Source organism: Apium graveolens, chromosome 8 (assembly GCF_009905375.1).
Source record: "Apium graveolens cultivar Ventura chromosome 8, ASM990537v1, whole genome shotgun sequence".
Lineage (NCBI taxonomy): Eukaryota > Viridiplantae > Streptophyta > Magnoliopsida > Apiales > Apiaceae > Apium > Apium graveolens.
The window spans coordinates 258,370,442-258,481,398 of NC_133654.1; the positions used below are offsets into that span (position 1 = coordinate 258,370,442).

Genomic DNA, 110,957 nt, shown 5'->3' on the forward strand with positions numbered 1-110,957 from the left:
GAATTTATGTACTAATATATGTATGATGGTGTTGCATTATAGTTGTTCACAAATACCGGTAGTGTTGGCTATTAAATATATATCTTGTGTGGTGGAATGATAAACGTTCTGATAAATTTTAATTTTATCCACTTGCAAGTTCAGGCTATTAAACTACTATAAGATAACATCTTGTTCAAGAGATGGACAATATATGTTATTCCATACCAGAGTTAAATTCTCTCTAACCTCTAAGCAAATTGGACCCCTTAAAATTATTTTCTGCCCCCGTCACGTGTATAAATATGTTGACTAGATAATGATATACATATATGGGTTTTTTTAATATGATTTCATTATTTCCACCAATATATATTGTTCAATACAAAAATTAAGCAGTGAAATTTTATTATATATATCTTTAAAGTAAATTACATGGAATCATTTAATGATATTAATTGCTAAACTGTACTAATATTAGAAATTTTGTTTCTGTGTCAGGTTCAAAATTCATATGATCCGACTTTGGATGTGCTTAATATACCCCCTGTGCAACCATTTCTAATTGCTCCACTTTTTCAAATCCCATGGCTGAAAAAATACATACATAAATAATGCATATAAATAGCAGGGATGTTGCCCTTTTTGTAGTACGAGTATTAATACAAGAAGGGATAGGCTAAGGATTTTATATTTTGATGGATTTTGACGCGTTTGTAGAAATCAATATTCAAATCAAAAAATCAGCAAGACTCTACTAGATTTATTTACCAACTCCGCTAAAATCCGCATAGAAAATAAAATCAGCCAAAATCAACAATAATAATTCAAAATCAATACATTGTTATAAATTCTCTAAAATCTGAATTGATTACACCCCTTAATTTTCATTAGTCAAGTGATTTTTTTTATATATTTTCAATTTGTTTGTTATTTTTCTTCACTCATATTTTTTTAATGTTGAAAAAGAATTCTTTTGTTTGTTATCTCTGTTTCGGATTGCTGTTAAAAATTGCTCATCTGTCAAACAATCTCATCTGCCATTAAGATTCCACTTCTCCCACCTACTTTCAATGGATGGCGAATCCTATCATACCCAAATATGGATCTCAGCCAATCCCGACTGTAGAGCGAACACTCAAAACTCGACTCTGAACGCTCCTTTGGGGGTACAATCTACGGGTTTTGAGATATCAACGGTTGTGCACCATAGGAAAATAAACCCCGCATATGGGATGCCTTTATACTTTGAGACTGGAGGAAGTAGGCTGCCCCTGATTCCTCAACCGTAACTATTGAACGATCCTAATTATAATAGAGGTCTTCCACCAATCAATAATGAATGAGATGTCCCTAGACCCTATACAACTAAGGATAGCGGAGAATCAACTGACGAGAAAACTCAAGGGATAACATCCCAGACTTTTGATAAAAGGATACGTGCTCATAAAACAGAAATCCTGACGCTTAAGAGAGATATGGAGATTAGTCAAGATAAACAGCCACCTTGAACAAATCAAGCTAGAGGAACTAGAGGAGTTATTCAAGTCATCGACTTGGAGGACACTCTCAGAAGAAAAATGACGAATTTCCGTCCAGGAAACCCCACCTTTAACAGCGGAGATCATGAATACCTATATCACAAGGAAGTCCAAGATGCTCACCATAAAAGCCTATGATGGGACTGGGGATCCGGCAAATCCTGTCAGGACTTTCTCTAATGCACTTATGTTGCAACCCGTGAATGATGCTATTAAATGTCGGGTTTTTCCTCAAACCTTATCGGGCATGGCCCAAAGGTAGTATAACTATTTTCCCCTGAATTTGATTAGATCCTCCAGAGAATTAAATCAGGCTTTCATCAAATAATTCATCAGCAAGAAGGTGCATACGAAATGTTCGGCTTCTCTTATGCGCATTGTGAATGGAGCAAAGGAATCCTTTAGGGACTACTTGAATCATTTCACAGAGGAGGCCTTAAAGGTCCCAGATCTTGATAATAAGATGGCCATGATTACTTTGCACCAAGGGACCAAGGATATGTTCTTAAAAATGTCTCTAGCAAAATGTCTACCAGAGAACAAGCTAAAACTCCAAAGTAGAGCTGGAAAGTATATCCAAGTTGAGGAAAGTATGAACAAGACAGTGGTAAATAACGAGCCCGCTGGTGAAAAGAAGCATAAAACATACGAGGAATATGACGTAAAGAATAAGTATCGTCGGGCTAACACATATTCTGATTCATCACCAAAGAAGGGTGGACCTAGGAAAAAATTCACTAAATATGCTAGTCTGAATTCTCCTAGTTTTCAGATCCTGATTGAAATTGAAAGGGATAGGGACGTTCCTAGACGAAGCCTTTGAAGGATGATCCTGCCAAGTTGGATACAAGAAATTATTGTCGATCTCGCAACGATGCTGGCCATTACACCAATGAGTATCGACAGTTGAAAGACGAGATTGAGTCCCTTATTCGAAAAGGAAGACTGAGTAAGTATACTGGAGATGGTGAGTGGGTAGAAATGAACAATAATGAGAGAGAGAAAATTGATGAACGAAGGAAGGATCAAGATGATCAGGGGCGAAACCACCAACCATGAGCCCCGTGATCAACATGATCTTTGGAGGACCAACTTAATTAGAATTACATTACATCATATATTTACAATTAGTCATCCAATTCCCTATTATTTATTGAGTCATCATGATCTCTAAATGAATAACACCATCACTATCTATCACAAGAATCTCATAAAAAATGTTACAATAATCTCACCAGTTGATTGGCTACTCGTTCAACAGCCATCCCTTAGGTTTATTACTAATTTTCACTTTATAACTACTATATAAATAATTTTATAAAGACATGACATAAATTTGTGTAAGAATTTAGTGCCAAACTAATGAGATCATGACTTTTGTTTAGTTATATATTTTATGGAAAGATTGGTGTCATAGTTAAATATAATATGGATTCTAGGAGTGAAATATATAATGATATCTATAATCGAAAGAAGAAATATGAGTGTACCTCAAAATTACTTATTGGGTAAAAAAAGTTGCTTAGGGTCTATCCATGTGATCAAGTCATTGAGTCATTACCAGAACATTAATAATGGAAGTATTTTTTAACCGAGTACCCGTGTAATAAGTTTTCTTGGGTTCGCCAAAGAAATTGTGGTGAAAGTACACTGTCATTCAAGTCTGGGTCAATATATATATATATATATATATATACCTCCTATATATGTTGTACGACAGTTACTTTACCGTGTCTTTTCACCATCAGAAAGGAAACCAATAAAAACTACTTCCATGGGTACATAATTTAAAAATACTTCTAGTTTGACCATTTTAGTAACGATCCACTGAATTGATTACAAGGATCCTAAAAAGTTTTTTAACAAAATTAAGTGATTTCGAGATACACTTACGCTTCCTCTTTTGATTACAAACATATCACCATCAAGGATGATTCTCAGAATCTATATCACAATTGTGGAAAACCGTTTTATTTTCATTAAATTTATTTATATGCACAAAACTTCAGCTTAACACATTGTTTTGGCATTGATCATTTCCTAATTATGTTTTCTAGAAAGTATTTGTATCTAAGTGTTATTTTTCTTCACTATACCAATTTTGGCTTCCATGACCTTGTTCGACTTACTTTATTCTAAAGTTTTTTTAAAACAAAGAATAATCAAAGGTATGTGTATTATTGAATCAAAGTTATTATCTGGACGTCACATTTTTTGGTGTTTATTTAGAACTATTATTATTTACTCTACTTTATCAATGGTGTCGACCTGGGAATTTATTGATTTTTTGTTGAAAAGTTATATTATCTTTTCAACTATTATTAGAGATACAAGTGAACCGAGCCGAGTCATGTTTTGTCCGAACCAAGTCGAGGTTAGCTTTTTTAAGACAAGTTGAGCCAAGCCGAGTTTAAGAACATACCAGTTTTATTATTTTAAATTATTGAGACATTTATAACTTTAAAAATCCTATATTACTTTTTAAATTTTTGATGTTGAAATTTTATTAAGTTCAGATGTTATTACTTAAATTTGGTTTTTGAAAATTACAAATTACCTTATGGTGTTTATAAAAATGTGAGTTGGAGGCAAAGACGAGATAAAAATGTTGAATAGTTTCCTTGGGGAAAAACCAGGTGTTTAATTTAGAAACATACTCTTTTTTTGAAATAATTAAATTATTAATAAATGGCGATAAAAATCTGTATTTTTTGATTAGTAATTATTTATTATTTTTATCTGAGTTGAGTTAGTTGAGTTCGAGTAGATCTTCCGAGCCAATTTCAAGCCAAATGAGCCGAGTCCGAACCGAACAAAGAGAAAGAGCGTCTCAGCTCATTTACTCATCTGAACTTGATTTCATGTTCAAGATCATCTCATTTAAGGAAATGAATTAAACTAGGTTTCATTTAAACACGTTGATCCCCAATTTTGTTCATGAACCATTATGTTGATTTGCAACCCTAATTATTTCGTGTGAGGAGTTATTATCTTTAGCATTAGAATGATAGAATAGAAGAATAGAGTCGCTACACTCCATCTTTAAAAAATATTTCATCAATCTCTAAATTACATTAACCCATTAAATTCTTTGTTACTAGATTATGGAGTCAAAAGGCCTTCCCCTTTTTTCTTTGACATTCATTCCATGTGCCACATATAAGCCTTTAAATAAGCTTGAAGTATAGGGGTTCCCTTTTCTCTAATCTACTTATCTACAAAATACTAGCCACTTATTTATCATTAATTTAAATTTCATGAACTCATCCAGTGGCTTTGAATTTTCTTTCAAAATAAATGAAACAAAATACCCCAATTTTCCTATTAAAATCATCAATAAATGTTCGATAAAATATGTGATTGCCAAGTGCTTAGAACTTGAATTTTTAAGTATGTATAGTAAAATTTTATACCCAATATAAATCATTCAAATTATGAATCTAGTAAATATTTATTGATATGCAATATTTAAATCTAAAATATGCGATTCTCGGTTATAGTTAAACAATAACTTTTTTTGTACTTATGGATTATACTTCTCGAATAAAAATGATGAGTACTATAAAATAGTATTATGAAGATATACTTGAGTAGAGTATGTGAAGGTGTCCTAATAGCATGATAATGTTTCTGTTTGCATGAAACTCAAATCATTCAATTGTTGATTGGAGTCTTTAAGCAACTCCCGTATATTAAAACATTTATTTACAATTACCTCTTTATGAAAATTATTCACTAAGCTAAAATGGCAGAGTCTATATATGTTTCGACATATTAAGCATAAATAAAATGAAAGGATTGTTTGTCCCATGTCATTTCATAATAATTTAGAGGCTACTCGTCTTCTAAAAAAATAGTATGTTTACTTAATTCTTTTCCAAAAAATTCTATCTCTTCATATAGATGCATTTCCATGGTAAAGGTATTATCAGTGTCTCTTAACAAAAAATACTATAAAACATAAAATCTGATGTAAGAAAATTGTTGTTGTGATTCGAGGCCGCAAAGATTGGCAAGAAGACTAAGCTAGAATAGCACAACGAGAACAATATAGTAGCATTGTGTGATCCTGTTGCTTTAGACAGTATGTGCATATAAAACTAAAGAAATACAACATGTTTTGGCATGTAGCATTTAGAGACTTTGAAGATTAATGTTGAAGACCGCAGTATCTTTCATTTTTATTTAATATTTAATTCTAATTTAGATTTTTTTTATTTTATTTTATGGCTTAGCATCCGGATATAAAACTAAAAGATTTTTCTCTTTTCTTTCTTGTGCATTTAAGAATTCTTCCTTTTGGATTCAATGTCTTGTAGACTCTAAGGTGTGTAAGGATTCCCAATGTAATAGTTATTTTAAGAATTAGCTCTTATTTTTTTCTAGGATTTTGTGGTCTGTCAATTAGAATTATGGAAGGGTTTTTCATGTCCCTTTTTATTATGTAATTTATTTTGGAAGATTCAATTAACAAAGAAAATCTTCGAGAGTTTACGATAAGTTTAACAACGGTTTTGGAGGTTTTCACCAATAGAGTGGATACATTAATATCTAAAATGAATAACAAAAACAAGCACTATTTCACGAATGGTTTATGTGTCAGGTTGAAAATTCATATGATCCGACTTTGGATGTGCCTAATATACCAGCTTGTGCAGCATCTCTTGTTCTAGCTCAAGCAACCATTTCTAATTGCTCCGCTTTTTCAAAACTCATGGCTAAAAAAATACATACATAAATAATGCATATAAATAGCATGGACGTTGCCCTTTTAGTAGTAGGAGTATTAATACAAGAAGGGATACGCTAAGGATTTATATTTTCCAGCAATGAGTTTGTTGATTTTCAGTTCCTGTTGTTGATAGTCAAATCATATGAAATTTCATATGCATTTAATTTGGTAAATAAGAAATTAAAAACGATTTATTTAGTGATGTGGCTACTCATGATAACTTATTATTTTAAGGCAACATTGGTCACTTTTTCTAGAATATAAATAGTATAAGTTGGCCGAAAATACACTATATCCAACAAAGAAAAATGAAGAATTTTTTTTCAAACTTTTCTCTCTAGAATTTTTGTTTTGTAAATACTCAACCAAGAAGATAATAAACATGGATACAATAACTTATGTATGGCTCAGAAGCAAAACCAATGGAATTTATATCAATACAGGCACGTGACATGTCACTTTATCCACCAATAGTGTTAATTATTGCAATACAATAGTGTTTATGAGTGCATTAAATGCACCTACCATGCATTTCAAACAATCCTTTCCCAACCAAGTTCAGTCGTTTATATCTGGTAATATATATTTCCGACCGATTTATGTCGCCTTTTAATCACATGACCGTTGTGCCCTAAGATGGACCTTCGAAAAAACATAACCAGCCAAAATAGGTCGATTATGATAGTATTTACAATCAATGCTTTGGTGGGTTGGTACTTGATTGGTTATGATCATAATTGCGAGAAACCATAACTACGCCATAAGTGCGCTATTGTAATGCCTAAATGGTGTTAAAATAAGTCCAAATAGCGTTACATTAGATCAATTGTAACACTAAGGGGCGTTACGTATACGAGCATTATAATAGACACCCTAATGTTACACTTCACTGATCTATTGTAACAGAGAAGAGATCGTTACAATAGGCAACTACTGTAACAATAAAAGGCCCAAATCTAACGCAAAATGAGTGATACATTAGGTTGATCAAAATTGCATAAGTGGGATCCACCTGTGGGCCCATATAGCATATTGTAATAGTATGTTTTATCTATTACAACACCATTTTTTTGTAATTAAGCAACACTAGCTTTTGTAATATAATACTATATTTAAACATATAGGATAGACAAATATAAGGATTAATTTTAAATTTTTTGAAATACATGTTATTTTTAAACATTACGAGTAGCAACATAACATCCAAACCAAGTGTAAATGATAATTCTACTAGATTACTACAAGTACATTGACAACCATAAAGTTTGAGCTATATATTTTGTAAGTTGATTGAACTGTTATGGAGAATCATAACATCTCTTGAATAAAATTGCAGATGAATGAGGTACTTCACTTTGACGCATCTTCATCTGACTGCACACATCCCAGGAGTCCAGCTCTAGCTCCAGGATTGATAGCTGCAGGGGCTCTTGTGATGGCTCACACTGTAATTGATTTTGTGACTAGTTCTCTTTCACGCAGAAGAGTACCTTATCAATCCGACTGTAGCTGGATGGTGGCTCGATTCTACTCTAGTGTGTCATGGTAATCATGTTTACTTTAAAGGTATTAATATAAAGGATTGTTCTATAATGAAGAATTTTGAGCTTGTAAGTGAAATCATTTTGCAGGTAAACATTTCTTGTAGCATTCCTTCTACTGCTACGCGGTGCGGTACTTAATGATAAGAATGGTGAACATGCAAAGTACCTGTACTACGATAACTACTCTTGCTATATTATAAAGCCCGGAGTATTTACAGCAGCTGCTATTCTGTCCCTCACAACTATCGTTCTTGGAATCCTGTCATACGTAATGATATAATCAGCAAAGAACAGAAGCGACTCTCGGTCTCGACCTGCTGCTGCTGGACAACCCACCTTTGTCATGGGACAACCTCAATCTCCTCGACAAAGGTCACAAGATCCAGTATTAGAATGAAATTCCATTGTCATTCATTGCAATATTAGAATGAAAAAAGTGTTTTCTTAAGTAGTCTTACAGAGCTATGGAAACATGTTTATTATTCTGCCTATTCCGGTTCACAAAACCACAACCGTTAAATTAGCAGTAACAACCAAAAAAACCAATACATATAATTGAAATGATGTCAACTAAATTCATTCAGTGCACACGTCAAAACGAGTGTACGTGTTTTCTATTCTATTATGTAAACTCTAATTTTTCGTTACAAGTGTATTGTGTAAACAAAGATAGCTCACTGGTTTATGTAAAACAATAAATGAATTATATATCAACTATTTGGTACTAAAGGACCTGGACTGATAATATGCATTCAAGTCCCTAGTTCTTCTTTGGTTCTTTACAATCTTTACCGACACAGATTACAATATTGACACAAGAGATAACGAGAAAAACACTTGCACTATATAAAAAAAATATTGCTTACAAAAACATCTAACACTTAAGTATGATAAACCCCCATTAATAAAACTAAAATATACACCAATGAATCAAACACATAACTTAATCTATCAAGAAAACAAGAATCTTTAGTTTCAACTTTTTATTTTAGTAGAATTAAATATAAAGATCAATACTTTTTTCACCAATTAACATCCAATCAATTAAAACAAACATAACATAAAAAACCAATCACATAAACTACGCATACAAATAACCAACAATTAATTAATCAATAAATAAAGAAAAGAAAGACCTTTTCCAAGTTGTTAATCTCAGAGTTGATATGGGATGTGTTGACATACTTGTTAATCTCAGAATAAGCAAGTTATTAGACCTACAGACTTTATGCTTAAGGTAAATAACAAAAAATAAAAACATTTTTCAAATGAGATGAACATGTTCCAGACCTTGACATCCTTTGTTTTATTGAATCTTTATTCTTCTTCTTCTCCTTAGACTTGTCATGTCTCCGCTGACAATGTGCTTTTTAGAATCAAGAGCAAGTTCTGCCAAAATGCTTCCCTAACAGCATCAGATTTCTCTATAGCATACTTTTCTGCTAGATCCTCCAAGTGTTCGTGAATATAGTTATATTAGCACAGATAATCACTTAGAACATAAGTTGATACAAACCGGAGAAAATCATGCATATGACACGAGTCATTACACACCTGGATGAATAATTTCAGGAGAGGTACTAATATCAATCGATAATCATCGATAATCGTGATCAGATGCAGCCTCAAGCTGGACTTCTAGATTATGCATCTCAGCAACACTTTGCAAAAGCTTCTTTTCAGTTTTTTTAAACTACAATACTGAGGAAGTGAGATACGGAGGAACTACTGTAGTAGTACTAAGAACAAACAAACTAAGAACAAATAAATGTACACATGATTGTACTTCAAACTTGAAATACACACTAAAACCTCCACATACACGTACAACTTAAAAAACCTGATCATGATCCTAAATATGCTCATTAATTCGAAGTATCTGTGCTTTCTCATCATCTCACAAACCTCCACACAGATCCAATTCTCGGTCGTCGTCATCATTCTCAATATTAACATAATCTCCATGAATAGACTGCCCATCATATGGAGAATGCGTAAGTGTATCCTGATTATCCACTTGTATCAGTATTAAAACAAATCGAATATGATAAAAACAAGTATAACATAACAGTCTTAAAAAACAAAATAACAAAACATATATAACATATCAAATTCATAACAAAACCAATGGATACATACACATATATCCAAAAAACCCAATCGAATATGAAAACCCAACTGAAATTAGTACATACCTTAACCAAAGCTTTAACGCCCAATAAAATATGAGAAAAAGCCCTAACCCCTAATTTTAAAGCCCTAGTTACCTGAAATTTCACCATGAAACATATGTTAATCGGGGAAAATATGTATATATGTTTAAATCCGAACAAATCTGTAAACATTTACCGGCTAACCTAAGAAAAAGGACTAAAACCCCAATTTGAAGCCCCCGAAACCTGCAAGATAAATCAAAAAGTTAGTAACGACCTTTAAATTAGATCCATATATATGTGTATTCAAATACCAAATATGTAATTTCTTCTCCAATTCATCTTTCGAGTGTCAAGAAATAGTGTTTCATAAAGGTGAGACCAGAGAGCATTTGAGAGAGAGAGAGAGAGTTTGTGTATATTAGTCGAGATATATTTTCATTTAGGAGGGTAAAATAACGCCTATTTTTTTACCTAGTAAAGTGTGTACATATTTTAAAATTTTCATATTTGATATTTTTATTTTACTTATTAAATTAATATTTATTAAAGAATGAACTAACAAAGTGTGTTTTATATTTATGTACAATAAAATTTAGTATTTATTAAATATTTTTTACTACATTCTTGATTCATTAATAATCGAGAATATAATTTTAATACAAGTTTTATGAAAATGTCTTCATTATAAATATATAAAAAATAAAATAGCAACTAATGTAACACCTAAAATAAGACAACGCTGCTTGTAACACTTGCATTATAGTAGCACACTTATGGCGTAGTGCATATTGGTTCGTTATACTCTGTTGAAAATGAGGATCAAACCAATGGACACGTGACAGTCATATGGTTATAATTTAATTACTTCCATAAATATATAATGTTCAATACAAAATTGACATATATATATATCTATATATATGTATATATCTTTAAACTAAATTTCAGGGAATCATTTAATGATATTAATTGCTAAACCGCACTAATATTAGAAATATTGCTTTTGTGTTATGTTCAAAATTTATATAATCCGACTTTAGATCTCCTGAAAGGCATGCTGAAGCAACGATTTCTAATTACTCTGCTTGTACGAATCCTTTTTTAATCCTATGTACCAAATATATGCAGCAAATACAGACATTTTTTCAGAAGGATTTGAATAAATTATGCATATAATTAGCCGGAACATTGCCTTTTTTTTGTAGTAATAGTATTAATACAACGAGGGACACGTTAAGAATTTATCTTTTCCAGCAATGAGTTTGGTGATCTTCAATTTCTGTTGTTTATAATCAAATTATATAATTTTATATGCATTTAGTTTGGTAAATAAACAATTAAAAAGAATTTACTTATTGATGTGGCTATTCATGATAAATTAAGATGGCCGTCTCTTATAGGGTATTTATACTGATCCATCACTACGCCATAAGTGGGCTATTGTAATGCCTAAATGGTGTTATAATAGGCCCCAAAAGCGTTACAATAGGTCTATTGGAACATCACAGGGCGTTACATATACGAGCAGTAGAATAGACATCCTAATATAACACTTCACTGATCTATTATAACAGAGAGGAAAATATTACAATAGGCACCTACTATTACACTAACATGTCCAAATATAAAGCAAAATGAGTGATACAATAGCTTGATCAAGAATGCATAAATTGGACCACTGGTGCCACGTGGTCTCACGTGGACCCCACCTGTGGCTCCCATATTTCCTATTAAAACATTAGATTTTATCAATTGTAATACCAGTTTTTAGTTAGGCAACATTGGAATATGTGTATTGTAACATTCTTTTTATCTATTGTAACACTAATAAGATATGTAGTGTAACATTATATGTAGACAAATATTACACCAGAACAAGCAAATGTAACAGTTATTAAAAACATTTTTGAAATATATGGTCTATTTTGAGAATAATCCATAATCAACAAAAACATCAAAGTTGCATACTTGAGTATCAGCTCTGCAAACCAAACAACTACATAACAATAAATTCTACAAACCATCCCCAACGCCAACGACGACCAAAGTACTATAACATAACATCCAAACTATACAAAAACTACTCTTCAACTATTCTTAGATATAAAATTATACAAAATAACCATGGAGATAATCACTTTTTACCCTTTCAAACTTTCTCTGCCAAAGCATGATATTGAATAGAAGCAACCACAGTGACAAAGACATTATCGTGTAAAGATGTTGACAGATGAAGCCAACGTAATCTGATATACAAGTGGGAAGACAATTAAAAAAATGTTAGGTCAATTAAGATTATAATCGGAACATATAAAAAAACATGAAACATTCAAACGGATGCAAGCAATTGAATAAACATAACAATATTCAGAATTGTAAAATATTTACTGAATGGAGTAAGGAAAATGTACACAACACACTTGAATAAAAAGGCAAGAAAAATTGTATATACCATGGCATATACCATGGTATATCCACTGTGTAACTGACTTTTATTATTCTTATTAGAATGCGCATGTGAACCACATACATTACTGTTTTAAAAAAAATTCATTTATATGTGGCTCCATCGCTCAATGTCTTTGCAATGGATCCTTCAGAAAAATCAATGATTAAATGTGATAGTCAGACATGTACCCTGCAACTCTCACAAAACTAGCATGGGTTTTCAAGATCATACTTATTATTTTTTTGAGTAAATAGCATATAAAGAACCTAGCTAAGACATTTCTTTTCTAAAAAATACTCATAATATGTTGCCCAAAATAAAATGCATTGACCACAGTAATGGTCCAAAACCTCATATCTGAAAATATTAAAATAAAGATTGACGAGAAAAAGTAAGGTCATTGTGGAAAAGGAACAAAGTACCCAAGGAATAGAAAGAAATAAAAAAAGTACTCTGGTGTCCCCTTTTAGTGGTCCCTTAAGATATATGTTTGTATATATTATTACTTTGATATTTATGTCAAATAGAAGTATAAATATTGTAATTTAGTTTAATAGAAAAATTATATTTTAATAATAAATATAATTTTGTCAACACCTTAAAATACGTGCCAAGAAGTCATATGACTACCAAAAGGGGACAAAGGGATTATAATATTAGAACAACCAACTTCAGAAAGAAAAGAAAACACGAATTCAAACATGCATTTGTATGTAAATAAGTGTGGTAGATGTGTATATAGATATCATAAAACCCATTGAAGTAAAATCGAATTGTTCAAGTTGGCGGAATCAAAATTGATTCCAATTGCTGCATTGGTATATCCTGTAAAATACGTAAACTATATTTTTTTTAAATATACTAACACTCTTGAAAGATGGAAACAAGTTGAATAATCATATGACTATCAAAAGAAAACCAATGTAGGTTAATATTGATTTTTAAATTAAAGTTTAATATGCAGAGATCAAGCACAGCTACAAATGTAGATGCTATATATGCATACCACTATGCCAGTGAATTTCAATGTTAAAATTAATCATGGAAATTACTTACGGGACTTAGTCTGCAGAGTTTACAGTAAAAGGTCTCGGGAACAACTGGTTCTACATATTTTTCCGGAACAATGACGCAATTTTTGTGCTGCCCTACATTGCACCGTGAGTCCTCACACTGCATAAAAGATAAACAGCATCAAAAAATCTTTCATTTCCATAGTAGAAAAAAGAGAGCGTTCACATCAGATGGGCAGATCTGCCTAGTAGCACAGTGGACAATATAACCCTATAAAGGGAGATAAAACGAGTTATTGACCAAAGCATCATCACGTCCAAGTAGGTCTGGTAACTCTGGAAATACTCTGAATAATTGAAACCAGTAACTGCAAATTCAAGATGAATATTTTAACAGCTAGTACAGATTACCATGTATTATGGTCCTTATCAAGGTCCATATTCAAGATATCTTCAGTTATTTCTTCCAATTTTAGCTCTGCCGGTTCTTAATTGAAACTAGTGCAGAACAATGTAAGTGCAGAATAATTATTATACCTTTTCTCCCGTAAAACCAATTTGGGCTCCTCCAAGTATAACCCTAGTGCCTTCTTTGGTACTTATATCTGACTCATCAAGCTCCTGCAATTCAAATAATCAGTGGACATTACACAACTAATGACAAAATTGGTAAATAAATTAATCAAAACTATCTACATAGCACACTGAAAACCCTAATTTTAACATTCAACTTGATTTTGTTAACAGGAGAAAATTCTTTAAAGATTAGTGTGTTAGTGTTAGCTGGATTAGCTACCAGGAGCACTTGCACAAAATATAAATTGAAGATACCTTAACAGAAGTAAAGTTTTCGTGTCATTAACGAATGCAAGAACTTGAAATTGGCACCCAGCTTCATATTTTTTTTGAAGTAAGTTGAGAAAAGAACCATTCTGACTTCAAGAAACAGAACTAAAAGTTCTATTCTTCAGATTAAAAGAATATGACCTTGCAATTTGTTGAAGCCTGCTGCTCTAAGGCCAAAGCTTGAGTCCTGTATATCGATATATTTTTTCACATTACATCCTTCCTCTCCATCCCATCTTTGTACGGGAATCCACCTACCATAATTGCGATGTCAATATCTGTACAACATATATCGTAGCAACAAATCCTGTCAAATTTAGAAAACAGAGAGCATTAAGTAAAATTTGGAGGATTTGCACCAGTTTAATAAATCTTTCTCTTATAAAAAATCCAACCTTGTAGAAGAGGAAATGCAGAATCAATTAATTTTATTTTAACTACATTTGTAAATACACTACAATCCACTCATCACCACTAGCTTTAGATCAATTAAGTAAATACTTAATTAATTCAATCAATTAAGTAAACCTTAAATCAGCTTCGAGTAAACTTGAAATCATCTTCGAGTGATGAGCTAGCTTCACATCAACTACAATCCACTCCCACAAATTTGTAAATACACACGTCACTCATAACAATAATCTGCACAAACACTTAAAAATACACAACATATAACCTATAATTTCATACACAAACACTTAAAAATACCCTATTATTCCAAACCATATAAATTCAAGACAAACAAAATTCGAAAGCAGCTAACCTGCGTAGTCTTTCCACTCCCAGTCTCTCCAACAAGAACGAGACTCTGATTCTCCTTGAATGCCTTAAAAACTCATTTTTCTGATACCAAACAGGCAAAGTCTTCCTCTTCTCGAAAATATAAAAGTATTTGTGCGAATATGCGCAGATCTGTTTAAAATTTTCAATTGAATTTGCGAAACATAATGGAAATTAGAAGGCAATTGGGGATCTAGGATTATGGGGCTGAACCTTAAAATAATTAGAAGGCAATTGGGGATCTGTTCAAATTGAAGCCATAAACATGTGTTTTCAATTAAGAAGTCTTCGATTTATTCTTAGTTTCATCTTTTGAGCTTGTTCATGAAATAGTGTGTGGTGAGAGAGAAATTTCTAGAGAGATAAAAGTCGAGAGACATACTAGATTCAAAGTATTTTGTCCGGAGAAATTTACTAACGCGTTTTTTCGTTTACGAGGGAAATATACCGCCCAAAATTTCACTGGTACTAATGTCTATTTTATACTATTTTAATTTTTAATTTTTGCTTTATATTTATTTTATTAAAACTAATTATGTAATAAATGTAAAATTGAAAAAATATATTATGTATTAATTTACATTACATTCTAAATTTTTTATTTTACATGCTAAATTTTAGAGTCGTGAATAAACTAGAATATAATTTTAATTATAGTTTTTGATAAAATATTCACTCTAATACTTTTAAAAAATAAAAAGTAACTAATATACAACCAGGCGCTAGTGTTACATATCATGTAAGAGTGGAATCTCTATGCAACAATAACTTTATACCTATTATAATACTAATTGAGAGGTATTACAATAGGACAAACATATCTTACCTAATGTAACACTCCTTGTAACACTTGCATTACAGTAGCCCACTTATGGTGTAGTGCATTATTTTTCCAAACACTACAAGAAAAAAGTCCATAGACATCGCTTTTTGGCCGATGTCTATGTTGTTTCCCAACCGATCTTGATGTCGGTGATGTCTATTCTAGACATCGGTGAATACCCGATGTCTATACTCGATTAGACATCGATTTTAATTAAAAACCAGATGTCTATGTGTTGATTATTTACATAAAATGCTATAAATAAATAATTTATTAACTAAATTACACCTAATTAAATATGTTAAACATATCATGAGCTATGTTTTTTGTCACAAAAAAATCGATTTTAGTGAAAAACATTGATGTCTATATGATGATTTTTTAGAAAAAATGCTATACCAAAATTACACCTATTAAAACATATTAAACATATATTGAGCTATGTTTTTTGTCACAAAAACATCGATAATTTTGACAGAGGTGATGAAAAATGACATATTAAACATTAGTTTCTTTAATGAAAGGTGATGTCTAATTTCGCGTATAGACATCAGTATTTTCTAGAATGAAGTGATGTTTATGTATCATTTATACTTGAACATGTTAGTCTTTAACATCAGTTGTTTGTCTGAAAGTGATGTACATTGTGTTTTTTAACATCAGTTTTATTTGGTTAAAAGTGATGTTTATAATGTTACTTGACATTAGTTTTATCTTAAACAAAGTGATTTGTATGTTTCATTTAGACTTGAACCTCGATTTCTTTGATATCAGTTTTTTACCTTAATGTGATGTACATTATCTTTTTTGACATCATCTTTTCTAAATTGAAAGTGATGTGTAAGAAGTCTATAGACCAAATTGTGTAAAGTTTTACATGACTAATTGTGTAATTATTGTCTGAGAACGTAAACTAAAATAGTAAAACATATGATCTGAAATTTAAACTATTACATTCTCCAGAAACCAACTGAAGACATTCAGTCTAATGAAAATTGTAAGATCGTTTTTTCACTATCCTGTTTTGACCATTCTTCAAAATATGTCAATACATAAAAACATACCTGAAAATAACTGACATGTACGGCTAACAACAATATTTTGAGCATTATATCATTTAACCCATACCTTGAACCGAAGACAACAACAGGTTTCTCACCAAATAAAAGGGTCTTCTCATCCTTAACTTTGAGTTCATGATGCTTCCAAGAACCATGGACACTGTCATACTTGAACATATATGTCTACGACAAACAATAAATAAAAAACAATAATCAGTTTCACTTTCGCAAAAGCAAACAAGGAAGATCAATCTTAGTTGTTAACTTACAAAACTAACACCAACTTGTAAGCATACACAGTCAATTTCAAATTGACTGAGATTTGACCAGAACACAATCGTTAAAATTAATGTCTATAATAATCTTTCAATTTTGCATTCAAGTTTCGATCCAGCCTTATAACAACGATAACCGTCTATAAATAACTTGCAAGTTAAAGACAATTTCAACAGTTAGAGTAAATTTATGTTCAAAGACTTTCAAGTGACAAGGCAATTTATTAGTTTCTAGTAAAGTTCCATTATGCAGTTGTACAAGTAAAAATGTAAATCATCCACTCTAGAACATATAAACTTAAAATAACTCTATAGTAACACTGTCATGAGCCTCTCGTACCCGGGCAGAGCGTGCATACAAACAACTTAATTTTGATAACTTGTCTATAAAATAAAGGAGATAAATCTATAACAAGCACCAAGTACCAAATCAAAATATTTAAACCTAATCATATCTGTAATAAAATAATAGATTAGCATTTATAACGAGAAAAATTAGATAAACAACACTAAATCAAATCACAAATCACAACTAAAGCAAATAAATGAGGATTAAAGTTAAAAAATACCATGTAATCAGTAGAGATGAAAGGATCGTTAACTTTACACAATTTAAAATAAATAAAAAAACAAAAACAAATAAAGCTTTAATTTTTTTTCTCAGATTAGGTCCTGTATGAAACAAGAAGAAAAGCATTAGCAACAAGTTTAGACACTAAATTAATAAAAAAAATAAGTGTTTCGAATTAGAAAAAACCCCAATTTAAAAAATTAGGGTTTTGAATTCAAAAATCCTCAACTTTTAAACTGGTCTTCATGCAGAGAAGACCAGTTTGATTCAAATAGATACAACACTTACCGAAGTACAGAGGTTAACTGAAAGAGGCTTAACGGAGAGATTGAGAGTGGAGAGAGGTTGAGAGAATGAGAGAGAGAGATTCCAGTTCGAGAGAGAGAGGTTCGAGAGATTGTGATGGTGAGATGATGGCCGGAGTTCAGAGAGATTGTGAGGGGAGATAGGTTCGATCGAGAGAGAGGTTCGATCGAGAGAAAGAGGTTCGATTTTGTGTCTGAAGATTGATTTGGAGGAACCAAAATTTATTTAAGGGGGGAGAATTTTGGGATTGGGGGGGAATTTAGAATTAAAACTGAATGAAAATTTGACTAAGGGGGGAAAGAAAAGATGGGCGCGAAATTATTATTTTTCGTTGAATTTTAGACATCGGTTTAATTATAACCGATGTCTACAAAGAACAAAGACATCACAAAAACACGGGATGATGTCAATACTTCTTTTAACATCAGTGAAAAAGTTAACCGATGTCTAATGTGTGATGTCTATTGACATTATTCTTGTAGTAAAAGGAATGAAATTTAAAGAAAAAACATTTGTAGGAGAATCCAAGTAAAATACCACGAGTTGAGCAAGAAATTTCTTCACTAGCTTCTTTATTTTTCATTTATTTTATTATTTTCATTCACTGAATTACAACTTACGACTTAAAGTGATGAAAATGATATGTATGGGGAGTTAATTGCAAACTTATTGTCTACCGAATATATTGCACTGTTATTATTATAATTATATTAATGAATCATGATTCTTTTAGAGTTCTACATTTGTTGCTTTTTTTTCCGGCGAGAAATTTATTCACCGGTAAGGAGTTCATGTAAGATGAAACTGTTGAAAATTTATTGGCATAGCGGTAAACAATTTTAAACTTTAATTAGTAGATTCAACAAAAAATTATGAGAAAAGAACGGGAGATAATAATTATATGCTGGATCACTCATATTTGGAAGTTTTTTCTGAAATAAAGTAATTGTTTTTTTGCTAAATTGAATTTTTTATAGAAGAAAGAAGAGAAGAGAATAAACGAGGGATGCACCTTACGATCTATGACAAGCCATAGACAGAACTATCTATAACCAATCTACAACATATTGGAGATAGAAAGCAACTATAACTACAATAACAACTGAAAAGCAGCTAAAGATTTGTCAACAATGAAGACAGATGTTCAGATCAGGCCTATTACAAATAATGGAATCAAACCACTTCGAAGCACTGAGACGGGCTTTGATGTTAACTAAAATTCCCTGAAGTAGCTTCGCAGGCATGGAAACACCTCTGTCATGAGCCCCTGCATTCTGCGCCCGCCAAATATGGTAACAAAAGACCCGGGCAAAGCAAAAAGCGATAGTGCTCTTAGCAGAATCCTGTAAGGAAATCAACCTTTCCAAGAATCACAGTGGGTAGCCAGACCAATAAATGAGAAAAGACGATGAAGAACCCAGTGGCTAAATGAGCAGTGCAAGAATATGTGATTAGTGGTTTCTCGGCCTAAAACGCATAGATAGCATTGCTGAGTAGATGAGATGCCAAACTTGTGTAACCGAACCAAAGTGCTAAGATGGTCATGGCAGGAGAGCCATTGATGATAAGCAAACCTGTTAATGCAAAGCCTATGCCAAACTGCCTTATGCCATGAGACTATGGTTCCCGTGTCATGAATCAAATTCCAGATATGCCAAATTCGAACCTTAGAGGCATCAAGGCTATCCCAGAGAATGTGATCACGTTCTTTGAAGTGAATAGAAGGGAGATTGGAATCCTGTATCCAATGAGTGAGCACAGGGTTAATATGATGAGTTCTAGGGTTTGGCCTTGGAAGAACCTAGGTCTCATTACAAATAATGGCCCTTACCTTTGATTGCTAGGGAGAGAACACTGAGCAATTATAGGGAACTAATAGAGTTAGCAAGGAAACAGTGACTCCATCATGGATCAAACCACAAAGAGATCGAATTCCCATCAACAATATGGTACATAATATACTCGAGTGCCACACCTCGAAGCCTGAGAATTTTCTTTCAAATCCAGGACAATCACTAGGTAAATCAATAGCCCAGAAATACCTTTGCTTGAGAATTGAGTGGTTGACCTAAGAAGCCCAAAGAGAACCAGAATTCGTGCATACCTTAAGCAAATGATGAATAAGCTGGGCACAGTTCCATTGTACCATTTTAAGCCAAGACCACCCTCCTCCTTAGGGCGACAAAGAAAATTCCACGCCACCTTGGCTCCTCCCTTATGATTAATATTACCTTTCCAAAGAAACCGAGTTAGGAGAGATTTGATATATTGGTGAACAATGTGTTGGAAATTAGTTAATCTAAACTTGGTATCTGAATAACGTCTTATTTGAATAAATTGTGTAGTTCAGAGTTGTTTGAATCAGTCGTCTAGTCGTTAGAGTATTTTTAGAAGAATAAGATACAGTCATCAAGTAGTGGCCTGTAGATAGGAGTCTGTTATGTAGTTAACTATTTTCTGGCTACCACCTGCGTGTGGTTATCTACTTTAAATTCTTGTAATCGCTTATTTTTTTTTGAAGGCAAGGGAACATTATTTCGAGCAAAGCTTATTTTTCAGTTTTAACAAACAAACAGCTAGTATATTCATAAGTTGAGCGCAGGTGTTTTTCATTATTTTGGTATCAGAGCAGGTGTACATAACGCATGCCCAAGTATATGCCAAGAATGACAACGGAGAAGACTAAGCTGAAGGACGGTGCTATCCGTTTGAACTATCCCATGTTGTCCAGGAGTAATTATACTGTTTGGGCCCTGAAAATGAAGGTCTTCATGAAAGCCCACGGCGTATGGGATGCTGTGGAGGTGAGTGAAAAGGATAAAGCGACAGTTGATGAGAAGCATGATCAGATCGCTCTTGCTACTATTTATCAAAGTATACCTGAGGATGTACTATTGTCAGTGGCTGAGAAGGAGACTGCGAAAGAGGCGTGGGAAACGATAAAGACTATGTGTCAAGGCGCGGATCGTGCGAAGCAAGCCAAGGTTCAGACCATGAAGACTGAGTATGAAAACTTGCATATGAAGGAGTCAGATCAACTGGACGAGTTTTGTATGAAATTGAACGGATTAGTGACAAATATCTGTGCTCTGGGTGAGACTGTTTCAGAAAGTTGTGTTATGAAGAGAGTGCTTCGTGCAATGCCAGATAGGTATCTTCAGATTGTGTCAACGATTGAACAGTTTGGAGATCTAAACAAAATGACTGTCGAGGAGACCGTTGGCTCGTTCAAGACACATGATGAACGAACCAAATGACAAAGTGATAGTGGAAAGGGGCAACTAATGCTTACTGAAGAAGAATGGTCAAGACGCGAAAACACGGGTGGAAAACTACTGTTATCAAGAGAAGAGTGGATCAGTAAAGAAAACAAAACCGGAGGTGAAGGGTCCTGGACACAAAGGACTCGAAGTGCTGATGCTCGAGGAAGGAATGGTGGTCGGGGAACTCGTGATAGGAGTACGTTGAGGTGTTACAACTGTGGGACGTATGGTCATTTTGCCTATGAGTGTCGCAAACCAAAGAAGGAGAAAGAGCAAAAACCAGAGGTGAATATGACTCAAGCTGAAGAAGATGAACCAGCATTGCTGTTAATGGAGAGTGACATTAAGGAAGGTGGTGTAGTTCTGTTAAACGAAGAAAGGGTGACCCCTACGCTCAGTAAGAAGAATGATGAGAGCAAGATGTCCCAGGTGTGGTACTTAGACAATGGGGCTAGCCAACACATGACTGGAGAAAGGGGAAAGTTCAAGGAATTGGATGAAAAAGTTACGGGACAGGTAAGATTTGGAGATGGCTCTACTGTTACTATTCGAGGCAATGGGGTAGTATCATTTATGTGCAAAAATGGTGAGGAATGTAATGTGCATGATGTATATTATATACCAACATTGTGTAATAATATATTGAGCCTAGGTCAATTATCTGAGGAGGGTTGTAAAGTGGTACTGGAAGAAGATCAATTGAGGGTTTATAAGCAAGGAGGAACGCTGCTCATGAGAGTTCAGAGATCTGCAAATAGACTATATAAGATTAGTCTCGAGGAAAACAGGTCAACATGTTGGTTATCAAAGGCTGAGGAGGAAACATGGCTGTGGCATACTCGCCTCGGACATGTTAACTTTCAAGCAATGGAATTGATGTCCAAGGAAGAGATGGCAGTTGGAATTCCTAGTTTTTTACAGCCAAAGAGGAAATGTGAGGGTTGCTTAATGTCCAAACAGGTTCGAAAGTCATTCCCATCCCAGGCACTATTCACAGCAAAGAAGCCACTAGAATTAATTCATGCAGACATCTGTGGACCTATAACTCCTTCAACGCTAGCAGGGAACATGTACTTTCTTTTACTTGTCGATGATTTCACACGCAAAATGTGGATATATATGTTAAAAACAAAAGGTGAAGCTTTCGAGTCATTCAAAAGGTTTAAAGCACTCGTTGAAAGATGAACGGAAAATAAAATAAAGATTCTGAGAACCGATAGGGGAGGAGAATTCTGTGGCCTTGAGTTCGATTCGTTTTGTGAAAGTATGGGCATTCAAAGGCACTATACGGCTCCGTACACTCCACAACAAAATAGAGTTGTGGAGCGAAGGAATCGTACAGTAGCAGCTATGACAAGGAGTCTACTCAAAAGTTCAAAGATGGCGTCTTATATGTGGGGTGAGGCAGCACGACATGCAATATATATTCTGAATCGTTTGCCAACTAAAATGCTGAAGGGGAAACTCCATATGAAGCTTGGTGTGGACGAAAACCAGATATTAGTCACATCAAAGTGTTTGGTTGTGTTGCATATATAAAGATACCAGCGGTGTATACCAGGAAATTGGATGATAGAAGTAAGCCTGTGGTATACTTGGGTAAGGAACCAGGAACAAAGGCAGATCGTTTGTATGATCCTAGCAGTGAAACGTTACACATAAGCAGAGATACGGTGTTTCAAGAAGGAAATTTCTGGGATTGGAAAGAACAAGGAATTGCAGGTGAAGTGAGTTTTCCAGACCATGTTGTAGGGAACTTTGTGATCAAAAGCACTTGCAGTGAAGGTGATTGCAATGAAAATGAGCAGTTTTCTGCAAACACTTCGGAGCCAACAACACCTACTCAATCAAGTGTGTCACGAAACTCTGATATGTCTAGTAATTCAGAGATGACTACCGGAAATGAAAGTGCAGAATCATCTGCAACTAGCAGTGCACCAGGGAGGTTCAGATTACTTAGCGAGATATATGATGACACAGAACAAATAGAGATTGCTGATGATCTATTGTTACTAAGTATTGAGGAGCCTAGCAGCTATGAAGAGGCAACACAGGAAGTTGAATGGAAGAAAGCTATGGATAGTGAACTGGACTCAATTGAGAGAAACAGAACTTGGGTTCTGACCGATTTGCCACCAGGTCACAGGGCAATTGGTTTAAAATGGGTATTCAAAATTAAAAGGGATGTAAATGGAGTGATTACAAAGTATAAAGCAAGGCTTGTCGCCAAGGGATACGTTCAGAAACAAGGTATTGATTTCGAAGAAGCATTTGCACCAGTTACGAGGATGGAAATAGTACGTTTATTGTTAGCATTGGCTGCGAAAAACGAATGGGAGGTTCATCACTTGGACGTTAAGTCCGCTTTTTTAAATGGTGACATACAAGAGGAAGTTTATGTGAAGCAGCCACAAGGATATGAAAAAGAAAATGAGGAACACAAAGTCTACAGATTGTTAAAGGCTTTATATGGCTTAAGGCAGGCTCCACGAGCTTGGTATGCTCGGTTGAAGAAATTCCTTGAGAAGTTGGGATTTATAAAGTGTCCGTATGAACATGCCGTCTACACAAAGCGAGAAGGTAATGAATCTCTTATTGTTGGTGTTTATGTTGATGATTTATTAGTAACCGGAACAAGTGTTGCTAATATAATCAAATTCAAAGATCAAATGCGTACCGAATTCGACATGAGTGATATGGGGAAACTGGTATACTATCTTGGCATCGAGGTTGAACAGAGGAAGGGGTGTACTGAGTTGAAGCAGACGGCTTATGCAAAAAGGTTGCTTGAAAAAGCAGGTATGCAAGATTGTAATGAAACAAAATATCCTATGGATCCGAAGCTGATTTTGCATAAGGATGAAACTGGGAAAACAGTTGATCCAACTATGTTTAAGAGCCTAATTGGAGGTTTACGATACCTGGCACATACCAGGCCTGATATTTTGTTTGCTGTAGGACTCATAAGTCGGTTTATGGAGAAACCTACCGTTTTACACCTGAATACAGCAAGAAGGGTACTACGTTATGTCAAAGGAACATTGGAGTATGGTTTGAAGTACATGAAAGGCACTGGTAATCATATGTTGATTGGGTTTTCCGACAGCGACTATGCAAGCAGTTGTACTGACAGGAGAAGTACGAGTGGGATGGCGTTCTATCTCAATGAAAGCTTGATAACTTGGATCTCGCAGAAACAACAGTGTGTGGCATTATCAACCTGTGAAGCAGAGTTTATGGCTGCAACTGCAGCAGCATGCCAAGGTATTTGGTTACAGAAATTGTTGAGTCAAGTTACAGATATAGTTCCACGACCCGTGACAATCTACATTGATAATAAGTTAGCCATAGATTTGGCAAAAAATCCTGTTTTCCATGGGCGGAGTAAGCACATTGATGTGCGTTATTACTTTATTCGTGAATGTGTGAATCGTGGGGAAATTGTGATTAGCTATATCAGATCTGAGATGCAGTGTGCAGACATTCTCACTAAAGCTATGTCAACAGCAAAGTTCGAAGAGATGAGGAAACTACTGGGAATAAAGAACCTGGCCAAGTAAGTTTAGATTACGGGGGGAATGTGTTGGAAATTAGTTAATCTAAACTTGGTGTCTGAATAATGTTTTATTTGAATAAATTGTGTAGTTCAGAGTTGTTTGAATCAGTCGTCTAGTCGTTAGAATATTTTTAGAAGAATAAGATGCAGTCATCAAGTAGTGGCCTGTAGATAGGTGTGTGTTATGTAGTTAACTATTTTCTGGCTACCACCTGCGTATGGTTATCTACTTTAAATTCTTGTAATCGCTTATTTTTTTTGAAGGCAAGGGAACATTATTCCGAGCAAAGCTTATTTTTCAGTTTTAACAAACAAACAGCTAGTATATTCATAAGTTGAGCCCATGTGTTTTTCATTACAATGGAAGGAGCAAGAAGTGATTGCTCCAAAATCCTTGTATATCATGGATGATTGATTTAATAACCATAGCCCTACCAGTCAAGGACCAGAGCAAGTTGGCCCAGGAATTAAGTCTTGAAGTGATTTTAGGAATGAGAGGGATGTAATCGTTAATACAACACAGAGATGAGATCAAAGGGACACCCAAAAAACAAACAGGTAACTCCCCTCTCGGGAAAGAATCAGTGTCATCGAACCAATTAATAAGATCGTGCTCGCAGTTGCAAAAGTAGCTTGTGCTTTTATGCACACTAGGATGGAGACCACTCCAAGCAGAAAAGGTAGACAAACTATCCATGATATGCATGACAGAGTCCCTAGAACCGTGGGCAAACAAAAGCACATCTTCAGTATAAAAAAGATGGGAAATATTAAGCTCCTTGCATCTCCAATGGTGTTTGAAACCTGGAGGGGTTTTAGACAAGAAACAAGATAGAATGTTTATGCACAAAGCAAATAAATATGGAGACACAGGGTCTCCTTGACGAATACCAGTGGCTCCCTTAAAATAACCATGAATCACTTAGTTATACTAATAACGTAACTATTAGTTGTTTTAATTTTGAAGGTTTATTTATAATAAAAATTAAGATAAACACATTATTGCTCATATATATAGTTTATATACACAAATAAATGGAATAAATAAAATAAACTTTACCTCATTATAGTTTAGAGTAACCTATACAAGAGATAAAAATTTTAAGGTACATACATATGTATCCTATTGCTAATGTAAATATTTCTTTACAAAACAGAATAATAATAACTCTATAGGATTCCGTTGCTTGAATTTGATGGACATGGTGCCTAAATTTCCTTCCTTTCCTGCGGTTATTGTCCCCAGTTTTTGTTCTCTTAGGAGCGTCCTCCATTCTTTATGCCACTCCTTCCTAGAACCATAAGATATTTAAAAAAACTAAAAATATTCTATTACTATTCTACGTACTGCTTTACAAATCATGTGTTAGCAACAGTTTATAAAACTAAATAGAGTTATGGGTTGTAATAACTTATGGGTTATAGTAGTGCTTGTTCCATATTATAACATGTGATCGATTTAGGATTATAGTAGTTGCATACCGGGATCATATTTATTATTTTATTCTATTATGCATATCATAGTATTCTTTATCAGTCAGTGACTCCTAAATCTAGACCCCGGATTTGGAGGATATCGCAATTGTCTATAGTAATTTGCATACTTAAGTGAGGTGTAAGACCACGTGTTCATATACCCCACTACCCTGTAGAACTAGCATATCAGGACCTAGGAGCATGATATGTCAGATGGGCCCCGTCACATGTCATGCACACGTGAAAGTAGTCTGGGCCAGTCGGTAAAAAAATTGGCAAATATGTAAATAACTCCATGGATAATCCAATCGGACATTTTTTCTGATTACAGGCCAATTTTGGCCCTCTTCCAACTGAAATTTCGGTCGGTAAATGCCATATTTCTTGTAGTGACCCACCGATATTGATCAACATATCCTACCTTAAGCAAGATGCACAATCCAAGTAAAATCTATAGTAAATAATATAAATACAAAACTTTGAAGTATAAGAAATATAATTTTTTTTCTCAAACATTTGGGTACCAAATTGATAGTGGTAAGTTTGATAAAAAAATACAACTCACCTTTGTAAAACATATGCGACCTTATACAAGATATACAATTCAAGTGAAATCTTTATTAAATTACAAAAATAATAAAAACTTGCAAGAGGAGAGGCCATAATCTGCCTTGGAAGTTCAAGCAAAAGACCAACAGGAAGTGATGACGAGAAAGTTGTACATCTGCCTAGAACGCAGTTGTGACTTTCACCATCCTGCAAGAGCTCTTGGAGATTTGATTGGTATGAAGAAGCACTTCTCTCGAAAACATGAAAAGAAAAAAATCTGTGCATTAGGCCTTAAAAGCTCACAACAAGATTTGTGGTACAAAGGAGTATAAATATGATTGTGGAAAAATCTTCACTAGGTGATGATTCTACCACAAATCTCTCTTTACATCGTGTATATTAATTATTTGTTATATTAATCACATTTCTGTTTCCATAGATTTCATGTTTCCATAAAAATTTTAAGGTACATACATGTGTATCCTTATGTATCCTATTACTACTCTACATACTACTTTACAAAACATAATAATATTTCATTCCTTGAATTTGATGGCCACTATTTTCTTAGATTGTATTTGGTTGGGGATAATGGAATGGAATGGATATAATTAAAGGAATTAAATGGGAGTTGGAGGGAAAATTTGAAAAAAATAATTAGATGAACAAAATTGTTATGATAAAAATTGTGAAGAAAATGGGGTTAATAAGGAATGGAGTATTCCATCTCAAATTGAGGGTATTTAATTATAATGTAGATGGTTAGGAATGAAATGAGTGAAAGAATGAAAAATTTAGAAAATTTGATCATTTTTCACTTAAAATCTTATTTCATTCCATTCCATTTCATTCACCCCAACCAAACAAAATATTAGGAGAGTCCTCCATTCCGTCTTCCACTCCGTCCTAGGATCAAGCTTAATGTATGGACTACACACACACTTGATCTTTGGAGTAAAAGCAGTAGTAAGGAAGACAAGAGTTATACCTCCTAGATGATAACACCAACAGAAGAATGGGGATGGCAAATCGTGGGATTAGAAACAGTCCCATTGGCAGAAATTACGCGGATTCCTCTGGGTCTGTTTTAAACAACTTAGGGACGTAATCTATCGTATTACATCCTGAACAAAACATTCAGATATTTCAATACAATTAAATAAAAAGCAATATAAAAGAATTAAAAGGAGAATTAGTGTGGACACCAGTCCTCTGCCTCTGTGCCTTGGCAACCCTTTTGATGTAACATGAACAATCCCTGATAAAAATATAAATATTTGAAACAAAAAAATAATCAAAGATTAGAATTGACAACCGTTAAAAAATCAAATCAAAATCTAATCGGTTAGAAACTAGTTGTACCTTTAGCACATGGACTATAATGTCGTCTCCAGATCCGCTCTCCTCATCATTTTCAAAGCTCAATTGATTGGCAATTTACTAAATTATGAAGTTCTTGAATATGGTACCGTGGCAGCGGCGATCTAGGGTTTATGGGGGTATGTGCAACACTCCCGAACTTATATAGGCAGCTGGTAAAATATGAGAAATTTCCTCCAAATTTATTTTTCTTATTTTTCATTGATTTTCTATTTTTTTTCTAATTGTTTGTTATTTATCTTCACTCATATTTTTTTAATGTTTAAAAAGAATTCGCTTGTTTGTTTTAGTTGCATCATAAAAATCGAACAAAGTTCTATTTGGTTCATTATTTTATTTATTTATATAAAAACACAATTCAATTGATAAATTTTGAATATGAATCATTTCTTGATGTAACAAGTGCAACTGTAATTGTTAAAAGTCAACAAGAATAATTCAAATTTTAAATTTTATAACTAATTTAAATTCTAATTTTTTATGAAAAATGCAATTTTAAGAAATTAAAGTAAACATTTTACATGAGTTAAAAATAAATAATAGAATTCAATTTTTCAGAAACAAAATATGTAATTTATATGAAAAGTTGCTTAGTGTAAATACACAAACACACATATATATATGGAATAAAATTATTCATAATTGTGCAATTAAAATCGCATTAATTAGACTTAATATGGCCCGTAAGAGAAGCCCATTAGATAATGGATGAAACCTTAAATATTTGTTAATTTTGTAATTAATAAATATTGGGAAAATCAACTATTAAATAATATCTTATTGAGTGTATAATTCTCTAGAGTTTGGCCTCCAAGAAACCTATAGGGACAAGGAATCAACTTCATGCATTCTAGGACTTCAAAGTCCAATTAAAGTCTGAGATTTGTTCATCAAGTCTCCTAACCCAAATCTAATTCAGGATTACCCATGCCTATATAAGGGGTCTCACCCCACGGATAAGAACTACGTTTTTGGCTTGATCCATAAAATAGATCATGGTACGCATCTTTTGAAGGCATATTTGAGTTCCGAAACACGAGAGTAGTCAATCAAGGGCCTAGAGCTCACGAACCCTAGCATTAAATACAAATAAGTTTTTACCAATAATATTTGGCATCATCTGTGGGAAGAAGATATCAACCATGGTAACCATACAAAGCGAAAATAACATTCCTGAAGGAGTGTCAACTGGAACTACTCAAACAATCTCATATTCCATGAAGATTTCACCTCACACACCTACTCTCAAGGGATGGCGAATCCTATCATTCCAAAATCTGGATCTCAGCCAATCCCGACCTATGACGAATCCTTAAAACTCGACTCTGACCGCTCCTTTGGTGGTACAATCTAGCGGGTTTGAGATGTTAATTGTTATGCACCATAGGCCAATAAAACCCACATATGAAATGCCATTATACTTTAAGACTGGAGGAAGTACAATGCCCCTACTGCCTCAACCGCAACCATGAAATGACCCTAATTTTATTAGAGGTCTGCCACCAATTAATAATGAACGAGATATCCCTAGACCCTATGCAACTAAAGAGAGCAGAGTATCTACTGATGAGGATGCTCATCACAGGAGGAGACTTAGGGACAAAGAGCCCGTTGGAGGTAGGCACCCCGAGCCCGTTGAAGGTAGGTACCCGAAGCTTCAGGAAAGTCAAGGGATGGCAGCCCATACTTTTGAGGAAGGGATACATGCTTATGAAGCAGAAATCCTAAGGCTTAAGAGAAAATATGAAGAATAGTCAGGCTAAGCTGCTATAATAGCCCGCACTTCCGGACTTTTAAAATCAAACAAAATCTGAAATAAAACTGAAAAATTCTATTACAAAGGTACTATTACGAATGCGCAGCTAACAGAAGTCTAAAAGTCAATCTACTCTAAATCTAAGGTCCTCGAACTCCAATGCTATCCAACTTAAACTCTTAAGAGAAACCTGAAATTGTAAGTAATGAGCTATACAACCCAACAAGAGAACAATCAATCCAACTAGTAGGCCAAGTAACACACACATATAACAAAATACGATAATCTATTCGATATAAAATGCGAAATAAACACTTTCCATTCATATTCTTATTTTTATTCGATACATGCGATACACATAGCACATAAACAACAATAATTCAAAATCCATAATCCATAATCCATGTCATGACCACTAAAACCCGGTGATAATGGTCGTAAATTTTCAGAAAACCATCACTACAATCCAGTGACTGTGGTCCTAAGTTCTTATTCGATATTTTCACAAACCATGGCATAAATCAGAGATTCAAAATTATCTTTGGCATAAAATCCTTTGTCTTAACCTACAAGTTATCCATATCAGAATCTGATCCAAATTTTAAACTCATTACTCTAATTTAATTTTAAATCCTAATCCTTATTTAATTTAATTCTTTTTATTCTATTCTTCTATTATTAATCTATTTCTAAAAATTATGGGATAATACAGCAGCCACCTTAAATAATCGAGTTAGACGAACTAGAGGAACTACTCAAGTAGAAAAATGTTGAATGTCCCTCGAGGAAACACGTTTGAATTGCTCCCCCTCGGAGACCCTGATGATCCAGCCCTGCCTTTTACAGTGGAGATCATTAATACCGATATCACAAGAAAGTTCAAGATGCCCACCATAAAAGCCTATGATGGGACCGGGGATAAGGAAAATCATGTCACAACTTTCTCTAATGCACTGATGTTGTAACCCGTAAATGATGTAATAAAATGTCGGGCTTTTTCTCAAACCTTATCAGGGATGGCCCAAAGATAGTATAACTGTTTTCCCCTGAATTTGATCGGATCTTTTGTGATGCTCAAGTGATTTTTTAGGAGAGAGGAGAGGAGAAGAGATGGGAAGAGAAGAGAAATAGTAGAATAAAATAAATCAGTCGTGTGCTCCCGAGTTTGTGTAAAAAAGGAGAGAAAGTAACCAAGAAAAAAAAGATATTGTGAGAGGATCTTTTCAAATCTTCACATTTTTGGGGGGAAATTATTGGAAATGTTCTATGCGGATCATTTCTCTTCTCTCGGTAAAAAACTCGGGAGTACGTCTAGGAAGGAAAATTTTAAAATTGTTTCTTCTCTTCTCTTCTCTCTATTTTCAAACTCCGGAGTACAGCGTTAGAGAATTAAATCAGTTTTTCATCAAATAATTCATTAGCAAGAAGGTGCATAAGAAAAGTTCGGCTTCCCTTATGAGCATTGTGAAAGGAGCAAAGGAATCCTTTAGGGACTACTTGAATCATTTCATAAAGGAGGCCTTGAAAGTCCCTGATCTTGATAATAAGATGGCCATGAATACTTTGCAATAAAGGACCAAGGATAAGTTCCTTAAAATGTCTCTAGCAAAATTTTACCAGAGAACTCGCTACAACTCCAAAGTAGAGCAGGAAAGTATTTCCAAGTTGAGGAAAGTATGAACAAGACATTGGTAAATAATGAGCCCACTGGTGAAAAGAAGCGTAACACAGACCACGAATATAATGCAAAGGACAAGTATCTTCAGGTTAAAAATTATTCTGATTCATCACCAAAGAAGGGAGGACCCGAGTAAAAGTTTACTGAATATGCTAGATTCAATGCTCCTAGGAGTCAGATCTTGATGGAAATTGAAAAGGATAGAGATGTTCACTGGCCAAAGCCTTTGAATGATGATCCTTCCAAGTTGGATACAAGAAACTATTATCTATTTGAAAGAGTTCCTTATTCGAAAAGGAAGATTGAGTAAGTCTAATAGAGATGGTGAGTGGGGAGAAAGGAACAGTAATGGGAGAAAAAATTTTGATGAGCGAAGGAGGGATGAAGATGATTAGGGGCGAAACCCCCAACCACGAGGTGCAATGATCAACATGATCTTTGGAAAACCAAATGCGGCTGACTTTCCTAAAAATGCAATAAAGTCTAATGCTCGAGAGTTCATGCACATAGTTAGGGAAGCCCTGAAAGGGCCGAGACTGGAGTACTAATGGCGTTCGATGAATTTGATTTGGAAGGGGATGAACTTTCCTCATGATACTCTCTAGTAATAACACATATCATAGGAAATAACCCTGTAAAGAGAGTCCTTGTAGATAATGGAGCATTAGTTGATATTTTGCTTATAATATCTTTTTAAGGATGGGATACAACGATTCTCAATTAACCTTGACTGATTTGCCGATCTACGGGATCACTTGATTCAAATGTCCCGTTGAAAGGATAATTAAACTACCTTTGACAACGGGCCAGGAGATAAGGAAAGCTACACAAATATTGACATTGTGGTGATTAAGGCTGGGTCAACGTATAATGCAATAATGTGAAGGAAGGGCATACATGCCTTAATGGCAGTCCCATCATCTTACCATTCAGTGATTAATTTCCAAAAAGGAATGGATTAGGAGAAGAAATGAAAGACCAGAAGATGGAAAAAAGCTGTTATATAGCCTCGCTGAGGGAAGATGGAGCCGGGGGCAGGTTCAGCCCATTGAAGATATGGACATCCGCGAGTATGATGAGAAGTGAGCGAAGCCGACGAAGGATTTGATGCCGATTCTTTTAACTCTTGAAGATTTTGAGAAGATAACTTTCACTGGAGCATCGCTTGAGGAGCCCTCAAAGGGAAGTTAACAAGTTCTTGCAAGAAAGTAGTGATGTGTTTGTATGGTTGGCGGCAGATATGCCTAGTATAAATCCTAAGTTGATCACCCATTAGTTGAATGTTGATCCTAATAGAAAGACCGTGAAGCGAAAAAAAGGAGTTTCGCCCCTGAAAGGCAGGAAGCCATCAAGCAAGAAGTTGAGAATCTTTTAGAGGCTAGTTTTATTGAGGAGATACAAATTTTGGAATGGTTGGCAATTACTATAATGATAAAGAAGGCTAATGAACAGTGGATGAGATGTATTGACTTCACTGACCTGAAGGCTAATAGTAATAGTTATTTTTTTTATATTTATAAAGTAATATTTATTATACATGGTATCATTTGAAAATCTTCAAGTGTATCATGTGAATTATTGTCGGTTATATTTTCCTTCGAAATAATTACATTATTAAATATACCATATTAAAACTATAATTTTAAAACTTTCTTTTGGAAAAATAAAGAAGGCAAGAAAAATCTAAAATCTATGAGATTTTAAAAATAATAAATCATACTTTAGAAAACACTCTTAGAAATTTAGAAAATATTAAAAAATTATACGTTACTTTAAAACACTAATAAAATTTTAAAAAAAATACTCATATAATTTTAAAAACTAATGTCACCCTATCTAGTTTTGAAACACTCATAGAAATTTAAAAAATAATAGCATACCTTAACATTTATAGAAATTGAAATTTATTCATCTACACCTCCAATGCATATGTGTATTGTTTATATAAATACCACACATTCTCCAGTTACCAATGAACTTCAGCTAATTTATCTTTTTTGTCTCAGTTTTCAAGGTTTTTCACGTGATTAATTTGTGTTCCTATGTGCGTTTTATAAAATCTTTATCTAGAAATGTATGTCTTATAATTTTCTTAAACAAGGTGTTAATTCTATACATTGTAGTATGAGTAAAAGATATATCTGTATATTTTTATTAACCTTCATTTTGTGTGATTCTGTCAAAATTTTCATCATTGTATAATGCATATGCCCATGTAAGTGGATCTTGAATTAAGTCTTTATTCTGTTAGTAAGAAATAATTTACTCCTAAAATTTTATTTTTTTTTATTAATTTATTTGAAAATTTTAATTTGTTAATATTTGGATTGCTGAGCAGGCCATAATCCAGGTATGATATTGTCCCTTTGGACCGGGTCACTGACTCTTTATTTAATAGAAATATGTCGCTCCCGTGGGACAATTCTTAACAATCACCCCTTTCACACATGACACATGTCGAATGTGTCACCTGACTTTGTGATCTGGCTCTCCTTGTCCAATAGTTGGAATTCCATCCGACAATATGCCGGCCCCTAGGCCCTATATTATAAAGCTCACCTTCCTTTTCCTTGAGTTCATACTGGGTTAGCCCATCCACCTTTTTCTCGGGCCCATCTGGAAGCTGTTTGTAGTAATTTAAATTTGGCTCCCTTTTGATCATTTGAATAAGTCAGCGGTAGGTGTCCTTGTGTGTAGCTGAGAAATGGTCATAGGATTAGTTTCAGTATTTGTAGGATCGTGGAAGTAGTGAAGTAGTTGCAGAAGACTAGTTACTTGTTTTTAGGAGTTGATAACTGTCAGCTAGTTTATATTTCTTTACATGTAATTTCATGAAGCTTAGAGACTGTATTTTGTCAGTTCATTAAAAATTGTCCCAGTTTATTTTATCATTTGTTTTGTGTATTTATATATCTTGATTCTACATTTGGTATCAGAGCAAGATATCAGAAATACTCACGACAAAGACTAAGAAATGGACACAGGTAAGGAAAAGGCGGGATCGATAGGTTTAACCTATCCAGTGTTAGCAAAGAGTAACTACACAGCATGGGCATTGAAGATGAAACTCTTTATGCAAGCTCAAGGAGTATGGACTGCTGTGGAACCAAGTGATGTAAAGGCGCCGCTGGATGACAAGATTGATAAGGTTTCCTTGGCTATGATTTACCAGGGCATACCTGAGGATATGCTGTTGTCAATAGCTGAAAAAAATAGCGAAGGAAGGATGGGAAGCTATCAGATTGATGTGCCAGGGAGCTGATAGGGTGAAAAGGGCCAAGATCCAAACGTTAAAGGCGGAGTTTGAGTCACTTCGTATGGATGATAGTGAACGACTTGAAGACTTTTACATGAAACTGAATGGTCTAGTGTCTACTATTCGAGCTTTGGGAGAACAAATGGGCGAATCGTATGTCGTCAAGAAGCTACTTCATGTTGTTCTATCTAGGTTTCTGCAGATTGCTTCTACAATTGAGCAGTTTGGGGACTTGTAATGTATGTCAGTTGAAGAAGCCATTGGGTCGCTACAGGCACACAAGGAGAGATTAAAGAGTAAAACTGAGACTGGAGGAAATAAGTTATTGTTGACAGAGGAGGAATGGATTAAACGCGGAAAGGGTGAAGACAAGCTTTTACTCACTCGAGAGGACTGGTTGAAGAGAAGCAACAAGGAATCTGCAGATGGTCAGTCAAGCTTTAGGGGACGAAGTGGGCGGGCATACCAGAATAGGGGAGATGGTGCTGAACGTGATAGAAGTACTGTGAGGTGCTTTAACTGTAACATGACAAGGCACTATGCTGCAGAGTGCAAATGACCACGAAGAGAGAGGAACCACAGATCAGAAGCAAACTTGGTACAAATCAAGGATGATGAACCGACGCTATTATTGTCTGAATTGGATGATAAAAAAACAAGGATTGTACTGCTAAATGAAGAAAATGTTAAGCCCAAGTTGGAGCCAACTGAGAAAGAAAGAAAGCTTTCACAATTGTGGTATTTAGATAATGGTGCGAGTAACCACATGGCGGGAGACGAAACAAAATTTTTGAAATTAGACGAAGCTGTGACAGGTAAAGTAAAATTTGGAGATGGGTCGACTGTAGACATTAAAGGGAAATGATCAATCTCGTTTAACTGCAAAACATGAGAAGTAAAGGATTTTAATAATGTGTTATATATTCCAACTTTATGCAGCAATATCTTGAGCCTTGGACAAATGTCAGAACAAGGGAATAAGGTAGTGCTAGAAAGAGAATTCTTATGGGTATATGACTGTGATGGAAGACTGCTAGTGAAGGTTCAGAGATCAGCGAATCGTTTGTATAAGATTTTGCTAGAGGATTCACAGAGTGCTGGAGGTGTCGTGCTAGAGGAATCACATAGTGTTTGCTTACTCTCGAAGACGGAAGAAAAGTCGTGGCTCTGGCATTCTCGCCTGGGACATGTAAATTTCAATGCATTAAGTCTGATGGAAAGAAATAACATGGCAATGGGGCTGCCAAAGCTAGTGGATCCTAAGGAAGCATGCAAGGGGTGTCTAATGGCCAAGCAAACAAGGAACTCTTTTCCATGTCAGTCGAACTATATGTCCAATAAAGCACTTGAGTTGGTTCATGGTGACATATGCGGGCCGATATCACTACCAATGCCATCTGGAAAGAGGTACTTTATGCTTTTAGTAAATGATTTCAGTCGCAACATGCGGGTTTATTTTTTGTCAACTAAAGATGAAGCTTTTGAGATGTTTAAAAAATTTAAAGCACTCGTTGAGAATGGGTCTGAGAAAAGGATCAAGACTTTTCGTAAGGACAGAGGGGGTGAATTTTGTTCATCACAATTCACGAGCTATTGTGAAGAGGCTGGAATTCTCAGACACTATACTGCTCCATATTCCCGGCAGCAGAATGGCATGGTGGAACGGAGGAACAGAACCGTTGTGGCAATGGCCAGAAGTTTTCTAAAAGAGAAGCAGGTTCCATCAGAGTTTTGGGCTGAGTTTGTACGACATGCTGTATATGTTCTTAATAGATTACCTACGCGTGCTCTGTCGGTTTACACACCATATGAAGCATGGTACGGGTCAAAGCCTGATATCAGTAATATCAGGATTTTTGGCAGCTGTGCATATATGAAGATACCAAGCATTCACACAAAAAAAATTAGATGATCAGAGCAAGTATGTTCTCTATTTGGGAAAAGAGCCTGGTACAAAAGCCCATCGAGTTTATGATCCAGACGAGAAGAGAGTCTTAGTAAGCAGTGATGTTGTATTTCTGGAGTCTAAGTCGTGGAACTGGAATACCACTACAGAGAATGCACATGAGCAGGCTGAAAAGGCTCATATTCAATTCTCTATTGACGGACTAGATGATGAGGTCACAGGAGAAGCTATGACAAAAGAAACTCCTATCTAGTCATCAACATCATCTGAAACAACTGAGGACAACTCTGAGGAATCCAACGCAAGCAATACATCTAAGAGATTCAGGTCATTAAGTGACATTTATGAAAATACGGAAGAGGTGGAACTTGAAGAAGAACTGCTGTTTCTGGCCATTCACTACTAGAAATAGTAGATACGACATCGGTCCTTAGACATCGGCATGTAATGCACCCGATGTTAAAATGCAGTTTAACATCGGTTTTGTAAAAAGCGATGTTGAATACGCATATTGACATCGGTTTCACTTAGTAGCCGTTGTCTATCTTCAGAAATTAAAAAGGCCACAAATTTGTTTTTAACTTTGACATCAGTTCATTTTGTTAACCGTTGTCTATGGCCTTTTAAAAAAAATAAAAATTACTTAACTCCCCCCCCCCGCTTTTCAGTACACTTTCCCCCCTTTAATTTTAACAAAAAATTCACTTTAACATATTTTCCCCTTTTCCAAAAAACCTCCCACGAGCCTCTCATCTCTCCCCGACCCTCGCCTCTCTCGTCTCTCTCATCTCTCCCCTCCTTCTCTCTTATTCTTATTACCTTTCTTCTCTCTTCTTACCTTAGTCTCTGTTAACCGTCTCTTCTCTCTTTTCTCTGAAACCCTAATTTTAGCCCCAATTCTAATTCAAGATTTGGAGCTTCAAATTAGAGCAAATTAAACTTGAAATTGAGCTAGTATCTGGAGGTTGGAGCTAGTATCTGGAGGTAGACAGCATTTGGAGGTTGGAGCACTGAGGGTTTAGAACATTGGGGTTTCGGAACATTGAAAGCATCCGGAGGTATATTCTTCTTTACTTCTTTACTGTTTATCTCCCTCATTTTTATGTTTAATATCTTCTTTGTGCATGTAAATGTTTTATGTTTATCTTCTTTTCTTCTTTACTGTTTTTCATCTTTGTGCATGTAAATGTTTTATGTTTTTGGGGGTTTTATGTTTGTTTCTTTTTGGGGGTTTTATGTCCTGTTTTTGGGAATTTTATGTCATGTTAAATATTTTAGGTACACTGATGTAAATCAATGTTTTAGGTACATTGATGTAAATGTAAATGTTTCTGTTCTGTTTTTAATTATGTGTTTTCTGGGGGTTGTTCATACATATTAGTGTGTTTGGGGGGGGGGGGTTTTGGGGCTGCATTTGAACAGGTATCAGATATGAACAAGTCTCTGCATTTCTTGTTTTGTATGATAGTCATTTCTCTGATATGAACAAGTCTCTGCATTCCTGATATGAACTATCTGTTACTTGTGTTGTATTATAGTAATTGTTTTGTATAATTATCCTTCTCACAGATACAAGTAACAGATAATTTTAATTTATTTATTTATGGGCTGAATTTGTTTCAATACTCAAGTTCTCACTGAGTTTTATTTATGTGAAGGAAATTTAACAATTATCTGGGCTGTGAATGTTGGAATTATTGGTTTTTAATTATGTGATATTTTCAAATATCTTGGTTTAATTTGTTTTAATTATCTTGGTTTAATTTAGTCTAGTTTATAAATTTAGTCTAGTTTTGTAATTAATTGGGTATATGTATAGGATCTTAGAGTAATGAATTAGTACTATAAATTATTAGGATATCAAGGTATTTACTCCTTTCTAAGTTTATATAATTAATCCCTACAGTAACCAACACAAATTTGATATGCCTTTTATTAAATAATTATAAATAGGTATGTGTTGGATTTTTAATATTTATAGTGGCTATCAGGTAGGGAAATTTGATGGATAAGACATGGATTTTGCAAGATAGGGATTCTTTAGCATTTGAAATGGGGGTGGAAAACTTCTTGATATATGCTGAAGAAAATTCTGAAGATCGTAACAAAATTCCTTGCCCTTGTGGACGATGCGCCAATTTTAAAAAATTCTCTATAAAAACAATCAGGGGCCATATCTATGACAATGGCTTTTGTCTAGGTTATGTGCATTGGGTTTGGCACGGGGAGACTGCTTCTACGGGTCCTAAATCTTCAAGTGCTAGTTTTCCACCTGAAGAGCAAGCTCCAGACCCACCTCCTGAGCAAGCCTCTGATGAAGCGTCAGAGCAAGATCAGGAGCATGTCGCTGCTTCGGAAACTGTTGATGTTTGTGAAGCGGCATATAACTCGAGTCAATATGATAATGATTCATATCAGTTTAGGAGGTTCGTAGCCGATGCTGAGCAACCTCTATATGAGGGTAGTGACTGTACTAAGTTAGAGTCGATGTTGAAGTTGCATAACTGGAAATCTAGGTTTGGTATTACCGATAGTGCCTTCACTGACCTCCTTTCTTCTGTTGGGTCTCTACTTCCCAAAGATAATGTGTTACCTAGTAATGCATATGAAGCAAAAAAACCCTCTCCAATTTAGGTCTAGAGTATATAAAGTTCCATTCATGTCCGAATGACTGTGTACTGTATAGGGGTGTACATGCTGATGCAACCAGGTGTCCTAAGTGTCGACTTTCTCGGTGGAAGTTGACAAAGAAAGGTGAAGAGAGGATTAATCTTCCAGCCAAAGTCATGTGGTATTTTCCAATAATTCCTAGATTTAAACGTATGTTTAAATCTCCTTCCACCGCTAAACTAATGTGTTGGCATGCGCAACAGCGGACAGAAGATGGTAAAATGCGACATCCAGCCGACTCTCCACCTTGGAAAAATATAGATTATAGGTGGCCATCCTTTGGTAGTGAACCGAGAAACCTTCGCTTGGCTTTATCGGCGGATGGTATAAACCCGCACAATAATGGCCTATCTAATAGATATAGTTGCTGGCCAGTCATATTGGTGACTTACAATCTTCCTCCCTGGTTATGTATGAAAAGAAAATTTATGATGTTGTCGATATTGGTCCCTGGCCCGCATGAGCCTGGTAATAACATCGACATCTACTTACAACCGATGATTGATGATTTAAAAAAGCTTTGGAAGGAAGCGGAACCAAATATGTATGACGCGTATAACAAATCATTTTTCACTTTAATAGCAGTTTTAATGTGGACGATAAATGACTTCCCTGCTTACACAAATTTATCTGGCTGCGTTAATAAGGGTTATAAGTGTTGTCCAGTTTGTGGAGATGACACCGTATCTAAATTTTTGACTCATAGTAGGAAAATGTGCTACCAAGGGCATCGTCGATATTTGCCTCTACATCATCCTTATAGAAGGCAGAAGGCTGCTTTTAATGGACAACAAGAGTTTGGGCAGCCGCGTCGAACCCTATCCGGAGAAGAAGTGTTAGCAGAGCAAGAACAAATCAAATTTGAATTTGGGAAGAAAATGAAGAAGGCAAAGAAGGTTGAAAGTCTATGGAAGAAAAAGTCAGTATTTTTCGAGTTAGAATACTGGAAATTTCACCATATTAGGCACTGTATTGATGTCATGCATGTCGAGAAGAATGTATGTGATAGTCTGATTGGCACATTACTAAATATGCGCCATAAGACAAAGGATAGTGCGGCAGCCCGTCGTGATATGATGGAAATGGGCGTTAGATCTGATTTGGCTCCCCAAGTAGGAGTAAAGAAAACCTATTTGCCTCCTTCTCCCTTTACTTTGTCAAAGGCAGAAAAAAGGACTTTCTTGTCATCATTAATGTCGATGAAACTTCCATACGGACATGCATCGAACATAAAAAATTGTGTTTCCATGCCTGATTTGAATATTTACGGGCTGAAATCACATGATTGCCACATTCTTCTCCAACAATTACTCTCGGTTGCAATACGCTCCGTTCTTCCGAAGCATGTTAGGGTCACAATTATTAGATTGTGTTTCTTTTTTAATGCTTTGTGCAACAAAGTAGTAGACGTGTCAAAACTGGATAAGCTGCAGTCAGATGTTATACTAACCTTGTGCGATCTAGAAAAGGTTTTCCATGCGTCATTTTTTGATGTAATGGTACATATAGTAGTCCACTTGGTCCAGGAACTACGCTTATGTGGACCAGTATTTTATAGGTGGATGTATGTGTTTGAACGGTTTAATAAAGTACTAAAGAGTTATGTTCGAAACCGTTATTATCCCGAAGGTTGTATGGCAGAGAGTTACCTTGGAGAAGAGTCCGTAGAATTCTGCACCGAGTTTCTTAGTCAGAATTACTCCACTGCCAGTCTTCCAAAGGACCAAGATAATAAGATATCAGGTCCATTATCCGCTGTGATAATAAAATCAGTGGAAGAGAAGGAGCGAGATGAAGCACATCTACATGTCCTTCTAAACAATGCTGAAGTGTTTCCATATATTCTGTGAGTTTATGCAGTTTGTTGTTTTCAATTCCTCATTATCCAGTAATTAGTCTTGTAATGTGTCTTTAATATATCATTCCATATGCATTTTTCAGAATGCATAAGGAATATCTTGAAGAAATTCACCGAGGGAAAAGGAAAAGCTTACATTGGCTCATGAGAGAGCACAATCGGCTCTTTGCTGATTGGTTTCAAAATAAAGTCAGTGTTGTATTAGGTTCTTTGATCTGTAGTGTAATGACGACTATTAGCTATTTAGGATTTAAAATTTCTTATCATATCTGTAGGTGAATGATGAACTAAGGGATAACAACAAAGGTGTTTCAGATACGATAAGATGGCTCGCTGCCAAGCCATCATTTTCAGTACTAACTTATCAAGGTTATCTAGTGAATGAAGTGCGATATTTTACAAAGGAACAAGATGACATACGCGTTGTTCAAAACAGCGGGGTGTCTGTCATTGCTAAAGCGGTCCAGGTTTCTAGTGCCAAGGATTTGAACCCCATAGAAAATGATTTGACATTTTACGGTATCATACAAGAGATATGGGAATTAGACTACCATGCATTCAAAGCTCCCTTGTTCCTGTGTAAATGGGCAAGTAATGATAAAGGAATAAGGGTTGATGATCTTGGGTTCACACTTGTGGATTTTAGTCGACAAGGTCACAAAAAAGATAAATATGTTTCTGTTGACCAAGTCAAGCAAGTGTTTTACCTTGAAGATCCCGTTGATGCTACCTGGTCTATTGTTCTGTCCTCCACAACTTGAGACTACCAAGAATTGTATAATGAAGATGACTTAGGAGACACGATCATGGAACATCCCCCATTCTGCACTGAAATCCCCGCAACTGATGTCACTACTGATGATGTCGCTCATACTGCTAGACCTAATGTTGAGGGAATTTGGATTAAAAATACTGCTACTAAAACTCCTGCACCTAATGTCGTTACTGACTGATGATGTAGCTTTATGTAAAATATATATCTAAATGGGAATTTGAATGACTGAATGAACCATATATATTTGCCTTTAATTGTGTTATAATGTGTAAAATATATTGTTATTTTTTTTTTCTTTTGTTTTGCATTGTTATAATCATATAAGTAGTTCATCCATAATTACTGATTGATGGCATTATTTTTTTTTTAATTATTTTGCATTATTTAATTGTACTTCTATAAAATACTTTAGAGATATTTCAAATGTGATTAATTACTGATTGCAGTTTAGGTAAATTATTGTTCTTGTATAGTTGTATTCGTACTTGCTGATTTTACAATTTATTATTTATGCTTGACTGTAATTAATGACGGACTGAAAATATATTGTTCAACTGATGGCTTTATTATTCAATTTAATGCAGACTAAGGGAGCAAAATGGCAAAGAAGCAAAAAGCCAAGAAAGTAATTTTCGAAGAAAATGACAGGAAGAATAACTCTGAAAAGGTTGATGATGAGATTGTTCCTGATGTCAAAACTTCAGAGACTTGTAATGAAAAGTTGGTTCAAGTCCCTCCACAATATCAAACTCAAAGTAGTTGTGAAGAAACGATGACCACTTCTGAATCTGCAAAAAAAAGGCTAGGAGGTGCGCGTGGTGTTTCAGCTCTTCACAAAGTAGTGGTGAAGAAAGCTCGGGGAAAGAAATTTAAAGTTAGATACAATGATTTTGGAGTTCCCATCGGAAATACCAGGCCTACTTTACAGTCTTACATAGGAATGCTCGCAAGGACAATGATTCCAATCGACACTGAAAACTGGCCAAAAGTGGATTGTGATCTAAAAGCAAAATTATGGGATGATGTCCAGGTAAATTATATCCCTTGTTGACTTCTTCATTTTATTTAAATTGTGACTGTAAATTATGTGGCTAATTTATATTATGTGGCTCTTTAGGACACATTCAAAATTGCCCCAGAAAGTGAGAAGCTTGTGCTACAATCGGCAGGTAAAAAATGGAGGCAGTTTAAAGCTGATTTAACTGCAAAATATGTGATGCCATTTATTGGAAAAAAGAAGAAATTGATGAAGCCTCCGAAGAAGTATGCGTTTGTTGGTAAAGAACCTTGGAAGAAATTTGTTGCAGAGAGGACGAGCCCCAAATGGCTGGTATGAATATATTCTACTAATAAAATATACATGATTGCCATTTTACTTGCTAAATGATTAAATAGATTTTGGTTAAATAATATTTATTAATTTTTACTAATTTATTTTGGTGCAGGAACAACGTAAGTTACAGAGCAATAGAGTGGGTAAACGGAAATATCATCACCGCTTGTCAAGGAAGGGGTATATTGGTTTGCGAGAAGAAGAAGTAAGAACCATATCTATTTGGCTTTGCAATTCTAAGTTATAATGGAGTTTAAACATTTTCTCTTTTTTAACAGATAAAGAAAGGGAACTTAAAGCGGAAAGAGAAACCTGATCGTGCAATTTTTTGGTGGAAGGCTAGGATGCCAAAGAATCCTGATGAGCTTACTGAAGAGCAAGCAGAAATAAATGCGAGAATTATAAGTGATATTTTTAATACTGCATTCCCTTCAAAGATAATTGCGTCATAAATAATGCACTAATTGTTTGTATTTATTTTACAGGCTGAGTTACTTGAAATAAAGGAGAAGGGTGAATTTGTTCCACATGGAACAGAAGATGTGTTGACTACGGCACTTCAGACTCCTGAGCACGCAGGAAGGGTTCGAGGGGTTGGCGGCTTTGTCACTCCAACAGCATTCTTCAATTTGCCGAAAGCGAAAAAGGCTAAAATTACCAAGGCAGAGTTGTTGGATCAGTTAGAAAGAAATCAGCGGGAGATGGCTGAACTTAAGGCCTTGGTTAATGCTTCGAATGGTCACTCTCCTATGTTCTCTGACAAATCAAGTTATCAAGTACCTGTTAATAAAGAGGGAGCTGCTGATAAGCGGAATGTTGGAGTTGCTGTTAAACCGCTGAGTGCCAAACAGTTGTTGGTAAATGATGAAGACTTTGTTGGTTTTGACCCCTCTCCTCCGAGCGGAAAGAAGGTAAAATATTATTAAGATCTACTAGATATATGCCTACAAACTTGGGATTTATGAAATAAAATTAAATTGATCCCTCACTATAATGTAGGGTCCACAGTCATGTGAGCTTGCACTGGATTACATAGAGAACAAGGTTGCTTTTGGAACAGTTTTTGATGATCACGAAGAGATGAATGTTTCAGTACACGGAGTGCCTCTAAAGCCCGGACATGTTCGTGTGTCGGTTGACGGACACATCCAGCCAGAGGCGTCGGTTCCAGTGCCCATACCTGGTTAAATTGAGGTTGTACGCCAAGCACTTGGCTCTCACGTAGCATGGCCTCGTGAATTGATCATCTACCCAACTGTGGCGGTATGTTATATAAAAATTATGTCAATATACTCTGAATTGATTGTTGCATTCTATAGTAGTTATGTCAATAATAACCGATTATTCTTGTTTTATTTAATTCTGTGTAGAAAAAGAAAAAGGAAGTGTTGCAGGGGCAGTCTAAGCGGAAAGATGAGTTGCAGAAACTTCAAGATGATTATAGAAAAATGAAGCTAAACAAGAATGTGCCAAAGCAGTACAAGGTGTTATACAAACATGCTGCAGTCTTCATGAAAGCCACTGGGGAGTCAATACCAATTCCGTGTGATTCGGACGTGTTTGGGACTGAGAAAATAATTTATATATTGCATGAAAATGTGAAAGCATTGTTGGAGTTCGATATGATTGGCCAAGCTGTAATATCTGCTTATATGGCGTAAGTTAATTTTTTTATCGTTACATATTCAATATTCATGTTTTATACGGATATTATAAGTAATGTAATTCACTCCCTGGTAGGCTCTTGCAAAGACTGATTAAGATTGAGAGGAAGAATGATGATGTGGTCTTATATGGATTTTTCGATCCAGGAGCTACATTTACGTTGAACAAATCTTTTCATTCTTATTTTGTTAATCGGTTGAAAGAGAGTAGTCCTTATCGCATGTACTTCATGCCACATAATCATAAGTAAGTATTTTTAATTTAGACATGCTTGTACAAATTAATATATTTAGGTAGTTTTTTTAAAATTTCTGACTTGTGTTTTTATTTTTTCTTTTTTATAAACATAGTTGCCACTGGATTTTGGTTGTAATTTGGGATGACGACATTTATATTCTGAACCCTCTGCCACATCCAACACATTTTGATGAGTTGGAAAAATCATTAACAGAGTAATATATTTCTGTTAATTACTATATATAAATATATATATATAGTAAATATTCTCCCTTTTGAAAAATAATCATGTATATTATTGTTGTTCTGCAATGTAGAGCGATGAAATCCTACAATGCTCAAACTGGAAGGGGAAATAAAGCTCCTCAGATAAAGAATCTTCTTGTAAGTTTTTTGTATTTTTTTATCACTTTGTAATTTTAATTAATTTCTGGTGCTAATTCAGATTTTATATTGTAACAGGGATCTCCCAAACAACCAGGAGGGGTTGAATGTGGCTATGTTATAATGCGATACATGAAAGATATCATTGCTGATAAGGAGCTATCTTTTACTACCAAGGTATATATGCAAATCATTTCCGATAGATGGCATGTAGAATTTTTTTGTGTAGTTTTTCAGGACAGATAAATATGAGTGCCATTTTTATTATCAGTTTTTATTATTAGTGATTTCCAGATGGATCTTGTTTTTATTAGTGATAAGGAACTATCTGGTATATAGTTTTGGATTAACGAAGAAAATTACGGTTAAATATAGAAAAGGTCCTCTTCTGGTTAAATTATAAATAGTTGGTTCTGTTTATTTTTAATTATACATATGGCAATTCTGGTTAATAATATTCTGGTTGCTAATTTTTACGTGTGTTTTATAGTGGGCAACCAAAACTCGAAAGTCCTACACAAGGCAGGAGTTGGATGAGGTGCGGATGGAGGTGCTTGAATTTATCCAAGACAAGATGTAAAAATGATAAGTATCTATATATATAGCTTTCCTCTGAACTATGTGAATTGATATTGTGTTTGCTGGTGGTTGGTGGTTAATTAAGGGATGTTTGGTGACAATTACATCCATCATTCTGATTTATGTTTGGAATTGTCGAAATTTGACAAGTGGTACATATTAACTAGTCAAACATGTTTAGAATGTTGGATGTAATAACTAGAGAATTTGGGTTTTATTGTTTTTAGTTGGGATGTTTATTTTAGACTTGGAATGTAATGTCCGAATTGAGCTCTTGTTGGATTGAATGTTAGTAAATTTGGTATCAATGTATACCTCTATATTTTTATAAATTTGGTTGGATGTATTGCATATTGTTGGTATTTTTCTGGTTGAAAATGCAATTGGTTCCCTGGGCTATTAATAGTACCAGGATGGCATATGCAATTTACAGTACATATATTAACATCAGAATGGTAATTTAAAACCGATGTAAAAATGAACAAAAGACATCAGGTGAAATAATATTAAAAGAAAAAGAACTACAAAAACCAATGTCAAATAGTCATTTGACATCGGTTCTGTAAAAAAAATCAATGTATTTTAAGCCAAATAACATCGAATTTTCAATAGCTGATGTCTTAAATTTTACAATATTAAAAATTAAACATCGGTTAGAAAAAAACACTGATGTTAAACAAAAGGATTTAACATCACCAAATGAACGAAACCGATGTCTAACCCATTATTTTACATCGGTTGATAAAAGTACCCGATGTCTGATGGACCATTTCACATCGGTCAGACAACATAACCGATGTCTGATCTAGATTTTCACATCGGTTTGTTTGAAAGATTTTTAAAAAAATACCTTTTAGAGCTTGTAGGTTTCATGTTTTAATGGATAATTACCCCATAATATACTCATATTCACCTAGAAATACTGTAATATAAGCTGAAATTTGTTGCAAAGACATCAGAATTATTCTTAAAACCGATATATATCACTGTAATAGAGATCGGCTGTGAACCGATGTCAAAGCCTGATGACATTTAACATCACACGCGAAGACATCGGTTCAGTTTTTTTTAACATCGGTTCAGAACCGATGTCTGATCCCATATTTTTAGTAGTGATTGAGGAACCAGCAACATATAACCAAGCTGCAAAAGAGAGAGCTTGGAAGGATGCGATGAGGTATGAAATAGAAGCTATCAAAAAGAACGACACCTGGAAGCTCGTAGAATTGCCCTCAGGACACAGACCGATTAGTCTGAAATGGGTGTATAAGCTCAAAAGAAATGTGTTGAACGTGGTGAAGTTGTGATCAAGCATGTTCGAACAGGTGACCAGTGTGCAGACGTGTTAACTAAAGCTATGGCTACCGTGAAGTTTGAGAGATTGTGCGGGTTACTCGGTATCAGGAATCTGCAGAACCAAATTTAGATTAAGGGGGTGTTTGTTGGTAGTAATTTAAATTTGGTCGACTGACTCCAGGCATACTTGATAACTCCTTCATGTCAATACCGACATACCTTTCTGCGTCTAGTCTTCACCATAACTCCTGAGCCAGATGCTGGATAGGAGCAGGGTCCAGAGGGTCTCCTAGAACTATAGCCCATGGTAAAGATGGCCTTCATCGTATTCCAATGACACGGAGCTACTGCCACACCAAAACTGACAAGGTTAGTCAAAATTTAAATAATCACAATATATTCGGAATGTGTTATATATTCAGATTTAAAATGGAAGGACATCTAAATGAGTGTGATCTTTAATATCAGGGTGCATACTTGAATTCGCCGATCTCCTTAGGACGCACATGCAGCTCATTGTTAGCAATAGTCTACAGAATAAGCAAGTTATTAGACCTACAGACTTTATGCTTAAGGTAAATAACAAAAAATACAAACATTTTTCAAATGAAATGAACATGTTCCAGACCTTGACATCCTTTGTTTTATTGAATCTTTATTCTTCTTCTTCTCCTTAGACTTGTCATGTCTCCGCTGACAATGTGCTTTTTAGAATCAAGAGCAAGTTCTGCCAAAATGCTTCTCTAACAGCATCAGATTTCTCTATAGCATACTTTTCTGCTAGATCCTCCAAGTGTTCGTGAATATAGTTATATTAGTACAGATAATCAGTTAGAACATAAGTTGATACAAACCGGAGAAAATCATGCATAAAACACGAGTCATTACACACCTGGATGAATAATTTCAGGAGAGGTACTAATATCAATCGATAATCATCGATCGTGATCAGATGCAGCCTCAAGCTGGACTTCTAGATTATGCATCTCAGCAACACTTTGCAAAAGCTTCTCTTCAGTTTTTTTAAACTATAATACTGAGGAAGTGAGATACGGAGGAACTACTGTAGTAGTACTAAGAACAAACAAACTAAGAACAAATAAATGTACACATGATTGTACTTCAAACTTGAAATACACACTAAAACCTCCACATACACGTACAACTTAAAAAACCTGATCATGATCCTAAATATGCTCATTAATTCAAAGTATCTGTGCTTTCTCATCATCTAACAAACCTCCACACAGATCCAATTCTCGGTCGTCGTCATCATTCTCAATATTAACATCATCTCCATGAATAGACTGCCCATCATATGGAGAATGCGTAAGTTTATCCTGATTATCTACTTGTATCAGTGTTAAAACAAATCGAATATGATAAAAACAAGTATAACATAACAGTCTTAAAAAACAAAATAACAAAACATATATAACATATCAAATTCATAACAAAACCAATGGATACATACACATATATCCAAAAAACCCAATCGAATATGAAAACCCAACTGAAATTAGTACATACCTTAACCAAAGCTTTAACGCCCAATAAAATATGAGAAAAAGCCCTAACCCCTAATTTTAAAGCCCTAGTTACCTGAAATTTCACCATGAAACATATGTTAATCGGGGAAAATATGTATATATGTTTAAATCCGAACAAATCTGTAAACATTTACCGGCTAACCTAAGAAAAAGGACTAAAACCCCAATTTGAAGCCCTCGAAACCTGTAAGATAAATCAAAAAGTTAGTAACGACCTTTAAATTAGATCCATATATATGTGTATTCAAATACCAAATATGTAATTTCTTCTCCAATTCATCTTTCGAGTGTCAATAAATAGTGTTTCATAAAGGTGAGACCAGACAACATTTGAGAGAGAGAGAGTTTGTGTATATTTGTCTGAGCGTGTTTTTTACGAGTCGAGATATATTTTAATTTAGGAGGGTAAAATAACGCCTATTTTTTTACCTAGTAAAGTGTGTACATATTTTAAAATTTTTATATTTGATATTTTTATTTTACTTATTAAATTAATATTTATTAAAGAATGAACTAACAAAGTGTGTTTTATATTTATGTACAATAAAATTTAGTATTTATTAAATATTTTTTACTACATTCTTGATTCATTAATAATCGAGAATATAATTTTAATACAAGTTTTATGAAAATGTCTTCATTACAAATATATAAAAAATAAAATAGTAACTAATGTAACACCAGGTGCTGGTGTTACATGTTGTGTAACACTAATATTTCTGTGCAACACTAGATTTATAGCTATTGTAACACTAATCGACAGGTGTTACAATACGACAACGCTGCTTATAACACTTGCATTATAGTAGCGCACTTATGGCGTAGTGCATATTGGTTCGTTATACTCTGTTGAAAATGAGGATCAAACCAATGGACACGTGACAGTCATATGGTTATAATTTAATTACTTCCACAAATATATAATGTTCAATACAAAATTGACACATATATATATATATATATCTATATATATATGTATATATCTTTAAACTAAATTTCAGGGAATCATTTAATGATATTAATTGCTAAACCGCACTAATATTAGAAATATTGCTTTTGTGTTATGTTCAAAATTTGTATAATCCGACTTTAGATCTCCTGAAAGGCATGCTGAAGCAACGATTTCTAATTACTCTGCTTGTACGAATCCTTTTTTAGATCCTTTGTACCAAATATATGCAGCAAATACAGACATTTTTTCAGCAGGATTTATATAAATTATGCATATAAATAGCCGGAATATTGCCTTTTTTGTAGTAATAGTATTAATACAACGAGGGACACGTTAAGGATTTATCTTTTCCAGCAATGAGTTTGGTGATCTTCAATTTCTGTTGTTTATAATCAAATTATATAATTTTATATGCATTTAGTTTGGTAAATAAACAATTAAAAAGAATTTACTTATTGATGCGGCTATTCATGATAAATTAAGATGGCCGTCTCTTATAGGGTATTTACACTGATCCATCACTATGCCATAAGTGGGCTATTGTAATGCCTAAATGGTGTTACAATAGGCCCCAAAAGCGTTACAATAGGTCTATTGGAACACCAGGGGGCGTTACATATACGAGCATTACAATAGACACCCTAATATAACACATCACTGATCTATTATAACAGAGAGGAAAACATTATAATAGGCACCTACTATTACACTAACATGCCCAAATATAAAGCAAAATGAGTGATACAATATCTTGATCAAGAATGCATAAGTTCGACCACTGGTGCCACGCGGTCTCACGTGGACCCCACCTGTGGGTCCCATATTTCCTATTATAACAGTAGATTTTATCAATTGTAATACCAGTTTTTAGTTAGGCAACATTGGAATATGTGTATTGTAACAATCTTTTTATCTATTGTAACACTAATAACATATGTAGTGTAACATTATATGTAGACAAATATTACACCAGAACAAGCAAATGTAACAGTTATTAAAAACATTTTTGAAATATATGGTCTATTTTGAGAATAATCCATAATCAACAAAAACATCAAAGTTGCATACTTGAGTCTCAGCTCGGCAAACCAAACAACTACATAACAATAAATTCTACAAACCATCCCCAACGCCAACGACGACCAAAGTACTATAACATAACATCCAAGCTATACAAAAACTACTCTTCAACTATTCTTAGATATAAAATTATACAAAATAACCATGTAGAGAATCACTTTTTATCCTTCCATACTTTCTCTGCCAAAGCATGACAGATGAAGCCAACGTAATCTGATATACAAGTGGGAAGAAAATTAAAAAAAATGTGAGGTCAATTAAGATTATGATCAGAACATATAAAAAAACATGAAACATTCAAACGGATGCAAGCAATTGAATAAACACAACAATATTCAGAATTGCCAAATATTTACTGAATGGAGCAAGAAAAATGTACACAACACACTTGAATAAAAAGACAAGAAAAATTGGATATACCATGGCAAATACCATGGTATATCCACTGTGTAACTGACTTTTATTATTCTTATTAGAATGCGCATGTGAACCACATACATTACTGTTTTAAAAAAATTTCATTTATATGCCGCTCCATCGCTCAATGTCTTTGCAATGGATCCTTCAGAAAAATCAATGATTAAATGTGATAGTCAGACATGTACCCTGCAACTACTAACTAAAACTAACTCTAAGCTGAGTCGGTGATGCATGTCAAGTTCCTTTTTTACTTGAATATGTCCATTATACAAAACAGGGCTCCTCATGACAGAGTAAAGATAAATAGTCACAATTGCTATAGATGCAATGTATATGTGAATATTGCTTCATTCATAAATATAGCACATTGCTTATTTCCTAGTGAGCACAATTTGTTATGGCTTATGACCAGGTAAGTTGGTAGACTAGAGATATAATAACTATGTACCTGATTATAATTGAAAAAAGTGTAATAGTCTCTTTATATTGCTGGATGTGTATTGAACCAGAGCTATAATATATTGCTCATTTCCTAGCGAGCTACTATTGACCGGGTAAATTCATAGACTAGAGTTATAATAATTGTGTACCTCATTAAACTTGAAAAGAAAAGGGGGAGAATCTCTCTCGATTGTTGCTGGAAGACGTTGAACATACTTTGCAATCGGCTAATCTTGTGTAATGTATGCTTCTGGCACAATCTTTTTGTACGGAGTTTCAGATAAAAATGGTTATAAAACAATAAATAACTATTCTCCAGAAATAGCATGAACCGACAATTCAAAAATACATAACCCATTATACCTTTAAAAAAAATTAAAGTTCCCTCTTAAAGCCTTCTTTATACTGGTGACTGAATACATAACCCATTATACCTTTCAAAAAAATTAAAGGATGTTTCAATTTTGGGTATTTGCACAGGTCTAAGTTTTCATAGTAACTCTCACAAAACTAGCATGGGTTTTCAAGATCATACTTATTATTTTTTTGAGTAAATAGCATATAAAGAACCTAGCTATGACATTTCTTTTCTAAAAAATACTCATAATATGTTGCCCAAAATAAAATGCATTGACCACAGTAATGGTCCAAAAGTAAAGATTGACGAGAAAAAGTAAGGTCATCGTGGAAAAGGAACAAACTACCCAAGGAATAGAAAGAAATAAAAAAAGTACTCCGGTGTCCCCTTTTAGTGGTCCCTTAAGATATATGTTTGTATATATTATTACTTTGATATTTATGTCAAATAGAAGTATAAATTTTGTAATTTAGTTTAATAGAAAAATTATGTTTTAATAAGAAATATAATTTTGTTAACACCTTAAAATAGGTGCCAAGAAGTCAAATGACTACCAAAAGGGGACAAAGGTATTATAATATTAGAACGACAACCAGTTTAAAGAAAAGAAAACACTAATTCACACATGCATTTGTATGTAAATAAGTGTGGTAGATGTGCATATAAATATCATAAAACCCATTGAAGTAAAATCGAATTGTTCAAGTTGGCGGAATCAAAATTGATTCCAATTGTTCAAGTTGGTATATCCTGTAAAATACGTAAACTATATATTTTTTTAAATATACTAACACTCTTGAAAGATGGAAACAAGTTGAATAATCATATGACTATCAAAAGAAAACCAATGTAGGTTAATATTGATTTTTAAATTAAAGTTTAATATGCAGAGATCAAGCACAGCTACAAATGTAGATGCTATATATACATACCACTATGCCAGTGAATTTCAATGTTAAAATTAATCATGGAAATTACTTATGGGACTTAGTCTGCAGAGTTCACAGTAAAAGGTCTCGGGAACAACTGGTTCTACATATTTTTTCCGGAACAATGACGCAATTTTTGTGCTGCCCCACATTGCATCGTGAGTCCTCACACTGCATAAAAGATAAACAGCATAAAAAAATCTTTCATTTCCATAGTAGAAAAAAGAGAGCGTTCACATCAGATGGGCAGATCTGCCTAGTAGCACAGTTGAAAATATAACCCTATAAAGGGAGATAAAACGAGTTATTGACCAAAGCATCATCACGTCCAAAACATTCCCATACTTTTTAATTCATGGTTGGCAAGCTTCCGGTGGCTAACAAAACCATAAGAATTATTTCAGGTATTATTTAAATGAGTCGGGTAGTTTTACATGGATGGATTGCTTCATGTACAGGCTTAAATGCAGTGACAAGTCAAAGATACAAGATAGAGGTCTGTTGCAAATGGATTTAGATTTGACCATAGAAAACTAGGTGACTGAATGTAAATAAAATAAAAGGTAAACAAGTCATTTCGCACTTCTCAGCAGAAAGTTAAAATGTAGCAGTTCACAAAGTAATAAAAGCAGCACAATAGAAAAGATACATGTATCTTCATACCACCCAAGCAGGCAAGTAGGTCTGGTAACTCTGGAAATACTCTGACTAATTGAAACCAGTAACTGCAAATTCAAGATGAATATTTTAACAGCTAGTACAGATTACCATGTATTATGGTCCTTATCAAGGTCCATATTCAAGATATCTTCAGTTATTTCTTCCAATTTTAGCTCTGCCGGTTCTTAATTGAAACTAGTGCAGAACAATGTAAGTGCAGAATAATTATTATACCTTTTCTCCCGTAAAACCAATTTGGGCTCCTCCAAGTATAACCCTAGTGCCTTCTTTGGTACTTATATCTGACTCATCAAGCTCCTGCAATTCAAATAATCAGTGGACATTACACAACTAATGACAAAATTGGTAAATAAATTAATCAAAACTATCTACATAGCACACTGAAAACCCTAATTTTAACATTCAACTTGATTTTGTTAAAAGGAGAAAATTCTTTAAAGATTAGTGTGTTAGTGTTAGCTGGATTAGCTACCAGGAGCACTTGCACAAAATATAAATTGAAGATACCTTAACAGAAGTAAAGTTTTCGTGTCATTAACGAATGCAAGAACTTGAAATTGGCACCAAGCTTCATATTTTTTTTGAAGTAAGTTGAGAAAAGAACCATTCTGACTTCAAGAAACAGAACTAAAAGTTCTATTCTTCAGATTAAAAGAATATGACCTTGCAATTTGTTGAAGCGTGCTGCTCTAAGGCCAAAGCTTGAGTCCTGTATATCGATATATTTTTTCACATTACATCCTTCCTCTCCATCCCATCTTTGTACGGGAATCCACCTACCATAATTGCGATGTCAATATCTGTACAACATATATGGTAGCAACAAATCCTGTCAAATTTAGAAAAGAGAGCATTAAGTAAAATTTGGAGGATTTGCACCAGTTTAATAAATCTTTCTCTTATAAAAAATCCAACCTTGTAGAAGAGGAAATGCATAATCAATTAATTTTATTTTAACTACATTTGTAAATACACTACAATCCACTCATCACCACTAGCTTTAGATCAATTAAGTAAATACTTAATTAATTCAATCAATTAATTCAATCAATTAAGTAAACCTAAAATCAGCTTCGAGTAAACTTGAAATCATCTTCGAGTGATGAGCTAGCTTCAGATCAACTACAATCCACTCCCACAAATTTGTAAATACACACGTCACTCATAACAATAATCTGCACAAACACTTAAAAATACACAACATATAACCTATAATTTCATACACAAACACTTAAAAATACCCTATTATTCCAAACCATATAAATTCAAGACAAACGAAACTCGAAAGCAGCTAACCTGCGTAGTCTTTCCACTCCCGGTCTCTCCAACAAGAACGAGACTCTGATTCTCCTTGAATGCCTTAAAAACTCATTTTTCTGATACCAAACAGGCAAAGTCTTCCTCTTCTCGAAAATATAAAAGTATTTGTGCGAATATGCGCAGATCTGTTTAAAATTTTCAATTGAATTTGCGAAAAAGAATGGAAATTAGAAGGCAATTGGGGATCTAGGATTATGGGGCTGAACCTTAAAATAATTAGAAGGCAATTGGGGATCTGTTCAAATTGAAGCCATAAACATGTGTTTTCAATTAAGAAGTCTTCGATTTATTCTTCGTTTCATCTTTTGAGCTTGTTCATGAAATAGTGTGTGGTGAGAGAGAAATTTTCAGAGATATAAAAGTCGAGAGACATACTAGATTCAAAGTATTTTGTCCGGAGGAATTTACTAACGCTTTTTTTCGTTTACGAGGGAAATATACCGCCCAAAGTTTCACTGGTACTAATGTCTATTTTATACTATTTTAATTTTTAATTTTTGCTTTATATTTATTTTATTAAAACTAATTATGTAATAAATGTAAAATTGAAAAAATATATTATGTATTAATTTACATTACGTTCTAAATTTTTTATTTTACATGCTAAATTTTAGAGTCATGAATAAACTAGAATATAATTTTAATTATAGTTTTTGATAAAATATTCACTCTAATACTTTTAAAAAATAAAAAGTAACTAATATACAACCAGGCGCTAGTGTTACATATCATGTAACAGTGGAATCTCTATGCAACAATAACTTTATACCTATTATAACACTAATTGAGAGGTATTACAATAGGACAAACATATCTTACCTAATGTAACACTCCTTGTAACACTTGCATTACACTAGCCCACTTATCCAAACACTACAAGAAAAAAGTCCATAGACATCGCTTTTTGGCCGATGTCTATGTTGTTTCCCAACCGATGTTGATGTCGGTGATGTCTATTCTAGACATCGGTGAATACCCGATGTCTATACTCGATTAGACATCGATTTTAATTAAAAACCAGATGTCTATGTGTTGATTATTTACATAAAATGCTATAAATAAATAATTTATTAACTAAATTACACCCAATTAAACATGTTAAACATATCATGAGCTATTTTTTTTGTCACAAAAACATCGATTTTAGTGAAAAACATTGATGTCTATATGATGATTTTTTAGAAAAAAGGCTATACCAAAATTACACCGATTAAAACATATTAAACATATATTGAGCTATGTTTTTTGTCATAAAAACATCGATAATTTTGACAGAGGTGATGTAAAATGACATATTAAACATTAGTTTCTTTAATGAAAGGTGATGTCTAATTTCGCGTATAGACATCAGTATTTTCTAGAATGAAGTGATGTTTATGTATCATTTATGCTTGAACATGTTAGTCTTTAACATCAGTTGTTTGTCTGAAAGTGATGTACATTGTGTTTTTTAACATCAGTTTTGTTTGGTTAAAAGTGATATTTATAATATTACTTAACATTAGTTTTATCTTAAACAAAGTGATTTGTATGTTTCATTTAGACTTGAACCTCGATTTCTTTGATATCAGTTTTTTACCTTAATGTGATGTACATTATCTTTTTTGACATCATCTTTTCTAAATTGAAAGTGATGTGTAAGAAGTTTATAGACCAAATTGTGTAAAGTTTTACATCACTAATTGTGTAATTATTGTCTGAGAACGTCAACCAAAATAGTAAAACATATGATCTGAAATTTAAACTATTACATTCTCCAGAAACCAACTGAAGACATTCAGTCTAATGAAAATTGTAAGATCATTTTTTCACTATCCTATTTTGACCACTCTTCAAAATATGTCAATACATAAAAACATACCTGAAAATAACTGACATGTACGGCTAACAACAATATTTTGAGCATTATATCATTTAACCCATACCTTGAACCGAAGACAGCAACAGGTTTCTCACCAAATAAAAGGGTCTTCTCATCCTTAACTTTGAGTTCATGATGCTTCCAAGAACCATGTACACTGTCATACTTGAACATATATGTCTACGACAAACAATAAATAACAAACAATAATCAGTTTCACTTTCGCAAAAGCAAACAAGGAAGATCAATCTTATTTGTTAACTTACAAAACTAACACCAACTTGTAAGCATACACAATCAATTTCAAATTGACCGAGATTTGACCAGAACACAATCGTTAAAATTAATATCTATAATAATCTTTCAATTTTGCATTCAAGTTTCGATCCAGCCTTATAAAAACGATAACCGTCTATAAATAACTTGGAAGTTAAAGACAATTTCAACAGTTAGAGTAAATTTGTGTTCAAAGACTTTCAAGTGACAAGGCAATTTATTAGTTTCTAGTAAAGTTCCATTATGCAGTTGTACAAGTAAAAATGTAAATCATCCACTCTAGAACATATAAACTTAAAATAACTCTATAGTAACACTGTCATGAGCCTCTCGTACCCGGGCAGAGCGTGCATACAAACAACTTAATTTCGATAACTTGTCTATAAAATAAAGGAGATAAATCTATAACAAGCACCAAGTACCAAATCAAAATAACTAAACCTAATCATATCTGTAATAAAATAATAGATTAGCATTTATAACAAGAAAAATTAGATAAACAACACTAAATCAAATCACAAATCATAACTAAAGCAAACAAATGAGGATTAAAGTTAAAAAATACCATGTAATCAGTAGAGATGAAAGGATCGTTAATACTTACCGAAGTACAGAGGTTAACTGAAAGAGGCTTAACGGAGAGATTGAGAGCGGAGAGAGGTTGAGAGAATGAGAGAGAGAGATTCCAGTTCGAGAGAGAGAGGTTCGAGAGATTGTGATGGTGAGATGATGGCCGGAGTTCAGAGAGATTGTGAGGGGAGATAGGTTCGATCGAGAGAGAGGTTCGATCGAGAGAGAGGTTTGATTTTGTGTCTGAAGATTGATTTGGGGGAACCAAAATTTATTTAAGGGGGGATAATTTTGGGATTGGGGGGGGAATTTAGAATTAAAACTGAATGAAAATTTGACTAAGGGGGGAAAGAAAAGATGGGCGCGAAATTATTATTTTTCGTTGAATTTTAGACATCGGTTTAATTATAACTGATGTCTACAAAGAACAAAGACATCACAAAAACACGGGATGATGTCAATACTTCTTTTAACATCAGTGGAAAAGTTAACCGATGTGTAATGTGTGATGTCTATTGACATTATTCTTGTAGTAAAAGGAGTGAAATTTAAAGAAAAAACATTTATAGGAGAATCCAAGTAAAATACCACGAGTTGAGCAAGAAATTTCTTCACTAGCTTCTTTATTTTTCATTTATTTTATTATTTTCATTCACTGAATTGCAACTTACGACTTAAAGTGATGAAAATGATATGTATGGGGAGTTAATTGCAAACTTATTGTCTACCGAATATATTACACTGTTATTATTATAATTATATTAATGAATCATGATTCTTTTAGAGTTCTACATTTGTTGCTTTTTTTTCCGGCGAGAAATTTATTCACCGGTAAGGAGTTCATGTAAGATGAAACTGTTGAAAATTTATTGGCATTGCGGTAAACAATTTTAAACTTTAATTAGTAGATTCAACAAAATTTTATGAGAAAAGAACGGGAGATAATAATTATATGCTGGATCAATCATATTTGGAAGTTTTTTCTGAAATAAAGTAATTATTTTTTTGCTAAATTGAATTTTTTATAGAAGAAAGAAGAGAAGAGAATAAACGAGGGATGCACCTTACGATCTATGACAAGCCATAGACAGAACTATCTATAACCAATCTACAACATATTGGAGATAGAAAGCAACTACAACTACAATAACAACTAAAAAGCAGCTAAAGATTTCTCAACAATGAAGACAGATGTTCAGATCAGGCCTATTACAAATAATAGAATCAAACCACTTCGAAGCACTGAGACGGGCTTTGATGTTAACTAAAATTCCCTGAAGTAGCTTTGCAGGCCTGGAAACACCTCTGTCATGAGCCCCTGCATTCTGCTCCCGCCAAATATGGTAACAAAAGACCCGGGCAAAGCAAAAAGCGATAGTGCTCTTAGCAGAATCCTGTAAGGAAATCAACCTTTCCCAGAATCACAGTGGGTAGCCAGACCAATAAATGAGAAAAGATGATGAAGAACCCAGTGGCTAAATGAGCAGTGCAAGAATATGTGATTAGTGGTTTCTCGGCCTAAAACACATAGATAGCATTGCTGAGTAGATGAGATGCCAAACTTGTGTAACTGAACCAAAGTGCTAAGATGGTCATGGCAGGAGAGCCATTGATGAGAAGCAAACATGTTAATGCAAAGCCTATGCCAAACTGCCTTATGCCATGAGACTATTGTCCCCGTGTCATGAATCAAATTCCAGATATGCCAAATTCGAACCTTAGAGGCATCAAGGCTATCCCAGAGAATGTGATCACGTCCTTTGAAGTGAATAGAAGGGAGATTGGAATCCTGTTTCCAATGAGTGAGCACAGGGTTAATATGATGAGTTCTAGGGTTTGGCCTTGGAAGAACCTAGGTCTCATTACAAATAATGGCCCTTACCTTTGATTTCTAGGGAGAGAGCACTGAGCAATTATAGGGAACTAATAGAGTTAGTAAGGAAACAGTGACTCCACCATGGATCAAACCACAAAGAGATCGAATTCCCATCAACAATATGGTACGTAATATACTCGAGTGCCACACCTTGAAGCCTAAGAATTTTCTTTCAAATCCAGGACAATCACTAGGTAAATCAATAGCCCAGAAATACCTTTGCTTGAGAATTGAGTGGTTGACCCAAGAAGCCCAAAGAGAACCAGAATTTGTGCATACCTTAAGCAAATGATGAATAAGTTGGGCACGGTTCCATTGTACCATTTTAAGCCAAGACCACCCTCCTCCTTAGGGCGACAAAGAAAATTCCACGCCTCCTTGGCTCCTCCCTTATGATTAATATTACCTTTCCAAAGAAACCGAGTTAGGAGAGATTTGATATATTGGTGAACAATGTGTTGGAAATTAGTTAATCTAAACTTGGTGTCTGAATAATGTTTTATTTGAATAAATTGTGTAGTTCAGGGTTGTTTGAATCAGTCGTCTAGTCGTTAGAGTATTTTTAGAAGAATAAGATGCAGTCCTCAAGTAGTGGCCTGTAGATAGGAGTCTGTTATGTAGTTAACTATTTTCTGGCTACCACCTGCGTGTGGTTATCTACTTTAAATTCTTGTAATCGCTTATTTTTTTTTGAAGGCAAGGGAACATTATTCCGAGCAAAGCTTATTTTTCAGTTTTAACAAACAAACAGCTAGTATATTCATAAGTTGAGTGCAGGTGTTTTTCATTATTTTGGTATCAGAGCAGGTGTACATAACGTATGCCCAAGTATATGCCAAGAATGACAACGGAGAAGACTAAGCTGAAGGACGGTGCTATCAGTTTGAACTATCCCATATTGTCCAGGAGTAATTATACTGCTTGGGCCCTGAAAATGAAGGTCTTCGTGAAAGCCCACGGCGTATGGGATGCTGTGGAGGTGAGTGAAAAGGATAAAGCGACAGTTGATGAGAAGCATGATCAGATCGCTCTTGCTACTATTTATCAAAGTATACCTGAGGATGTACTATTGTCAGTGGCTGAGAAAGAGACTGCGAAAGAGGCGTGGGAAGCGATAAAGACTATGTGTCAAGGCGCGGATCGTGCGAAGCAAGCCAAGGTTCAGACCATGAAGAGTGAGTTTGAAAACTTGCATATGAAGGAGTCAGATCAACTGGACGAGTTTTTTATGAAATTGAATGGATTAGTGACAAATATCCGTGCTCTGGGTGAGACTGTTTCAGAAAGTTGTGTTATGAAGAGACTGCTTCGTGCAATGCCAGATAGGTATCTTCAGATTGTGTCAACGATTGAACAGTTTGGAGATCTAAACAAAATGACTGTCGAGGAGACCGTTGGCTCGCTCAAGACACATGATGAACGAACCAAACGACAGAGTGATAGTGGAAAGGGGCAACTAATGCTTACTGAAGAAGAATGGTCAAGACGTGAAAACACGGGTGGAAAACTACTGTTAACAAGAGAAGAGTGGATCAGTAAAGTAAACAAAACCGGAGGTGAAGGGTCCTGGACACAAAGGACTCGAAGTGCTGATGCTCGAGGAAGGAATGGTGGTCGGGGAACTCGTGATAGGAGTACGTTGAGGTGTTACAACTGTGGGACGTATGGTCATTTTGCCTATGAGTGTCGCAAACCAAAGAAGGAGAAAGAGCAAAAACCAGAGGTGAATATGACTCAAGCTAAAGAAGATGAACCAGCATTGCTGTTAATGGAGAGTGACATTAAGGAAGGTGGTGTAGTTCTGTTAAACGAAGAAAGGGTGACCCCTACGCTCAGTAAGAAGAATGATGAGAGCAAGATGTCCCAGGTGTGGTACTTAGACAATGGGGCTAGCCAACACATGACTGGAGAAAGGGGAAAGTTTAAGGAATTGGATGAAAAAGTTACGGGACAGGTAAGATTTGGAGACGGCTCTATTGTTACTATTCGAGGCAAAGGGGTAGTATCATTTATGTGCAAAAATGGCGAGGAATGTAATGTTCATGATGTATATTATATACCAACATTGTGTAATAATATATTGAGCCTAGGTTAATTATCTGAGGAGGGTTGTAAAGTGGTACTGGAAGAAGATCAATTGAGGGTTTATAAGCAAGGAGGAACGCTGCTCATGAGAGTTCAGAGATCTGCAAATAGACTGTATAAGATTAGTCTCGAGGAAAACAGGGCAATGTGTTGGTTATCAAAGGCTGAGGAGGAAACATGGTTGTGGCATACTCGCCTCGGACATATTAACTTTCAAGCAATGGAATTGATGTCCAAGGAAGAGATGGCAGTTGGAATTCCTAATTTTTTACAGCCAAAGAGGAAATGTGAGGGTTGCTTAATGTCCAAACAGGTTCGAAAATCATTCCCATCCCAGGCACTATTCACAGCAAAGAAGCCACTAGAATTAATTCATGCAGACATCTGTGGACCTATAACTCCTTCAACGCTAGCAGGGAACAAGTACTTTCTTTTACTTGTCGATGATTGTACACGCAAAATATGGATATATATGTTAAAAACAAAAGGTGAAGCTTTCGAGTCATTCAAAAGGTTTAAAGCACTGGTTGAAAGAGGAACGGAAAATAAAATAAAGATTCTGAGAACCGACAGGGGAGGAGAATTCCGTGGCCTTGAGTTCGATTCGTTTTGTGAAAGTATGGGCATTCAAAGGCACTATACGGCTCCGTACACTCCACAACAAAATAGAGTTGTGGAGCGAAGGAATCGTACAGTAGCAGCTATGACAAGGAGTCTACTCAAAGGTTCAAAGATGGCGTCTTATATGTGGGGTGAGGCAGCACGACATGCAATATATATTCTGAATCGTTTGCCAACTAAAATACTGAAGGGGAAAACTCCATATGAAGCTTGGTGTGGACGAAAACCAGATATTAGTCACATCAAAGTGTTTGGTTGTGTTGCATACATGAAGATACCAGCGGTGTATACCAGGAAATTGGATGATAGAAGTAAGCCTGTGGTATACTTGGGTAAGGAACCAGGAACTAAGGCAGATCGTTTGTATGATCCTAGCAGTGGAACGTTACACATAAGCAGAGATACGGTGTTTCAAGAAGGAAATTTTTGGGATTGGAAAGAACAAGGAATTGCAGGTGAAGTGATTTTTCCAGACCATGTTGCAGGGAACTTTGTGATCAAAAGCACTTGCAGTGAATGTGATTGCAGTGAAAATGAGCAGTTTTCTGCAAACACTTCGGAGCCAGCACACCTACTCAATCAAGTGTGTCACGAAACTCTGATATGTCTAGTAATTCAGAGATGACTGCCGGAAATGAAAGTGCAGAATCATCTGCAACTAGCAGTGCACCAGGGAGGTTCAGATTACTTAGCGAGATATATGACGACACAGAACAAATAGAGATTGCTGATGATCTATTGTTACTAAGTATTGAGGAGCCTAGCAGCTATGAAGAGGCAACACAGGAAGTTGAATGGAAGAAAGCTATGGACAGTGAACTGGACTCAATTGAGAGAAGCAGAACTTGGGTTCTGACCGATTTGCCACCAGGTCACAGGGCAATTGGTTTAAAATGGGTATTCAAAATTGAAAGGGATGCAAATGGAGTGATTACAAAGTATAAAGCAAGGCTTGTCGCCAAGGGATACGTTCAGAAACAAGGTATTGATTTCGAAGAAGCATTTGCACCAGTTACGAGGATGGAAACAGTACGTTTATTGTTAGCATTGGCTGCGAAAAACGAATGGGAGGTTCATCACTTGGACGTTAAGTCAGCTTTTTTAAATGGTGACATACAAGAGGAAGTTTACGTGAAGCAGCCACAAGGATACGAAAAAGAAAATGAGGAACACAAAGTCTACAGATTGTTAAAGGCTTTATATGGCTTAAGGCAGGCTCCACGAGCTTGGTATGCTCGGTTGAAGAAATTCCTTGAGAAGTTGGGATTTGTAAAGTGTCCGTATGAACATACCGTCTACACAAAGTGAGAAGGTAATGAATCTCTTATTGTCGGTGTTTATGTTGATGATTTATTAGTAACCGGAACAAGTGTTGCTAATATAATCAAATTCAAAGATCAAATGCGTACCGAATTCGACATGGGTGATATGGGGAAACTGGTATACTATCTTGGCATCGAGGTTGAACAGAGGAAGGGGTGTACTGAGTTGAAGCAAACGGCTTATGCAAAAAGGTTGCTTGAAAAAGCAGGTATGCAAGATTGTAATGAAACAAAATATCCTATGGATCCGAAGCTGATTTTGCAAAAGGATGAAACTGGGAAAACAGTTGATCCAACTATGTTTAAGAGCCTAATTGGAGGTTTACGATACCTGGCACATACCAGGCCTGATATTTTGTTTGCTGTAGAACTAATAAGTCAGTTTATGGAGAAACCTACCGTTTTACACCTAAATGCAGCAAGAAGGGTACTACGTTATGTCAAAGGAACACTGGAGTATGGTTTGAAGTACATGAAAGGCACTGGTAATCATATGTTGATTGGGTTTTCCGACAGCGACTATACAAGCAGTTGTACTGACAGGAGAAGTACGAGTGGGATGGCGTTCTATCTCAATGAAAGCTTGATAACTTCGATCTTGCAGAAACAACGGTGTGTGGCATTATCAACCTATGAAGCAGAGTTTATGGCTGCAACTGCAGCAGCATGCTAAGGTATTTGGTTGCAGAGATTGTTGAGTCAAGTTACAGATATAGTTCCAGGACCCGTGACAATCTACATTGATAATAAGTCAGCCATAGATTTGGCAAAAAATCCTGTTTTCCATGGGCGGAGTAAGCACATTGATGTGCGTTATCACTTTATTCGTGAATGTGTGAATCGTGGGGAAATTGTGATTAGTTATATCAGATCTGAGATGCAGTGTGCAGACATTCTCACTAAAGTTATGTCAACAGCAAAGTTCGAAGAGATGAGGAAACTACTGGGAAGAAAGAACCTGGCCAAGTAAGTTTAGATTACGGGGGGAATGTGTTGGAAATTAGTTAATCTAAACTTGGTGTCTGAATAATGTTTTATTTGAATAAATTGTGTAGTTGAGCGTTGTTTGAATCAGTCGTCTAGTCGTTAGAGTATTTTTAGAAGAATAAGATGCAGTCATCAAGTAGTGGCCTGTAGATAGGAGTCTGTTATGTAGTTAACTATTTTCTGGCTACCACCTGCGTGTGGTTATCTACTTTAAATTCTTGTAATCGCTTATTTTTTTTGAAGGCAAGGGAACATTATTCCGAGCAAAGCTTATTTTTCAGTTTTAACAAATAAACAGTTAGTATATTCATAAGTTGAGCGTAGGTGTTTTTCATTACAATGGAAGGAGCAAGAAGTGGTTGCTCCAAAATCCTTATATATCATGTATGATTGATTTAATAACCATAGCCCTACCAGTCAAGGACCAGAGCAAGTTGGCCCAGGAATTAAGTCTTCAAGTGATTTTAGGAATGAGAGGGATGCAATCATTAATACAACGCAGAGATGAGATCAAAGGGACACCCAAAAGACAAAGAGGTAACTCCCCTCTCGGGAAAGAATCAGTGTCATCGAACCAATTAATAAGATCGTGCTCGCAGTTGCAAAAGTAGCTTGTGCTTTTATGCACACTAGGATTAAGACCACTCCAAGCAGAAAAGGTAGACAAACTATCCATGATATGCATGACAGAGTCCCTAGAACCGTGGGCAAACAAAAGCACATCTTCAGTATAAAAAAGATGGGAAATATTAAGCTCCTTGCATTTTAAAGTAAACATTTTACATGAGTTAAAAATAAATAATAGAATTCAATTTTTCAGAAACAAAATATGTAATTTATATGAAAAGTTGCTTAGTGTAAATACACAAACACACATATATATATGGAATAAAATTATTCATAATTGTGCAATTAAAATCGCATTAATTAGACTTAATATGGCCCGTAAGAGAAGCCCATTAGATAATGGATGAAACCTTAAATATTTGTTAATTTTGTAATTAATAAATATTGGGAAAATCAACTATTAAATAATATCTTATTGAGTGTATAATTCTCTAGAGTTTGGCCTCCAAGAAACCTATAGGGACAAGGAATCAACTTCATGCATTCTAGGACTTCAAAGTCCAATTAAAGTCTGAGATTTGTTCATCAAGTCTCCTAACCCAAATCTAATTCAGGATTACCCATGCCTATATAAGGGGTCTCACCCCACGGATAAGAACTACGTTTTTGGCTTGATCCATAAAATAGATCATGGTACGCATCTTTTGAAGGCATATTTGAGTTCCGAAACACGAGAGTAGTCAATCAAGGGCCTAGAGCTCACGAACCCTAGCATTAAATACAAATAAGTTTTTACCAATAATATTTGGCATCATCTGTGGGAAGAAGATATCAACCATGGTAACCATACAAAGCGAAAATAACATTCCTGAAGGAGTGTCAACTGGAACTACTCAAACAATCTCATATTCCATGAAGATTTCACCTCACACACCTACTCTCAAGGGATGGCGAATCCTATCATTCCAAAATCTGGATCTCAGCCAATCCCGACCTATGACGAATCCTTAAAACTCGACTCTGACCGCTCCTTTGGTGGTACAATCTAGCGGGTTTGAGATGTTAATTGTTATGCACCATAGGCCAATAAAACCCACATATGAAATGCCATTATACTTTAAGACTGGAGGAAGTACAATGCCCCTACTGCCTCAACCGCAACCATGAAATGACCCTAATTTTATTAGAGGTCTGCCACCAATTAATAATGAACGAGATATCCCTAGACCCTATGCAACTAAAGAGAGCAGAGTATCTACTGATGAGGATGCTCATCACAGGAGGAGACTTAGGGACAAAGAGCCCGTTGGAGGTAGGCACCCCGAGCCCGTTGAAGGTAGGTACCCGAAGCTTCAGGAAAGTCAAGGGATGGCAGCCCATACTTTTGAGGAAGGGATACATGCTTATGAAGCAGAAATCCTAAGGCTTAAGAGAAAATATGAAGAATAGTCAGGCTAAGCTGCTATAATAGCCCGCACTTCCGGACTTTTAAAATCAAACAAAATCTGAAATAAAACTGAAAAATTCTATTACAAAGGTACTATTACGAATGCGCAGCTAACAGAAGTCTAAAAGTCAATCTACTCTAAATCTAAGGTCCTCGAACTCCAATGCTATCCAACTTAAACTCTTAAGAGAAACCTGAAATTGTAAGTAATGAGCTATACAACCCAACAAGAGAACAATCAATCCAACTAGTAGGCCAAGTAACACACACATATAACAAAATACGATAATCTATTCGATATAAAATGCGAAATAAACACTTTCCATTCATATTCTTATTTTTATTCGATACATGCGATACACATAGCACATAAACAACAATAATTCAAAATCCATAATCCATAATCCATGTCATGACCACTAAAACCCGGTGATAATGGTCGTAAATTTTCAGAAAACCATCACTACAATCCAGTGACTGTGGTCCTAAGTTCTTATTCGATATTTTCACAAACCATGGCATAAATCAGAGATTCAAAATTATCTTTGGCATAAAATCCTTTGTCTTAACCTACAAGTTATCCATATCAGAATCTGATCCAAATTTTAAACTCATTACTCTAATTTAATTTTAAATCCTAATCCTTATTTAATTTAATTCTTTTTATTCTATTCTTCTATTATTAATCTATTTCTAAAAATTATGGGATAATACAGCAGCCACCTTAAATAATCGAGTTAGACGAACTAGAGGAACTACTCAAGTAGAAAAATGTTGAATGTCCCTCGAGGAAACACGTTTGAATTGCTCCCCCTCGGAGACCCTGATGATCCAGCCCTGCCTTTTACAGTGGAGATCATTAATACCGATATCACAAGAAAGTTCAAGATGCCCACCATAAAAGCCTATGATGGGACCGGGGATAAGGAAAATCATGTCACAACTTTCTCTAATGCACTGATGTTGTAACCCGTAAATGATGTAATAAAATGTCGGGCTTTTTCTCAAACCTTATCAGGGATGGCCCAAAGATAGTATAACTGTTTTCCCCTGAATTTGATCGGATCTTTTGTGATGCTCAAGTGATTTTTTAGGAGAGAGGAGAGGAGAAGAGATGGGAAGAGAAGAGAAATAGTAGAATAAAATAAATCAGTCGTGTGCTCCCGAGTTTGTGTAAAAAAGGAGAGAAAGTAACCAAGAAAAAAAAGATATTGTGAGAGGATCTTTTCAAATCTTCACATTTTTGGGGGGAAATTATTGGAAATGTTCTATGCGGATCATTTCTCTTCTCTCGGTAAAAAACTCGGGAGTACGTCTAGGAAGGAAAATTTTAAAATTGTTTCTTCTCTTCTCTTCTCTCTATTTTCAAACTCCGGAGTACAGCGTTAGAGAATTAAATCAGTTTTTCATCAAATAATTCATTAGCAAGAAGGTGCATAAGAAAAGTTCGGCTTCCCTTATGAGCATTGTGAAAGGAGCAAAGGAATCCTTTAGGGACTACTTGAATCATTTCATAAAGGAGGCCTTGAAAGTCCCTGATCTTGATAATAAGATGGCCATGAATACTTTGCAATAAAGGACCAAGGATAAGTTCCTTAAAATGTCTCTAGCAAAATTTTACCAGAGAACTCGCTACAACTCCAAAGTAGAGCTGGAAAGTATTTCCAAGTTGAGGAAAGTATGAACAAGACATTGGTAAATAATGAGCCCACTGGTGAAAAGAAGCGTAACACAGACCACGAATATAATGCAAAGGACAAGTATCTTCAGGTTAAAAATTATTCTGATTCATCACCAAAGAAGGGAGGACCCGAGTAAAAGTTTACTGAATATGCTAGATTCAATGCTCCTAGGAGTCAGATCTTGATGGAAATTGAAAAGGATAGAGATGTTCACTGGCCAAAGCCTTTGAATGATGATCCTTCCAAGTTGGATACAAGAAACTATTATCTATTTGAAAGAGTTCCTTATTCGAAAAGGAAGATTGAGTAAGTCTAATAGAGATGGTGAGTGGGGAGAAAGGAACAGTAATGGGAGAAAAAATTTTGATGAGCGAAGGAGGGATGAAGATGATTAGGGGCGAAACCCCCAACCACGAGGTGCAATGATCAACATGATCTTTGGAAAACCAAATGCGGCTGACTTTCCTAAAAATGCAATAAAGTCTAATGCTCGAGAGTTCATGCACATAGTTAGGGAAGCCCTGAAAGGGCCGAGACTGGAGTACTAATGGCGTTCGATGAATTTGATTTGGAAGGGGATGAACTTTCCTCATGATACTCTCTAGTAATAACACATATCATAGGAAATAACCCTGTAAAGAGAGTCCTTGTAGATAATGGAGCATTAGTTGATATTTTGCTTATAATATCTTTTTAAGGATGGGATACAACGATTCTCAATTAACCTTGACTGATTTGCCGATCTACGGGATCACTTGATTCAAATGTCCCGTTGAAAGGATAATTAAACTACCTTTGACAACGGGCCAGGAGATAAGGAAAGCTACACAAATATTGACATTGTGGTGATTAAGGCTGGGTCAACGTATAATGCAATAATGTGAAGGAAGGGCATACATGCCTTAATGGCAGTCCCATCATCTTACCATTCAGTGATTAATTTCCAAAAAGGAATGGATTAGGAGAAGAAATGAAAGACCAGAAGATGGAAAAAAGCTGTTATATAGCCTCGCTGAGGGAAGATGGAGCCGGGGGCAGGTTCAGCCCATTGAAGATATGGACATCCGCGAGTATGATGAGAAGTGAGCGAAGCCGACGAAGGATTTGATGCCGATTCTTTTAACTCTTGAAGATTTTGAGAAGATAACTTTCACTGGAGCATCGCTTGAGGAGCCCTCAAAGGGAAGTTAACAAGTTCTTGCAAGAAAGTAGTGATGTGTTTGTATGGTTGGCGGCAGATATGCCTAGTATAAATCCTAAGTTGATCACCCATTAGTTGAATGTTGATCCTAATAGAAAGACCGTGAAGCGAAAAAAAGGAGTTTCGCCCCTGAAAGGCAGGAAGCCATCAAGCAAGAAGTTGAGAATCTTTTAGAGGCTAGTTTTATTGAGGAGATACAAATTTTGGAATGGTTGGCAATTACTATAATGATAAAGAAGGCTAATGAACAGTGGATGAGATGTATTGACTTCACTGACCTGAAGGCTAATAGTAATAGTTATTTTTTTTATATTTATAAAGTAATATTTATTATACATGGTATCATTTGAAAATCTTCAAGTGTATCATGTGAATTATTGTCGGTTATATTTTCCTTCGAAATAATTACATTATTAAATATACCATATTAAAACTATAATTTTAAAACTTTCTTTTGGAAAAATAAAGAAGGCAAGAAAAATCTAAAATCTATGAGATTTTAAAAATAATAAATCATACTTTAGAAAACACTCTTAGAAATTTAGAAAATATTAAAAAATTATACGTTACTTTAAAACACTAATAAAATTTTAAAAAAAATACTCATATAATTTTAAAAACTAATGTCACCCTATCTAGTTTTGAAACACTCATAGAAATTTAAAAAATAATAGCATACCTTAACATTTATAGAAATTGAAATTTATTCATCTACACCTCCAATGCATATGTGTATTGTTTATATAAATACCACACATTCTCCAGTTACCAATGAACTTCAGCTAATTTATCTTTTTTGTCTCAGTTTTCAAGGTTTTTCACGTGATTAATTTGTGTTCCTATGTGCGTTTTATAAAATCTTTATCTAGAAATGTATGTCTTATAATTTTCTTAAACAAGGTGTTAATTCTATACATTGTAGTATGAGTAAAAGATATATCTGTATATTTTTATTAACCTTCATTTTGTGTGATTCTGTCAAAATTTTCATCATTGTATAATGCATATGCCCATGTAAGTGGATCTTGAATTAAGTCTTTATTCTGTTAGTAAGAAATAATTTACTCCTAAAATTTTATTTTTTTTTATTAATTTATTTGAAAATTTTAATTTGTTAATATTTGGATTGCTGAGCAGGCCATAATCCAGGTATGATATTGTCCCTTTGGACCGGGTCACTGACTCTTTATTTAATAGAAATATGTCGCTCCCGTGGGACAATTCTTAACAATCACCCCTTTCACACATGACACATGTCGAATGTGTCACCTGACTTTGTGATCTGGCTCTCCTTGTCCAATAGTTGGAATTCCATCCGACAATATGCCGGCCCCTAGGCCCTATATTATAAAGCTCACCTTCCTTTTCCTTGAGTTCATACTGGGTTAGCCCATCCACCTTTTTCTCGGGCCCATCTGGAAGCTGTTTGTAGTAATTTAAATTTGGCTCCCTTTTGATCATTTGAATAAGTCAGCGGTAGGTGTCCTTGTGTGTAGCTGAGAAATGGTCATAGGATTAGTTTCAGTATTTGTAGGATCGTGGAAGTAGTGAAGTAGTTGCAGAAGACTAGTTACTTGTTTTTAGGAGTTGATAACTGTCAGCTAGTTTATATTTCTTTACATGTAATTTCATGAAGCTTAGAGACTGTATTTTGTCAGTTCATTAAAAATTGTCCCAGTTTATTTTATCATTTGTTTTGTGTATTTATATATCTTGATTCTACATTTGGTATCAGAGCAAGATATCAGAAATACTCACGACAAAGACTAAGAAATGGACACAGGTAAGGAAAAGGCGGGATCGATAGGTTTAACCTATCCAGTGTTAGCAAAGAGTAACTACACAGCATGGGCATTGAAGATGAAACTCTTTATGCAAGCTCAAGGAGTATGGACTGCTGTGGAACCAAGTGATGTAAAGGCGCCGCTGGATGACAAGATTGATAAGGTTTCCTTGGCTATGATTTACCAGGGCATACCTGAGGATATGCTGTTGTCAATAGCTGAAAAAAATAGCGAAGGAAGGATGGGAAGCTATCAGATTGATGTGCCAGGGAGCTGATAGGGTGAAAAGGGCCAAGATCCAAACGTTAAAGGCGGAGTTTGAGTCACTTCGTATGGATGATAGTGAACGACTTGAAGACTTTTACATGAAACTGAATGGTCTAGTGTCTACTATTCGAGCTTTGGGAGAACAAATGGGCGAATCGTATGTCGTCAAGAAGCTACTTCATGTTGTTCTATCTAGGTTTCTGCAGATTGCTTCTACAATTGAGCAGTTTGGGGACTTGTAATGTATGTCAGTTGAAGAAGCCATTGGGTCGCTACAGGCACACAAGGAGAGATTAAAGAGTAAAACTGAGACTGGAGGAAATAAGTTATTGTTGACAGAGGAGGAATGGATTAAACGCGGAAAGGGTGAAGACAAGCTTTTACTCACTCGAGAGGACTGGTTGAAGAGAAGCAACAAGGAATCTGCAGATGGTCAGTCAAGCTTTAGGGGACGAAGTGGGCGGGCATACCAGAATAGGGGAGATGGTGCTGAACGTGATAGAAGTACTGTGAGGTGCTTTAACTGTAACATGACAAGGCACTATGCTGCAGAGTGCAAATGACCACGAAGAGAGAGGAACCACAGATCAGAAGCAAACTTGGTACAAATCAAGGATGATGAACCGACGCTATTATTGTCTGAATTGGATGATAAAAAAACAAGGATTGTACTGCTAAATGAAGAAAATGTTAAGCCCAAGTTGGAGCCAACTGAGAAAGAAAGAAAGCTTTCACAATTGTGGTATTTAGATAATGGTGCGAGTAACCACATGGCGGGAGACGAAACAAAATTTTTGAAATTAGACGAAGCTGTGACAGGTAAAGTAAAATTTGGAGATGGGTCGACTGTAGACATTAAAGGGAAATGATCAATCTCGTTTAACTGCAAAACATGAGAAGTAAAGGATTTTAATAATGTGTTATATATTCCAACTTTATGCAGCAATATCTTGAGCCTTGGACAAATGTCAGAACAAGGGAATAAGGTAGTGCTAGAAAGAGAATTCTTATGGGTATATGACTGTGATGGAAGACTGCTAGTGAAGGTTCAGAGATCAGCGAATCGTTTGTATAAGATTTTGCTAGAGGATTCACAGAGTGCTGGAGGTGTCGTGCTAGAGGAATCACATAGTGTTTGCTTACTCTCGAAGACGGAAGAAAAGTCGTGGCTCTGGCATTCTCGCCTGGGACATGTAAATTTCAATGCATTAAGTCTGATGGAAAGAAATAACATGGCAATGGGGCTGCCAAAGCTAGTGGATCCTAAGGAAGCATGCAAGGGGTGTCTAATGGCCAAGCAAACAAGGAACTCTTTTCCATGTCAGTCGAACTATATGTCCAATAAAGCACTTGAGTTGGTTCATGGTGACATATGCGGGCCGATATCACTACCAATGCCATCTGGAAAGAGGTACTTTATGCTTTTAGTAAATGATTTCAGTCGCAACATGCGGGTTTATTTTTTGTCAACTAAAGATGAAGCTTTTGAGATGTTTAAAAAATTTAAAGCACTCGTTGAGAATGGGTCTGAGAAAAGGATCAAGACTTTTCGTAAGGACAGAGGGGGTGAATTTTGTTCATCACAATTCACGAGCTATTGTGAAGAGGCTGGAATTCTCAGACACTATACTGCTCCATATTCCCGGCAGCAGAATGGCATGGTGGAACGGAGGAACAGAACCGTTGTGGCAATGGCCAGAAGTTTTCTAAAAGAGAAGCAGGTTCCATCAGAGTTTTGGGCTGAGTTTGTACGACATGCTGTATATGTTCTTAATAGATTACCTACGCGTGCTCTGTCGGTTTACACACCATATGAAGCATGGTACGGGTCAAAGCCTGATATCAGTAATATCAGGATTTTTGGCAGCTGTGCATATATGAAGATACCAAGCATTCACACAAAAAAAATTAGATGATCAGAGCAAGTATGTTCTCTATTTGGGAAAAGAGCCTGGTACAAAAGCCCATCGAGTTTATGATCCAGACGAGAAGAGAGTCTTAGTAAGCAGTGATGTTGTATTTCTGGAGTCTAAGTCGTGGAACTGGAATACCACTACAGAGAATGCACATGAGCAGGCTGAAAAGGCTCATATTCAATTCTCTATTGACGGACTAGATGATGAGGTCACAGGAGAAGCTATGACAAAAGAAACTCCTATCTAGTCATCAACATCATCTGAAACAACTGAGGACAACTCTGAGGAATCCAACGCAAGCAATACATCTAAGAGATTCAGGTCATTAAGTGACATTTATGAAAATACGGAAGAGGTGGAACTTGAAGAAGAACTGCTGTTTCTGGCCATTCACTACTAGAAATAGTAGATACGACATCGGTCCTTAGACATCGGCATGTAATGCACCCGATGTTAAAATGCAGTTTAACATCGGTTTTGTAAAAAGCGATGTTGAATACGCATATTGACATCGGTTTCACTTAGTAGCCGTTGTCTATCTTCAGAAATTAAAAAGGCCACAAATTTGTTTTTAACTTTGACATCAGTTCATTTTGTTAACCGTTGTCTATGGCCTTTTAAAAAAAATAAAAATTACTTAACTCCCCCCCCCCCCCGCTTTTCAGTACACTTTCCCCCCTTTAATTTTAACAAAAAATTCACTTTAACATATTTTCCCCTTTTCCAAAAAACCTCCCACGAGCCTCTCATCTCTCCCCGACCCTCGCCTCTCTCGTCTCTCTCATCTCTCCCCTCCTTCTCTCTTATTCTTATTACCTTTCTTCTCTCTTCTTACCTTAGTCTCTGTTAACCGTCTCTTCTCTCTTTTCTCTGAAACCCTAATTTTAGCCCCAATTCTAATTCAAGATTTGGAGCTTCAAATTAGAGCAAATTAAACTTGAAATTGAGCTAGTATCTGGAGGTTGGAGCTAGTATCTGGAGGTAGACAGCATTTGGAGGTTGGAGCACTGAGGGTTTAGAACATTGGGGTTTCGGAACATTGAAAGCATCCGGAGGTATATTCTTCTTTACTTCTTTACTGTTTATCTCCCTCATTTTTATGTTTAATATCTTCTTTGTGCATGTAAATGTTTTATGTTTATCTTCTTTTCTTCTTTACTGTTTTTCATCTTTGTGCATGTAAATGTTTATGTTTTTGGGGGTTTTATGTTTGTTTCTTTTTGGGGGTTTTATGTCCTGTTTTTGGGAATTTTATGTCATGTTAAATATTTTAGGTACACTGATGTAAATCAATGTTTTAGGTACATTGATGTAAATGTAAATGTTTCTGTTCTGTTTTTAATTATGTGTTTTCTGGGGGTTGTTCATACATATTAGTGTGTTTGGGGGGGGGGGTTTTGGGGCTGCATTTGAACAGGTATCAGATATGAACAAGTCTCTGCATTTCTTGTTTTGTATGATAGTCATTTCTCTGATATGAACAAGTCTCTGCATTCCTGATATGAACTATCTGTTACTTGTGTTGTATTATAGTAATTGTTTTGTATAATTATCCTTCTCACAGATACAAGTAACAGATAATTTTAATTTATTTATTTATGGGCTGAATTTGTTTCAATACTCAAGTTCTCACTGAGTTTTATTTATGTGAAGGAAATTTAACAATTATCTGGGCTGTGAATGTTGGAATTATTGGTTTTTAATTATGTGATATTTTCAAATATCTTGGTTTAATTTGTTTTAATTATCTTGGTTTAATTTAGTCTAGTTTATAAATTTAGTCTAGTTTTGTAATTAATTGGGTATATGTATAGGATCTTAGAGTAATGAATTAGTACTATAAATTATTAGGATATCAAGGTATTTACTCCTTTCTAAGTTTATATAATTAATCCCTACAGTAACCAACACAAATTTGATATGCCTTTTATTAAATAATTATAAATAGGTATGTGTTGGATTTTTAATATTTATAGTGGCTATCAGGTAGGGAAATTTAATGGATAAGACATGGATTTTGCAAGATAGGGATTCTTTAGCATTTGAAATGGGGGTGGAAAACTTCTTGATATATGCTGAAGAAAATTCTGAAGATCGTAACAAAATTCCTTGCCCTTGTGGACGATGCGCCAATTTTAAAAAATTCTCTATAAAAACAATCAGGGGCCATATCTATGACAATGGCTTTTGTCTAGGTTATGTGCATTGGGTTTGGCACGGGGAGACTGCTTCTACGGGTCCTAAATCTTCAAGTGCTAGTTTTCCACCTGAAGAGCAAGCTCCAGACCCACCTCCTGAGCAAGCCTCTGATGAAGCGTCAGAGCAAGATCAGGAGCATGTCGCTGCTTCGGAAACTGTTGATGTTTGTGAAGCGGCATATAACTCGAGTCAATATGATAATGATTCATATCAGTTTAGGAGGTTCGTAGCCGATGCTGAGCAACCTCTATATGAGGGTAGTGACTGTACTAAGTTAGAGTCGATGTTGAAGTTGCATAACTGGAAATCTAGGTTTGGTATTACCGATAGTGCCTTCACTGACCTCCTTTCTTCTGTTGGGTCTCTACTTCCCAAAGATAATGTGTTACCTAGTAATGCATATGAAGCAAAAAAACCCTCTCCAATTTAGGTCTAGAGTATATAAAGTTCCATTCATGTCCGAATGACTGTGTACTGTATAGGGGTGTACATGCTGATGCAACCAGGTGTCCTAAGTGTCGACTTTCTCGGTGGAAGTTGACAAAGAAAGGTGAAGAGAGGATTAATCTTCCAGCCAAAGTCATGTGGTATTTTCCAATAATTCCTAGATTTAAACGTATGTTTAAATCTCCTTCCACCGCTAAACTAATGTGTTGGCATGCGCAACAGCGGACAGAAGATGGTAAAATGCGACATCCAGCCGACTCTCCACCTTGGAAAAATATAGATTATAGGTGGCCATCCTTTGGTAGTGAACCGAGAAACCTTCGCTTGGCTTTATCGGCGGATGGTATAAACCCGCACAATAATGGCCTATCTAATAGATATAGTTGCTGGCCAGTCATATTGGTGACTTACAATCTTCCTCCCTGGTTATGTATGAAAAGAAAATTTATGATGTTGTCGATATTGGTCCCTGGCCCGCATGAGCCTGGTAATAACATCGACATCTACTTACAACCGATGATTGATGATTTAAAAAAGCTTTGGAAGGAAGCGGAACCAAATATGTATGACGCGTATAACAAATCATTTTTCACTTTAATAGCAGTTTTAATGTGGACGATAAATGACTTCCCTGCTTACGCAAATTTATCTGGCTGCGTTAATAAGGGTTATAAGTGTTGTCCAGTTTGTGGAGATGACACCGTATCTAAATTTTTGACTCATAGTAGGAAAATGTGCTACCAAGGGCATCGTCGATATTTGCCTCTACATCATCCTTATAGAAGGCAGAAGGCTGCTTTTAATGGACAACAAGAGTTTGGGCAGCCGCGTCGAACCCTATCCGGAGAAGAAGTGTTAGCAGAGCAAGAACAAATCAAATTTGAATTTGGGAAGAAAATGAAGAAGGCAAAGAAGGTTGAAAGTCTATGGAAGAAAAAGTCAGTATTTTTCGAGTTAGAATACTGGAAATTTCACCATATTAGGCACTGTATTGATGTCATGCATGTCGAGAAGAATGTATGTGATAGTCTGATTGGCACATTACTAAATATGCGCCATAAGACAAAGGATAGTGCGGCAGCCCGTCGTGATATGATGGAAATGGGCGTTAGATCTGATTTGGCTCCCCAAGTAGGAGTAAAGAAAACCTATTTGCCTCCTTCTCCCTTTACTTTGTCAAAGGCAGAAAAAAGGACTTTCTTGTCATCATTAATGTCGATGAAACTTCCATACGGACATGCATCGAACATAAAAAATTGTGTTTCCATGCCTGATTTGAATATTTACGGGCTGAAATCACATGATTGCCACATTCTTCTCCAACAATTACTCTCGGTTGCAATACGCTCCGTTCTTCCGAAGCATGTTAGGGTCACAATTATTAGATTGTGTTTCTTTTTTAATGCTTTGTGCAACAAAGTAGTAGACGTGTCAAAACTGGATAAGCTGCAGTCAGATGTTATACTAACCTTGTGCGATCTAGAAAAGGTTTTCCATGCGTCATTTTTTGATGTAATGGTACATATAGTAGTCCACTTGGTCCAGGAACTACGCTTATGTGGACCAGTATTTTATAGGTGGATGTATGTGTTTGAACGGTTTAATAAAGTACTAAAGAGTTATGTTCGAAACCGTTATTATCCCGAAGGTTGTATGGCAGAGAGTTACCTTGGAGAAGAGTCCGTAGAATTCTGCACCGAGTTTCTTAGTCAGAATTACTCCACTGCCAGTCTTCCAAAGGACCAAGATAATAAGATATCAGGTCCATTATCCGCTGTGATAATAAAATCAGTGGAAGAGAAGGAGCGAGATGAAGCACATCTACATGTCCTTCTAAACAATGCTGAAGTGTTTCCATATATTCTGTGAGTTTATGCAGTTTGTTGTTTTCAATTCCTCATTATCCAGTAATTAGTCTTGTAATGTGTCTTTAATATATCATTCCATATGCATTTTTCAGAATGCATAAGGAATATCTTGAAGAAATTCACCGAGGGAAAAGGAAAAGCTTACATTGGCTCATGAGAGAGCACAATCGGCTCTTTGCTGATTGGTTTCAAAATAAAGTCAGTGTTGTATTAGGTTCTTTGATCTGTAGTGTAATGACGACTATTAGCTATTTAGGATTTAAAATTTCTTATCATATCTGTAGGTGAATGATGAACTAAGGGATAACAACAAAGGTGTTTCAGATACGATAAGATGGCTCGCTGCCAAGCCATCATTTTCAGTACTAACTTATCAAGGTTATCTAGTGAATGAAGTGCGATATTTTACAAAGGAACAAGATGACATACGCGTTGTTCAAAACAGCGGGGTGTCTGTCATTGCTAAAGCGGTCCAGGTTTCTAGTGCCAAGGATTTGAACCCCATAGAAAATGATTTGACATTTTACGGTATCATACAAGAGATATGGGAATTAGACTACCATGCATTCAAAGCTCCCTTGTTCCTGTGTAAATGGGCAAGTAATGATAAAGGAATAAGGGTTGATGATCTTGGGTTCACACTTGTGGATTTTAGTCGACAAGGTCACAAAAAAGATAAATATGTTTCTGTTGACCAAGTCAAGCAAGTGTTTTACCTTGAAGATCCCGTTGATGCTACCTGGTCTATTGTTCTGTCCTCCACAACTTGAGACTACCAAGAATTGTATAATGAAGATGACTTAGGAGACACGATCATGGAACATCCCCCATTCTGCACTGAAATCCCCGCAACTGATGTCACTACTGATGATGTCGCTCATACTGCTAGACCTAATGTTGAGGGAATTTGGATTAAAAATACTGCTACTAAAACTCCTGCACCTAATGTCGTTACTGACTGATGATGTAGCTTTATGTAAAATATATATCTAAATGGGAATTTGAATGACTGAATGAACCATATATATTTGCCTTTAATTGTGTTATAATGTGTAAAATATATTGTTATTTTTTTTTTCTTTTGTTTTGCATTGTTATAATCATATAAGTAGTTCATCCATAATTACTGATTGATGGCATTATTTTTTTTTAATTATTTTGCATTATTTAATTGTACTTCTATAAAATACTTTAGAGATATTTCAAATGTGATTAATTACTGATTGCAGTTTAGGTAAATTATTGTTCTTGTATAGTTGTATTCGTACTTGCTGATTTTACAATTTATTATTTATGCTTGACTGTAATTAATGACGGACTGAAAATATATTGTTCAACTGATGGCTTTATTATTCAATTTAATGCAGACTAAGGGAGCAAAATGGCAAAGAAGCAAAAAGCCAAGAAAGTAATTTTCGAAGAAAATGACAGGAAGAATAACTCTGAAAAGGTTGATGATGAGATTGTTCCTGATGTCAAAACTTCAGAGACTTGTAATGAAAAGTTGGTTCAAGTCCCTCCACAATATCAAACTCAAAGTAGTTGTGAAGAAACGATGACCACTTCTGAATCTGCAAAAAAAAGGCTAGGAGGTGCGCGTGGTGTTTCAGCTCTTCACAAAGTAGTGGTGAAGAAAGCTCGGGGAAAGAAATTTAAAGTTAGATACAATGATTTTGGAGTTCCCATCGGAAATACCAGGCCTACTTTACAGTCTTACATAGGAATGCTCGCAAGGACAATGATTCCAATCGACACTGAAAACTGGCCAAAAGTGGATTGTGATCTAAAAGCAAAATTATGGGATGATGTCCAGGTAAATTATATCCCTTGTTGACTTCTTCATTTTATTTAAATTGTGACTGTAAATTATGTGGCTAATTTATATTATGTGGCTCTTTAGGACACATTCAAAATTGCCCCAGAAAGTGAGAAGCTTGTGCTACAATCGGCAGGTAAAAAATGGAGGCAGTTTAAAGCTGATTTAACTGCAAAATATGTGATGCCATTTATTGGAAAAAAGAAGAAATTGATGAAGCCTCCGAAGAAGTATGCGTTTGTTGGTAAAGAACCTTGGAAGAAATTTGTTGCAGAGAGGACGAGCCCCAAATGGCTGGTATGAATATATTCTACTAATAAAATATACATGATTGCCATTTTACTTGCTAAATGATTAAATAGATTTTGGTTAAATAATATTTATTAATTTTTACTAATTTATTTTGGTGCAGGAACAACGTAAGTTACAGAGCAATAGAGTGGGTAAACGGAAATATCATCACCGCTTGTCAAGGAAGGGGTATATTGGTTTGCGAGAAGAAGAAGTAAGAACCATATCTATTTGGCTTTGCAATTCTAAGTTATAATGGAGTTTAAACATTTTCTCTTTTTTAACAGATAAAGAAAGGGAACTTAAAGCGGAAAGAGAAACCTGATCGTGCAATTTTTTGGTGGAAGGCTAGGATGCCAAAGAATCCTGATGAGCTTACTGAAGAGCAAGCAGAAATAAATGCGAGAATTATAAGTGATATTTTTAATACTGCATTCCCTTCAAAGATAATTGCGTCATAAATAATGCACTAATTGTTTGTATTTATTTTACAGGCTGAGTTACTTGAAATAAAGGAGAAGGGTGAATTTGTTCCACATGGAACAGAAGATGTGTTGACTACGGCACTTCAGACTCCTGAGCACGCAGGAAGGGTTCGAGGGGTTGGCGGCTTTGTCACTCCAACAGCATTCTTCAATTTGCCGAAAGCGAAAAAGGCTAAAATTACCAAGGCAGAGTTGTTGGATCAGTTAGAAAGAAATCAGCGGGAGATGGCTGAACTTAAGGCCTTGGTTAATGCTTCGAATGGTCACTCTCCTATGTTCTCTGACAAATCAAGTTATCAAGTACCTGTTAATAAAGAGGGAGCTGCTGATAAGCGGAATGTTGGAGTTGCTGTTAAACCGCTGAGTGCCAAACAGTTGTTGGTAAATGATGAAGACTTTGTTGGTTTTGACCCCTCTCCTCCGAGCGGAAAGAAGGTAAAATATTATTAAGATCTACTAGATATATGCCTACAAACTTGGGATTTATGAAATAAAATTAAATTGATCCCTCACTATAATGTAGGGTCCACAGTCATGTGAGCTTGCACTGGATTACATAGAGAACAAGGTTGCTTTTGGAACAGTTTTTGATGATCACGAAGAGATGAATGTTTCAGTACACGGAGTGCCTCTAAAGCCCGGACATGTTCGTGTGTCGGTTGACGGACACATCCAGCCAGAGGCGTCGGTTCCAGTGCCCATACCTGGTTAAATTGACGTTGTACGCCAAGCACTTGGCTCTCACGTAGCATGGCCTCGTGAATTGATCATCTACCCAACTGTGGCGGTATGTTATATAAAAATTATGTCAATATACTCTGAATTGATTGTTGCATTCTATAGTAGTTATGTCAATAATAACCGATTATTCTTGTTTTATTTAATTCTGTGTAGAAAAAGAAAAAGGAAGTGTTGCAGGGGCAGTCTAAGCGGAAAGATGAGTTGCAGAAACTTCAAGATGATTATAGAAAAATGAAGCTAAACAAGAATGTGCCAAAGCAGTACAAGGTGTTATACAAACATGCTGCAGTCTTCATGAAAGCCACTGGGGAGTCAATACCAATTCTGTGTGATTCGGACGTGTTTGGGACTGAGAAAATAATTTATATATTGCATGAAAATGTGAAAGCATTGTTGGAGTTCGATATGATTGGCCAAGCTGCAATATCTGCTTATATGGCGTAAGTTAATTTTTTTATCGTTACATATTCAATATTCATGTTTTATACGGATATTATAAGTAATGTAATTCACTCCCTGGTAGGCTCTTGCAAAGACTGATTAAGATTGAGAGGAAGAATGATGATGTGGTCTTATATGGATTTTTCGATCCAGGAGCTACATTTACGTTGAACAAATCTTTTCATTCTTATTTTGTTAATCGGTTGAAAGAGAGTAGTCCTTATCGCATGTACTTCATGCCACATAATCATAAGTAAGTATTTTTAATTTAGACATGCTTGTACAAATTAATATATTTAGGTAGTTTTTTTAAAATTTCTGACTTGTGTTTTTATTTTTTCTTTTTTATAAACATAGTTGCCACTGGATTTTGGTTGTAATTTGGGATGACGACATTTATATTCTGAACCCTCTGCCACATCCAACACATTTTGATGAGTTGGAAAAATCATTAACAGAGTAATATATTTCTGTTAATTACTATATATAAATATATATATATAGTAAATATTCTCCCTTTTGAAAAATAATCATGTATATTATTGTTGTTCTGCAATGTAGAGCGATGAAATCCTACAATGCTCAAACTGGAAGGGGAAATAAAGCTCCTCAGATAAAGAATCTTCTTGTAAGTTTTTTGTATTTTTTTATCACTTTGTAATTTTAATTAATTTCTGGTGCTAATTCAGATTTTATATTGTAACAGGGATCTCCCAAACAACCAGGAGGGGTTGAATGTGGCTATGTTATAATGCGATACATGAAAGATATCATTGCTGATAAGGAGCTATCTTTTACTACCAAGGTATATATGCAAATCATTTCCGATAGATGGCATGTAGAATTTTTTTGTGTAGTTTTTCAGGACAGATAAATATGAGTGCCATTTTTATTATCAGTTTTTATTATTAGTGATTTCCAGATGGATCTTGTTTTTATTAGTGATAAGGAACTATCTGGTATATAGTTTTGGATTAACGAAGAAAATTACGGTTAAATATAGAAAAGGTCCTCTTCTGGTTAAATTATAAATAGTTGGTTCTGTTTATTTTTAATTATACATATGGCAATTCTGGTTAATAATATTCTGGTTGCTAATTTTTACGTGTGTTTTATAGTGGGCAACCAAAACTCGAAAGTCCTACACAAGGCAGGAGTTGGATGAGGTGCGGATGGAGGTGCTTGAATTTATCCAAGACAAGATGTAAAAATGATAAGTATCTATATATATAGCTTTCCTCTGAACTATGTGAATTGATATTGTGTTTGCTGGTGGTTGGTGGTTAATTAAGGGATGTTTGGTGACAATTACATCCATCATTCTGATTTATGTTTGGAATTGTCGAAATTTGACAAGTGGTACATATTAACTAGTCAAACATGTTTAGAATGTTGGATGTAATAACTAGAGAATTTGGGTTTTATTGTTTTTAGTTGGGATGTTTATTTTAGACTTGGAATGTAATGTCCGAATTGAGCTCTTGTTGGATTGAATGTTAGTAAATTTGGTATCAATGTATACCTCTATATTTTTATAAATTTGGTTGGATGTATTGCATATTGTTGGTATTTTTCTGGTTGAAAATGCAATTGGTTCCCTGGGCTATTAATAGTACCAGGATGGCATATGCAATTTACAGTACATATATTAACATCAGAATGGTAATTTAAAACCGATGTAAAAATGAACAAAAGACATCAGGTGAAATAATATTAAAAGAAAAAGAACTACAAAAACCAATGTCAAATAGTCATTTGACATCGGTTCTGTAAAAAAATCAATGTATTTTAAGCCAAATAACATCGAATTTTCAATAGCTGATGTCTTAAATTTTACAATATTAAAAATTAAACATCGGTTAGAAAAAAACACTGATGTTAAACAAAAGGATTTAACATCACCAAATGAACGAAACCGATGTCTAACCCATTATTTTACATCGGTTGATAAAAGTACCCGATGTCTGATGGACCATTTCACATCGGTCAGACAACATAACCGATGTCTGATCTAGATTTTCACATCGGTTTGTTTGAAAGATTTTTAAAAAAATACCTTTTAGAGCTTGTAGGTTTCATGTTTTAATGGATAATTACCCCATAATATACTCATATTCACCTAGAAATACTGTAATATAAGCTGAAATTTGTTGCAAAGACATCAGAATTATTCTTAAAACCGATATATATCACTGTAATAGAGATCGGCTGTGAACCGATGTCAAAGCCTGATGACATTTAACATCACACGCGAAGACATCGGTTCAGTTTTTTTTAACATCGGTTCAGAACCGATGTCTGATCCCATATTTTTAGTAGTGATTGAGGAACCAGCAACATATAACCAAGCTGCAAAAGAGAGAGCTTGGAAGGATGCGATGAGGTATGAAATAGAAGCTATCGAAAAGAACGACACCTGGAAGCTCGTAGAATTGCCCTCAGGACACAGACCGATTAGTCTGAAATGGGTGTATAAGCTCAAAAGAAATGTGTTGAACGTGGTGAAGTTGTGATCAAGCATGTTCGAACAGGTGACCAGTGTGCAGACGTGTTAACTAAAGCTATGGCTACCGTGAAGTTTGAGAGATTGTGCGGGTTACTCGGTATCAGGAATCTGCAGAACCAAATTTAGATTAAGGGGGTGTTTGTTGGTAGTAATTTAAATTTGGTCGACTGACTCCAGGCATACTTGATAACTCCTTCATGTCAATACCGACATACCTTTCTGCGTCTAGTCTTCACCATAACTCCTGAGCCAGATGCTGGATAGGAGCAGGGTCCAGAGGGTCTCCTAGAACTATAGCCCATGGTAAAGATGGCCTTCATCGTATTCCAATGACACGGAGCTACTGCCACACCAAAACTGACAAGGTTAGTCAAAATTTAAATAATCACAATATATTCGGAATGTGTTATATATTCAGATTTAAAATGGAAGGACATCTAAATGAGTGTGATCTTTAATATCAGGGTGCATACTTGAATTCGCCGATCTCCTTAGGACGCACATGCAGCTCATTGTTAGCAATAGTCTACAGAATAAGCAAGTTATTAGACCTACAGACTTTATGCTTAAGGTAAATAACAAAAAATACAAACATTTTTCAAATGAGATGAACATGTTCCAGACCTTGACATCCTTTGTTTTATTGAATCTTTATTCTTCTTCTTCTCCTTAGACTTGTCATGTCTCCGCTGACAATGTGCTTTTTAGAATCAAGAGCAAGTTCTGCCAAAATGCTTCTCTAACAGCATCAGATTTCTCTATAGCATACTTTTCTGCTAGATCCTCCAAGTGTTCGTGAATATAGTTATATTAGTACAGATAATCAGTTAGAACATAAGTTGATACAAACCGGAGAAAATCATGCATAAAACACGAGTCATTACACACCTGGATGAATAATTTCAGGAGAGGTACTAATATCAATCGATAATCATCGATCATGATCAGATGCAGCCTCAAGCTGGACTTCTAGATTATGCATCTCAGCAACACTTTGCAAAAGCTTCTCTTCAGTTTTTTTAAACTATAATACTGAGGAAGTGAGATACGGAGGAACTACTGTAGTAGTACTAAGAACAAACAAACTAAGAACAAATAAATGTACACATGATTGTACTTCAAACTTGAAATACACACTAAAACCTCCACATACACGTACAACTTAAAAAACCTGATCATGATCCTAAATATGCTCATTAATTCAAAGTATCTGTGCTTTCTCATCATCTAACAAACCTCCACACAGATCCAATTCTCGGTCGTCGTCATCATTCTCAATATTAACATCATCTCCATGAATAGACTGCCCATCATATGGAGAATGCGTAAGTTTATCCTGATTATCTACTTGTATCAGTGTTAAAACAAATCGAATATGATAAAAACAAGTATAACATAACAGTCTTAAAAAACAAAATAACAAAACATATATAACATATCAAATTCATAACAAAACCAATGGATACATACACATATATCCAAAAAACCCAATCGAATATGAAAACCCAACTGAAATTAGTACATACCTTAACCAAAGCTTTAACGCCCAATAAAATATGAGAAAAAGCCCTAACCCCTAATTTTAAAGCCCTAGTTACCTGAAATTTCACCATGAAACATATGTTAATCGGGGAAAATATGTATATATGTTTAAATCCGAACAAATCTGTAAACATTTACCGGCTAACCTAAGAAAAAGGACTAAAACCCCAATTTGAAGCCCTCGAAACCTGTAAGATAAATCAAAAAGTTAGTAACGACCTTTAAATTAGATCCATATATATGTGTATTCAAATACCAAATATGTAATTTCTTCTCCAATTCATCTTTCGAGTGTCAATAAATAGTGTTTCATAAAGGTGAGACCAGACAACATTTGAGAGAGAGAGAGTTTGTGTATATTTGTCTGAGCGTGTTTTTTACGAGTCGAGATATATTTTAATTTAGGAGGGTAAAATAACGCCTATTTTTTTACCTAGTAAAGTGTGTACATATTTTAAAATTTTTATATTTGATATTTTTATTTTACTTATTAAATTAATATTTATTAAAGAATGAACTAACAAAGTGTGTTTTATATTTATGTACAATAAAATTTAGTATTTATTAAATATTTTTTACTACATTCTTGATTCATTAATAATCGAGAATATAATTTTAATACAAGTTTTATGAAAATGTCTTCATTACAAATATATAAAAAATAAAATAGTAACTAATGTAACACCAGGTGCTGGTGTTACATGTTGTGTAACACTAATATTTCTGTGCAACACTAGATTTATAGCTATTGTAACACTAATCGACAGGTGTTACAATACGACAACGCTGCTTATAACACTTGCATTATAGTAGCGCACTTATGGCGTAGTGCATATTGGTTCGTTATACTCTGTTGAAAATGAGGATCAAACCAATGGACACGTGACAGTCATATGGTTATAATTTAATTACTTCCACAAATATATAATGTTCAATACAAAATTGACACATATATATATATATCTATATATATATGTATATATCTTTAAACTAAATTTCAGGGAATCATTTAATGATATTAATTGCTAAACCGCACTAATATTAGAAATATTGCTTTTGTGTTATGTTCAAAATTTGTATAATCCGACTTTAGATCTCCTGAAAGGCATGCTGAAGCAACGATTTCTAATTACTCTGCTTGTACGAATCCTTTTTTAGATCCTTTGTACCAAATATATGCAGCAAATACAGACATTTTTTCAGCAGGATTTATATAAATTATGCATATAAATAGCCGGAATATTGCCTTTTTTGTAGTAATAGTATTAATACAACGAGGGACACGTTAAGGATTTATCTTTTCCAGCAATGAGTTTGGTGATCTTCAATTTCTGTTGTTTATAATCAAATTATATAATTTTATATGCATTTAGTTTGGTAAATAAACAATTAAAAAGAATTTACTTATTGATGCGGCTATTCATGATAAATTAAGATGGCCGTCTCTTATAGGGTATTTACACTGATCCATCACTATGCCATAAGTGGGCTATTGTAATGCCTAAATGGTGTTACAATAGGCCCCAAAAGCGTTACAATAGGTCTATTGGAACACCACGGGGCGTTACATATACGAGCATTACAATAGACACCCTAATATAACACATCACTGATCTATTATAACAGAGAGGAAAACATTATAATAGGCACCTACTATTACACTAACATGCCCAAATATAAAGCAAAATGAGTGATACAATATCTTGATCAAGAATGCATAAGTTCGACCACTGGTGCCACGCGGTCTCACGTGGACCCCACCTGTGGGTCCCATATTTCCTATTATAACAGTAGATTTTATCAATTGTAATACCAGTTTTTAGTTAGGCAACATTGGAATATGTGTATTGTAACAATCTTTTTATCTATTGTAACACTAATAACATATGTAGTGTAACATTATATGTAGACAAATATTACACCAGAACAAGCAAATGTAACAGTTATTAAAAACATTTTTGAAATATATGGTCTATTTTGAGAATAATCCATAATCAACAAAAACATCAAAGTTGCATACTTGAGTCTCAGCTCGGCAAACCAAACAACTACATAACAATAAATTCTACAAACCATCCCCAACGCCAACGACGACCAAAGTACTATAACATAACATCCAAGCTATACAAAAACTACTCTTCAACTATTCTTAGATATAAAATTATACAAAATAACCATGTAGAGAATCACTTTTTATCCTTCCATACTTTCTCTGCCAAAGCATGATATTGAATAGAAGCAACCACAGTGACAAAGACATTATCGTGTAAAGATGTTGACAGATGAAGCCAACGTAATCTGATATACAAGTGGGAAGAAAATTAAAAAAAATGTGAGGTCAATTAAGATTATGATCAGAACATATAAAAAAACATGAAACATTCAAACGGATGCAAGCAATTGAATAAACACAACAATATTCAGAATTGCCAAATATTTACTGAATGGAGCAAGAAAAATGTACACAACACACTTGAATAAAAAGACAAGAAAAATTGGATATACCATGGCAAATACCATGGTATATCCACTGTGTAACTGACTTTTATTATTCTTATTAGAATGCGCATGTGAACCACATACATTACTGTTTTAAAAAAATTTCATTTATATGCCGCTCCATCGCTCAATGTCTTTGCAATGGATCCTTCAGAAAAATCAATGATTAAATGTGATAGTCAGACATGTACCCTGCAACTACTAACTAAAACTAACTCTAAGCTGAGTCGGTGATGCATGTCAAGTTCCTTTTTTACTTGAATATGTCCATTATACAAAACAGGGCTCCTCATGACAGAGTAAAGATAAATAGTCACAATTGCTATAGATGCAATGTATATGTGAATATTGCTTCATTCATAAATATAGCACATTGCTTATTTCCTAGTGAGCACAATTTGTTATGGCTTATGACCAGGTAAGTTGGTAGACTAGAGATATAATAACTATGTACCTGATTATAATTGAAAAAAGTGTAATAGTCTCTTTATATTGCTGGATGTGTATTGAACCAGAGCTATAATATATTGCTCATTTCCTAGCGAGCTACTATTGACCGGGTAAATTCATAGACTAGAGTTATAATAATTGTGTACCTCATTAAACTTGAAAAGAAAAGGGGGAGAATCTCTCTCGATTGTTGCTGGAAGACGTTGAACATACTTTGCAATCGGCTAATCTTGTGTAATGTATGCTTCTGGCACAATCTTTTTGTACGGAGTTTCAGATAAAAATGGTTATAAAACAATAAATAACTATTCTCCAGAAATAGCATGAACCGACAATTCAAAAATACATAACCCATTATACCTTTAAAAAAAATTAAAGTTCCCTCTTAAAGCCTTCTTTATACTGGTGACTGAATACATAACCCATTATACCTTTCAAAAAAATTAAAGGATGTTTCAATTTTGGGTATTTGCACAGGTCTAAGTTTTCATAGTAACTCTCACAAAACTAGCATGGGTTTTCAAGATCATACTTATTATTTTTTTGAGTAAATAGCATATAAAGAACCTAGCTATGACATTTCTTTTCTAAAAAATACTCATAATATGTTGCCCAAAATAAAATGCATTGACCACAGTAATGGTCCAAAAGTAAAGATTGACGAGAAAAAGTAAGGTCATCGTGGAAAAGGAACAAACTACCCAAGGAATAGAAAGAAATAAAAAAAGTACTCCGGTGTCCCCTTTTAGTGGTCCCTTAAGATATATGTTTGTATATATTATTACTTTGATATTTATGTCAAATAGAAGTATAAATTTTGTAATTTAGTTTAATAGAAAAATTATGTTTTAATAAGAAATATAATTTTGTTAACACCTTAAAATAGGTGCCAAGAAGTCAAATGACTACCAAAAGGGGACAAAGGTATTATAATATTAGAACGACAACCAGTTTAAAGAAAAGAAAACACTAATTCACACATGCATTTGTATGTAAATAAGTGTGGTAGATGTGCATATAAATATCATAAAACCCATTGAAGTAAAATCGAATTGTTCAAGTTGGCGGAATCAAAATTGATTCCAATTGTTCAAGTTGGTATATCCTGTAAAATACGTAAACTATATATTTTTTTAAATATACTAACACTCTTGAAAGATGGAAACAAGTTGAATAATCATATGACTATCAAAAGAAAACCAATGTAGGTTAATATTGATTTTTAAATTAAAGTTTAATATGCAGAGATCAAGCACAGCTACAAATGTAGATGCTATATATACATACCACTATGCCAGTGAATTTCAATGTTAAAATTAATCATGGAAATTACTTATGGGACTTAGTCTGCAGAGTTCACAGTAAAAGGTCTCGGGAACAACTGGTTCTACATATTTTTTCCGGAACAATGACGCAATTTTTGTGCTGCCCCACATTGCATCGTGAGTCCTCACACTGCATAAAAGATAAACAGCATAAAAAAATCTTTCATTTCCATAGTAGAAAAAAGAGAGCGTTCACATCAGATGGGCAGATCTGCCTAGTAGCACAGTTGAAAATATAACCCTATAAAGGGAGATAAAACGAGTTATTGACCAAAGCATCATCACGTCCAAAACATTCCCATACTTTTTAATTCATGGTTGGCAAGCTTCCGGTGGCTAACAAAACCATAAGAATTATTTCAGGTATTATTTAAATGAGTCGGGTAGTTTTACATGGATGGATTGCTTCATGTACAGGCTTAAATGCAGTGACAAGTCAAAGATACAAGATAGAGGTCTGTTGCAAATGGATTTAGATTTGACCATAGAAAACTAGGTGACTGAATGTAAATAAAATAAAAGGTAAACAAGTCATTTCGCACTTCTCAGCAGAAAGTTAAAATGTAGCAGTTCACAAAGTAATAAAAGCAGCACAATAGAAAAGATACATGTATCTTCATACCACCCAAGCAGGCAAGTAGGTCTGGTAACTCTGGAAATACTCTGACTAATTGAAACCAGTAACTGCAAATTCAAGATGAATATTTTAACAGCTAGTACAGATTACCATGTATTATGGTCCTTATCAAGGTCCATATTCAAGATATCTTCAGTTATTTCTTCCAATTTTAGCTCTGCCGGTTCTTAATTGAAACTAGTGCAGAACAATGTAAGTGCAGAATAATTATTATACCTTTTCTCCCGTAAAACCAATTTGGGCTCCTCCAAGTATAACCCTAGTGCCTTCTTTGGTACTTATATCTGACTCATCAAGCTCCTGCAATTCAAATAATCAGTGGACATTACACAACTAATGACAAAATTGGTAAATAAATTAATCAAAACTATCTACATAGCACACTGAAAACCCTAATTTTAACATTCAACTTGATTTTGTTAAAAGGAGAAAATTCTTTAAAGATTAGTGTGTTAGTGTTAGCTGGATTAGCTACCAGGAGCACTTGCACAAAATATAAATTGAAGATACCTTAACAGAAGTAAAGTTTTCGTGTCATTAACGAATGCAAGAACTTGAAATTGGCACCAAGCTTCATATTTTTTTTGAAGTAAGTTGAGAAAAGAACCATTCTGACTTCAAGAAACAGAACTAAAAGTTCTATTCTTCAGATTAAAAGAATATGACCTTGCAATTTGTTGAAGCGTGCTGCTCTAAGGCCAAAGCTTGAGTCCTGTATATCGATATATTTTTTCACATTACATCCTTCCTCTCCATCCCATCTTTGTACGGGAATCCACCTACCATAATTGCGATGTCAATATCTGTACAACATATATGGTAGCAACAAATCCTGTCAAATTTAGAAAAGAGAGCATTAAGTAAAATTTGGAGGATTTGCACCAGTTTAATAAATCTTTCTCTTATAAAAAATCCAACCTTGTAGAAGAGGAAATGCATAATCAATTAATTTTATTTTAACTACATTTGTAAATACACTACAATCCACTCATCACCACTAGCTTTAGATCAATTAAGTAAATACTTAATTAATTCAATCAATTAATTCAATCAATTAAGTAAACCTAAAATCAGCTTCGAGTAAACTTGAAATCATCTTCGAGTGATGAGCTAGCTTCAGATCAACTACAATCCACTCCCACAAATTTGTAAATACACACGTCACTCATAACAATAATCTGCTCAAACACTTAAAAATACACAACATATAACCTATAATTTCATACACAAACACTTAAAAATACCCTATTATTCCAAACCATATAAATTCAAGACAAACGAAACTCGAAAGCAGCTAACCTGCGTAGTCTTTCCACTCCCGGTCTCTCCAACAAGAACGAGACTCTGATTCTCCTTGAATGCCTTAAAAACTCATTTTTCTGATACCAAACAGGCAAAGTCTTCCTCTTCTCGAAAATATAAAAGTATTTGTGCGAATATGCGCAGATCTGTTTAAAATTTTCAATTGAATTTGCGAAAAAGAATGGAAATTAGAAGGCAATTGGGGATCTAGGATTATGGGGCTGAACCTTAAAATAATTAGAAGGCAATTGGGGATCTGTTCAAATTGAAGCCATAAACATGTGTTTTCAATTAAGAAGTCTTCGATTTATTCTTCGTTTCATCTTTTGAGCTTGTTCATGAAATAGTGTGTGGTGAGAGAGAAATTTTCAGAGATATAAAAGTCGAGAGACATACTAGATTCAAAGTATTTTGTCCGGAGGAATTTACTAACGCTTTTTTTCGTTTACGAGGGAAATATACCGCCCAAAGTTTCACTGGTACTAATGTCTATTTTATACTATTTTAATTTTTAATTTTTGCTTTATATTTATTTTATTAAAACTAATTATGTAATAAATGTAAAATTGAAAAAATATATTATGTATTAATTTACATTACGTTCTAAATTTTTTATTTTACATGCTAAATTTTAGAGTCATGAATAAACTAGAATATAATTTTAATTATAGTTTTTGATAAAATATTCACTCTAATACTTTTAAAAAATAAAAAGTAACTAATATACAACCAGGCGCTAGTGTTACATATCATGTAACAGTGGAATCTCTATGCAACAATAACTTTATACCTATTATAACACTAATTGAGAGGTATTATAATAGGACAAACATATCTTACCTAATGTAACACTCCTTGTAACACTTGCATTACACTAGCCCACTTATCCAAACACTACAAGAAAAAAGTCCATAGACATCGCTTTTTGGCCGATGTCTATGTTGTTTCCCAACCGATGTTGATGTCGGTGATGTCTATTCTAGACATCGGTGAATACCCGATGTCTATACTCGATTAGACATCGATTTTAATTAAAAACCAGATGTCTATGTGTTGATTATTTACATAAAATGCTATAAATAAATAATTTATTAACTAAATTACACCCAATTAAACATGTTAAACATATCATGAGCTATTTTTTTTGTCACAAAAACATCGATTTTAGTGAAAAACATTGATGTCTATATGATGATTTTTTAGAAAAAAGGCTATACCAAAATTACACCGATTAAAACATATTAAACATATATTGAGCTATGTTTTTTGTCATAAAAACATCGATAATTTTGACAGAGGTGATGTAAAATGACATATTAAACATTAGTTTCTTTAATGAAAGGTGATGTCTAATTTCGCGTATAGACATCAGTATTTTCTAGAATGAAGTGATGTTTATGTATCATTTATGCTTGAACATGTTAGTCTTTAACATCAGTTGTTTGTCTGAAAGTGATGTACATTGTGTTTTTTAACATCAGTTTTGTTTGGTTAAAAGTGATATTTATAATATTACTTAACATTAGTTTTATCTTAAACAAAGTGATTTGTATGTTTCATTTAGACTTGAACCTCGATTTCTTTGATATCAGTTTTTTACCTTAATGTGATGTACATTATCTTTTTTGACATCATCTTTTCTAAATTGAAAGTGATGTGTAAGAAGTTTATAGACCAAATTGTGTAAAGTTTTACATCACTAATTGTGTAATTATTGTCTGAGAACGTCAACCAAAATAGTAAAACATATGATCTGAAATTTAAACTATTACATTCTCCAGAAACCAACTGAAGACATTCAGTCTAATGAAAATTGTAAGATCATTTTTTCACTATCCTATTTTGACCACTCTTCAAAATATGTCAATACATAAAAACATACCTGAAAATAACTGACATGTACGGCTAACAACAATATTTTGAGCATTATATCATTTAACCCATACCTTGAACCGAAGACAGCAACAGGTTTCTCACCAAATAAAAGGGTCTTCTCATCCTTAACTTTGAGTTCATGATGCTTCCAAGAACCATGTACACTGTCATACTTGAACATATATGTCTACGACAAACAATAAATAACAAACAATAATCAGTTTCACTTTCGCAAAAGCAAACAAGGAAGATCAATCTTATTTGTTAACTTACAAAACTAACACCAACTTGTAAGCATACACAATCAATTTCAAATTGACCGAGATTTGACCAGAACACAATCGTTAAAATTAATATCTATAATAATCTTTCAATTTTGCATTCAAGTTTCGATCCAGCCTTATAAAAACGATAACCGTCTATAAATAACTTGGAAGTTAAAGACAATTTCAACAGTTAGAGTAAATTTGTGTTCAAAGACTTTCAAGTGACAAGGCAATTTATTAGTTTCTAGTAAAGTTCCATTATGCAGTTGTACAAGTAAAAATGTAAATCATCCACTCTAGAACATATAAACTTAAAATAACTCTATAGTAACACTGTCATGAGCCTCTCGTACCCGGGCAGAGCGTGCATACAAACAACTTAATTTCGATAACTTGTCTATAAAATAAAGGAGATAAATCTATAACAAGCACCAAGTACCAAATCAAAATAACTAAACCTAATCATATCTGTAATAAAATAATAGATTAGCATTTATAACAAGAAAAATTAGATAAACAACACTAAATCAAATCACAAATCACAACTAAAGCAAACAAATGAGGATTAAAGTTAAAAAATACCATGTAATCAGTAGAGATGAAAGGATCGTTAATACTTACCGAAGTACAGAGGTTAACTGAAAGAGGCTTAACGGAGAGATTGAGAGCGGAGAGAGGTTGAGAGAATGAGAGAGAGAGATTCCAGTTCGAGAGAGAGAGGTTCGAGAGATTGTGATGGTGAGATGATGGCCGGAGTTCAGAGAGATTGTGAGGGGAGATAGGTTCGATCGAGAGAGAGGTTCGATCGAGAGAGAGGTTTGATTTTGTGTCTGAAGATTGATTTGGGGGAACCAAAATTTATTTAAGGGGGGATAATTTTGGGATTGGGGGGGGGGGAATTTAGAATTAAAACTGAATGAAAATTTGACTAAGGGGGGAAAGAAAAGATGGGCGCGAAATTATTATTTTTCGTTGAATTTTAGACATCGGTTTAATTATAACTGATGTCTACAAAGAACAAAGACATCACAAAAACACGGGATGATGTCAATACTTCTTTTAACATCAGTGGAAAAGTTAACCGATGTGTAATGTGTGATGTCTATTGACATTATTCTTGTAGTAAAAGGAGTGAAATTTAAAGAAAAAACATTTATAGGAGAATCCAAGTAAAATACCACGAGTTGAGCAAGAAATTTCTTCACTAGCTTCTTTATTTTTCATTTATTTTATTATTTTCATTCACTGAATTGCAACTTACGACTTAAAGTGATGAAAATGATATGTATGGGGAGTTAATTGCAAACTTATTGTCTACCGAATATATTACACTGTTATTATTATAATTATATTAATGAATCATGATTCTTTTAGAGTTCTACATTTGTTGCTTTTTTTCCGGCGAGAAATTTATTCACCGGTAAGGAGTTCATGTAAGATGAAACTGTTGAAAATTTATTGGCATTGCGGTAAACAATTTTAAACTTTAATTAGTAGATTCAACAAAATTTTATGAGAAAAGAACGGGAGATAATAATTATATGCTGGATCAATCATATTTGGAAGTTTTTTCTGAAATAAAGTAATTGTTTTTTTGCTAAATTGAATTTTTTATAGAAGAAAGAAGAGAAGAGAATAAACGAGGGATGCACCTTACGATCTATGACAAGCCATAGACAGAACTATCTATAACCAATCTACAACATATTGGAGATAGAAAGCAACTACAACTACAATAACAACTAAAAAGCAGCTAAAGATTTCTCAACAATGAAGACAGATGTTCAGATCAGGCCTATTACAAATAATAGAATCAAACCACTTCGAAGCACTGAGACGGGCTTTGATGTTAACTAAAATTCCCTGAAGTAGCTTTGCAGGCCTGGAAACACCTCTGTCATGAGCCCCTGCATTCTGCTCCCGCCAAATATGGTAACAAAAGACCCGGGCAAAGCAAAAAGCGATAGTGCTCTTAGCAGAATCCTGTAAGGAAATCAACCTTTCCCAGAATCACAGTGGGTAGCCAGACCAATAAATGAGAAAAGATGATGAAGAACCCAGTGGCTAAATGAGCAGTGCAAGAATATGTGATTAGTGGTTTCTCGGCCTAAAACACATAGATAGCATTGCTGAGTAGATGAGATGCCAAACTTGTGTAACTGAACCAAAGTGCTAAGATGGTCATGGCAGGAGAGCCATTGATGATAAGCAAACATGTTAATGCAAAGCCTATGCCAAACTGCCTTATGCCATGAGACTATTGTCCCCGTGTCATGAATCAAATTCCAGATATGCCAAATTCGAACCTTAGAGGCATCAAGGCTATCCCAGAGAATGTGATCACGTCCTTTGAAGTGAATAGAAGGGAGATTGGAATCCTGTTTCCAATGAGTGAGCACAGGGTTAATATGATGAGTTCTAGGGTTTGGCCTTGGAAGAACCTAGGTCTCATTACAAATAATGGCCCTTACCTTTGATTTCTAGGGAGAGAGCACTGAGCAATTATAGGGAACTAATAGAGTTAGTAAGGAAACAGTGACTCCACCATGGATCAAACCACAAAGAGATCGAATTCCCATCAACAATATGGTACGTAATATACTCGAGTGCCACACCTTGAAGCCTAAGAATTTTCTTTCAAATCCAGGACAATCACTAGGTAAATCAATAGCCCAGAAATACCTTTGCTTGAGAATTGAGTGGTTGACCCAAGAAGCCCAAAGAGAACCAGAATTCGTGCATACCTTAAGCAAATGATGAATAAGTTGGGCACGGTTCCATTGTACCATTTTAAGCCAAGACCACCCTCCTCCTTAGGGCGACAAAGAAAATTCCACGCCTCCTTGGCTCCTCCCTTATGATTAATATTACCTTTCCAAAGAAACCGAGTTAGGAGAGATTTGATATATTGGTGAACAATGTGTTGGAAATTAGTTAATCTAAACTTGGTGTCTGAATAATGTTTTATTTGAATAAATTGTGTAGTTCAGGGTTGTTTGAATCAGTCGTCTAGTCGTTAGAGTATTTTTAGAAGAATAAGATGCAGTCCTCAAGTAGTGGCCTGTAGATAGGAGTCTGTTATGTAGTTAACTATTTTCTGGCTACCACCTGCGTGTGGTTATCTACTTTAAATTCTTGTAATCGCTTATTTTTTTTTGAAGGCAAGGGAACATTATTCCGAGCAAAGCTTATTTTTCAGTTTTAACAAACAAACAGCTAGTATATTCATAAGTTGAGTGCAGGTGTTTTTCATTATTTTGGTATCAGAGCAGGTGTACATAACGTATGCCCAAGTATATGCCAAGAATGACAACGGAGAAGACTAAGCTGAAGGACGGTGCTATCAGTTTGAACTATCCCATATTGTCCAGGAGTAATTATACTGCTTGGGCCCTGAAAATGAAGGTCTTCATGAAAGCCCACGGCGTATGGGATGCTGTGGAGGTGAGTGAAAAGGATAAAGCGACAGTTGATGAGAAGCATGATCAGATCGCTCTTGCTACTATTTATCAAAGTATACCTGAGGATGTACTATTGTCAGTGGCTGAGAAAGAGACTGCGAAAGAGGCGTGGGAAGCGATAAAGACTATGTGTCAAGGCGCGGATCGTGCGAAGCAAGCCAAGGTTCAGACCATGAAGAGTGAGTTTGAAAACTTGCATATGAAGGAGTCAGATCAACTGGACGAGTTTTTTATGAAATTGAATGGATTAGTGACAAATATTCGTGCTCTGGGTGAGACTGTTTCAGAAAGTTGTGTTATGAAGAGACTGCTTCGTGCAATGCCAGATAGGTATCTTCAGATTGTGTCAACGATTGAACAGTTTGGAGATCTAAACAAAATGACTGTCGAGGAGACCGTTGGCTCGCTCAAGACACATGATGAACGAACCAAACGACAGAGTGATAGTGGAAAGGGGCAACTAATGCTTACTGAAGAAGAATGGTCAAGACGTGAAAACACGGGTGGAAAACTACTGTTAACAAGAGAAGAGTGGATCAGTAAAGTAAACAAAACCGGAGGTGAAGGGTCCTGGACACAAAGGACTCGAAGTGCTGATGCTCGAGGAAGGAATGGTGGTCGGGGAACTCGTGATAGGAGTACGTTGAGGTGTTACAACTGTGGGACGTATGGTCATTTTGCCTATGAGTGTCGCAAACCAAAGAAGGAGAAAGAGCAAAAACCAGAGGTGAATATGACTCAAGCTAAAGAAGATGAACCAGCATTGCTGTTAATGGAGAGTGACATTAAGGAAGGTGGTGTAGTTCTGTTAAACGAAGAAAGGGTGACCCCTACGCTCAGTAAGAAGAATGATGAGAGCAAGATGTCCCAGGTGTGGTACTTAGACAATGGGGCTAGCCAACACATGACTGGAGAAAGGGGAAAGTTTAAGGAATTGGATGAAAAAGTTACGGGACAGGTAAGATTTGGAGACGGCTCTATTGTTACTATTCGAGGCAAAGGGGTAGTATCATTTATGTGCAAAAATGGCGAGGAATGTAATGTTCATGATGTATATTATATACCAACATTGTGTAATAATATATTGAGCCTAGGTTAATTATCTGAGGAGGGTTGTAAAGTGGTACTGGAAGAAGATCAATTGAGGGTTTATAAGCAAGGAGGAACGCTGCTCATGAGAGTTCAGAGATCTGCAAATAGACTGTATAAGATTAGTCTCGAGGAAAACAGGGCAATGTGTTGGTTATCAAAGGCTGAGGAGGAAACATGGCTGTGGCATACTCGCCTCGGACATATTAACTTTCAAGCAATGGAATTGATGTCCAAGGAAGAGATGGCAGTTGGAATTCCTAATTTTTTACAGCCAAAGAGGAAATGTGAGGGTTGCTTAATGTCCAAACAGGTTCGAAAATCATTCCCATCCCAGGCACTATTCACAGCAAAGAAGCCACTAGAATTAATTCATGCAGACATCTGTGGACCTATAACTCCTTCAACGCTAGCAGGGAACAAGTACTTTCTTTTACTTGTCGATGATTGTACACGCAAAATATGGATATATATGTTAAAAACAAAAGGTGAAGCTTTCGAGTCATTCAAAAGGTTTAAAGCACTGGTTGAAAGAGGAACGGAAAATAAAATAAAGATTCTGAGAACCGACAGGGGAGGAGAATTCCGTGGCCTTGAGTTCGATTCGTTTTGTGAAAGTATGGGCATTCAAAGGCACTATACGGCTCCGTACACTCCACAACAAAATAGAGTTGTGGAGCGAAGGAATCGTACAGTAGCAGCTATGACAAGGAGTCTACTCAAAGGTTCAAAGATGGCGTCTTATATGTGGGGTGAGGCAGCACGACATGCAATATATATTCTGAATCGTTTGCCAACTAAAATACTGAAGGGGAAAACTCCATATGAAGCTTGGTGTGGACGAAAACCAGATATTAGTCACATCAAATTGTTTGGTTGTGTTGCATACATGAAGATACCAGCGGTGTATACCAGGAAATTGGATGATAGAAGTAAGCCTGTGGTATACTTGGGTAAGGAACCAGGAACTAAGGCAGATCGTTTGTATGATCCTAGCAGTGGAACGTTACACATAAGCAGAGATACGGTGTTTCAAGAAGGAAATTTTTGGGATTGGAAAGAACAAGGAATTGCAGGTGAAGTGAGTTTTCCAGACCATGTTGCAGGGAACTTTGTGATCAAAAGCACTTGCAGTGAATGTGATTGCAGTGAAAATGAGCAGTTTTCTGCAAACACTTCGGAGCCAGCACACCTACTCAATCAAGTGTGTCACGAAACTCTGATATGTCTAGTAATTCAGAGATGACTGCCGGAAATGAAAGTGCAGAATCATCTGCAACTAGCAGTGCACCAGGGAGGTTCAGATTACTTAGCGAGATATATGACGACACAGAACAAATAGAGATTGCTGATGATCTATTGTTACTAAGTATTGAGGAGCCTAGCAGCTATGAAGAGGCAACACAGGAAGTTGAATGGAAGAAAGCTATGGACAGTGAACTGGACTCAATTGAGAGAAGCAGAACTTGGGTTCTGACCGATTTGCCACCAGGTCACAGGGCAATTGGTTTAAAATGGGTATTCAAAATTGAAAGGGATGCAAATGGAGTGATTACAAAGTATAAAGCAAGGCTTGTCGCCAAGGGATACGTTCAGAAACAAGGTATTGATTTCGAAGAAGCATTTGCACCAGTTACGAGGATGGAAACAGTACGTTTATTGTTAGCATTGGCTGCGAAAAACGAATGGGAGGTTCACCACTTGGACGTTAAGTCAGCTTTTTTAAATGGTGACATACAAGAGGAAGTTTACGTGAAGCAGCCACAAGGATACGAAAAAGAAAATGAGGAACACAAAGTCTACAGATTGTTAAAGGCTTTATATGGCTTAAGGCAGGCTCCACGAGCTTGGTATGCTCGGTTGAAGAAATTCCTTGAGAAGTTGGGATTTGTAAAGTGTCCGTATGAACATACCGTCTACACAAAGTGAGAAGGTAATGAATCTCTTATTGTCGGTGTTTATGTTGATGATTTATTAGTAACCGGAACAAGTGTTGCTAATATAATCAAATTCAAAGATCAAATGCGTACCGAATTCGACATGGGTGATATGGGGAAACTGGTATACTATCTTGGCATCGAGGTTGAACAGAGGAAGGGGTGTACTGAGTTGAAGCAAACGGCTTATGCAAAAAGGTTGCTTGAAAAAGCAGGTATGCAAGATTGTAATGAAACAAAATATCCTATGGATCCGAAGCTGATTTTGCAAAAGGATGAAACTGGGAAAACAGTTGATCCAACTATGTTTAAGAGCCTAATTGGAGGTTTACGATACCTGGCACATACCAGGCCTGATATTTTGTTTGTTGTAGAACTAATAAGTCAGTTTATGGAGAAACCTACCGTTTTACACCTAAATGCAGCAAGAAGGGTACTACGTTATGTCAAAGGAACACTGGAGTATGGTTTGAAGTACATGAAAGGCACTGGTAATCATATGTTGATTGGGTTTTCCGACAGCGACTATACAAGCAGTTGTACTGACAGGAGAAGTACGAGTGGGATGGCGTTCTATCTCAATGAAAGCTTGATAACTTCGATCTTGCAGAAACAACGGTGTGTGGCATTATCAACCTATGAAGCAGAGTTTATGGCTGCAACTGCAGCAGCATGCTAAGGTATTTGGTTGCAGAGATTGTTGAGTCAAGTTACAGATATAGTTCCAGGACCCATGACAATCTACATTGATAATAAGTCAGCCATAGATTTGGCAAAAAATCCTGTTTTCCATGGGCGGAGTAAGCACATTGATGTGCGTTATCACTTTATTCGTGAATGTGTGAATCGTGGGGAAATTGTGATTAGTTATATCAGATCTGAGATGCAGTGTGCAGACATTCTCACTAAAGTTATGTCAACAGCAAAGTTCGAAGAGATGAGGAAACTACTGGGAAGAAAGAACCTGGCCAAGTAAGTTTAGATTACGGGGGGAATGTGTTGGAAATTAGTTAATCTAAACTTGGTGTCTGAATAATGTTTTATTTGAATAAATTGTGTAGTTGAGCGTTGTTTGAATCAGTCGTCTAGTCGTTAGAGTATTTTTAGAAGAATAAGATGCAGTCATCAAGTAGTGGCCTGTAGATAGGAGTCTGTTATGTAGTTAACTATTTTCTGGCTACCACCTGCGTGTGGTTATCTACTTTAAATTCTTGTAATCGCTTATTTTTTTTGAAGGCAAGGGAACATTATTCCGAGCAAAGCTTATTTTTTAGTTTTAACAAATAAACAGTTAGTATATTCATAAGTTGAGCGTAGGTGTTTTTCATTACAATGGAAGGAGCAAGAAGTGGTTGCTCCAAAATCCTTATATATCATGTATGATTGATTTAATAACCATAGCCCTACCAGTCAAGGACCAGAGCAAGTTGGCCCAGGAATTAAGTCTTCAAGTGATTTTAGGAATGAGAGGGATGCAATCGTTAATACAACGCAGAGATGAGATCAAAGGGACACCCAAAAGACAAAGAGGTAACTCCCCTCTCGGGAAAGAATCAGTGTCATCGAACCAATTAATAAGATCGTGCTCGCAGTTGCAAAAGTAGCTTGTGCTTTTATGCACACTAGGATTGAGACCACTCCAAGCAGAAAAGGTAGACAAACTATCCATGATATGCATGACAGAGTCCCTAGAACCGTGGGCAAACAAAAGCACATCTTCAGTATAAAAAAGATGGGAAATATTAAGCTCTTTGCATCTCCAATGGTGTTTGAAACCTGGAGGGGTTTTAGACAAGAAACAACATAGAATGTTTATGCACAAAGCAAATAAATATGGAGGCACAGGGTCTCCTTGACGAATACCAGTGGCTCCCTTAAAATAACCATGAATCACTTAGTTATACTAATAACGTAACTATTAGTTATTTTAATTTTGAAGGTTTATTTATAATAAAAATTAAGATAAACACATTATTGCTCATATATATAGTTTATATACACAAATAAATGGAATAAATAAAATAAACTTTACCTCATTATAGTTGAGAGTAACCTATACAAGAGATAAAAATTTTAAGGTACATACATATGTATCATATTGCTAATGTAAATATTTCTTTACAAAACAGAATAATAATAACTCCATAGGATTCCGTTGCTTAAATTTGATGGACATTGTGCCTAAATTTCCTTCCTTTCCTGCGGTTGTTGTCCCCAGTTCTTGTTCTCTTAGGAGCGTCCTCCATTCTTTATGCCACTCCGTCCTAGAACCATAAGATATTTAAAAAAACTAAAAATATTCTATTACTATTCTATGTACTGCTTTACAAAACATGTGTTAGCAGCAGTTTATAAAACTAAATAGAGTTATGGGTTGTAATAACTTATGGGTTATAGTAGTGCTTGTTCCATATTATAACATGTGATCGATTTAGGATTATAGTAGTTGCATACCGGGATCATATTTATTATTTTATTCTATTATGCATATCATAGTATTCTTTATCAGTCAGTGACTCCTAAATCTAGACCCCAGATTTGGAGGATATCGCAATTGTCTATAGTAATTTGCATACTTAAGTGAGGTGTAAGGCCATGTGTTCATATACCCCACTACCGTGTAGAACTGGCATATCAGGACCTAGGAGCATGATATGTCAGATGGGCCCCGTTAAATGTCATGCACACGTAAAAGTAGTCTGGGCCAGTCGGTAAAAAATTTGGCAAAAATGTAAATAACTCCATGGATAATCCAATTAGACATTTTTTCTGATTATAGGCCAATTTTGGCCCTCTTCCAACTGAAATTTCGGTCGGTAAATGCCATATTTCTTGTAGTGACCCACCGATATTGATCAACATATCCTACCTTAAGCAAGATGCACAATCCAAGTAAAATCTATAGTAAATAATATAAATATAAAACTTTGAAGTATAAGAAATATAATTTTTTTTCTCAAACATTTGGGTACCAAATTGATAGTGGTAAGTTTGATAAAAAGATACAACTCACCTTTGTAAAACATATGCGACCTTATACAAGATATACAATTCAAGTGAAATCTTTATTAAATTACAAAAATAATAAAAACTTGCAAGAGGAGAGGCCACAATCTGCCTTGGAAGTTCAAGCAAAAGACCAACAGGAAGTGATGATGAGAAAGTTGTACATCTGCCTAGAACGCAGTTGTGACTTTCACCATCCTACAAGAGCTCTTGGAGATTTGATTGGTATGAAGAAGCACTTCTCTCAAAAACACCAAAAGAAAAAAATTTGTGCATTAGGCCTTAAAAGCTCACAACAAGATTTGTGGTACAAAGGAGTATAAATATGATTGTGGAAAAATCTTCACTAGGTGATGATTCTACCACAAATCTCTCTTTATATCGTGTATATTAATTATTTGTTATATTAATCACATTTCTGTTTCCATAGATTTCATGTTTCCATAAAAATTTTAAGGTACATACATGTGTATCCTTATGTATCCTATTACTACTCTACATACTACTTTACAAAACAGAATAATATTTTATTCCTTGAATTTGATGGCCACTGTTTTCTTAGGTTGTGTTTGGTTGGGGTGAATGGAATGGAATGGATATAATTAAAGGAATTAAATGGGAGTTGGAGGGAAAATATGAAAAAAATAATTAGATGAACAAAATTGTTATGATAAAAATTGTGAAGAAAATGGGGTTAATAAGGAATGGAGTATTCCATCTCAAATTGAGGGTATTTAATTATAATGTAGATGGTTAGGAATGAAAAGAGTGAAAGAATGAAAAATTTAGAAAATTTGATCATTGTTCACTTAAAATCTCATTTCATTCCATTCCATTTCATTCACCCCAACCAAACAAAACATTAGGAGAGTCCTCCATTCCGTCTGCCACTCCGTCCTAGGATCAAGCTTTATGTATGGACTACACACACACTTGATCTTTGGAGTAAAAGGAGTAGTAAGGAAGACAAGAGTTATACCTCCTAGATGATAACACCAACAGAAGAATGGGGATGGCAAATCGTGGGATTAGAAACAGTCCCATTGGCAGAAATTACGCGGATTCCTCTGGGTCTGTTTTAAACAACTTAGGGACGTAATCTATCGTATTACATCCTGAACAAAACATTCAGATATTTCAATATAATTAAATAAAAAGCAATATAAAAGAATAAAAGGAGAATTAGTGTGGACACCACTCCTCTGCCTCTCTGCCTTAGCAACCCTTTTGATGTAACATGAACAATCCCTGATAAAAATATAAATATTTGAAACAAAAAAATAATTAAAGTTTAGAATTGACAACCGTTAAAAAATCAAATCAAAATCTAATCGGTTAGAAACTAGTTGTACCTTTAGCACATGGACTATAATGTCGTCTCCAGATCCGCTCTCCTCATCATTTTCAAAGCTCAATTGATTGGCAATTTACTAAATTATGAAGTTCTTGAATATGGTACGGTGGCAGCGGCGATCTAGGGTTTATGGGGGTATGTGCAACACCCCCGAACTTATATAGGCAGCTCGTAAAATATGAGAAATTTCCTCCAAATTTATTTTTCTTGATTTTCATTGATTTTCTATTTTTTTCTATTTGTTTGTTATTTATCTTCACTCATATTTTTTTAATGTTTAAAAAGAATTCCCTTGTTTGTTTTAGTTGCATCATAAAAATCGAACAAAGTTCTGTTTGGTTCATTATTTTATTTATTTATATAGAAACACAATTCAAATGATAAATTTTGAATATGAATCATTTCTTGATGTAACAAGTGCAATTGTAATTGTTAAAAGTCAACAAGAATAATTCAAATTTTAAATTTTATAACTAATTTAAATTCTAATTTTTTGTGAAAAATGCAATTTTAAGAAATTAAATTAAACATTTTACATGAGTTAAAAATAAATAATAGAATTCAATTTTTCAAAAACAAAATATGTAATTTATTAGAAAAGTTGCTTAGTGTAAATACACAAACACACACATATATATATGGAATAAAATTATTCATAATTGTGCAATTAAAATCACATTAATTAGACTTAATATGGCCCGTAAGAGAAGCCCATTAGATAATGGATGAAACCTTAAATATTTGTTAATTTTGTAATTAATAAATATTGGGAAAATCAACTATTAAATAATATCTTATTGAGTGTATAATTCTCTAGAGTTTGGCCTCCAAGAAACCTATAGGGACAAGGAATCAACTTCATGCATTCTAGGACTTTAAAGTCCAATTAAAGTCTGATACTTGTTCATCAAGTCTCCTAACCCAAATCTAATTCAGGATTACCCATGCCTATATAAGGGGTCTCACCCCACGGATAAGAACTACGGATAAGATTTCACCTTACACACCTACTCTCAAGGGATGGCGAATCCTATCATTCCGAAATCTGGATCTCAGCCAATCCCAACCTATGACGAATCCTTAAAACTCGACTCTGACCGCTCCTTTGGTGGTACAATCTAGGGGATTTGAGATGTTAATTGTTGTGCACCATAGGCCAATAAAACCCACATATGAAATGCCATTATACTTTAAGATTGGAGGAAGTACAATGCCCCTACTGCCTCAACCGCAACCATGAAATGACCCTAATTTTATTAGAGGTCTGCCACCAATTAATAATAAACGAGATATCCCTAGACCCTATGCAACTAAAGAGAGCAGAGTATCTACTGATGAGGATGCTCATCACAGGAGGAAACTTAGGGACAAAGAGCCCGTTGGAGGTAGGCACCCCGAGCCCGTTGAAGGTAGGTACCCGAAGCTTCAGGAAAGTCAAGGGATGGCAGCCCATACTTTTGAGGAAGGGATACATGCTTATGAATTAGAAATCCTAAGGCTTAAGAGAAAATATGAAGAATAGTCAGGCTAAGCAGCTATAATAGCCCGCACTTCCGGACTTTTAAAATCAAACAAAATCTGAAATAAAACTGAAAAATTCTATTACAAAGGTACTATTACGAATGCGCAGCTAACGGAAGTCTAAAAGTCAATCTACTCTAAATCTAAGGTCCTCGAACTCCAATGCTATCCAACTTAAACTCTTAAGAGAAAACTGAAATTGTAAGTAATGAGCTATACAGCCCAACAAGAGAACAATCAATCCAACTAGTAGGCCAAGTAACACACACATATAACAAAATACGATAATCTATTCGATACGAAATGCGAAATAAACACTTTCCATTCATATTCTTATTCTTATTCGATACATGCGATACACATAGCACATAAACAACAATAATTCAAAATCCATAATCCATAATCCATGTCATGACCACTAAAACCCGGTTATAACGGTCGTAAATTTTCAGAAAATTCCGTCACTACAATCCAGTGACTGTGGTCCTAAGTTCTTATTCAATATTTTCACAAACCATGGCATAAATCAGAGATCCAAAATTATCTTTGGCATAAAATCCTTTGTCTTAACCTACAAGTTATCCATATTAGATACTGATCCAAATTTTAAACTCATTACTCTAATTTAATTTTAAATCCTAATCCTTATTTAATTTAATTCTTTTTATTCTATTCTTCTATTATTAATCTATTTCTAAAAATTATGGGATAATACAGCAGCCACCTTAAATAATCGAGTTAGACGAACTAGAGGAACTACTCAAGTAGAAAAATGTTGAATGTCCCTCGAGGAAACACGTTTGAATTGCTCCCCCTCGGAGACCCTGATGATCCAGCCCTGCCTTTTACAGTGGAGATCAAGTATACCGATATCACAAGAAAGTTCAAGATGCCCACCATAAAAGCCTATGATGGGACCGGGGATAAGGAAAATCATGTCATAACTTTCTCTAATGCACTGATGTTGTAACCCGTAAATGATGTAATAAAATGTCGGGCTTTTTCTCAAACCTTATCAAGGATGGCCCAAAGATAGTATAACTGTTTTCCCCTGAATTTGATCAAATCTTTTGTGATGCTCAAGTGATTTTTTAGGAGAGAGGAGAGGAGAAGAGATGGGAAGAGAAGAGAAATAGTAGAATAAAATAAATCAGTCGTGTGCTCCCGAGTTTGTGTAAAAAAGGAGAGAAAGTAACCATGAAAAAAAGATATTGTGAGAGGATCTTTCCAAATCTTCACATTTTTTGGGGGAAATTATAGGAAATGTTCTCTGCGGATCATTTCTCTTCTCTCGGTAAAAAACTCGGGAGTACGTCTAGGAAGGAAAATTTTAAAATTGTTTCTTCTCTTCTCTTCTCTCCATTTTCAAACTCCGGAGTACAGCGTTAGAGAATTAAATCAATTTTTCATCAAACAATTCATTAGCAAGAAGGTGCATAAGAAAAGTTCGGCTTCCCTTATGAGCATTGTGAAAGGAGCAAAGGAATTCTTTAGGGACTACTTGAATCATTTCATAAAGGAGGCCTTGAAAGTCCCTGATCTTGACAATAAGATGGCCATGATTATTTTGCAATAAAGGACCAAGGATAAGTTCCTTAAAATGTCTCTTGCAAAATTTTACCAGAGAACTCGCTACAACTCCAAAGTAGAGCAGGAAAGTATTTCCAAGTTGAGGAAAGTATGAACAAGACATTGGTAAATAACGAGCCCACTGGTGAAAAGAAGCGTAACACAGACCACGAATATAACGCAAAGGACAAGTATCTTCAGGTTAACAAATAATCGGATTCATCACCAAAGAAGGGAGGACCCGAGTAAGAGTTCACTGAATATGCTAGATTCAATGCTCCTAGGAGTCAGATCTTGATGGAAATTGAAAGGGATAGAGATGTTCGCTGGCCAAAGCCTTTGAATGATGATCCTTCCAAGTTGGATACAAGAAACAATTATCGATTTGAAAGAGTTCCTTATTCGAAAAGGAAGATTGAGTAAGTCTAATAGAGATGGTGAGTGGGGAGAAAGGAACAGTAATGGGAGAAAAAATTTTGATGAGCGAAGGAGGGATGAAGATGATTAGGGGCGAAACCCCCAACTACGAGGCGCAATGATCAACATGATCTTTGGAAAACCAAATACGGATTACTTTCCTAAAAATTCAATAAAGTCTTATGCTCGAGAGTTCATGCACATAGTTAGGGAAGCCCCGAAAGGGCCGAGACTGGAGTACTAATGGCGTTCGATGAATTTGATTTGGAAGGGGATGAACTTTCCTCATGATGCTCTCTAGTAATAACACATATCATAGGAAATAACCCTGTAAAGAGAGTCCTTGTAGATAATGGAACATTAGTTGATATTTTGCTTATGATATCTTTTTAAGGATGGGATACAACGATTCTCAATTAACCTTGACTGATTTGCCGATCTACGGGATCACTTTATTCAAATGTCCCGTTGAAAGGATAATTAAACTACCTTTGACAACGGGCCAGGAGACAAGGAAAGCTACACAAATATTGACATTGTGGTGATTAAGGCTGGGTCAACGTATAATGCAATAATGTGAAGGACGGGCATACATGCCTTAATGGCAGTCCCCTCATCTTACCATTCAGTGATTAATTTCCAAAAAGGAATGGATTAGGAGAAGAAATGAAAGACCAGAAGATGGAAAAAAGCTGTTATGATGCCTCGCTGAGGGCAGATGGAGTCGGGGACAGGTTCAGCCCATTGAAGATATGGACATCCGCGAGTATGATGAGAAGCGAGCGAAGCCGACGGAGGATTTGATGCCGATTCTTTTGACTCCCGAAGATTTTGAGAAGATAACTTTCACTCGAGCATCGCTTGAGGAGCCCTCAAAGGGAAGTTAACAAGTTCTTGCAAGAAAGTAGTGATGTATTTGTATGGTTGGTGGCAGATATGCCTAGTATAAATCCTAAGTTGATCACCCATTAGTTGAATGTTGATCCTAATAGAAAGACCGTGAAGCGAAAAAAAAGGAGTTTCGCCCCTGAAAGGCAGGAATCCATCAAGCAAGAAGTTGAGAATCTTTTAGAGGCTGGTTTTATTGAGGAGATACAAATTTTGGAATGGTTGGCAATTACTATAATGGTAAAGAAGGCTAATGAACAGTGGATGAGATGTATTGACTTCACTGACCTGAAGGCTAATAGTAATAGTTATTTTTTTTTATATTTATAAAGTAATATTTATTATACATGGTATCATTTGAAAATCTTCAAGTGTATCATGTGAATTATTGTCGGTTATATTTTCCTTCGAAATAATTACATTATTAAATATACCATATTAAAACTATAATTTTAAAACTTTCTTTTGGAAAAATAAAGAAGGCAAGAAAAATCTAAAATCTATGAGATTTTAAAAATAATAAATCATACTTTAGAAAACACTCCTAGAAATTTAGAAAATATTAAAAAATTATACGTTACTTTAAAACACTAATAAAATTTTAAAAAAAATACTCATATAATTTTAAAAACTAATGTCACCCTATCTAGTTTTGAAACACTCATAGAAATTTAAAAAATAATAGCATACCTTAACATTTATAGAAATTGAAATTTATTCATCTACACCTCCAATGCATATGTGTATTGTTTATATAAATACCACACATTCTCCAGTTACCAATGAACTTCATCTAATTTATCTTTTTTGTCTCCGTTTTCAAGGTTTTTCACGTGATTAATTTGTGTTCTTATGTGCGTTTTATATAATCTTTATCTAGAAATGTATGTCTTATAATTTTCTTAAACAAGGTGTTAATTCTATACATTGTAATATGAGTAAAAGATATATCTGTATATTTTTATTAACCTTCATTTTGTGTGATTGTGTCAAAATTTTCATCATTGTATAGTGCATATGCCCATGTAAGTGGATCTTGAATTAAGTCTTTATTCTGTGAGTAAGAAATAATTTACTCCTAAAATTTTATTTATTTTTATTAATTTATTTGAAAATTTTAATTTGTTAATGTTTGGATT

At 35.0% G+C, this 110,957-nt stretch overlaps 4 protein-coding genes and 5 long non-coding RNA genes across 32 annotated transcripts; 4 read left to right on the forward strand and 5 right to left on the reverse strand.

Annotated features, from left to right (window-relative positions):
• Positions 1–7,426: 7,426 nt before the first annotated feature.
• Positions 7,427–55,786, reverse strand: LOC141676827 (uncharacterized). Of its 12 annotated transcripts, XR_012557160.1 has the most exons (13): positions 55,166–55,786; positions 54,768–54,933; positions 54,318–54,401; positions 54,087–54,148; positions 53,473–53,594; positions 52,500–52,570; positions 52,286–52,396; positions 12,098–12,198; positions 10,154–10,195; positions 9,992–10,063; positions 9,351–9,801; positions 9,087–9,235; positions 7,427–8,055 (listed from the first exon to the last, which is right to left on the reverse strand). It is a non-coding gene; the product is annotated as an uncharacterized LOC141676827 (long non-coding RNA). The 12 variants fall into 12 exon arrangements; XR_012557161.1 differs by lacking the exon at positions 54,087–54,148 and having other exon boundaries at positions 55,401–55,786; XR_012557157.1 differs by lacking the exon at positions 54,087–54,148 and having other exon boundaries at positions 55,346–55,786.
• On the forward strand, positions 42,798–44,720 carry LOC141677612 (uncharacterized). Its single transcript, XM_074483616.1, has 6 exons — positions 42,798–43,229; positions 43,317–43,529; positions 43,645–43,737; positions 43,811–43,924; positions 44,018–44,443; positions 44,532–44,720. Exons 1-6 carry the CDS (start codon positions 42,798–42,800, stop codon positions 44,718–44,720), a joined length of 1,467 nt encoding a protein of 488 aa, XP_074339717.1.
• On the reverse strand, positions 47,399–49,593 carry LOC141678750 (uncharacterized). Of its 8 annotated transcripts, none has more exons than XR_012557889.1 (8): positions 49,496–49,593; positions 49,386–49,427; positions 49,224–49,295; positions 48,586–49,033; positions 48,322–48,470; positions 48,171–48,223; positions 47,913–48,040; positions 47,405–47,805 (listed from the first exon to the last, which is right to left on the reverse strand). It is a non-coding gene; the product is annotated as an uncharacterized LOC141678750 (long non-coding RNA). The 8 variants fall into 8 exon arrangements; XR_012557893.1 differs by having other exon boundaries at positions 48,586–49,000; positions 49,378–49,427; positions 49,496–49,580; XR_012557890.1 differs by having other exon boundaries at positions 49,378–49,427; positions 49,496–49,580.
• A 15,906-nt stretch (positions 55,787–71,692) lies between the features above and the next one.
• Positions 71,693–72,212, forward strand: LOC141680725 (uncharacterized). The gene is made up of 2 exons (XM_074486865.1): positions 71,693–71,866; positions 71,922–72,212. The coding sequence occupies exons 1-2, from the start codon at positions 71,693–71,695 to the stop codon at positions 72,210–72,212; spliced, it is 465 nt and encodes a 154-aa protein (XP_074342966.1).
• Positions 72,213–75,885: 3,673 nt separating this feature from the next.
• On the forward strand, positions 75,886–79,170 carry LOC141680726 (uncharacterized). Its single transcript, XM_074486866.1, has 4 exons — positions 75,886–76,445; positions 76,568–78,397; positions 78,493–78,598; positions 78,685–79,170. The coding sequence occupies exons 1-4, from the start codon at positions 75,886–75,888 to the stop codon at positions 79,168–79,170; spliced, it is 2,982 nt and encodes a 993-aa protein (XP_074342967.1).
• Positions 79,171–79,781: 611 nt separating this feature from the next.
• On the forward strand, positions 79,782–80,968 carry LOC141680728 (uncharacterized). The gene is made up of 4 exons (XM_074486867.1): positions 79,782–80,213; positions 80,301–80,513; positions 80,629–80,721; positions 80,795–80,968. The coding sequence occupies exons 1-4, from the start codon at positions 79,782–79,784 to the stop codon at positions 80,966–80,968; spliced, it is 912 nt and encodes a 303-aa protein (XP_074342968.1).
• Positions 80,969–84,382: 3,414 nt separating this feature from the next.
• Positions 84,383–85,647, reverse strand: LOC141678743 (uncharacterized). Of its 2 annotated transcripts, none has more exons than XR_012557884.1 (5): positions 85,569–85,620; positions 85,305–85,456; positions 85,154–85,206; positions 84,896–85,023; positions 84,383–84,788 (listed from the first exon to the last, which is right to left on the reverse strand). It is a non-coding gene; the product is annotated as an uncharacterized LOC141678743 (long non-coding RNA). The 2 variants fall into 2 exon arrangements; XR_012557883.1 differs by having other exon boundaries at positions 84,384–84,788; positions 85,305–85,453; positions 85,569–85,647.
• Positions 85,648–85,652: 5 nt separating this feature from the next.
• Positions 85,653–86,595, reverse strand: LOC141678744 (uncharacterized). 3 transcript variants are annotated; one of them, XR_012557887.1, is made up of 4 exons: positions 86,479–86,595; positions 86,361–86,410; positions 86,207–86,278; positions 85,653–86,016 (listed from the first exon to the last, which is right to left on the reverse strand). It is a non-coding gene; the product is annotated as an uncharacterized LOC141678744 (long non-coding RNA). The 3 variants fall into 3 exon arrangements; XR_012557886.1 differs by having other exon boundaries at positions 86,369–86,410; positions 86,479–86,589; XR_012557885.1 differs by having other exon boundaries at positions 86,369–86,533.
• Positions 86,596–88,211: 1,616 nt separating this feature from the next.
• On the reverse strand, positions 88,212–92,818 carry LOC141678423 (uncharacterized). 3 transcript variants are annotated; one of them, XR_012557752.1, is made up of 7 exons: positions 92,433–92,818; positions 91,800–91,965; positions 91,350–91,433; positions 90,505–90,626; positions 89,532–89,602; positions 89,318–89,428; positions 88,212–88,520 (listed from the first exon to the last, which is right to left on the reverse strand). It is a non-coding gene; the product is annotated as an uncharacterized LOC141678423 (long non-coding RNA). The 3 variants fall into 3 exon arrangements; XR_012557750.1 differs by having other exon boundaries at positions 92,378–92,818; XR_012557751.1 differs by lacking the exon at positions 92,433–92,818 and adding an exon at positions 92,198–92,305.
• Positions 92,819–110,957: the final 18,139 nt, after the last annotated feature.

Excerpts from the sequence above, each read along its gene's own strand:
- LOC141677612 (XM_074483616.1), top strand. The coding sequence starts at position 42,798 with ATGGCAAAGAAGCAAAAAGCCAAGAAAGTAATTTTCGAAGAAAATGAC. Across the intron at positions 43,230-43,316 it reads AATTATGGGATGATGTCCAG|GACACATTCAAAATTGCCCC; the intron begins GTAAATTATATC and ends GTGGCTCTTTAG. Across the intron at positions 43,738-43,810 it reads TTGGTTTGCGAGAAGAAGAA|ATAAAGAAAGGGAACTTAAA; the intron begins GTAAGAACCATA and ends CTTTTTTAACAG.
- LOC141680725 (XM_074486865.1), top strand. The coding sequence starts at position 71,693 with ATGGACACAGGTAAGGAAAAGGCGGGATCGATAGGTTTAACCTATCCA. Across the intron at positions 71,867-71,921 it reads TGGATGACAAGATTGATAAG|CTGAAAAAAATAGCGAAGGA; the intron begins GTTTCCTTGGCT and ends TGTTGTCAATAG.
- LOC141680726 (XM_074486866.1), top strand. The coding sequence starts at position 75,886 with ATGGATAAGACATGGATTTTGCAAGATAGGGATTCTTTAGCATTTGAA. Across the intron at positions 78,398-78,492 it reads GAAGTGTTTCCATATATTCT|AATGCATAAGGAATATCTTG; the intron begins GTGAGTTTATGC and ends TGCATTTTTCAG. Across the intron at positions 78,599-78,684 it reads CTGATTGGTTTCAAAATAAA|GTGAATGATGAACTAAGGGA; the intron begins GTCAGTGTTGTA and ends TCATATCTGTAG.
- LOC141680728 (XM_074486867.1), top strand. The coding sequence starts at position 79,782 with ATGGCAAAGAAGCAAAAAGCCAAGAAAGTAATTTTCGAAGAAAATGAC. Across the intron at positions 80,214-80,300 it reads AATTATGGGATGATGTCCAG|GACACATTCAAAATTGCCCC; the intron begins GTAAATTATATC and ends GTGGCTCTTTAG. Across the intron at positions 80,722-80,794 it reads TTGGTTTGCGAGAAGAAGAA|ATAAAGAAAGGGAACTTAAA; the intron begins GTAAGAACCATA and ends CTTTTTTAACAG.